We start from the raw sequence: 125,727 nt of genomic DNA, 5'->3' as shown, positions 1-125,727 counted from the left end.
CATGCATGGCAGATGGCAGAATGGAACAGGGTGGAGAAACTTACAATGTGATGATATCAGGTCGTGAGTTAAGTATAACTACATGTTATGAAAGGGGAAGGGAAGAACACGACAAGTTGTTGATGGAACCAGCCCTGCATCATGCTCAGGGCTAGTTCTGCCACAATGATCCCTAGGAGCTGTGGTGGGGGAGAAATTGCAAAGGTACGGTAATTGGGGCGGGGGAGACATGTCAAAAAGGGGGGGTATTAAATCAGTGACACGTGATACTTGTTCAAGAAATGAAGAACCCTGGAACTGTATTCAAGTGTCTTGGAAGTTAGTGAGATGCAATTGGTTCTGGAAAACAATGCAAGCTGCTCAAATATAGGTGCATGGTCCCTATATGTGCCCATCCTCCACAGATCTATATGGCCAGTGACAGCCACAATGCTTATAATAAGCAGGTCATGGTCTCTTTGCAAAACGGATAGAAATATAGCACGGAGGTTGTATAATGAATAGCAGGACACTCCCTTTCCTGCAAGTATTTGTTATGACATGACGCAAGTTATTCATGCCGCTAACTCACATGAAACTCAGCTATGCGTATGCACAAAAATGGTGCATACCCAGAGGGCGTAGTCCCCATTCTAAAATTCTTCAGATTTTAAAGAATGATACGACTGTCACAGCCAAGCAACCAAGAAGCAAACTGATTTATATAGCACTCCATCAACAGCCAGGCTACAATTATGCAGCAGTGACTTCTCAAGTATGTAGGACTTGTTTGGGGATCAAACCCAACACAAAGCTTATTTTTAAGTTGATGCAAACTTCCTTGCAGCCACAGATTAATGTATTTGTGTGGCACTGACAGTAATTAAAACAGTGCACAGATGATTTGGCTGTAAAGTACCATGCTGATCGGCTCAGCACCTTACAATATTTCTGAATAGCACACAAAACTTCTTAGGACTACATTTGGGTTGCTTTGAAGTACACCCCACCAAAAAGAAAATCATGGGAACTATTGTTTACCCCCAAACTATGATTCCCAGCAACCTTAATAAACTTCTAGGAGGGAGTATGCTATTTTTTTAAAAAAGTAAAAATAATTAAAGATTTTCTTGGTATACAAAAGTATGTGCATCATCTCCTTTTTCAGGTTGTAAAGTCTTTTCTACAGATCAGTTACATCTGTTATTAGACAGTAGTGTTGAGAACCGTACAGTGGTACCTCGGGTTAAGAACTTAATTTGTTCCAGAGGTCCGTTCTTAACCTGAAACTGTTCTTAACCTGAAGCACCACTTTAGCTAATGGGGCCTCCTGCTGCTGCCGCGCCGCCTGAGCACAATTTCTGTTCTCATTCTGAAGCAAAGTTCTTAACCCGAGGTACTATTTCTGGGTTAGCGGAGTCTGTAACCTGAAGCGTCTGTAACCCGAGGTACTGCTGTATAAGGTTGGGGAAGAAGGGGTGGGGTGGTGAAACTTAAATTATTTATACTCTAGGGTTTTGTGTCAGTGTCAACTGGGTAGGTTCTCTGACTACAGTGGTACCTCGGGTTAAGTACTTACCGGTAATTCGTTCCGGAGGTCCGTTCTTAACCTGAAACTGTTCTTAACCTGAAGCACCACTTTAGCTAATGGGGCCTCCTGCTGCTGCTGCGCCGCCGGAGCACGATTTCTGTTCTCATCCTGAAGCAAAGTTCTTAACCCGAGGTACTATTTCTGGTTAGCGGAGTCTGTAACCTGAAGTGGAGGTAACCCGAGGTACCACTGTATTCACTTATTACATTTCCTTGGTAGTGAGAGGGATTTGGGGAGGGGATATGCTATTTATCAGAGTTGTATCCTGTTCCACTCTTCCTCCAAGGAGCTCAGGATAAAAAGGTAAAGGGACCCCTGACCATTAGGTCCAGTCGTGACCGACTCTGGGGTTGCGGCGCTCATCTCGCTTTATTGGCCGAGGGAGCCAGCGTACAGCTTCCGGGTCATGTGGCCAGCATGACTAAGCCGCTTCTGGCGAACCAGAGCAGTGCACGGAAATGCCGTTTACCTTCCCGCCGGAGCGGTACCTATTTATCTACTTGCACTTTGACGTATTTCGAACTGCTAGGTTGGCAGGAGCAGGGACCGAGCAACGGGAGCTCACCCTGTCGCGGGGATCGTGGGGATTGCAAACCGCCGACCTTCTGATCGGCAAGCCTTAGGCTCTGTGGTTTAACCCACAGCGCCACCCGCGTCTGACCTCCAGCACACCTAAGGTCAGCTTTAGGCGCACACCTTGTTGTCCAGTGCTGCTCTCTGCCCATCTGTTCCCTTGTTCTGCCTAACAGTATTAGAAACATGAGGTAAGTGTTGTGGATGGCTGTGTGAATCTATTTCTCACAGGTCCAAGTCCAGCAGCACGCATTCTATCCAATACATCGGACTCCGCCTCGTTCAGCAACATGGAAGGAAGCGCAAAATGCCTCCCGATTCGAGCAAACACTCTTAAGGTGACTTAACGCCTCCAGCACGTTTGCTGCACATAAGGAATGTCCTTTGACCGAGGCAAAAAGTTCATTAAGGGCTCGCCCAATGTACCCCTGCAGCTTCCCGCTGAATAGCGAGCTGCGTAAGAGGAACAAACACGTGGGCGCAACGTCACATTGCAAGCGAGCACCACTGCGCGGCATCCTAAGAGAACTACGGATTTGAGGGGGGGGCGACGACGCCTGACTTAGCTTCAAACCCATCCGTGGAGGAGGCTCAGACCAACTGGCCTTAGCTCTGGAATACGGTTTTTTCAAATAAAATAAAAAACAGTGTCTCTGATCATGTCTGGAGTTTCTCATCACATGCACCGAGCCTGGAGTTGAGTCGCGCACGTGGCTTCCCCCAAGGCTAGGGGACTTCTCCTCCCAAGCCCCGATCGGCCACGGGATCCCTCGCCCCAGGATCGCCCCGCCGCTCGCTTCCCTTTTCGGGATCGCCCGGCTCTGCGTGGCCGGCTGACGCCCTGCCCGAGTCACAATGAGCCGTCCCCGCAGGCCGCGGCGTCGCGCCGCGCTCTGCCAGGCTGCAGAGGGTGGCGGCACCAGGCGGCGAAGGTCACCATGCGCCCGGGCGCAGCGGCCCAGCCTTCCCTCCTCCTCCCGGGCGGCGCTTTTCCCGGCGCTTAGGGAAATCGCGAGGTGGCGGAGGAGGAGCTGCCGAGTGACGCGCGGGAGGACACCGCGGGGAGGCTTCCCTCGAAGGTAGGCGGCGGCGGTGGTGGCGGGGCTGCTGGGCTCCGAGGAGAGAGGGGCGGAGTCCCACGAGGGAGTCCCTGGAGCATCTTTCCAGGATTGGAGAGCGCCAACGCCGGTCCCTTGAAGGTGTCCAGTCCAGCAGCTTATCCGGAACACCAGCCGCTGCGGGACGTGGGCTACGTGCCTAAATCAAATCCACCTTATCTGGATTGCATAGGAAGGACGTTGTCTTCCCATAGCGTAAAATGCCCAAACACAGAGAGGTTTTCTCTGGCAGCAAAAAAGGAAGCAGCTAGGCGCAGGATGGGAAAGAGGGGACCCCATAGAAGGGACTGTATTTAGAAGAGTTATTGGGTGGAGCTCAAGGAATGGTGCGTTTGGATAGCTAGTGGCTCATAACCACCGTCTGTGTGTTTCTAAATGCCAGTTGCTGGAAACCCCAGAAAGAGAGAGATTTGATGCTCTCAGGTCTTTTCTGTTGGCTTCCCATAGGCATCTGCTTGGCCAAAGTGAGAACAGGATGCTGGGCTATATGGACCACTGACCTGCCTGATCCAGCAGGCTCTCCTTATATCCATTCATATATCCTTTTTGTACTTGTATGGAATTTTGGGAGTCACCAGGTGGTGGGAATTATGGAACTGTGTTGCCTTGATGGGGAAAAGATCCATCTAGCAACAGTCTGGATAGCCACCAACTTATTGACTCAATATTTACAGCCACAGGCATTTTGGATCAAATAGTTTTTGGAAGGTCTGTTTTGCCCTATACCCTCTACAAGGACCCTGCTTTTATGTACTGTGGCTGTAGTGCAGTTGGGGGTGCAGTACCTTCTGAACCCCTGCAGGAGCATGTATAAATTTGAGTGTACATGCATAGGTCCCTGTGCAAATGAAACCAAGATATATGAAGGTCAGGAGAGGTGCCAGTGTGGGCATGATATTGATCTCTCCAGGGATGGTTTTTCTTGGTCACAAAGATTCTGATCCATGCTGTCGAGCGGCATGTTTGCTTTCTATAAAGCAGGTGATGAAACGGTAAACCTAATACAGTGGTACCTCAGGTTAAGAACTTAATTCGTTCTGGAGGTCCGTTCTTAACCCAAAACTGCTCCTAACCTGAAGCAACACTTTAGCTAATGGGGCCTCATGCTGCTGCTGCGCCGCCGCTGCGCAATTTCTGTTCTCATCCTGAAGCAAAGTTCTTAACCTGAGGTACTATTTCTGGGTTAGTGGAGTCTGTAACCTGAAGTGTCTGTAACCAAGGTACCACTGTATGAACCTAAACATTGTCTATAACAAGCACTTCATCAGAGGCAGGCAAAGAGCAAATGCAGGAACCGTGAGGAAAGAATATAGAACTCATCAATAATGTAAAATGATGAGATGGAGTCGAGAGAAGAGCGATCTGGAGGTGTAATTCAGGCTGTTTCTCAGCTTGATCTCTGCCCTCCCTTTGAACTCTGCCTGGAGGTTACTCTGGAAGCTCGGTAGCTGATGGTTTAAGAATGTCTAGAACCTCTCTGTTGCAATTCAACAAACTATCTGAAAAACGGAGGTGTCATTTAGCCGTACCAGCTTATAGCTCTTGACAAGGGTATCCTTCATGAAACTGTTCTGTCCTTCCTCAAAGCCTTCTGAATTGGTAGCCATCAGAACCCCCTTGTGGCGGTGAATTCTATGTTAAATGTGCACTTGGTCAGGGGTCATCAAGACAGCATCTTGGGGCACCAGAACCAGTGTGCCCACCAGAATCTCCTGTGTCACCTGTGAAGGGTATTTGCAAACATCCCCTCAGAAATCCACTGTGCATGGGAGACTGTTTTCTCTCTCTGCTCAATTTCTCTCTGCACTGGTTCAGCCTCTCCTTAAACATGCCCACATTTCATTGGACAGAAGAGGGGCACAGAGCTTCTCCCTGGGAGTGAGCACTGCACCAGCTGATACAGGTGCCTTTTCCAACACGCCTGTACCATTTTGTGGCCATCTCTTTTTCTACCCTTTAAGATATGGCAGCCATTTTGAGACTGGCACAAGCACTCCAAATGTACCAACTGCATTAGGGCAGTTGCATGTGTCTTTGCAGTCACAGGAGCACACAGCGGGCCAGTAAAAAAGGTGACACCCTTATTTATAATCCTGGTGTGGATCATTTCTTAGTTCCCATGACTTCATCCCAAGTGTGTGTCTGTGTTTCTGGGAGGTTTGTTGCCCATGTCATTTCTTATGGGCACATTACTAGTTGCCGCAGGCTTTGAGAAAGGTTGACAAGACAGCTTGCTAGTTAATCTGGAAAATATGTCGTGTTAGGAAACACCCAATATTTTGCACCTCTATGAGAAGCTTTAATGAATACAGGAAGGCTGAGAACCATTTCTTTTGCAGTTGGGTCCTGTGGAGCACTTTTAAAACAGAAACAAGGGAGGGAAGAATCTTTAAAATTTGGATTTATTTTATTTTTGCTTTATTTATCTTCTTTATTAGCCGATGTATATCCCAGTGTTTCTTACTGGAGTGACTCAGCATTATTTTTGGTATCTGAACATGGTTCCAGTTGGGTGCATGTGAGGGAAGCATAAGGTACACATGCCTCTCAGCTTATGGACTTTGAAATAAATCTTCAGAACGTTAAAATCATGGCATGCTATTCTACAGAGTGTAAGTTTTCTACTAGAGCTAGGGTGGGGAAATGTTTGCAGCCCAAGAGGCTATTTCCCTTCTGGTCCACTTTCCAAGAGCGGGGCTGCATGCCAGTGATGGTAAAGCAGCTGGGACATCAAATTTAAAATTTGCATTTATATAGTAGACTTGTTTCTAGAGTTGCCAGGTCAGGAACACCCCAGCCTCTGAAAGTTCAGGACTGAAACTTGAGATCTTGGGATGGCCTCTGGAGACAGAGGTTGGAATAGAAGAGTGTCTGTCCTATACAGTGATACCTCGGGTTACATACGCTTCAGGTTACAGACTCTGCTAACCCAGAAATAGTACCTCGGGTTAAGAACTTTGCTTCAGGATGAGAACAGAAATCGTGCTCCAGCGGCATGGTGGCAGCAGGAGGCCCCATTAGCTAAAGTGGTGCTTCAGGTTAAGAACAGTTTCAGGTTAAGAACGGATCTCCGGAATGAATTAAGTACTTAACCAGAGGTACCACTGTAATTTGAAGCAAACTTCTGCTGGACTGAGGTGTGCAAGCTACACACATGGTCTTCTTAATTATTTTTATTTTTTATTGCAGGCACCCTTGCCCACCTAGAGATTCAAGCACTCCATTAGCCACCTGGATTTAAAAAATGCAAAGGCAGAAAGTAAGTGACCATTTGCTCTGGTATAGCATGCCCTGTCAAAAATAGGGGCATGCTTGCAATAATTCTATTTTCATACCAGCGACTGCTGCCTGAAAAAATTCCAGTGGAACATTTCTGAAAAGGCAAATAGGGACAAAACAGCCAGTGATTCGCTTTCTCGGACACAGGTGCCACAAAAGAGGGTCTGTCTCCCAAAAAAATAAAATAAAATAGGGGCAACTGGTGTGTTTTGATAGACAATGAAGCCCTGCTGGGACAGCTGATTATATCGTGAGTGCACTTTTTGTGAAACTGACACAGGTGCCACAAAAGAGGGTCTGTCTCCCAAAAAAATAAAATAGGGGCAACTGGTGTGTTCTGATAGACAATGAAGCCCTGCTGGGATAGCTGATTATATCGTGAGCGCACTTTTTGTGAAACTGAAGAGCTTCCTTGCAAGAAGAAATCTGGATCCTATGTATCTGTTCCTTGATAAACCATTTATCTAAAAAAGGCTGAAGGCTCTGTCCCCCTGTTTGGAAGAAACTACTGGTTATTTCATTGCACTGACTCCCTTGGCGTCATAGCCATTCAGTGATGTACATGAATGGTTGCTGATTCCCCTTGTTACAGGATTAATAGCTTTACAAGCCAGTGGACAGAGCCAGATCTAGAGGCCTAAAATAATGCAGCCTAATGAGCTCAGAGCATCATGGAAAGTAGAAAACCCGTTAACAGAGTTTAAAAATAAGCTCAAGTGCCGTCAAGAGTTTAAACAGGATAATCGACACAGGTTTCCATTCAACAATTACCTGGGGCGCGGGTGTCACTGGCAATAAATAAAACAGCTATATTGGAACTAGCTGGTTAAGTAACAATTAAAAAATAGTTCTCACACAAATATTTCTTTCCAAATGACTGGCACTAATAGAACAGGCACTTGAATTGAAGAAAGAGACAATTGAGTTATAGAATTGCTGGCTATTACTGGTTGTTTAAAAATCATGTATATTGTCATCAGAGGAATTTCTGTACCTTCAGTTTGGAAAGATGCATTTTCTTCCTGTTATCTCTATTCTTTTTGTTGATGTTAAGTTCAAAATGCTTTTAAATTTTCATCTAATCCAATTGGATATGAATTAAGGATTGGGCCAGGGGAGAGGCGTTGATTTGTGGGGAGGGGGGCAATTAGATATCCGGGGGGGGGGCTCATGCAGTTCCCTGTATAGCAAATTGACTCAACATGTCCTTCTTCCATGTGGCCTTTATCTTCACAGACCAAGGCACCCATGAAACCCAAAGTATGCATCTGTGCCTGCAAGATGTCACAGGAGAAGAATGCAGCCAAAGCTGCTGCGAACAAGCATCAGAAGCCATTCCCAGTAGCTCTGGGCTACAAAATGGAGCAGGCTTTAGTTTCTCAGTATGTCCCTGTTGTCCTCCACCCTGGAGGACACAAGCGTGAGTCTCTCCGATATGCTTTCTACAACCCTAACTACTCCAACACGTACACACCATTTTACACTTTGCAAAAACCCACCTGTGGTTATCGGTATTGTCGAGACACAGATCACACGAGGAAGGTGATGGATGTTGAAAGAGTGGATTTCTCAAAATGGAAACCCATTTTTGGGAAGAAGCCAGGCTTGTCTGCAGCAGGCTCAAAACACTGAAATCGCCATGCAGTTAACCTGGGACTTCCATTCAGAGGCTTGAGCTCACTCATTTTCTAAGGCCACTCAGAAGGAGATTATTGTAGGAACTTCAGAAGAAGCAGATCTGCCTTAACAAGAGCTTCTGGGATAAATTGCAACAAAGTCACCCAAGTGCCACTATAAAGCAGGTACCAAAACCCAGGTTTTAGTTGGCACTTTAAGCTAAGGCTCATCCTGGAGAGAAACAATAAAGGCACCTGGCTTTCCACCTTTTGACGTGAGTCAGCAGAATGCAAAAAGTAGCAAAGCAGATGATCAAAAACTGTGAATAAAACACCAAAATGCAAAGCCCATTGAGGAGATTCTATTTATCCTTGTGGCCTCATGCACTCTTTGTTTTTGTTCCCCACAGTAATGGTAAGGGCAGAAGCAGAAATTATTTATGCTGTACTCTCTTCAGTTTTGCTGTAACATGGGGTGTCAGTGGGGGCTTTTGGATCTCACGCATGGAGAGTTCTGTCTTCTGAGTTTCAAACAGCCACTGGAACAGGGAAGGTTGATACACAACTCTGTTATTACCTTCTCCACTTTGGTATAGCATGTGAATGGACTTTCATGGGCTGAAGATGTCACTTCTAAGGCAGGTGAAGAAGGTAGACAGCCAGTTTAGTGATCTGGGAATTTGCAAAGATGTTAAGATGGTGGGTGGAAGCATGAGAGGGAAACCCACAGTATCCTAAGCAAGCAGACAGGTCATTGCTACAGCAGGGCTGTGTATCTCCACAGCTTTGTTATATAAGAAGTACCCACCATTCTCTTGAAACCTGGAGTGCACCTGAAATAAGGCTCTGCTGTAGTCTAGTGACATGTTGAGAACATTGGACTTCACACAACCTATTTGTGTGTATCAGAAACATCTTGGTTATCAGGGATGTTATTTGAGGGGCAGGATCAGTATGTGCTTACCACATTTGGATGTAAGTGAAATGATACAGATTACCATATGAAGAGATTGTGTGTGTGTGTGTGTGTGTGTGTGTGTGAGAGAGAGAGAGAGAGAGAGAGAGAGAGAGAGCGCATTAAGCCCAGAGTCTAAAATTATTTGTGGGCCCACACAAGTAGGACATCTTAAGTACTGCAGGGGGGAAGAAGACGCAACAACACAAATGCCTGGGACCTCTAGGTGTGCACTCACTTTGTAAGGATGAGACTGGAGTCAGGATGACTCCTGCTGGGGAAGTCTCCAGCTTCTATCCTCTTGCAAGTGCTGAGCTATTTATTTTTCTGTTTGTTTTACAGTATGTGTGTTTTCCATCTGCTTTAACAAGGCTGAATATATTTTAGATGTTATGCTGATGCTGCGTTTCCTTCATGCAGATGTCATTGGGTTCCCACATACAGTGGTACCTCGAGTTAAGTACTTAATTCGTCCTGGAGGTCTGTACTTAACCTGAAACTGTTCTTAACCTGAAGCACCACTTTAGCTAATGGGGCCTCCTGCTGCTGCCGTGCCGCCGGAGCACGATTTCTGTTCTCATCCTGAAGCAAAGTTCTTAACCTGAAGCACTATTTCTGGGTTAGCAGAGTCTGTAACCTGAAGCGTATGTAACCTGAAGCTTATGTAACCCGAGGTACCACTGTATCCCTGTTTGCAAGGAGGAAGTAGCATGAGAAAGCACTCATAGTTGCTTGCACTTTATCCAGGTCCAGTTATTTTAAGAAGTTCCACAAGGGCTGCCTGCTGCACACACTATAAAGTATGCATTTCAGTCCTGATACTTTATCTGCATGGACACAGGCAAGTTACACTCATGCATTGCTAACTGTTCCACGACAGCTCAGGAATCTTACTAAGGAGCATTTGCCACACTTGTTCATTTTATGCCAGGCTAGGTTATGTAAGTGACCATTGCTGCTGGAATGTTTATTTTAGGGAAACTGAAATAATCCCAAAGCAAAAAACAACCCCAGCTGGACTCATTGCATGGGGCAAAGTTTAAAACTGTCCCCATCTCGGAAAGAATGGGCTAAATGCCAAGGGGCTTTCTGAAAGAGATGAAGGCAGCCGAGGAAGATCAGAAGTAAATCCTTAGATGTGTCAATGCAGAGGAGCTTCTAGCAAAAGCCAAATTTAGGTCAGGATAACTAACTGCTGAATTTCAACACTTAGTGGGTCTGCAGCAGATTGGAGGGAATCCCCTGAAATCCTCTAATTGCGTAGGGGCTATCCCTGGTGCTTAGCAGACATGGTATTTCCTCTGCTATAAACAGGTGTTTCCTCCTTGTCCTTAATATTAATCCACTTACACAAGCTGCAGAAGTGTGTCACGAACTGCCTTGCACTGCAACTGATTCCTTGATCTGACTTGCTCTTTCCAAAAACACAGTTTCTTGAAACATATAGAACAAACAACAGAGATCCAGGGTTTTTTGGGGAGTGGGCAGAAGTGGCAAGACTCACAGAATTTAGAACTGCGTTGTTTTGCTCTGGCGACCCAGAAACTTCTTGGCAAAAGTTGGCTTCAGTTTTCATGAATTCTTGCAAGACCTGCTAGCTGAGATCTTCTATAATTTTATGTATTTGTCTCTTAAGTTCTATGGGGTGCTGCTGGGAAAGCATTCCATGTGGGCATATATGGCAATAAATGAAACAATGCGATCATTGGAAAATGTGGGTGACTTAATGGCACAATCCTATACATGTATACGCACAATCCTATACATGTATACATGTATACCCCCAGAAAAAAAGCACTGGCAAAACTGATGCAGAAGTGGTGAGGAGCATTAGGCAGGTGTTGCCTGAAGCAGATGTGTGACAAAATGTGGAGGAAGGGCAGAATAGAAATAGAATAATAAGAAAGTTGCAGGCCACGCACAATCTCTTAGCGGAATGAGATTCCAGGGGGTTCCAGGTACTTTACTCAGGGTCCGTGTCTCCTTTTGGAAATGAGGCGCAGCTGAGACTATGGTCTTTTTATGTTATACGGTTTATTCAGAAATCTATACAACCTGAGCCTACAATGGAGGAGTTCATAGTCTCAGCACTCCAAGAGGGTCTTGTTTTTCCCAGAGGTGCACCCTAGGGTAGGACTCAAGCACAGCTGCAGCTGACTGCTGCTTTGTGTTTCAATCACATAACTCCTAACTCACATTGCTTCTAACACTAACCTCTCTAAGCTCTGGCTTTATCATCTAACTGAGTTGAGGAAGTTGGCCCCAACCATCTGCCATCTCATACCAAGGCCCTCTGATCCTTTGTCCTCTTAATTGCTCATCCCCCCAGGCTGAGAAAGTTAGCCTAGCTTAATTAGCTTTTAACATTTGCTGATTCCAGGGGTTAAAAGTGTCTGGCACACAGCTTAAAACACAGTGTTCTGGCCTCCAGTTTTAACGCTCCAAGCCTTGATTAAATTCTAACACCTACTGGACCCAAGAGTTTAGGGTGTCTAACACCCACAAATTCCTCATAATAATAAAGAGGAAAGCTGACACGTGGAAAGACATCTCCCTTTCACACTGGGTTGCTGGGAAAAATGGGGCTGTGCAGCTTAGGGTTTTTCCCTGTTGGATGGATACAAGTATGACTTGGGGAGGTGAAGGCTATGTACACACTAGTAGCTTAAAATACAGCAAGGTCAACCCCCCACCACTGTGTTTCAAATCGATTTGCATGCTGCTGTACACACCAGAGAGGGGGCTGGGATGTCTTCACCAGATGAGCATTCCCTGTTTGATTTCCCCTTCACTGAAGAAGAAGAAAACCCTCCCAACTCCTATTTGTGAAGCTATCATACGCTGTCATCCATGTATATACCATGGCTATCTCAAATGTACACACCTCAGCTTTACTGCAAAATGAATGTGGCTTATGTTTTCTTTTTGGATTGAAGCTGGCTTGAGGGAAAACACATCAAATGGCTGTATTTCTCAAGAAAGTTGACAAGACTGAGGTGACATGATAGAAATTCATAAAATTACTCATGGCCTGGAGGAAATGGACAAAGTAAAGTTTCTCTTTCATAACTTGTGGACACCCAATGATGTTGAATGTTAGAAGATTCAGGACAGATAAAGTACTTGTTCACACAGCACATAGTCAAAGTATGGAGCTCATTCTGTCCTGTATGCCATATCTGCACATGGCTGATAGAATCAAAAGAGAAGTGGATTAGAAGCTTACGATGTCTTCAGGTAAATCCTGCCATTTTAATCTCCTGGGTCCCATAATCTGCAAAACGCTTTCCCATTTTACCACCTTTCTATTTTTTGCCCTGAACTTCCCATGCCCCTTTTGGGATCCCATCATAGCACTCTTCTCTCATTGGCTGGAGGAGGATTTAGTGGGTACTTAAACATCAGGTGCTTCTTTGAAGAGGCTTTTGCAATTTTAAAACTCCATCAGAGAGTGTGAAATTTTCTCAGGAAGCTCCCCCAATCATCCCTGCTCTTTAGCAAGCCTTAGGAGGTTTGCTGTTTTCTTTCACTTATAAATACCATACCGCCTGCTTCTGAACTGTAACAAGGGGGAAGCCTCTAGAAGTCCTCCACTGTTTTTTCAGAGACGTGCTCACCTCTTTTGCTTTACAATGGGGAACATGGATGGAAAGTCTGTTGAGGAACTGAGCGCCACCGAGTGCCACCAGTGGTACAAGAAGTTCATGACGGAGTGTCCCTCCGGTCAGCTGACCTTGCATGAGTTCAAGCAGTTTTTTGGCTTGAAAAACCTGACTCCAGCATCAAATGAATACATCGAGCAGATGTTTGAAACATTCGACTTTAATAAGGTGGGTATTCAGCTGCGGTCAGACAACATTCTGTTTACATATGGAATGCCCATACATATAAGAACATGTGCTTCTTATCTAAAATACTATGAAATAACATCTATGAATAATCCTCATGGTGTCGATCTTTGCCGTTTATACTTTGCTTGGTATAGAACAGTAATTTCTGTCTGTTATGATATTGCACACTTTCTATTTTTTTGAATGAAATGTGCCTTTCTTAGTTTTGAATTGCTGCTTATGAACGTGCTATATGTGTTGGATCTTTTTCAGAAGTAGTCTGGTTATTATGGCTAGTTTAATCATTTACCTTTACTGCTGGGTTAGATGGAAATTTCAAAGCCTGCCGTTTTCAAAGTCCTGCACCCAGAACCCCGTCCCATGAGCATTGCTGAAGATTTGTAACAAAAAACTCTGTTACCTGCATCTGCAAAGCAAATTTCCTATTACTGCTGATGCTCTGATCATGCAACACTCCTGAGGAGCTTCTAGTCTCATTTTAGTCTGGTGATCTTCTCCAAGCCTTTTTCGGGGGAGCTGGAATATTGGTTACTGCTGCCCCATGGAAAATACTGCTATTCTGATTATATGCCGACAGTGACCTGTTTAACATCAGTGGAGTTGATACAGGGTCATCACATGTGGAGTGCTGGCAAACCAGGAGCAAAGCTGTATAAGAAGCTTTCAGGACCTAGGGGCATGTAAAGCTTATTTTCTAGGCAAAAGGCCCTAGGGTCAATTCCTGCTGTCATTCAGCATGTGTTAAGTATAGAATTGATCTGCAGATGTCAAAGGAGGCAGCCCTGTCTTTACTCTTAAGTCAGATGTGTTCTAGATCCGTTTAACAGGGGAGCTGTAAGGATCCCAAATCTTTTTCTAAGTGCCCCAAGAATTTCTGAGTATAAAATGAATTTGAGGGAAATTGTGTTGTGGGGTGATCTGGGTTGGGGAAATCATTTAAGATGATTTCATCTGGAGATAATTTGGGGGATAATGAATGGGGTTTAGGCATGGTATATTAAGGTGGGGTGTTGCTATTCATCTGTCTTCCTGTCTGGCAAGAAAGCACTGGGTTCATGGCAGCAAAGGCATACTCTCCAACATTTTGCTGATGAAAATAGGGACATCCTTCTCTATATAGGGCTGCCTTCAGATGTCTTCTAAAGGCTGTATAGTTACTTATCTCCTTGGCTCAGGGATCGCATACTCTCCAACATTTACCTGATGAAAATAAGGACATTCTACCATATCCTCCAATATTTATCTGATGAAAATAGGGACATCGTAAGGAAAAGTGGGACACTCCAAGATCAGATCAGAAACTGGAACAGCTTCTGTAAATGCAGGACTGTCCCTGGAAAATAGGGGCACTTGGCAGGTCTGCAAAGGTGCTCTTTCAGGGTGTCTCCAATGAGGTTTTTTAAAAAGCCTTGTCACTAATGAGGCTCTTTCAGTGGATAGCCAAAGACAAATTGAGAATTGCTATTATTTTATACTTTGGCCACCTCATGAGAAGAGAAGACTCCCTGGAAAAGACCCTGATGTTGGGAAAGATTGAGGGCACAAGAAGAAGGGGACGACAGAGGACAAGATGGTTGGACAGTGTTCTCGAAGCTACAAACATGAGTCTGACCAAACTGCGGGAGGCAGTGGAAGACAGGAGTGCCTGGCGTGCTCTGGTCCATGGGGTCACGAAGAGTCGGACACGACTAAACGACTAAACAACAACAACAATTATTTTATTATTTATTAATTTGTATACCACTTATATGCCAAAATGACATATAAGGACTGAACCAATAACTGAGCCAGAGAAGTGAAGGTTGGTTATAATGGCATGGATTATGATCCGTTATTCTGTAGCTCATTAAATTCTGAACCACAGAGTCTGTAAGTCTTTTCTATACCTCTCTGCACCACCCTAGTTATTTTAGAAAAACGGGAAAAATATTTAGGACAAATATTAAATGATATAAACATCCCGTGCTTGCAGAAAGTCATTTTTAATTATTAGAGAGTATTTTGTAATAGAGAGAGAGAGAGAGCGCGAGCACGAGAGAGAACTTTGTCTGAGAAGTATCATCAGAGACAATGGATAAAGAGGTTATTTACCGTAACTGACCCCAAATGCTTCATACCTGTGCAAGAAAGGCTCCCCCACATATTAGTCTTCCCACAGTTAGACTAAAAAGATGTAGAGTGTGAGAGTGATCCAGCCAAAATTGAGTACTTTATAGTCTTATTGATTTTACTGTAAAATACTTTAAGTAAGTGCTTAACTTTCTTGCTGACATCACTATGCAACTAAAAGTGCCCAACTTTGGCTGAACCTATGTGTGCACTTAAATGTGTGTTAAGTGTGCATCCTTGTGTTAATTATAAAAATTAAGTGTGTTTCTCTGTTAAAAGTGAGTGTTAAGTGTGTGCTTGTGTGTTAAGTGTGTGTCTGGTGTGTGTGTGTGTTCCCTGTAGTCATTAAAAAAACCTTGCTGTTTGGCACTTAAGCAGTCATCCCTTGTGCATAGGTTAGTGTGATCATGTGTGTGTGGCTGTGTGTTTTTGGTTCTGTCCACTTTGGGGCCTGGCCCATAAACCTTTGGAATGCTACCCCCAATTACTTTCCACCAGAGGACCGTAGCTCTCTGCCTGAAAATGCATAACATCTATTCACTGTCCACAGTCATTTGAAAGTATTAGGATTTGAGGTATTTCATACTATGTACAGAAGTCCACAGAACAAAACTGACCTTACTTCAACTACTTTAGGCTAAAGGGTGCTGCTAAGGACACATGATATCAGAGATGCTGAACCAAAGTTCTGCCTTCCACCTCTTATTGTCTCCAGCCACTATGGCTAGTTGTCAAGGCTAATAGGAGCTATAGTCCAACAATAGCTAGAGGGCCGCAGGTTCCCCATCTTTGTATAATATTTCCTGTCAAGGAGACCTGCTATTTAGTTTCAACAATTGGGGAATGTCCCAGGAAGGCAATGTTTTGTTCCATCTGCCTCCCATGAAAAGTCACCCCAAATGAAAATTATTCCAGACTTTCTCTTTAGGCCCTCAATTGAGTTTTAACATCAAAGCAAAAAGTTACACAGGCAAAATGATTAAATGATATATTGTCTTGATTTTGTTGTGGTAAGAGCTTGTCAGACATTGCTTCTAATAAAAACAGATTTTAATAATGACATTTCAATTTGGAAAAATGGTTCTATCCATTTCACCTTGTGGTACAGAGCTCAGAATTATCAGTTACAAATATTCAAACCGACAATGATAATTTTGTTTAAAATAATGCCCTTATCAGTAAATTCCTGCTTCAGTTTTCACCAAAAGCAACAATAAATTTTTAATCAGGCATTTGTTCTACTTGTGGCTAAGTAGAGATGGATGAGACATTTCATTCTGTTTTCATTTTAATTTGCACCTAGCTAATTTGCACTTTCTAAATGTGCATATTAGGACAAAAGCATGCTAAAAGGCTGAAGAATTTTCAGGTGAATGTTAAAAAAAGTGCAACTAATGTGGAAATGTGCAAAATTGAATTTAAGATTTTTTAAAAAAAATGAGAAACTGAAACTGACAGATTTGTCCATATCTAGGAACAGGCAAATCTGTTAGTCTCTGTTTCTCTCGGTTCCTCCTCTTTACAATCTTAAATTCTATTCTCCAGATTTCCATATAAGTTTGTGATTAAAAAAAAAATTCTCTGGAAAATTCATCAGTGCAGATTTCTCTTCAGATACATTTGTTTTTATGCAATTTTGCCTATTAAAAATAGCGATTTCCCCAATATAATCCATTATTACAAAGCAATTTCCTCTAATATAATGCATTTTTGTATGTCATTTTCACAGATATATTAATTTTTATGCACATTTCGTCCTAATATGTGCATTTTTATACTGCACTGGAAAATTCAGAGAATTTTCAGTTCTTGTATTGTTTCAGTCAGTGCAAATTAGGTAGATTCACCTTTAAATGCAAATTGAATTGCATTTCTCTTCCATCTCTGTTCATCTCTACATGTGAGCAAACATGTGAAGGTGAGGAGGGCGGATTCTGCTAAGCCTCACCTTTCTACTATGTCACTATCCTCAGATTTAGAGCCCTCATGAGTTTGAGGTACATGGTCTGAAATGGGGAGCTTCAGCAATTTATGAAGGTTCCCTGTTTGATATAGAACCCAGCGCAATCATTTGAGGAATTTTTGTTTCAGCAGAGCGCTTTTCTTAAATTGCAGGACTTCATTTGGAAACGAAACAGGTTAATATCCCGTTTTGTATCCAACATTTGGCATTTTGCTTATTTTAGTAATGGTCTCCATTATTCTTGACAGCAACCATATATCTTACAGGGCCAACAATAATTTACAAATGCCCAAAATTTCTCACTCACCCTCTGCATATCTGAGAATTTATGTAAGCACTGAATTGAGTATTCAGGATTATCTAATCCACAGTGTTTGATAAAACTTTCATTAGATGCTATCACTTACAACTACCAAATTGAGCAAGAATTTGTGGAATAGAGCTTTGGTTTGATTTGTTGTATAATGGGTCAAACTAATACCTTCTAAGAAGCATGCTCTGAAGCATATTTATATACTGTAGAAGTCCCACACAGTTCAAAGGGACATAATCTCTGTTGGTACATTTAAGACTACAACCATAATTCCATATCAGATTATTTGTGTTTATGATTAAAGGATGCATGACTTGGCCTTTATTAATTTAATGAACTCCTAGGATTTGATGGATTAAGGAAGTGGTTGTGCAAAGTCATTGAGCACACATCCATGTGAATTTAGTTTTCATCCATGATTTCCTCAATGGATGTCTGCAGACTTTTCATGCTCTTACAGTTCATTGAAATAAATTGGACATAAAATGTATAGCTGGTTATAAAATAGTACAATCCCATTATTTTGAGAGAAGTTACAATGGAAATTCTTGGAGGCAAGGGATAGACAGTTGATCAAAATCAAGATTTGTTTCCTGTTCTTGCATAAGAATTAATCATGAATGACAGTGGTTGAAATGAGAAAATAACCAGTTTTTTTCCATATGAATGCTTCCTCATGCAGTGACACCTGCCCAACCATCTTTACCCTGTGATTAAACATTTGCACTCTGCCTGCATTGCCACGTGCAGTAATTTAATTATGCCTTCAGCATGGGGCAGTTTCATAACCATAGATCCAGCCTCCTACTCACAACGTCATAGGAATAATCAGCCTTGCAACTCACATTGAGAGTTACCAGATCTTTTAATCTTCAGGCCTTGCCAAAGCAAGAATCCCATATAAAGCAAGACTTGATTTCTCAATGAGTCTTTAAGATAAGAGAGAATTATGATGATGATGAAGAAGAAATAGTAATTATTATTATTATTATTATTATTATTAGTAGTAGTAGTAGTAGTAGTAGTAGTACCCTGCCTATCTGGCTGGGTTTTCCCAGCCACTCTGGGCGGCTTCCAACAAAATATTAAAATACAATAATACATCACACATTAAAAGCTTCCCTAAACAGGGCTGCCTTCAGATGTCTTCTAAAAGTTAGATAGTTGTTTATTTCCTTGACATCTGATGAGAGGGCATTCTACTGGGCGGGCGCCACTACTGAGAAGGCCCTCTGCCTTGTTCCCTGTAACTTTGCTTCTCGCAGTGAGGGAACCGCTAGAAGGCCCTCAGTGCTGGACCTTGTGAAAGACACGACTAACATGCATACTCAAACATGGATATTTGTATGAAAACAAATTCCAGGGCTTTTAATTTACTTCTTACCAATAACTGCCGACTTAGGTTTCTGTTAGCAAAAGTTTTGTTTCTCCCTTTCAACAGATTAAAAGAAGAAAATGCAAGAAGTGTGCCAGGTTGACCAAAAATAAACTAAATAAACTTTTAAAGTGGGATCCAGAGCTGCTTTGTGCTTGGCCCAGTGGGATTTTTTACCCTTCTCCTTCATGAACAGCAGATGCCACCCCCATGCCATACCACCAACTTATTTTGAAAGTCTCCTTGCTTGCAAATGTGGCTATGACATGTGGGATAAAGAACTGCTGTTTGAGCAATGCAAGTTGAAAGCCCCCTTGAGCTTGTGCAATTTAGCTGCATGGTTCTTTGAATCCCAGCCATGATGAATAAATCAACATGCAGGAAATCCAATACGGTAATTGGGTTCAATGTTGTTAAACCTAATCTGACTTTTGCGCCTGTAGAATAAATCAGATTAGCTGTTTGTGATCTAGAGGGAAATAGTTTAAGTTGCTGTAAGAGAACATCCCATGGGAATCTATATTCCCCTTCAAATTGTACTGTTCTGTCATTGAAGCATAGAGATGAAACTGTACAGCTATCTAGTGTAGTGGTTGTTGTTGTTTGTTTAGTTTTTAGCAGGTTGTTTGTTTAGTTTTTAGCAGGCATGATTTGAGCAGACTTTTCCAGAATTTCCAAAGCAGCACCTGCACTTACATCTTAGGTGTATAATGCATGCAAACGTATATTGATCCTGACACATAGCTTCTTAAAAAGCACCTTGAAAGTCCTGGCCAAGACGTGAATCTCTAGGTAGCATGGCAACAGACAATCACAAAACAAAATGAAGCACAAGGACGAAGATACAGATAATCAGGGCTCAAAATGAAATTAATCTCCATGGAGACAAATCTGGACAAATAATTTGGCTTGTCAAGTTCTTCTTGCCAAGGATTGCAGCCTTAGGTTTCGGTTAGCAAATGTATATACATTTGAGATCTGCACAAAAGTCGCAGCCGCATGAATTTCAAAAGCACAGTTCTCTAGCATCCATCTATACATTCCAGATTGACATTGTGTTCCAAAATGCCATTGTACCAGTGATATTTAGCAGTGAATGGACATATGGAACAGATTCAGCATAGAGGATCCTGCACTTCTTCTTTTTTTTCATTTTCCACTGCAGAAAAACTTGAAGAAATATGTAAATACAATAAATCTATTTGTTATTTTGGAAGGTTTTTGTCCACCAGGGTCCCCCACCCCCACCCCCTTTTTACATCAGCTGTTTTGTAGTAGAAATACAATCATTCCCTTAACTTTGCAGTGATTTGTCAACATTATTTTAACAGCAGCTTGAGAATCACAGAGGTACAGACAATATACATAAGCAGTCAATGAGCCCATGAAAGGCAGATCTCTAGGAAATCTTTGTTCCTATATAAAAGGAGGACACTAGAAATTAGGTTCATCTGAGGTGGCAAAACCATCAGATGCTTCATTCTTTTGGTGTGGTGCTAAATTGCGTGTTTTGAGACGTCGCTGGTAGTTGATGTCTAAAAGTACCACCTCTTTTATCTCCCAACTCTTCAGAGGAACTGTGAAAAGCAGCAAGCAGTGATCTTTCTATTTGTCTGACAGCATCGTAAAATTCATATAAACAAAAACCATGTGGAAAAGGCTGCCATACACAAGATCAGCTTTCGGCTTAATTCACTGGAGAACTGGTGCTTGTGACCTAAGGGACCCCATTTCAGTTCCTTTTCCTACTCTAAATGTTCTGTGTCATGCTGCAAACATTGACTAATACCTCTGTCTGGCTTTAAAGCAGGGTTGTAATTGCACTTGCATTACAAAAGTTGAGATACGTATTTGATTGTAACAGAAACAGTGCCTATGGGAAGCAATATAAATATTATAAAGTAGGTGTGCAGAAAAAAGACCACGGATGAATGGTAGGATGAGGCTAAGGTCTCCAAGAGTGTGTTTTGGTAAGAGCAGTTCTCTTTGATGATTTTCATTGCAAATGTATTTTGCCAGGCTGTTTGTGTGCACCCTGTGGTTGATCCAATGTTTAAGGCACAAAAGCATTCAGCAAGAATGGCTATGGCTTACTCATAGCATCTGACAAGCTGCCTCTTGTGTTTCAACAGGATGGCTACATTGATTTTATGGAGTATGTGGCAGCTCTAAGCTTGGTCCTGAAGGGAAAAGTGGAACAGAAGCTGAGATGGTACTTCAAACTGTATGATGTGGACGGAAACGGCTGTATTGACAGGGATGAGTTGCTAAACATCATTAAAGTGAGTTATTTTCCTTGGCCAATTCTTGTATTGACAGTGTTTGGCAGACGTTTGTGGAAGATTTCATGACACAGTTGCCCTTTACTGCTTCAATACAGGAGGCAACCATTTTGCACGTGTCCAACTGACACATGACCACTGACATGTGGGGGCCTAAAGAGGGCAGGGTGGGGGTGGCCATAATGGGGCAAAGCGGACTTATGTGTCCTCCACTGACGCACATAGGGGCCATGGGGGGGGAGGAGTAATCCAACTACTGTATGCAAATACATAACTTTGCAGCTTGAGCTCATTAAATGTTCTCCATCTCAATTTCCTGCAGGCGATTCGCACCATCAACCCATGTCATGAAGTAATGACAGCTGAGGAATTCACAAACATGGTGTTTGATAAAATCGATATAAATGGAGATGGTAAGAATTTCTCTATGCACTCCAAGGTGTGGCCTGACATTTATAGGCCAAAAATATAGACTGGGACCTACCAGTGTGTGGTCATAGGACTCTTGTCTGAAGGTTTCAGTTTGCACTAGAGAAAATTCAGTGCAGGAGGGATGGCTGCCAGTGTTACATGCCAAAATTGATCAAAGAGAGGTGGGGTACTACCTCGCATTTCTTTGGTAGGAAGAAATTAATTAACTAACTAAATAAATAAGACTACTTCTTTTCTGTTGGCCCTCTGACCATTATGCTTTTAAGGCAGACATAACTGACATTCCATTCCAAACATTCCACTTCCTTTTCTGAATCTTTGAAACTATTCCCCCCTCACACTGCACTGCAAGTTGGTCCTAAGAAATGCAACAAAATGTTAATGTGAGAGGGGAACAAAACTCCAATGCAGGTCTATGGAAAGACTGTGGAAAAGTCAATTAACTAAGCCTGAGGTCTGCAAATCATGTACTCCACTGAGATGCTTAAGACATTTTGCTTATTCAGGAGAAGAAGTAATTTAATCAGGGTTGAGATTAGTCAAAAAGAGAGAAATCAATTGAGTAGAGAGATTTTAAATAGGAATTTAAAGGGGTGAAGATAACGGATTCAGATCTGATATGCTACAGACCTTGAAAGTAGGTTGATCAGCTATTGTGACATTGATGTAAGGAAAGGGTAGGTTCTCTCTTCTTTGGATGTGAAACAAAATCCTGCAACTCCGACTTGGGCAGAAATGGTGGGCATAATGCAGAAATAGCCAATTCGGTTTCCATGTCATCCCTTTGAAAATCAGATACCACACCATCCATTACATTAGGCTATACAGTACATGAATTGAGACCTTTTGTGTTTTTGTAGGTGAGCTGTCTCTGGAGGAGTTCATGGAGGGAGTACAGAAAGATGAGGTTCTACTTGACATCCTGACCCGTAGCCTGGACCTGACGCACATTGTTCGAATGATCCAGAATGATGGAAAGAATCCTGAGGAAGCAGCAGGAGCTGCTGAATAGACAGATTTGAATTTTTCAAGGGGAAAGGAAAAATGCTAAATATATGTAACACTGCATAAACAAAAATCAGGGATACAAATTGGACAGGGGTCCAGGGGACTCTGCTTTAGAATAGTACAGTACCCTAAAGAGAAAAAAAGTATCGGCTTTTAACCTTTTTCTGTGTAATCAGAAGACGTCATCTGTTGTGATCACAATGAATAATAGTTACTGGTACTTAAGATGTCCAGGTTGCTTGGGAAGTAGAGGCATCTGGCAACACATCTGCTGAAGGGAATGTGTTAAAATGTAAAAAGAAGATGCTTTGTTGGCTGTACCCTCCAGGATCAGTGTCAGTAGAGGAGGCCAGCATGATGGAAATTTCTGAATGGTGCCACAAGAATCCCAGTGCCATCTTGACTGCCTCCGAAGGCTGTACGTTCTAGTGAGGGATATAATCTAGCTGGGAGAGAGCTGGATCAAGTAAGACTGAAAAATATAACTTGAAAAAGGCCTAGGTGCTGACCTCCTTAGATGCAGTGGAGCTCAATGATATCCAAGATCTTCTACGCATTCCTGAGAATCTAAACTTGGTTCCACTGAAGTCAGAGACCAAAGTCTCATGGAATCAAATGGTTCTAGGGTCTAGTGATGACCCTTTCTGTATGTCAGACTTTACATAATTGTTTTGGTCCCATCAATGGCAAGTGGGAGCCTGGAAAATGCAAGCAAGGCACATAATGATTTGCCCCCAAATCAAAAGAAACACAAAATAACTCACGTGTTATTTTAGTGAACCAGGCTGGTTGCCATTCAGTCTTTCAAAACAATATTTCACAGAATTCTGCTTCCAGTCTGATGCAGAGATCTGCATAAGTGATAGATGCAAAATTTGCAGATAAGGTTTGGTCCAATAAAAAATCTTATATGTCTCTTTCGTTTGGAAATCATCAGGCAAAACTAAATATCTAGCTATTTCGGTTAAGAAAATTGAGACAGTTTTAGAATGTGTCTGAAGCAAACGGGCACTAAAATTTAGCCATACAGAGAAAAGCCCTGGAGGCTTAATTCCTTCACAAAAGTATTAAGCCACATTTACTTAGGATATCTGTATTAATGATACAGTTTGAACACACCTTCAGAAAGTATCCAATGTTAATTTTAGGAAAGAAGATTTTGAACTTTGTTTGGAAAATGTTTATATATTTTTTGAAACAAAATGTAAGCACCAGTATACACACTTACATAGACTGGTTACACACTTGATAAAATGGTTCGTTGTCAAAATGACTCAGATCAGTGCTGATCAGATTTCACAAAATATTTGTGGCCGGGGGTGGGGGTGGGCAAGCTGTGTTGAGTTCGGCTTGCAGCCACTGGCCAGCCATTTCAGCATGGGACACTATGGCTGCAAGACCTTTGCACAAAATGAATCAAGACTGCATATCTCAAGAAGTTTGGGAGAATGGGCCCAAACGCTCCCTCCACACACACTTCCTGAAACAGCTAAGGACCAAGCGTGCATTTCACAGGGTTTGATAGTAGTACCATTTTTGTGGGGGAAATTGCAACCCTTCAAGCAACAGTCATAAAAGATGCAATGGGGTGTGAAAAGTATTTCAAGACAGTTGCTCAGAGTCCGAAATATACAATATTGTCTGCATTCATCGATGAGATTCATAGTAATGGTGACACTGTTCATGTTTGAAAAATCGCCGGGCCTAATGCCAGAGCTAGAGAAACTGAAAAACAATACCACTGACAACAGTGTTATTTCCCCCCTCTTCCTTTCAAGTATTCAGCATGTGCCTTTAAACATGTACCAGCCTAATCAAAGCAGTTTCTGTGAGAGCCTCTTGTCGTTGCAGGAAGAATCTCTAAATGGCAACGCTGACATATTATGGTTCAAGAGGTTCTAGTAGAATATTTTCTGTATGTAACAAGAGCATAAGCTTCTTTTTTATTTGCTGGTCTTAAAAGATTGTAAAATAATAGCTATTTTTGTAAATTTAGAAAGGGTGGTTTTTTTAATAGGCATTCGTGCTACCTGCATTATTCTCTGACAAGTGAATATATAAGGCTGCAGTCCTGTATATGCTTATTTGGAAGAAGCCCAAATGAACTCTATGGGACTTCACTTCTGAAGTAGATTTCTATAAAATTATGCTGTTAGAGTGCGATTTGTAGCATAGAGGATTTTTTTGACTGTTTTATTGCACAAGATCACATTAACCAAATACCTGCAAAAAGAAAATTAAAAAACCTTTCCTTTGGTAGGATTTTATTTTTTTAACTACAAGCTGAGCTTTTAAAATGCTGGTACATCTTCACATAATCAAGGTGGCCAAAATTTTTAGGTCCATTATGACTTATGATAAGAATTCAATGATAAAAAGATAAGGCTTTGTATTATGGTCAAGAGACATACATTACAATTTTCCATAAGAAAGTTGCACTTTAACTCCAATGATCACACATTTTCCTGAAAACGCAAATAGCTCCGTGTTGATGATTGTTCCACTGATGAAGGTGGATTATATATTTTATTAGTGTCATTAGCTCAATCATGCATATGGCTGTGATGTTTTGCAGGAACTCTGCAATATGTTCAGGTCTTCCATATCTCTACATCCCTGCCCATTTCCACAACTACACACTCCCTATCTCTGTTAGTGATTACTGAATTAATTTTCCCTCACCTGACAGGGACAGGAGACAGGTATGAGAGAGAGTCAGGTGATACTGGAAGCAATAACTTTATCAGCTTTTATCTATTGTACATTAGACATTTTCCATGTACACTCTTTTTTATTTTCTGAAAATGTATATTTCCGTTCAAATGTAAACTTGTAAGTTTTATACTTTGGCTGTTACAATGTAATCAAAGGGCAAATTAAAGATAGTATTTTACAAAATCAGCTTTCTTTGGTATTTTTATTTACCTGTTTGAATAAATGCGTATCTGTATCTTAGTTTTCCAGAGTGCTTGGCTTTAAAGAAAGATAGTTGCTGCTGCTGCAGCAAACGAATGAGTTTCAGAACCCATGCAGGGCGTAATAACGCCTCTTTGCAGTCATATGCCCAAATGTGAAAGAGATTCAGGATTTCTACCAATCAACAGCTAGACTGTAATGCAAGCAAAGATAAAAGAGGAATCCCTAGTATATCACATATCTGTGTTGTGCTATTCTGGGTCCCCATATGTGGTTGGACTACAATTCCCATCACCCTAAGCTGGGCCTGGGGACCCAGGTTGAAGAACACTTGTTCTAGGCAACTGCTGTTTCCGTCATCACACGTACAACTGCTCACTCAGGTGCAGAGCTAGACTTACCATGAAACAAGAAAGAGATTCTAGTGGAGACAGCATTCTTTCTGTGTGTTTCATTAAAAACCATCTCCCATCCAGAATGTGGGTGGAGATGTGAGACTTATTTTGGCGTTGCGCTCATGCAAAAAATAAATAAAAAGTTACTCAGTCTGTGATGAAGAGAGGAAATTGACTTGTTTTTCATCTGATGAATTTTAAAGGTGAGTGCACAGAACACATTCCACCTCTGGATCCGAATGTACTCTGTGTCAGTATCTGAGCATGAGCAACAAGCTCACAAACAAGAAGTTATTTATTTGGGAAACGAAAAAAGAAAGGCAAAAACATCAGAGATATTTCACAGATCAAATACTGTAGCCTGTCTGTTTTGTGTAGTCACTGGTTGTAAATGATACAGACCGGAATTAAGAGTGTAAGAGAAAAGGTTCTGTTCTTTGAAAACCTTCTTAGTTGTTGCTGCTCTTGCCAGTTCTTCATCTGAGAACTGGTCTCCAGGAAGCAATTAAATTCACAGGTCCAATTTCTCATCAACATTATTCAAAATAAATTAATGAAGATTAATTACTACTTAGCGTAACTTAGATGCTTTTATAGTCATGCAAGCAACTGCTTGGTAGCTAAAGAGCGAAAAAAATGCTCTCTTCCCCCATTTCCTGGCATGTATGTGTACTTGTTGAATAGAGCCTAACCTGGAGGAATTATTATAGGTGAAATAATCCAAGGACATGATAGGCCTGCTAAATCCAAATCTGTGATTCTGGCTGCGTACACAGCATATATTTAAAGCACATTTAAAGCATATCCCCACCCACCCAAAGAATCCTGGGAACTGGGTGGAATCCATGAAGTGTCATCAGTGCAAGGATTTATCCTGGTTCAATGGAATGTTCCCCCCTTCCCCTGTGCACCCCCTAAAACAGTTCTGGGAGTTTCCCCAAGGCAGTGGAGCAGATTGGGAAGGGTGCAAGGTATGTGGTGGGTGAGGGCAAGAGTCCCATTGTGCAAGCAGAAATCTTTGCACTGATGGAACATGCTATTTGACCACTGCCCTGTAGCTTATACCTCACAGCCCTACAACTCCCAGCACCCTTTGCAAACTACAGTTCTCAGGATCCTTTTTGGGGGGTGTATTCAAATGTATGATCTGTACACAGCCAGTCCTGCTGCCCCTGGCTTCCAGATAAATAGGGTTGGTCACATAACTGCGATGGGAAAAGAATGGAAAGTATAAACGGCTGGTGTGGTGACGGCCACAAAGTTGTTTTCAAAGAGCACGAATTCTCTAGGTCTCCACTTCATGCAGCAAAAGTGTTGTGGGACCATGCTTTTAGTCACACGCGCATGGTGCACAATCAGGGTTTCAGGATCTAGAGATGCCTCTGCGCAGCAGGACTTTTTTATCATATAAAGTGCAAGAGAAATCCACCAGTGCCCTTTTAATTCTGCTTGGCCCTAGCTTACATTTGGGGGAAAGAAAATGCAGATGATGGGAGGGGAGAGTGCTCTGGTGCTCTTGTTCCTCTTGCTTGTTTCCCACAGACCTCTGGCTGTCCATTGTAAGACAGGATGTTCAGATGGGCCATTGGCCTGATCCAGCAGGCTCTTCCTATGTTGTCAGGATTTGCCACCCTGTTTATGCTACCCATATGGCTTAATTAGACCTGTTGCTTTCAGTAGATTCAAGGCTGTCAAGCTCTTCAATGCAGACTGGGGCGTGGAATGGGAGAAGCATGAGAGGGGAGAGGGAGACTTCCAGGGCTTTGGAAGCCATTTTGACTAAGATATTCAGGAATGGAATTCAGGGCAGGGCCTGTCTACCTAGTTATTTTAAAGGGTGAGCCCTATTTACTTAATTATTATTATCTTGGGGTCTCTCAAATCCGTACGGAGGGCGGAGCATACTTAAAATAAATTTGTGAGTGTTTTTAATTATAACTGTTGTTTCCGGAATATAATAGAAATAGTGAGTCAGGAATTCCATTTCCTATCCGGCTGCCCTGCTGAGTCTCTTCCCCTTGTTGGGAAGTAAAATATAGCAATGCTAGCAATAAGCTACCTGAATGAGGCAGGTAGCTTATTCTCCTTACAGATTCTTTTAGTAACTACTTATTGGTAAAGTAGATTACTTCCTTTCAGCCTTTACTTCCTTCCTGTTTCTTTGCAAAGTTCCCTATGAGTAGGAGCTAGCTAGCATGTGCTGGCGTTAACTTACTGGCTCCACGCTGGCCGCATGTGAAACCTATACTTAGAATGGCTGGTTCAGTTGCTGGATAAACCTTACGTTTTCGTTATCCTTTCAGCCAGCAGGCTTTGCAACTGACAGTCTAATGGCCGGTTAAGGATCACATCAGACAGAGGACAATACTTGCCTGAAGGGAAATCATTTCCGGTTAGCGTACCTCAACAAAGATGGGGTTCTGCATGACAAAGTGTAAAGCCATGATGGCATAAAGGTTTTCATGATGGTTCAGGGTATTGGGAGACTATGATAATCAGTGCCAGATTTATGTATAAGCTAAACAAGTTATAGCTTAGGGCCCCACTCTCTTGGGGCCCCAAATTTTTTTAAAAGGAAAATAAAAACTGGATGTACATTTCCAAAATATAAGATAAAAAACAAAAACCATCTAACTTGACTGGAAGTGAGAGCTGGACCATAAAGAAGGCTGATCACCAAAGAATTGATGCTTTTGAATGATGGTGGTGGAGGAGACTCTTGAGAGTCCCATGGACTGCAACAAGATCAAACGTATTCATTCTGAAGGAAATCAACCCTGAGTGCTCACTGGAAGGACAGATCCTGAAGCTGGGACTTCAATACTTTGGCCACCTCATGAGAAGAGAAGACTCCCTGGAAAAGACCCTGATGTTAGGAAAGATTGAGGGCACAAGAAGAAGGGGACGACAGAGGACGAGATGGTTGGACAGTGTTCTCAAAGCTACCAGCATGAGTCTGACCAAACTGCGGGAGGCAGTGGAAGACAGGAGTGCCTGGCGTGCTCTGGTCCATGGGGTCACGAAGAGTCGGGCACGACTAAACAACAACAATTTTTTTAAAGCCAACAACAATTTTTTTAAAGCCATCCAAGTTGGTGACCAATCATTCCCTCCTGGGGGAGTGAGGTTCATAGTTTGACTATGTACTGCATGAAGATGTAGTTTCTTTTATCTGTCCTAAATCTTCCAATATTCAGCTTCATTGGATGTCCATGAATTCTAGCATTATGAGAAAGGGAGAAAAACTTTTCACTATCCACTTTCTCCAACTTCTTGTGGCAACTATACTACTCCACAGATGTTTTTAGGATGGATACCATCACACATCTGGTACTTCATTGCCTTCCACTCAGACACATGCTAAATAAAGACAGACAATTCATTGAACTGCAGGGCGGTCACGATGTTAAAAAACTTCATTTATAATGGTTCATCAGCAACTGTGTTTTGATTAAAGGGTTGCCACATTGGTCCAGAGACAATATGGCATTGTGTTCAGTCATTGTGTTCTAGATCTAGCCAGGGGAGAATCATAGCAGCTATTAAAATCTAAAAATACAAGACACTACAATCCATGACTTTTTTACAGGATTAGCAGAGTGCCCCTTACGTCATATGAATCTCTAATGGAATTATGAACCTTTATAAACTACATTTCCTAACATTCCTTGGGACCAGCTATGCAAACTTAAGCATCAATATAAGTATATGATATAATTACATGTTCAAGTCTGTTATCTCAGACTCACCAATACCAATTTGTTCATTGCCAATTATAATGCAATATTAATGTGCATTCACCATTTTGTTAAGAGAGTAGAAACAGGAGGGAGAAGAATACAAGAACCAAAGCTTGTTTCTTGAGTACATGTGTTATATTTGGTAGCATGTGACAATTCAAATTTAGGCTGCAATCCTAAACACATTTATTTGGGAGCAAGACCTATTAAAACAGTGGGAGTTACTTCTAAGTAGACATGAACAGGATTGGGCTGCAAGTAACAATTCCTAACCCAAAGTAGCTTTCCTGGGCCTGTTCACATAAAGGGCCTGGTGCCAAAACGCCAGTTCAGCCCAATTCTGCCCATACACGACTCAAGGAAATTTAACTCCTAATATAGGTGTGAGCATCCTAGAATAGCTGTGTGTGTGTGTGTCCTACATTACTTTACATTGTTGATATAGGATTATAGGTGCTCCTATAGTTAAGGTAAGTTGAAAAAACTGTCAGCTTCTTATGTTCCCACACCCTATATTACAGTTTCCAGAATTTTTATAGAACTTGAATTTGAGTTGTGGAACCAAAGCTGGGAATGAGATTGTCTTTAATAATTGTCTTTAATTTCTCCTAATTTGTTTCAACTTCATTTTGCAGTAAATTGGGATTCTTTCTGAGTTTTATAAATCTAGCATGCCACCATCTGGCCATTGCTGTAGTTACACATTGTCTTAGCACTCTGCTATTGTGTAACTCTTATCTTTTTAATGCAATAGAAATTATTTGTCAGACATAAAATGCATTTTAGTTCCCAAGAAGTTTTGTGAGGAGTATTATTGGAAGTATTGCAAAATTGGAGAAGGGGAAGGATGATTTGCTAAGAGATGTAAAGGCAATATAAAGTTAAGAAATGCATAAGAAGTGGTTAAAATGGTGGATCATCAGAGGTGCTGATGGAAGTCTAAAAAGATTGTATAAGTGATAAGTTTTGTGGTACATTTTATAATTTATATGTTAAAATCAATAAAAAAAATTTTTTAAAAAATGCATTCTAGTTCCCTCCGGTAATATAATGAAGCAAGAAGGGGTATGAGCGGGGGGCGGGGGGGGGGGTAGCAAGGAAGCAGAGTTCTGGGCCTTGATCTGGTAAGTGACAGGAGGTGATAATGGGACTTTCGAGTTTTATTACTCTTTGTGACAGATTCACAGAGGAAATCAGAGTTTGGGGGAAATAAAGTTCTGGAAAGATATTTCTTTCCTTTGATGGCATTCTTGTTTTATGCTAGTAGCTTAAATGGTAACCTTTCTTCGCAAGGTTGTTTGCATTTCTAAATGAAAGCTTCAGGTTAAACTTCAGCCTGCGTCAAGTCAACTGGAGATGTTTTTATAAAGCATGTTTTACATGTTGAAAATATGCAGTTAGAAGTAAGCACCTCTGAATTCACCTGAGCCTACTCCCAGGTAACCATGAACAGGATCGCAGCCATGCCACATGACTGATCAGAATTGTGAACCCTGCTCTTCCCAGCCAAATTCCAGGCTCTAACTGCTACACCAGAGGTGAGGAACCTCTGGCCAATGTGCCAAAGGAGACCTGACAGGCATTGGAGTTGGTTGGCCACATGCACTTCTGGGATTCTCTTTTCTTGCTTATGAGTGCACAGCTTTAACTCAAGCCAGGCTGCAAAGGAAAAATCTTCCTTTGCAGATGTGGCTCATATTCAAGCAGGAGATGCAGGTAAAGCTTGAATTCAAGCTGGGCTGAAAAGGGAATAAAAGAATTCAGAACACCCTTACAGTTTTTCATTGTATAATTCTTATTAACTGTTGTTAATTCTTAATTTTAAATTGTTGTAACTTACATTGGGAACTGCTAATGAAGGGCAGATAAAATAAAATAAAATGAAATAAAATAAAATAAATAATAAAATAAATAAATAAAATAAAATAATATCCACAGCAGTAATTAGAGGAGAAATGACCACTGGGAGGAGTGCAGAGAGAGTTTTCTAGCACAAAACTTTGGCATAGAACCAGAATTGGGGGTTTGTAGTCAAAAGAGCTTCAGACTATAATTGGTTGCATGGCATGTCTCTTTGGAGTAAAATAAAAAAGGAGCCCTTTTTTCAATCAGTTTGGAAGTTCTGTGGGAAAGACATGTGTTTGTTCAGTATCCAACAGAACACAGAACTTTTACATATTCCTAAGAAACACTATTACTGCACATTCTCGTCTCGATACAGCAGTCTATAATACTGTGCTCTAGGAGGTATACTGGCTCTCCTCCTTCTTTCCCCATGAATCTATCTTCAATCCTCTCTTATTTGGGGCAACATCACAAAGAAGCACCAGCTATGATCAGCTTGTAGCTTCAACTGGGATTTGCTCCTCCTAAGCTTTTGATGCCCACCTCCCAGTTTCCGAAATTAGCCTGATGAGAAATCGGATCAAGTCAATCCAATCTTAATTAGGTTGTAGGTCTGGAAAATGGATTACAGAAAGTTTCTGACATCGTAAGTAGCCCAGGGGTTAAATCAAATTGGAGGGAGGGGGTCAGTTTCCTTCTTAGAGAACTAATGGCAAGATTCAGTAAGAAGAAAACATCTCTGAAAAGTGCACCCATAGATATATATTTTTTTGCAGAATCCCTGTTTCATAAATGAATTTAAAAAGCTTTCAGCTGAGGCCCTTTCTTCTCTATTTTTAAATTTTATTTTATCCCACTTCAAAATGTCTTATGCCCCAATTCTGAGTTTCTCAAAAATAACCTTTTTTAAAAAAGGAAATTTAGCTTGCTACTGTGTATGTATGTTTGATGTCCAAAATGAATTAAAACAATTGTTTCAGTTCTACCTCAGGGCTGGGAGCCAAATGTGGCCCTCCAAATCCCTCTATCTGGCCCTCGGGACTCTCCTCAGGCCACACCTCTATCTCTCTAGGCCATACCCCTGACTGCCTGGTTCTGCATCCTCCTTGTGTGGTGTAGTGGTTAAGAGCGGTGGACTCGTAATCTGGGGAACCGGGTTCGCGTCTCCGCTCCTCCACATGCAGCTCCTGGGTGACCTTGGGCTAGTCACACTTCTCTGAAGTCTCTCAGCCCCACTCACCTCACAGAGTGTTTGTTGTGGGGGAGGAAGGGAAAGGAGAATGTTAGCCGCTTTGAGACTCCTTCGGGTAGTGATAAAGCGGGATATCAAATCCAAACTCTTCTTCTTCTTCTTGAGTGATTTTGCTTGGCTGGAAAGTTTTCATGAACTATGGTGGTGTCTTTTACTTGTTTGGATGGAGGATGACGAGAGAGATGTATAGAAATTGACTTTTGTGTTGTCGGAATGAAACCTCCTGCACAAAGTGAAGAGCCACATCCACTGCTCTGACCACTTTTGCCTCTGGCCTCACCTGACACTGGAACACAGTCCCTGGAAGGTTGTCCATGAGGGAATGTAGCCCTCAGATGGCAAAGCCAAGTTTATGGTTTACTATGAAGTGTGGACATGGCCTTAGTGTCCTTCAAGAATATCCAGCTTCTTTTGTGCTATTCCCAGGCACAGAAGAAAGAGGTCCTTTTATCCCATATGTGCCCACACGGCCACTTTGATCAGAGGAATTGGCACTTTTATAGGTGCCACATAATACCTGCACCGCATCTGTAAGAACTCAGTTGTCTAGGACAGTGGCACCAACACTTTGGAACTCCCTGCCTATTGATAGCAGGCAGACATCTTCACTGTACAATTGTACCTTGGAAGTCGAACGGGATCCGTTCTGGAAGTCTGTTCGACTTCCAAAACGTTCAGAAACCAAAGTGCGGCTTCTAATTGGCTGCAGGAAGCTGCACCGGACATTCGGCTTCCGAAAATCGTTCAAAAACCAGAATACTCACTTCTGGGTTTTGATTGTTCGGGAGCTGATCTGTTCAGAAGCCAAGGCATTGGGGATCCAAGGTACGACTGTATTCTTTTTGGTGCCTGCTGAAGACATTCTTATTTAAACAAACCTACCCTGTTGTTCAGAGAGTTTGAATGTGTTTTATTTTAGTCTGCTCTATTGTGGTTTTAACTTTATGTTTTAATTAATGGTTGTAAATCTTTGGTGATAGTTATATTGTTTTATCATTTGTGTAAATCACTTTGAGGCTTTTCCCCCTACACTGAAGCAGTATAGAAGTTGTATCTAAACAAACAAACAAGCAAGCAAATACAATGCCATTGGAAAAATCCTATATTGTAAAAAGTTTGTTTGGTTGCAAGTGAATGAAGATGAAGAAAGTTAACATACATAATAACACTTTTAGTGACACTTTTCATAAAAGATATATTTTCTTTGATAGTAGAGGCAAGCATATTAGAATGTAGAGATATGTCAATCACACTTGTACTGGATTGCTGAAAACACTGATTTTATTTTACCCACCCATGTACCAACCCCAATGGCCCTAAATGTAAGAAAGCAAACCAAGTATGTAAAACACAGACACTAAAGAGAAGCAAAGGGTTTATAACAAAAGGCCACAGAAATATATATACATATTATTCCAACCTTGTACAGAGTGGATTTTGTCTTATGAGTCTGAAGAATAAGAAAATGGCAAATAAAATACATTCAAGGTAAGGTGAGAAAATTATTATTCAGCTGGTTTAGTTTAGCATTTGGGTCTTCTTATTGTATTACACAATTCTACCAGAATATGATATCTCTGATAGATGTAACAGACCCCTCCCATAATTACATATCTATGAATATTCAAAAATATTGCCTATATGACTTTATTTCTGGTGTTTCCACATGCTTTACAAATTGAATGTGCAGCCAAAGAGTTATGTGAAAATGAAGATATTGAGTGATCACGAGAATGATCAGTCTGTTGTGAGCTTTGGGCCAGACCATTCCATACTATTGCTATACCATCCAGTGACTGGGGTCAACACCACCAGGCCATTGCTAAGGGCCTGAACCCTTACTGAGGAAGCACCACCAAATTCTGATTTGGCCACTGAGGCCTGGTGGTCCTCTCAGCACTGGCTCCCGCATAGCTGTGGGTGGCTCCTGTCATTTTAACCTCCCTCAGTGTTTCTGGGGCTCCAATATAGCATAGCTTGCTGGCTGGACCAGCTTTTTCTGTTGCTGAGCCTGCAGGTTATCAAGGCAAGAGGGGCACCTGTGCAGTGCCAAATACCCCACTAAACCTGGCACTGATCCTGCCTTGTAGTCTCTGGAAAGCTTGAATGTAATGCAGGCCAAACAAATGAGTTCTTCTGTATTTGAATGGTTTTAATAAATATAATACAATGTCACCTATTTGCTAATGAGCACTTATGCCTAGTATTCACAATGTGCAACAGGCTCAGCAAATGGAGCCTCACCTTATTTATTCACTAATTCATCTGCAAACTTTTAGTGCAAATGTGACAAATCTGCACTGCTTATTTCACAATTAGCATCATTTCTCACCAGAACATGCTGCCCTGTCACCATCCTCATATTCAGGCCTGGGCAGACATCATGATACAGTACTCCAAACCATGGTTTGGAAGTTTGGGAAGGTACCAAGTGTTCTCGCACTTTCTCTTCCCCCTCTCACCTCCATTGATGCACACTGAGCCACTCCATTATCAGGTTTCCACTAACCATAGTTTGTTGTGATGTCCAAAGATGGCAAACTAAGGGTAATACTTGCCTGCAAACTATGCCTTGAGACCATAGGCTTGCAAATCATTGTTTGGAGTTAGTCCTGGTTATTGCTAATCACAGTTTGCCCAAGTCAATAATTATGGCAAACCATGGTTAGAAGAAATAAGGAAAGGGAGTGGGAACTGCCACAAGAAAATGCAAGAGAGAGACAGCTACTGCAAGCGCATGATGTTATGTCATCTTTCTGATTTTTCAAACTGTAGTGTGGAGGATCATCTTAACCAGACCAAAGTTTCCTCAATGACACTAAAATTCCTAGAAAAGGGTTCCGAAGAAGGATCTACCATGTAGAGGAATCTGCCCTAAGACAATCAGTGAGTTGACAGAGGGAAATCGACTCAGAACACAATAGGTGTATGATGCTACAAGTCCAGTATACATAATATACTGCACTTGGTCTGATAAGAGCCTTTACTCCCTGCAGTCTCATTGCATATAGTAAATAGGTTCTTTTCCTGTTTCCAATTCCATAAATGCTTGGCTGTGCGTTTGCAATGTTACAAAAAGTTGGAACATCTCACTTGCGATGAAACAGTCTCCAAATGGTTTAGGTTAGCAGCAGAATATTAACATCAAGTAAAACCCTTGGAACACACAAACTCAGAATCAGAACAAACCAGCCATATTCTCAAACTCTGTTACCAAAGAACTTCCTCTCTTCCAGCAAGTTCATCTCTTTCTCCTCAGACATAAAATAGCAGACATACACCTACAAAGAAAGCATTGTGACTTACTAATCAGTCCCTTTGTGCATCTGAGCATCAAATGACACTCAGTGTTCACTTTTGAGACTCTTCTAAGTCAGTCCCTTTTGATACCTGGACCAGCAAACAGGACAATATTTATGCATATGGTTATTTCCTAGCATGACTGGCCAGCCATGGCTCACATAGGTTAGTACCCATGGTACTTTCAATACGCGTGCTTCACAGAGTTGCTGGAGAATGCTTTCGGTTAAGCAAATGATTCTAGAATGAAAGGAAGCACTCTCCATTTGGTTACAACTGGAAATGCAACACACTGAACCACCCGCTGCCCCACACCACATCCTTCCGGTCACGAAGATTTCCTCCTCTGCTCAACAATCCATCCTCCTGGGTTCACATCCATTTGTAGCATCTTCATCACCCACTTGTCTTTTCGGGCCCCGTCAATGAATTCATCCAGAGAAAGCTGCCCTAAAGAATCAATGCAAGAGAGACATTTATCAAAGATGGAAGGGAACAAAGGAAGCATGCCCTCAAAGCTCTACCTATACTGTACATCTGCATGCCAACACTTGGGTCACTGCACCTCTTTGCCACCATGTGCTATCAGAGACTCTCCTGCCACCTACAACCTGCCATTTTCGTTGTGGAGAGAGAAGGGAATGGGTATCCTCATGCTAGAGAGTCTCAAATGGTGCTACTGCACTTATTCATCGTAGGAAAACAAGTTATCAGAATGTTCCAATATAGTCGCTTCAGATCCTTACCAACCAGGACTATGAGTGTTGAGAGCATTGAAGTCAGCCAGAATCTCCTTAAGAGAGTTTTCACTTTCAGACACATTATTTGCTGAGTTCCCCCCCACCCCGCCCTTCGTGCTCTTCAAACATTTTCAAGGGAGTCGTGAAGTGCCTGAGCAAGTCTAAAAAGGGAAAGCCAACAGTAGGTGCTCAGGTGCAAATCAAACATTCAGATTTGGCTCAGCACCAGCAATGATTGGATATGATGGTCCACAGAAAATCTGAGTAAAGGTTCAAAAATGTAGAAGCTTTTATGTAGACCAAGGGTGGTGGGACCTGTGGCACTTTGGATATTGTTGGACTCCCAGCTCCAACAATCAAAAGAAGATCAGTCTCAGCCAGCAGAGTCAAGGGGCAGAGATGATACGAGTTGTAGTCAAGCCATGTCTGGAGGACTACAGGATCCCCAACCCTGATCTAGGGAATCATAGAATCGTGGAACTGTAGAGTTGGAAGGGACCATGAGGGTCTTCTAGTCCAGCCCTTGGAATGTAGGAATATTTTGCCCAACATGAGACTTGAACACACAACCCTGAGATCAAAAGCCTCATGATCTACCAAATGAGCCACCCAATGCCCTTACATTTTAAATGAGTTGACTTGGGCTGTACTAAAATGCATACAATGCTCCTTCCCGTGAGTTTTGGTGTAAACATTTATAATTGAAATGGCATAAGGATTACAGATCCAGACACAAATATCACCCAAGGTGTAAATTTCTTACCATCTCCATTTTCATCCACTAACTGAAATATCCTGTCCACAACTTCTTCTGGAGTGAGACGAGGTGCCCCTTGGTCTTCATCAGGCTGGCATACTTGCTTAAGCCTGTAAATAGACTGGAAGACAGAAAAACAACCATGGTTTTTAAAAACAAACAAACACTTGCTGGTAAGAGAAGAGCAGAAAAGAAAGCAACTTAAGTTTCCGAGACAGAGGTGCAGAAAAATCTAATGAATATTTTGCTCACATTTGTAATCTGGGGAAATAATCTGTGAATGTCAGGATCTGAGACATCAGGAAATGGCACAGCAAGAGACAGCATGTCAGATGGGGTGGACATACACCTCCACCTCCTCAGTTTCCTTTAGGTAAGTTCTGTTCATGGTCACTGAGTCAGAACCATCTTGAGGATCAGTATGTAAAGTCTCCCTGTCTGCTTTGCTGGGACTTCAGTGCAGTGTACCTTGCTTTCTCCTGTTGGTTGCACAAGGAAACATGCACCTGGGATGCTCTGAACAGAAAAACAGCTAGGAGGTGCTATTTGTAGCAGGAAGGGAGTGGGCAGGGAGAGAGGTTAAGGATTTACCCTTCTCTATCCATAGTTGCCCTTCCCAAAATGACTTTTCCAGATTTGATTTTTTTTTACAAGACCACTAGGCTATTATGAGATGCAATCACATGTAATGTATACCATTTGACCCATGCTGGTCTAAATTATGATCTAAACAAAATGCATTGCAATGCTGTTCCTGAGCTCCTTTATTCAGTGCACTGGGGAGGAAACAAACCAAAGGCTTGCTTGCCATTATGTGCATGCCAATGCTCATGATTTGTTTTTCTCCCAACCAGCTACTTTGGAAAGCTATGGTTTGTTTTAGGCTTACCATCATGGTTTGTTAAGAGAGAAACAAACTATGAGTGCAGGTTCACACACAACAGCAAGCCAGCCTCTGTTTTTCTTCTTTCCCAGCACACAAAAGAAAGGAGCAGAGAGGAGTAGCATTATGGTACATCAGCATACTGCTCATTCACATTAAACCACAACTTAATTTAAACAGCACAGTACTTTAATGTGGTGTGCAGATTGGTCTTTGCAAACATGACAAGTTGATGGAGCTGTTGTGTGATTAAGGACTAAGCTCAATGGCCTTTGATCACTTCCAACTCTGTAATCACCCATCCTCCTCTAAACCTCATATTCTCCTTTTGAACACTACTTTTTCTTAGTCCTGTGCTTAGGATAGCAGTTCCATTAAAATGTAAGTGAAAATATAACTTCTGTATAAAATAGAAATGGAATGTGTCATGTGACAAAGAGGTTGATAAAGATAGCGAGGAGCTTGGGGAACAAGACCTAAGAGGAAAGGTTGAAGGGGTTAGGTATGTTTAGCTCATGAAAGAGATGATTAAGAGGCTTTATTTATGATGATCATCATCAAATATTTGAAGGGCTATTGCATAGATGATAGAGCAAATTTATACTCTCTTGCTCCAGAGACTATGAGCAGGTTCAAATTTAAATAAGGGATTTAGACTAAGCATCATATGTTGTTCAAAATTGGGACAAATTGCCTCAGAAACTGCTGGGCTCTTCTTTGTTAGTGGTTTTTAAAGCCAAGGTTGGGTGGCCACTTTTCGGGGGAGTTGGAGTAGTGGTTTTCCTGCCTTGGCAGGAATACATTTGAAATTCCTTCAAACTTCATGATTCTACATTCTGATGGATTTGTGGTGTTGTTGTTTTTTGCTTTTTTTTGCAGTTTTGGGGATTCTGAGTCATGGCCTCTCTTTTCCCTTCAGGCTTAAGAATTAGAATTCTCTTCTCCCCTCCTTGGTTTTCTTTACATCTTTCAACAAGGGCCAGGCATCTCACCAGATGGTGGATTAGCCAGGGCATGACCCAGCTATGGCCAATTCTCTGCCGACCTTAAAACTGGGACTGTGAATCTGCCTAAAGTAGACCTCTTTGTTGGCACAGGTCATTGGCTGCTTATCTTCCTGGTGCTTATGACTCACCAAAGGAATTATGGCTTTGTTTTACTTGAAGCAATTAACTACTGGATGCAGTTGGTCTTGGGAAAGAAAGAATGGCTAGTGTGATAAGTGCAATGGCTTAGTCCTGATTTCTCTCTCTATAATCCTTATTCTTACATATTTTAATGCTAGCTGAAGCAAGAAATCTTTCCAATAAATTTCCAATCACTCCTTTACACTGTTTGCTCTTTGTTACGTATGCCGTGTGTGTAAAAAGAGCTCCTCAGATCACATAGCATTGTTTTTCTTTTCTGGTATATATTACCAAAACAACAACAACCTAGCTGCATTTTCTCCATTTGGATTGACACTGTTCTAATCTCCAGGGACCTTTACTTGTCCATTGTGAACATGAGAGTGCTGGATCACTTAAATGTACAAATTACTATTGGAATGGCATCTAAAAGATGAAGAAGTCAAATCAGTAATGATACATTGGGCTAAAGATATAGGACATAATATACCAATAGATGATTGGGGGAGGTTATGGAGAGAGGGAATAAATTTTATTGCCTGCAGTGCATTAAAAGAAAATATAATGAAAATGATGTATAGGTGATACGTAACACCAGTGAAACTAGCTAAAATGTATAAAACAAAAAATAAATGTTGGAAATGTAAAGAAAAAAGGGCACATTTTACCACATGTGGTGGGAATGCAAAAAAGAGAAAGACTTCTGGGAAATGATGTATAATGAAAGCAAAAAAATGCTGAAATATACATTTCCCAAAAAAACAGAAGCTCTTTTACTGGGTATGGTAGGTACAGAAATTCATAAAAATGATTTTTAAAAACTGTTTTTATATGTGACCACTGCAGCAAGAATACTATTAGCCCAAAGATGGAAGCAAGAAGAAATGCCAACAAAAGAAGAGTGGCAAATAAAATTGATGGACAACGTCGAGCTGGCAAGACTTACAGGGAAAATTTGAAACCAGCGGGACCAGACTTTCCTAAAGGACTGGAAGAAATTTATATTGTATTTGAATTGTAGGATTGCATGAGTTTTGTAAGGAGAGCTATTCAAATTATTGTGAGAAGTATTAAGATTAGTTGACATACCGTAGATTCCAGCGTATAAGACGACTTTTTAACCCCGGAAAAGAGGTTAAAAAGTTGGGGGTCGTCTTATACGCTGGGTATGGGTGGCGGGTGGCGGGTGGCGGGCTCCGCACCGGGAGAAAGACTGGGCTTATAAGACAAACCCCCAAATTGCAGCTGCCAATTTTGGGGGGTCGTCTAATACGCCCAGTTGCCTAATACGCCGGAATCTACGGTATGATTGGATTTAAAACAATAAGCATAGTAATAAAATGCACAATTAGAAAGGAATTCAGAAAACCATCAGAAGGGGTTGATGGAAACCCTAGGCTATGATAGCCAAGGATTTGTTATGTAGTGTTGGAGATGTTGTGTTGAAAAATTGTGTAAAACTTAATAAAAATTGTATTTAAAAAAGAGAGAGAGAAAGTGCTGGATCAGGCCAATGGCCCATCTAGTCCAGCATCCTGTTCTTTCCATGGTCAACCAGATGCCTATGGGAAGCCCACAAGCAGGATCTGAGCACAACAGCACTCTTCCCACTTGTGAATAGAAACCCATTACCATCTCCTGTACTCTGTTCCTTCAGACTGTCTGGAATCCACTGCTATCTCTCAAGATTGTGTTGCCACCTTGTTCGAATACAGTGGTACCTTGGTTTGCAACCGCTTTGGATTACAACCATTTTGGATTACAACCCATATTTTTTTTTATTACAACCAAATTGGGGGGGAGGCCCCATTGGCGAAAGCGCGCTTTGGGTTACAACCTGTTTTGGTTTACAATTGGACCTCCGGAACGGATTATGGTTGTAAACCAAGGTACCACTGTACTTTCATCATGATCAGAAGCATTACAGGAAAGCCACTGCATCACACCCAACTTGTCAGTCTTTGATAATTTAGAAGAAGCTGGATCCTTTCCTTGATACTGAAGCCCATTCCTTGTCACTACTCTTTCTGACCATGCACATAAAGTTAAGAAAGCATGACGTGTGCATATTAACATGACAGGCAAAAAAGTTAAGATTTTTACTTTTTACTGTCAATAACATCATTTCGGAAACCTCAGTGAAAGTGAACAGAGCAGAGCAAAGGCACCATTTTAAAAAAATCAGATTTCAAAATCCCAGTCCATTTCCAGGTCCAGTCCAGTTAAAGTGCCAGTTTTAACCTTAAAGCCCTAGATGGGGTTGTCCAAAAGACCACATTCTCCCATGTGCATCTTCCCAAAAGCTTAACATTTTCATTGGAGGCTTTGCTCCTCCAGTGAGGGACTTTTCAGTTGTGGCACCCTAGCTCTATAGTCTTTCCAGGGAGCCTTTCTGGCACCATCTTTGTGGCATTTGGGGCACAAGAGGAAGATCGTTCTGTTCACCCAGGTATTTAAAATAATCTTTGTAGCCTGGATCAGGATGAAATTCATACCCTGGGTGCTCCTACCACAGCTTAATGGTGTGAGGGGGTCATTGCGGCATCTGCAGCCCTGATGCTCCCATGATGGGAGGAGGCAGACAAATTGTTTTGGATGATTGTATGATGGCTCTCTTTGGGAGTCCTCTGGGCAGCTGCTGCTGTCGCCCCTGATCTCTAAGCTTCCCTCCACCTCTGCTCCAAAGAGAGGCCTGTGAAGAGGATACCCCCAGCCTTAGTGGTCCAATGAATAGCCAAGTGACCATGAGGCCAGCAGCTTACCTTGGGAGGCAGCAGTGGGCACTCAGTTCCCAGGCAGGCCTTGCACACAGCAAGCACAAGAAAGGCCAAAGCAGCACTTATCTGCCCAGCCTCCCAACAGCAAGGGCTGGTGGACTGTCTGGCTGGGCTCCCTTGCCTGCTTGCTTGTTTACTCCGAGGCCGCCTCAGCTTCTGGTAACCAGCACCCCCTGGTCAGCCCGAGAGGCACCATTTGCTTGCAGAGCTTGTAGCCAGGGCTGCTGCAACAAACAGCTGTGCAAGCCTTTGGGAGGCAGAGACATGAGAGGGGATCAAAGGAGGGAGGGAAAGAAAGAGGGGCAGAAGCCAGTGTTGCCCGCGACACCACTGACCATCCTTCAAGGCACCCCAGGGTGCACGGCACACTGGTTGAAAACCACTGCTGTAGGCAAAGACTGGCAGAATCAGGATACCCCCCCTCCCAGCTAAATGGGCTTTGGATTATGGTGCCCGTTTTTCAATCTGTGTTTTAACTTTGAGAGTATTTCTTTATATGTACCTTTTGTTTTTATGATTTCATGTCCTAGGTTGCATTTAAATTATTTTGTTTTATGTATTGTAAAAAAAAAAGTTATACAAATGCTACAAATAAATGAAACAATTCAAGAGGGAAGGTGAGCGATCAACATCATAGGTCTCGCACTCACAGCAGCAGATCTAGTGTCATGACAGTGCCGGACACTAGGTTTCACATATCTCTATGGATGGCTGAAATGTCCCATTTTTGAGAAACCCTGCAGCAGTTCTTCAAGCAGGACTGGGTTTATAGAAGCCTCCAAACTCAAGTTATGAAATCAGACAGAGTGTCTGGCAGCAAATACTAAATTCCTACTCACCTCAACTATTTCTAAGAGCTCAGGTTTGTCTATGCAGCCGTTGCCATCCTTATCATATATTTTGAACGTCCACCTCAGTTTGTGTTCCAACTTCCCTCGTAAAACAAGATTCAGAGCAGCCACATATTCTAGGAAATCAATGGTGTTGTCCTGTGGATTAAAAAACATGGAGGGGTTAATTTGGAAAGAGTGAAGCAAAATGTAGAGTGAACTTGTCAAAAAGATCTTAAACTAATGGAAATGGAGTTAGAATGATGGCTGCACGCCATAATTTCAATTCCCTGATGAAATCTAAATGTAGTCATTATGATATTTACTCATGTGCTATCTACTTTTGTTTTCTCCTATAACCTTTGGCTGACGTAATTACTCAATGTAATCTTAAAATCTCTTAGATTATCATTACCAACCAGTTGTGCCTTACGTCAGGTTTCTATATTTCCAAAAGGAATCCATTCTTCACTTAGTGCTTTGTCCCAGGAAGCATTTGTGCACCTTGAATCCTAATGGCAAGAAGTCTTTGTGGTAAAGTCCTTCCTGAGGCCAGATCCCATCTCCATTTCTGGAGGCAGCAGCTGCCCAACATTTTGTAGCAAAAATACAGCTTATGTTATCAAGCACACTACGTTGTGCAGATTCCTGTTATCAAATGAAGTTATCAAGTACACTTCTTCATGCTTGGTACCATGTGTCTGCATGCACACACGTTTATCCACACACCAGGTCTTATTATTGTGTCTAGCATATGTTATCTTCTGACTTGTTTTCAGTCTTACGATAGAGGGAGAAAGCTGGAACCCTTCACTATTTTAAATGCAGGCTGTAGCAGTAGGCTTTATTTGGATTATTTGTAAAGGTCTCCGAGAGAGCGCTTATGTGGTCACCACCCCTGGAGTAACGTAAAAGATCATTCACATTTGAATCAGGGTGTCTTCTCACTTTTTGTATGTGTGCTATATTCCAAATGATCAGCATGGCTACAAATACTTTGTCAGCTATTTATAAATATTGCCTTCCTACTGTGTTTCCTACTGAGAAGAGAAGACTCCCTGGAAAAGACCCTGGTGTTGAGAAAGATTGAGGGCACAAGGAGCAGGGGATGACAGAGGATGAGATGGTTGGACAGTGTTCTCGAAGCTACCAGCATCAGTTTGACCAAACTGCGGGAGACAGCGGAAGACAGGAGTGCCTGGCATGCTCTGGTCCATGGGGTCATGAAGAGTTGGACACAACTAAACCACTAAACAACAACACTGTGTTTCACTCTCACAAGCCTCATTCTTGCCTAATGGTTTTTTTGTTTTTTGTTAAAGACTATATATTGTTTGAAAACTTTCTTTAAAGGGGGGGGACCTTTGGAATTGAAAGAGTAGTTTCTACTCTTCCCAGTGATCCTGTGATACAACCTATTTCAGGATAATCTAGTCTAAAGAGTTCCTTGGGTGTGGCAGTAACCCTGCAATGGGTGATCCAATGTCTAAGTATTTAAGTTTTAGATTCTAACAAGGATAATTTGAGGATCTTTTAAAATTGATTATTATCACAAAACTCAGCTAATAAAAAGTGACTTTAATTATATTTGAATTTTGAAAATAGTTGAAGATTAGACCTTTAATCTCAGAACACAGCAGACACTAGTGGTTTCTGTGGAAGTGTGCAATGATTCCAAATGGTGCAATCATCTTTTGTATATTTGAAACAACAGATGTGAACTTGGGCTATGTGCAAACTATACCTTAAAAGCACATTTGAGCACATTCTTTCCATTTAAAGAATTCTGGGCACTACAGTTTTCTCTCACAGAGTGAAAATTCCTAGCAACCCTTAACAAACTACGATGCTCAGATTTCTTTGAGCGAGGGTGCTTTAGATGTGCTTTGGATGTGCTTTAAAAGTATAGTGTGTGGTACACAACCTTAGCATTTCTATACCATATTATCACTGGCATTCTGTCCTCCTTGCTCCTGTGTGGCCGTGCTGAGGTCACGTTTCCATTGTTTATCTAATCCTATATGAAGCGTATAATCCCTGCTTACTCTTTTGACTTTCTTTTCCTTACTTGGCATATCTTCTTGACTTTTGACCCTGCACTATTGACACCTAGTTTCCTTGATCTATATAAACCTGATTTGACTTCACTATCTTGATCCTCTTCTGGTGCTGATACACAACTTTGCTTCCCATGTCTGACTTTCTGGCTCCTATTTTGATGTCAGTTTCCACATCCCTCTCCCTACACAGAGTACCAAACACCTTACACCATATTCTATATTGACAAGCACATGAACTGCCTGCATGGATTAGTTGACCTGAATGGCTACATGAATGGAGAGTTATTCTCAAGAATCTTCTCCACCAAAGGTTCCATTCAGACAGAAACTGAATTGGTTAATTCAGATGGCAACTGTGTCATACATGCCGAGTGTCCCAGAAAAAAGGGGCACCCTATTTTTTAAAGCAAGACTGTGGCGGCCATTTTGAGTGCTGCTCTCTCTTGCACTCTCGCCCTGAAAAAGCACTTTTTTCAGGGCAGGATTGCAAAGCATGTCACGTGACTCACCTGGGAGCATGTCGCAGAAGACGCGTGTCCTGGTTTTTGAAATGAAAAAGTTGGATGGCGTGCTGTGTTTTAGAAACACTTCGTACCATTATTTGTTTGTATTAACATGTTAGATAGAAATCACCGATTGCATATGCTATATTAAAAATCACAGGTTCTGCCATTGGAGGACACTATGTATATACAGTGGTGCCTCTGGTTCGAATTTAATTCATTCCGGAGGTCCGTTCTTAAGCTGAAATCGTTCTTATCCTGAGGCACGCTTTCTTTAATGGGGACTCCCACAGCGCACGTGCCTCTGGCGTGTGATTTCCGTCCGCATCCTGGGGCAAAGTTTGCAACCAGAAGCAGCTACTTCCGGGTTAGTGGAGCTCGTAACCTGAAGTGTTCGTAACCAGAGGTACCATTGTACAGAATATAGCACCTTTTTCTTTGGTTTTAAAGGAGCACTGGAAGTTTGAAAACAAATGTATTTTTGCTTATTCTAAATCTTAATTGGCCCTCTGCTTGTCAGCTTCAAATGTAGCCTACATTTTTGTTTGTCTTAATCCGGCCCCTAGCATTGGGGAAATATTGTAGAACGAATGATGAATCAAAATGAATCCATCACCAATGCACTATTATTATGTCAAGGATATGTTGCAGAATACACCTGTAATAAAACTCCTAAAGGTAGGAGATGCCTACAATCTCTATGTCTGGCTTTCCTGTTCTTGTCCTGCATACCATTTAACTACACTGAACAGGAACAATGGACAGTATCCTCTTTCTCAAAGCCAGTCTTTGGCATCCTGACTGAAGGAAAGAAGAGAGCAGGATTCATTATTGACAGAATCAGGCTTTGTGAGATAAGGATTAGAATAAGTAGGGTAGACAGTGTAGCTGCTGTAGCACCCTCCATAACTAGTCTTCAGACTGTTTTCGGTTTTAGTTTTTCATTACATCCACTCAAATCTCTGTAAAGCACAATCTTTATTTAAATTTGTATATGGTCAAATCTGATTGAAGCCAACTTCCCTCAAGAAGAAAAGTTATAGAAGCTTGCTTTTCCAGTTCTTAAGCATTGTAGGAGCTTGCTCTTCCAGTTTCTTAATTGTGAGCCATGCAGTGATAGGTCTGCTATAGCTTCAATTAGCTGGGCTTGATCTTCCTGCCATTAAGATATACCGGTATGTGAACTGACCTCAGGGCTGAACATATACTTATGCTAGGTAGACCATGATGTCCTGTCAATCATACAATGTTCTCAAAATTGGAGCATACACCTAAGACAGTTGGGATTTTGCCAACCCCCAGAGCTTCCATTTACTATGAGAAATAGCAGAAATCAGCCACTAACACCCTTAAGTGTCTTTACAAAGCTTAAAGTGATTGCCAGCCCAGTCTAATGGGTAAGGCTTAAGCTAGAGGGGTGCAAGCAATAAATTCCTCTGCAGTCCCCAAAGTGCATTTCATCATATTTCTTCACATAGAATACACTGCTTTCATTGCTGTCAGCTTTGAGCAGTGCATCTCTGTGCTCTCCTTGATTCCTATGGGATTTTTTCTGCCTCTATTCCCCAAGCCAATGGCTCATGTCCGGCCCAGAGGCACTTAATACAAAAGACTGTATGGAAATTCTTGCACGACAAGCCAGTTCGAGCTGATACCAACACTGAAACAATCAGGTCAAATTCTACTACTCTTAAGAGTGGAGCACTTTTTCATAAGATCAGGCCATGCAAAAGCCTATACTCCCATTCATCTCTCTTTCTTGGGGTCTGTTCACTTTTTATATTTCAGGCACAAACCTCAAGCTGGTATGAAGGATGGCATCCAACAATGCAGCTCTGCTGGCACAACAGATTTCTATGTGCACACAGAACTTGTGCTCGGGGGTCACTTGAGAATCTGTTTGACTACTGTGAGAACAGGATTCTAGACTAGATAGGCCATTGGCCTGGTCCAGCAGGCTCTTCTTATTCTCTTAACTTCTTCCTCTCCTCCAGCCCTTGTGCACCCTCAAAATCCACTCTGGAGAACTGGGGGCCACTAAGGAGCAACTCCTGCAGCCAAGCTGGTGCCAAACATATTGCTCTGCTTTCCTTTGGAGCACATCAGCAAGGCCAAGAGTTGGGAGTCTTGTTGTCTGGACAGCTCAGGACCTCCACACACACTGCCCAGGCTTGTGCCTCAGGGAGGTCACTTCGGTGCTGCTAATATAGCAAAAACAACGCAGGAGGCAGCAGTTACCAGTTACCAGTCTCTGCAGCCACAGCAGGTGCTGTGATTCTCCAGTGGTTTGACTTCAACTTGGAGGCACACTCCATTGTTTCCTGAGACGGGTGGATGCCAACAAGAACAATCTGCGCTATCCAACTGCATATGCATCTTTCTTTCCTCTCTGCTCTTACCCTTGCTGTGAATTAGTTAAAGCTTGCATTCAGTATATGCAGTTGTACAATGTCAAACTAAAAAACACCCAACATACAAAATGCAAATCCTAGAATATTCTTCCTAAGGACCATTACCTCTCAACTGTGTTTGTAGCCTGTTGCCCTGAATTGGTGCTTTCCTGCTGGAAATTTCCCTTGCCATCAAAGCACATGATAATTATGTGTTGGAAGTAACAGGAGTTGGGTGGGGTCTCCCACTAAGTTTTACTCAGCGAGTAGACCCATTAAAATTAATGAACATGGCTAAGTTAGACCTATTAATTTCAGCAAGTCTACCCTGAGTAGAACTTAGTTGAGGACTACACCTCATTTTTAATTAATTGAGCCGGTTTTGTGATTAGTTTAATTCACTCCCACACTGCAACTCAGCCCATCTAAGTTGAAACTTCTCAGAACGTGTTGAGTCACAACTTGGATACAAGCTGCATCTTTCATATGTCCAGTTCAACACAATGCACTCCTTCTATGTCTATATAGTGGTATCTTGGTTTAAGAACAGCTTAGTCTATGAACAACTTGGATTAAGAACGCTGCAAACCCGGAAGTAGGTGTTTTGGTTTGTGAACTTTGCCTTGGAAGCAGAACATGTTCCGCTTCATGTTGAGTGTGTTCCATTTGTCAATTGAGTCCCCCGCTGCTATGGGAAAGCACGCCTTGGTTTAAGACTGCTTTGGTTTTAAGAACAAATTTCCAGAACGGATTAAGTTTGTAAACCAAGGTACCACTGTATAGTGCTTCTCTTCCTGGAACAGCGAATATGAAGTTAAACTGATATGAATTACTATGACATTTACAAGAAGTGTGTAATATAGGTATGGAGGTTGGCTAAAAAATATCTTCAATATTTGATCTGTACTTGAACAATAATAAAAATGTGGCATTCCAATGTTATTTACAGGAATTTCAACAACAAAATGATGTTCTGGCTACCGATTCTTTGTTAGTTACAAAGCGACTTGTCCTAGTGGTGCAGCAATAAAACCATTAACAGATCTGCAAAGCTAAGCAGGGTCCAGTATGATTTCAAATTGGATTGGGGGGGCTGCGTGTTGATATTCCTGCATTGCAGGGGGTTGGACTAGATGACCCATAGGGTCCCTACTAACTCTACAATTCTATGATTTTATGATCTAAGGCCACTAAGTCAGCAGAGTTCCTTCCTCTCACTGATATTTAGAACATAGTCAAGTGACATCTTATGTAACAATAGTCAGTGTGACCTTGCAGTGACTGCTATAAATCAGTGCACCAAAACCACTCTCCTTCCACTGTGCAGTGACAACAGGCTGTTTCATCAGAAAATCATTTTGCTACCCAGATAAATGATTATCATAAAAATATTAAAGTTATATTAATGGCTACAATTGAGAGAACCCCTTTAAATGTGTCCAGCTTTGTTTTTCTGAAGGTTGTTCACCGTTTATTGCCTTGAATCTCATGTACATTTCACAAGTCTGTAAAATGTAGGTTCCTAGAATTTGACAGATAAATCTAAGGTTCAAAGAACCCAATTTTGGGGTGGGGTTGGGCTGGAGGGAATATTGAACAAAATTAAATTTTATTAGTTAACTCTCTGGGAAGTTCTGGAAATTATTACCCACCTCCTGCAAGTTTGGCACATCGGTAACTCCTCTGAACAAATAACACTTAACAAATAAGGTCTAGTCCAAAGGAAAAATCCACATTTAAGGTGCTTCCAGAGTGTTGCAATTGTGGGGTGGGATGCAATCACATACCAGAAAATTCAGGTTGTGCAATTAAAGTTGATTTGGAGGTCTTGCGCAACATAACACTTCCTAAAAAGATCCGGAAGTGACAGGCAAATAAAATGGGGAGTGTGGAGTAACCCATGTGTGGTGCAATGAATGCTCAGTAAATATCCAACATTGTTTAACCTCCCTGAAAACAAATCCAGAAGATGGTTCAATAAGTGGTTTGTCTGGAAGCTGCCTCAGAAAAGAATGGAAAGTGACTTTTCTTCTTTCAATATAAATCTAAATTAAATTAAATCAAAAGCTTTTTAAAACAGCAAATGCTGGAATAATGCTTACCCCATTCTTATCAAAAGCTCTGAACATGTTCTCCACGTATTCTGCTGCCTCCTGATTATCCTGTACTCCGAAGAATCGCTTGAATTCATGCATGAAAAGAGTCCCGCTTGGACATTCCACCACAAACTTCTTATACCATTCCTGCAGTTCAGCCACATCAATCTCAACTTGTTCCCCCTCCTCATTTGTTAAGCGTTGTCCCATGTTTTTTCACAAAATAGAAGTGGTGGGATTTTCCCCCTTCTCTTTCAGCTTGGTATTTTCTTTCTTGAATAACTTTTTAAAAAACTTACGATGTGAGTTTTCTTTTTCTTGCTTTGGTGAATATTGCACAATTATGCTGGGCTGCTTCTCCTTATCATTTTCCCCTCTTCTTTTTACCCGTCTTCCATGCAGTGGCTACTCAGCCTTCCAGTGTCATTCTCATACAAGCGCAACTGGGAGTGGATCCCCTGAGTTAATCCAGCACAAGATAAGAAAGTATAAGAACATTAGGAGATTCCCCCATACACGTCACAGAGACCTTCAGAGGTCTCAGGTCAATGTCTCGTTTAGAAGTGTTTCCCAAGTCAGGTCACTGGGGTCTCTGATGCCAGTCTAAAGACCTGAAAGCTCCCCTGTTAAGACTATTTATAACACTTTTCTGAATGATTCTGCATTTGGAACGGCATATCAAAGCTATTGCAGCTGTTCTCAGTTGTCGTCACAAATACAGGTGAATGGGGTTGCTTCTCTTAAATCATATGAAACAACAACAAAGAAAAATTAAATGTAAATCACCATTATCTATACGTGGACCCAACATTTCTGTGGATGCAAATTTGGTGTGTATATCCTACTGTCTCTGGTCTATGAATCACGATGTAACTATGTACTTCTGAAAATCAATTGTCATTTTCAAATGTATGCAAATCCCTCTTCAAGTGTATGTAAGTAAACTAAATTAAAAAAAAAAGAAACATCTTGCATTCTTCTTACAAATGAGCATTTTGCTTTGAGCTCCTTAGTAGAACTTCAGGGCTAAAAGTATTATCATACCTGACAGCTCTTTGGATACAGAAATGACTCCCCTTTCCCATAAAATCACCTATATGCCTGAGTCAAAGTAAAATCTGAATGGCTAAAATCTGAATGGCTATATTTTATAGCAAACAAAAATCATATTATATTATTATATAAAATATTATAAGTACACATTTACTGTTTTATTTATTCAGTATTTTTCATGTCATCCTTCCTCCAAGGAGTATAGCCTCCATGACCCTCCTAATTTATTCTGATAACAACCCTGTGAGGGAGGTCAGGCTGAATTGTAATAGCTTGGCTGGCACTGTTTGCTTAGTGGCTGAACAAGGATTCAAACTCAGCTCTCTACAGTCCATGCCCAACACATTTTCCAATACACCATAGTGGCTCTAACAGTTGCTGTAAGGCCTTATCCACACATATCTTTCCTCCACTCTTCCCAGACATGGCCCACAACTCTGTGTCTCCATTTTGAGGAGCTTTCCCCACAAAAACCTGCTCTCAAAAGCTCATGTGGAACAAACAACAATCCAAGGAAACCTCGAATTGGTGTTTGCTTCGATTCAGCTTTAAAGAGCGGGTTTTCACAGGGAAAGCTTGGGGCAAAAAGAAAAGCATTTGGGCACAGAGCATTAAAACCTGGACCTGTGTCGGAAAACAGCAGGGCAAAAGGTAAGTGTGGATAAGCCACAAGTCTGTGCAATTCTCTGACCACCTTATGCGGCATTTTGGATCTATTTGTTTGAGTGAAATACTTCTGCACAGCTTCTGCACAGCTTCTGCTCCCAAATTCCTGAGGGTTTTGTCAAAAAGTTGGGGGCTGCAGGAAGCCACATCATAAAGACAATGATGACCAGGAACATGATTATTATTACTGTTATGAGTTTGTGGGTGGAGTAGGTTAAGATCCTTCTAACCCCTGGATCCAGCAAGCATTAAAATAAATGAGATTCACATATAAAATTGTAGATTTATCAAACACACCTTTTTATCATTAAGTTCATTATTACTGTTACAAAGAGCTTAAAGTGGTCAAGTGCTGTACAGATATTAAAAGAATCCTAATAATATGAACCTTAATACAGAGAAATTTCAGAGATGAAAACAAAAAATGTGCAGTAGAGTATTAGTTCAAAGGAAAGGACCCCTGTTTCTATAAATGACCCTTAAAAAAAAAAAGCCATTGTTACTTTGGGTTATCCAAGACCAAATCTATGTTGTTCTGTTATCTGGAAACAAATGACCTGTGGCTATAAATGTACTTGATCTCTCCTGATAAGCAGGCAGGATTCCATTCTAAGAGGATTGGTACAGTGTTAATAGGAAACAATAGTCTCTGCTGTAATAATAGTAAGGCACTGATGATTAAAAGGGGTCATCTACAGAGCAGGTCATTTTACATAAAAACAAGCTAATAAAAAACACCCTCTACAATCAATCAATCAATCAATCAATCATATCTACATATCATATCATATCTGGCTAGTTAGATTACATCAGTATCAGGTAGCCGTGTTGGTCTGATGCAGTCAAACTAAGTTTCTTCTTGGTATAAGCTTTCGTGTGCATGTAAGTGGGTATCTTTGTAAGTGGGTATCTGAAGAAGTATGCAGGCACACGAAAGCTTATACCAAGAGCAAACTTAGTTGGTCTCAAAGGTGCTACTGGACAATTTTATTTATTTATTTTATATATTTCATCAGTATCAGGCATTTGCCTTTATAAATCATGTTAAACACAAACTGGAAAGGTGGGTGGTACAGATACTTTAAAATAAATAAATACTTAAACCAATTCTGCTCCTCCTGTTTTGTTCAGTTCTTTCTCCCTTCTCTACTCCTTCCTCCTTTGGGAGGAAAAGCGGGATAGAAATGTAAGAAGAAATACGGTAAATAAAAACCCAGCATATAAAGCTTGCTTGCTCAAGAATGTCCCTAGTGCTATCAGTGGAGAGCCTTCCTGTTCCCCAGTGCTGTGCTTCCTTCTCCCTTTTTAAACTAGCTGCTCTGATTCACTTCATAGAGCCAACTCTGCCTTTTAAAGATCTGTGTCTGTGCAAATAATCCAAATGAGATGGGTCACACTCATGCCTTCATGACCCACTCTCATGCAGATATGACCACAACATTAATACACTAATGTAGTAATATTTGAATCCTCTCCACTGTTTTACCAGTAGTATAGCATTTGTTTAGTGTTTTTATTATCTTTACAAAACGGTGCACTGTAATTATATCAAGACTTTGTAAGTGGATGGGATCAAAAATAGGGAGAGAGCGTACTGAGACGTGTTACTTTCTGCTGTTCTGTTGTCTATGAAACTGCTGTGTTTTGAAATTTAGCTGCTAAGAATGTGCAACAGGATTCCACATGCCCAGATTCTTATCGCATCACTTAGTTTTGCACCTCTCGGATTCTACTTATTTCTTCCCAGGTAGGCAGAAGAGTGCTGCTGCATTCACTTTGAAAAATAAACCAGAAGGAATGAATTGGGTTTCCTGAATTGGGCAGCTGGTCTTTTTAAATACTTGCGTAGGCATTAGATTGAACATTCTTGCAGTTACTAGTTGGGATCCTTTGTCCTGTGAACCTTTTTTCCTCCCTACAGCTTTGTAGAACAGTTTTGGATTATGATAATCCACTGAATTTGTTCCACTGTCATTTCAGTGCAGGAACTAGATGTAAAAAGAAGTCACCATCAGGACAGATGCACATATAACAAAACAAAAATGGGGGACTGGAATGTAAAATGTTTATCCTTGTAGTGGAGATTCTCCAATCCCGTGATTCAAGTAGCAGGAGTAATAGCAGCTGCAGAAGGAGAAGCTGTAGTAGAAGGAAGATTAGCTATAGGGAGTAGTGAGCCTTGTTCTTTAGCTTGCTTACCTTTTTGTGGCAGCCCTACAGAAGATGTTTTTGCTCAGAAAGCTCCTGCTGAGAGGCCTGTCACTGACCTGACTCCAACAGCCCTGCTTCACTGGACTTTTGTTCATTGGTTGCTGCTAGCAGGTTCTTTTGAGAAGCTTAGAAGCTGAGGACACCCCACTCAAGTCATAACTATTTCAGATATCTGAGGAACTATGTGGGAAGCAGCAAGAACGTCAGGGGGTGCATGTAGTACACTGTGCAGAAAGTGGTCTGTGAAGCCATGCAGTGCAGTTCTTCATATGTTTACTCAGAAGTAAATCATATTATTTGCCTTTATTCCCAAAAGAACATATGCCAAGCACCACTGGATCAGACCAGAGGCCCATCTAGCCCAGCCATCTGCTCTTACAGCAGCCAACCAGATGCCCAGGGAAAACCTGCAAGCAGGAAGGACCTGAGGGCAACAGCACTCCCCCGTGGGTGGTTTCCAGCACCTGGTATTCAGAGGCACTGCCTCCAAACACTGGAGGTAGTAGATAGCCATCATAGCTAATAGCTATTGATAACCTAATCCTTCCTGAAGGTGTTCTTAAGATTGCAACCCACAGGGCAATCCAACATGTTTAATGAAAAGCAAGCTTCATTGAGTTCAGTGGGGTTTAGGTTGCTTCCAGATGACCTGTTTATTAAGCAGTCGTTCTGATTTGTTTGCAGGGAGATTAGATGACATCATGTCAAGTAAGTGTTATTCCACACTTTCAAGTGCATTTCTCGATCACTTTCCTTATTGCAAAAAGCACAATTATTTTAGGGATGTGTGTTTGCTATGCAAAAGCTTTAATTGCTCGATCTGAATTTGCCAGTGTGTGACTGAAACCCACCCCAAAATAGCAATGGTCTGGAAGTACCCTTACTCCTATATAAGGATTGCATCCAGAGTCGCTGTGGAAAGACTTCATGTGTCACCTGATGCCATATGTGCTTCTTTTAGTTTCTTTGAAATAGTGCTGTAATTTCCCAATGGAACACTGTTTTATGAAGCCAAGTAAATGAATTAATCTGTGTGAGAGCCTGATGTTAGTCAATCAAGTAAGGAAGCATGTTAGACAGATGCCACAGGGAGAACTACTTGGGTAACCAAGGTACAAAGGAACAGATTACATTCAATAATATGCTCTGCTAGGTGAGTCATATTATTAACAGTGATGAGAGCAAAGATATTTCCAAGCTGACAGCCTGGGAGGATTCAGCAATACAGATTACTCATTTTCCTTCAGACTGCTTATGGAGCATGTTCCCACATGCCAGCTATATTGAAGCCTGAAGGAAATTCAGAAAGTAGCTGCAGCAAGGACAGAATCATCTGCTTGGGATCTGCACTAACTGGTAGGTTTGCCTTTGCTGGGCATCAAAACAGGCAAACAAAGAGGATTCCACTCCAGATTCCATGTCTGTGGCCTGACAGCATCTAGCAAAGGTTAAGGATGAAATGTTTAACAGTGTCAAAAACGTAAGACCATGTGCCACATATGCTACTTAAACTAGCTGTTTTATTTAGGAATGTCCTACAGCTGAGAAGCATCCTTACCCAGGCTGTCTTTGAAGAAGAAAATTCTATTTCTGAGATGCATTAGAATTCAATAAATGTTGGCTCTTTTGAAAAGCTGTTTCTCCTTCGCCTTCCTTTCATACACAGTGCCTTCCTTCCCTCTCTTTTCTCCCCTGCACATTATTGTAACAGGAAAAGAAGGGCATGTTCCTTTCTCAAGTGTGCTTTGATCAATACTGTGCCCACCCATTTTGTATACCTTTTTTCTTTTCCAAATTTTAATCTGAAAAGGAGTTCTTTGAAGGCAGTGGCTGCTATTCAAAACAGAGTTAGGGAGGCTTAATCCTATTGAAATCAAGTATGCCGTGTGTGTGTGTGTGTGTGTGTGTGTGTGTGTGTGTGTGTTTCTCTAACATCGGAATACAATCTTACTTTAAAAACAAACAAGCGTGAAAGCATGGCTACATCTATTACATTGTATGGCTACAAGCTATAACATGTAGCTTCCTGCAGAAGCTACATACACAATGTTATGGTGATGGGCTATATTGTGAACTGCCCTGAGATCTTTTGATGAAGGCTAGTATATTGCGCACACACACAGCCTAATGATATTGATTCAAGGCTAGCAGGAAAAAGCAATAAGGCGGGGGGCATCCAGGCTTTAAAATCTTCCAGAAATGCCTCATAACTAATTTTGAGTTTGTGGTTTTGAACCTTGCACAAGCCCGTCTTTCCAAAATTAGCAACACCTTGGAAGCAGACTACTGTCTGTGTGGGTAGAAGCAAAAAAGGAAAATGCTTTCCTTTTTCCTGATTCATTTCCATAGAATTACAGTGTGTTACTTGCTCTCTCGAAACCAAGATTTGTTGAGTCATAGATCCCCACCTTAGTTTAAGGTAATGTGAGTGAAGAATCATATCAAGAACATACTGGAGAAGACTTTGTTGGAGAGAAGAGTATGCTGTCCAGAAATTACAAGCAAAGGTAAGCTGCTTCGTACGAGGGGAAGTGAGAGTAGATGGAGCATTTTGATGCTCTTAATCTTTCAATTGTTTTCTATAAAGGTTCCAGAGGATGGCACTAAGGAATACTGGCATATTGTTTCATTCTGAAATAAGGAAGTTAAGTGTCGTAGGCTTGCAATGCCCAAGTTTTGTTTTGTTTTTGTAAAGAACTACTACAAAAGATAATACCGTTCATTAACTATATTTGAACTGGAATATTTCACTGTAAGGTGCTTCCAAAGCATTTTGTGGGTAGGGAAAATAAAAATAAAATGCAGGGCCAAATTAGGAAGAGAATGAAAGGACAAGAGGAGACCCAAACATTTTGTTCAGTCATATGTGTGCCTGCCTGGACTTCGAGATCTTCTGTGAAGGCCACTAAGTGGCTGTTGTGGCAGGGTCTTCTGAGGGTGGGAGTTGTACTTTTTTCTTTCTTCATTGTCGTGCTTTTTAATGGTTTTAAGTGTTCAAATTCAGTGGTGTTTTAAAATGGCAACTTGTTTGTTTTTTTAAAAAAATATTTACAGTGGTACCTTGGGTTACAGATGCTTCAGGTTACAGACACTTCAGGTTACAGACCCCGCTAACCCAGAAATAGTACCTCAGGTTAAGAACTTTGCTTCAGGATGAGAACAGAAATCGTGCTCCGGCGGCACGGCAGCAGCAGGAGGCCCCATTAGCTAAAGTGGTGCTTCAGGTTAAGAACAGTTTCAGGTTAAGAATGGACCTCCGGAACGAATTGAGTACGTAACCAGAGGTACCACTGTATATTGATTGGTATGTTTCCAGTTGTATCTGTTTCAGTTCAAGTTTTGAGCCTCCTTGAGTCCTCTACTGGGAGGAGGCGGGATATAAATAAAATAAGGATAAATAAGAACATAAGAAGAGCCTGCTGGATCTGGCCAGTGGCTCATCTAGTCCAGCATCCTGTTCTGACAGCGACCAACCAAATGCCTGTGGAAAACACTCAAACAGGACCCAAGCATAAGAGCACTCTCCCCTCCTGTGATTTCCAGCAATTGGTATCAAGAAACATACTGCCTCCAACCATGGAGGCAGATCATGGCCATTAAGCCCAGAACCTTGTATTTAAACACATCTGTAAGACTCTTTTGTGACATGTTCAGATTATAGTATGCTGCATGCAAAGAGTAAAAATGAACAAAACGTTTCTCCGAAAAGGTGACAGTAAAAATGGCAGAAACGAAAAGGTTGCTGCTTGGAAAAGTAATGAGAGGGTGTATAGTAAAAATATAAAGCAAGTATTTAATTTATTACAAACTCTTCTTACCATATTCTTCAGTCTGAACACCTTCAGAATGGCTTGCATCAATTTCAAACAGCGAGAGATAGCCAACTAAGCCATAGTCATAGCCCACCCACTGAAATCAATTGACTCAAGTTACGCAACTCCACTGATTACAGTGAGTCTGCTCTGCGAATGACTAACATTGGGTATCATGCAGTAACAATAAACCATGTAGTGTATCATGTGGCTCTCTGATCTACTGATGGTGCTGAAACCAAAAGAAATAATTTAGTTTACTGCTTTGTGGATCAAGGCTATCTGGCATTCGCCCAACTAAAACGGATGGTGTTTAAAGGAGGCTAAGAGTTACCGGTAGCTGCTAACATATCACAATTATGAGTGTGAACACTTCTTCCCTCTCTTTTTTCATATTGCCTGCCATTGACACTTATAGGCTGTGTAAACAGACACTGCCTCCAGTATGTCCCCACTGCTGGTCTGGGAAGCAAGTTTACCCACAATCCATTTTGAACCTGTATCTATCTTGTCATTTCTTATGAAATACTGCATTTTGATGTATTTCCCTCCAAAGCAGCTTCAACCCAAATTTAGAAAAAGAATGATATTGAAGTTGATAATGTGTATACAGCAATGTATCCTCAGAGAGAATTTTATTTGTTTTTAAAAATTTGTTTACCTCTTTATATTGCCCAAGGAAACCCGAAGCAACTTTGGTATTTTGTTGTATTTGGTTGACTTCATTGTCACAAACAACAAAGGCTTTTGGGGCACCACAAACATTAACCCATTTACAGCACATTCTTATGCATGACCACAAAACGAAGTCTCACTATATTCCAGGAGACTTATGTTCAGGCAAGCATGCATTGCATTGCAATCACATTATTGTGGGAGCTATTGCAGGCAAGGGACTACTTCATCAGTTGTATGGAGCGGAGAGAAAATATGTGCACACATATATGTATGCGCTCAAGTCTTGTGCAGGGAAAAACTAATATATTCTTATTATCCTCCTTGTATGTTTGTGGGGGGGGGGAGCTATTTATTTTTTTAAAAAATTATAGTCTGCTGTTCATCGCGTACTGATACCAGGGTGGAGTACAACATAAAACTAAGGACACAACACACACACACACCCTCCCCAGGTACATATTCACTTGTTATTGAAATGATAACAGGATCAGCACCTGACATACCAGTCTGGAAACGGAACTCCACAAAGGAGGCCCTACTCCACATCAGCACCTGAATGAGTCTCCCTGAAAGAGAACTAGGATATGTGCCAGTTTTGTGTGGGGAAGTGGCTGAAAGGAGGGGAAGGGTTCAGCTCCGAGGGCCTTCTGGCAGTTCCCTCACTGCAGAAGTGAGGTTACAGGGAACCAGGCAGAGGACCTTCTTGGTAGTGGCACCCACAATTTGACCCTCACAATTTCAGCAGCAGAATTCCCCTCCAGCGTGGCTGATGGGTGTGTTTCATCGGAGAATTGTTCATCAGCAATTTTATAGGAACCGCTCTTATGCTGCCGCGCTTAACTTTCAAGGAAACTGAGAAGTTTTGAGTAATTTAAGTACGAGTAGCAGCGGCAGCCAGAGTTCTGCAACTCAAATCAAGTTTTAAACCCGCAAGGGAGAGAAGCAAAAGAGACACCCGATATTGGAGAAGGGGAGTGGGGGCGTACTGGTTAAACCAGTTACACCGACACCAACACTTTCCCATGAAAACGAGAGGATTTTTTTTAAGCTTCAAATACAACTACATCCTTTTACCTCTGTTGTGGGAGAGGGGAGAGAGAATGAAGAGGGTCAGCTTGTGCTTATGCCGCGGCCACAGAGAAGAGCACTCTGTCCATGCGCAAGGACCACTTGTTTTACAGTCCTAGGCTAGCTCAACCACGACGTGCCTCTCCGCAAAGCGGCCCGTTTCTTTGTCCCGCCTCTCCTCGCCCCTTTCGCCTCCTACTCCCTTGCTCCTCGCCCGCGCCCCTTTCGCGCCCTCCTCCTCCTCCTTCCTGCAGGGGCGGAGCCGGCAGCGCCTGCGCCCGGCAGCACCTGGCTCAGGTGAGCGCGCCGCGGAGCAGAGCCGTAGCCCAGGTGAGGAGCGACCGAGCGGTGAGTGTCGCGGGAGGGGGCGAAAACGCCGAGAAGGAAACTTCCCCCTCCCGACCCGTCTCTTGCAGGTAGGCTCCGTCCCCTCCTGGGCTCCAGAAACCTGCCCAGGCCTTTGGCGGCTCCAGCTTCCCACCCTCGTGCGCTTTGCTTATCCCCCTGCTCTCCGCGCTCCCTTCTCGCCCATGTGTTTCCTCCTTGTCTGGCCCTCTGTGGAGTATTATTACTGTACCTCTTGCCCTCCCCCACTCACTCTTCCAAAGCATTTTTTTAAAAAGGCTGGTGTTTGTTTTGTTCACAGTTTCTGTTTCCCAGAGTCCTCATTTCCCTCCAAACTTCGCCCTCGTTGCTCTGGGCTCGAATCTAATGGAGGCTTCCTTGCAAATAATGGCTTGGTAGTAAGAGGACACTGCGAAAGCCTGAGGGAAAGAAGGGCTCCTTTGACTATAGCCTTGGGTTGGAAGAAAAGTTCCTGCTCTGGGGCCGTCCACACAAGCAGAAGTTGCTTTACTTGGGGCAAGTAAATAACCTCTTGGGATTTAAATCAGTGGACGATCTACAGGACTGTTGTGCTACACGACTCTAGCGTGTTTACTGTGAAGTAGATGGGGAAGGCAAGGGCGCTGCACTAGATAATACTGAACTTGGTAGGAGCTGCTCTTTAGTGCATGTAGCACATTGCTGGAATGTGCCTGAGCCTAAAGTTTCCAGGTGATTTGGGGAACATTGGAAGTTGCCCTGTGCCTAGATTTTTGTCAGCTCAATATTGTCTACAGAGCCCCCCTCCTCTGGCCTGGATTTCAGACAGGAGACTTTCCCAGCCCTACCTGGAGCTGCCAGGGCTCCGAATGGGAACCTCTGTATGCATAGCATGGGCTTTGCTATGGAGCTACTGTCCTTGTATACTGGGACACACAACTGGAGCAGAGTTGGCTGGGAACTGAACTTCCTGCCTACTCCTGAGAACAAAGTAACTGGGTCCAGTTAAATGGATCCAGGAAGGATCTACCATGCTTACAACTTAGTCTGAGGATAATAGGCTATCCTCAGTCCATTTTTCTTGTGGGTTAATTGAGTTAAGACAGACCTTTTGTCATGGTAACTGAAGTGTTTGATGCAGGTTGATTAACTTAGTTTGGCATTGTTATGCAGATTGTCCTCAAGTTTCAGATCTGAGATTAAAGTCTTCATTTATAGCAGACCTTGTGCAGCTGCACCAGAGAGGAGTTGTAAACACTTATGTTACCTTATGTTTATTTCTAGAATGACCCCTTTTCTTGTGCCTCATCAAAGGACAGGGTTTAATAATATTTAATATAAGGGCTTAACTTTGTGGTATTTGGTCTAAAAAGCCAGATAGCCTAGTTACAATAAAGTGGGGAGCTTTATCTCTGTGGATGACACTTGGTGATATTCAGTATGGAATAATAAAACTGAAAGCAGAGCTTTAAAGTTTGATAGTTTATTATGTTAAAAATTAGTATTGGAGGTACGACCATGCAAAGTAAGGGGTGAGGGTCCTCCAGGCCTCTCTGTCTGGCATGTGGTCCTCTCCCCAGACTGTACATCCTTCTCAGCCACACTCCCTTCCCTAGCCTTTCTTCATACCCTGCCCCCCTTGAGTGTTTTTTGCCTCTCTGAAGTGTTTCCTTGAACTCTGCCCATCACTATCTTGTGGCCTAGAAATGTAGCCCTCATTCTGTAAAAGGTTCCCCACTCTGGATGTTTAGAGAAGCATTTATTTATTAACTTCTATCCCATCCTTCCTCCCAAATGAGCTGGGTAAGGAGCTGGACATCGAAGTGGTAAGACATTCTTATTTAAACAAACCTACCCAGTTGTTCTGGGACGTGGGTGGCGCTTGCCAATCAGAAGGTCGGCAGTTCGAATCCCCGCGACGGGGTGAGCTCCCGTTGCTCGGTTCCAGCTCCTGCCAACCTAGTAGTTTGAAAGCACGTCAAAGTGCACGTAGATAAATAAATGGCATTTCCATGTGCTGCTCTGGTTCCACCAGAAGTGGCTTAGTCATGATGGTCACATGACCCAGAAGCTGTCTGCGGACAAACGCCAGCTCCCTCAGCCAGCAAAGCGAGATGAGCGCCGCAACCCCAGAGTCGTTCACGACTGGACTTAACTGTCAGGGGTCCTTTACCTTTTCATGTCTTTCAGCTATCAAATATATATATGAAATAGAATGTTCTTAAGTTGCTTCTAAAACTTAATAATGATAAATTAATAACAATAAGTATGCCACTTCTTTCCAACCTAGTTCATAGGCATAAATATGCTGCAGATAAGGGCTAATGGGTAGGATGTTGGTCCCTGTGAACAATTTTGAGGATAGGGTTGTGATCTTCTTACGTGATGTCTCCATATGGTGAAATATCCCTAACATTGCATTTTTGTGCTTGGAAATTCTGCACCTAATGAATTTCTGCCTGCCTGTTAAAGGCACTGTATCTCAGTTGGGAGTGGGGAGGAGGGAAATGAAGCAGACCTATTTGGATATTTGCTGGTTTTTACCCTTTGAGGATGGAACACTGAAATAGTGTTGGTCTGTTTTCCAGCAGTTGTTCTTTGAAGTTTAGCTCCCAAGGAGACAAATATGACTGGGGGGTGCATCTTGCTTCTAGTGCACATGCATATAAGTATGTGCACATGAATGCAAATGTGTTTATGTGCTGCACAGGCTGCTATTTGACACACCGTAGGCGAGAACAAGAATATTGGAAGCATGTCTGTATTTTTCTTTGTGGAATGTTTGAGGGGGTGTACTTGAGACAACTTAAGGAAAACAAAACTGCATTTGAGATTGGTGAAGTAAGATATACTGAATGTGCAGCAATGACTTCACAGGGTCAGAAAAGTGTTGGGAAGGTTTATTCAACTCATTTAGGAGCTTAAGGATAAGAATTGCATAAAAGCATTTTGAGCAGCATGCCTTCAAGCTACCAGCATGGGGCATACAAATAGCCTGCAGTAGTATCTGAAGAACATTCTTAGATAACTGTCTGCCTAGTTTGCCGACATACAAGTCTGTGAAGCAAGAGGTGGGATTTGTACTTTCGGTTTCCCTAATTTGGTTGTGCCAGAGCCCTGCCTAATGTTAAGTGACTGCAGTACAGTGGTACCTTGGGTTAAGAACTTAATTCGTTCTGGAGGTCCGTTCCTAACCTGAAACTGTTCTTAACCTAAAGGACCACTTTAGCTAATGGGGCCTCCTGCTGCCGCCGTGCCACCATCATGTGATTTCTGTTCTCATCCTGAAGCAAAGTTCTTAACCTGAGGTACTATTTCTGGGTTAGCGGCGTCTGTAACCTGAAGTGTCTGTAACCCGAGGTACCACTGTACTTTGGATACTGCTCTACAGTACTTCCTTAGCTCCCATGAGGAAGTTTTCTTTTCTTTTATGATAGGGTTTGTGATCAGTTGTCGTTGTCAGAGAAATATCGTTCAGTATATATTTGGTTTCACTGTAATAATGGAAAGCACCTTTTTAAAAAGGCTGGGACAAATTTGCATATGGTCAAATTTTGTCTGGGCTAAAATAACCAATAACTATTACAGAAATACCTTTTTTCTTTAAAAAATGGTATTTGAGCAGGAAGGAAGCTGCATTTCAACAGGAGGGACAGAGGAAGCCTTTTATCATCAGGCACAGTTATGCATATACATTATGTCTTCGTCATTGTGCCGCACTAGCAAAAACCTTTAAAAGGAGATTCCAGCACACAGCTGTAGGAATTCATTTACAAAACTGAAACTATCAGACTTGGGTTCACATAAGAGACTGGGAGTGGCTAGCTCCCTACAGAAAATTGTTGTCCCTCTTTAGGTGCTTATACATGTGACTAATCTTCCTTTGCCAATTCATCACCGGTTGAGAGTAAGTCACGCCCACTATGATTTCATCTCTTAGTCTGGCCGGATCACCTTTTCATTTGTGCTCTGCATGGTAATCTTTTACATTGTTTGGCTTCACATTCCTTCCTGCCCTCGGTATAACTGATGCTGACATTAACACATGCTTCTGATGAAGTGGCTCACGAAAGCTTGTATGAAAGCAATGTATCTGTTAGCCTGTTGCAGGAAAAATGAGGAGTTGTGTGGCAACCCCTCTGGCTGGCTTCTAGCAAGGTGTTTGGCGAGCACTGCCTACAAATATAGTGTTTTGAGTCTTGCTCTGTAGTTAACCTGTACACTTCATTTCACTTATACTGCACGTAGTTGGAGAAACTGTGTTTGCTGCTGCACACGCCTGCTGTAAAGGTTTGCAGTCAGTTTCTTGAATGCTTCCTTTTTTTTTGTATTGATTGTCATTTTCGCTACTGTGGCTAACAGAATAACAATAGCAACCTGCTTATTTAAATTTATACACATCCCATCTTTTTGCAGAAAGCAGGTCTCCAAAGCATCTGACAATAAGTGAAAAATAATAAACAATAAACACAAGGTTCTTTTTAAAAATAGTGGTGGGGAGAGTAATTGAAAATATCTGCTCCCCATGTCTTATGGCTTCAAAGAATCATAGAATTGTAGAGTTGGAAGGGATCCCAAAGGTCATCTAGCCCAACCCCCTGCAATGTAGAAATCTCAACCAAAGCATCCATGATAGATGGCCATGCAATCTCTGCTTAGAAACCTCCAATGAAGTAGAGTCCACCACCTTCCGAGGGAGTCCATTCCATTGTTAAACAGCTCTTACCATCAGAAAGTTCTTCCTGATGTTTAGTCAGAATAATTTCTTGTAACCTGAAGCCATTGCTTCAGTACCTACCCTACGAAGCCGGGGAAGATAAGCTTTCTCCATCTTCCATGTGACTGCCCTTTAGATATTTGAAGATAGCTGTTTTATCTCCTCTCAGTCTCCTCTTATCGAGGCTAAACATACCCAACTCCCTCAACCATTCCTCACAAGGCTTGGTTTCCAGACAGTTTATCATCTTGGTCACCCTCCTCTGCATATCCTTCTTAAATTGTGGTGCCCAGAATTGGACACAGTATTCCAGGTGGGGGTCTGACTAAGGCAGAGTACAATGGGACTATTACTTCCATTGATTTGGACACCATACTTCTGTTGATGCAGCCTAGAGGAGCATTAGCTTTTTTTGCTGCTCAATCGCACTGTTGACTCATGTTAAGCTTGTGGTCTACTAAAACTCCTAGATCATTTTCACATGTACTGCAAGTAAGTCAGATGTCCCCCATCTTATTTTCATGCAGCTGGTTCTTCCAGTCTAAGTGTAGAACCTTACATACCGGTATGTCTCTATTGAAATTCATTCTGTTAGTTTTGGTCCAGCTCTGCAATCCATTAAGGTCATCTTGAATCCTGATTCTGTCTTCTGTGTCGTTAGCTACACCTCCCAATTTGGCATCATCTGCAGATTTGATGGGCATCCCATCAGTTCCTTCATCCAGTCATGATGAAAAGACCACCTGTGCCCCAAGTCCCTTCAGGAACCAGGAACACCATTCACATCAATTCAATGTCATGTCCTCAAGGCATTAAATGGGATTTGTAAACACTCCAGTGTTGCCCCCTTCCCCCCCTTCTGGCCTCTGCATGGCTCAGCCTTTCTTCTCTTCGCCAGGTTCCTCTTATACTGCTGCTTTCCCTGGGGAAAACTGCTCTTTAGTGGTCAGTTGGAGCAAACAGCAATTGGGTTTTCCGTGGATTGCAGTTTGTTCTGGCTTAAAGCTAGAGAGTGGGTTTACCCTGGGAAAGGAGCGGGGCAAGGGGAAAACTGTTTGGACCCGTTTTTTCTAGACACTGGATGAGCAGAAGTGGTGGCAAGGCCTTAGATATTTCTGCTGCTGATTTGACTATCCCAGCTGCTGCTGTTCAAAGATTCTCTAGTGATCATAGTCACAAATAATGACTATGCTGTAATAGTGGTACTATTTATCATGTGTTGGATGCTTTGTCTTTGCACTATGGCCAACAGCCTAATGAGGAAGCTGACCTTCTTTCTCTTCTGTCTTTTGTCCTTTTTAACCATCCCTCTTCACCAATGATCCCTTTGTTTTTCCTCTTGTCTGTCATATTTGCTGTTGTGTTAGTTTTCTGTTCTTATAGGGTTGTTTTTTAGTGGGGAATGAGCTTTGCTCTCTGTGTGTGTTGTGTGTTTGTTTCCTTATTGCTTTTATGTGTGTTTGGGCTATGATGTCACCTGTTGACGTACCACTGCAGCTCTGGCAGTACACCTGAGCAGTTGCAGGGATTCATTACTGGGTGACTGGGTGTCTGTCCACTGATTCCTTAAGATTTTGCAGTGGTGGATGGTGTCTTTGCATTGGAACTTCAATCTTCTGCGTTGGCACATGAAGTCTAAATGCCCAATCATACTTTGAGTGTAAGGCCCTACTTTTGCACTTGAGTATAAGGCATCGCTGGGGAAGCTGGTGGTGCTGTGGTCTAAACCACTGAGCCTAGGAAGGTCGGTGGTTTGAATCCCCGCGACGGGGTGAGCTCTCGTTGCTTGGTCCCAGCTCCTGCCAACCCAGCAATTCAAAAGCACATCAAAGTGCAAGTACATAAATAGGTACCACTCCGGTGGGAAGGTAAACAGCGTTTCTGTGTGCTGGTCTGGTTTCGCCAGAAGCAGCTTAGTCATGCTGGCCACATGACCCAGAAAAACTGTCTGCGGACAAACGTTGGCTCCCTTGGCCAGTAAAGTGAGATGAGTGCTGCAACCTCAGAGTCATTCACGACTGGACTTAACTGTCGGGGGTCCTTTACCTTTACCTTTTTATAAGGCATTGCTGCTTGGTAGTTCTGTTTGTGTGGCTCCACTTCTTCAGTGATGGAGCTGTTGACTTGCTGTGGATCATATGTTCCTCCCTTGCTGTGTAGCACCATGCTCTGATAATGGATGCTTTAGTTGACTGCATTGATGAGTATTTAATATTATGATGACTAATTCTGAAGAAAAAGGAAGCTGTAAGTACAAACAGAGAAAAAAATGTGTTGGTTCAGATTTTAAAAATGTGTTTTATCTATGAGGGGCACTTCCAGAAGTATAATATTTAATGAAAATGTTTCAACCATGTGCTCCAAAAAAATAAGTATTTTAATGCATGAGGAGATGTGGTGGTGGTGTGATGATTCTCTGGATATGGGAGGAGCAGAAAAAGCAAGAGGGCCAGAGGGCGTCTTAGAAAATGAAGGTTGAAACAGGGGGTGCTGCAGGAGAGAAGAGATTAGACCCAGGGAAATGAAGGAAACTGAAAAGAGTGAGGAAGTTTGCAGCCACTTGAAATAATCGGCTGTATCCATTGGTGCAGATCTCTTAACATTATTGTGACATCACACTGGTTATATTTATGTTGATTGTTTATTTCATAGCAGAAAGCTAACCCAGGGCAAGTAAGCATGTTATTGCAGCTCCCTGTGCTGTGGTGCCCTTTCTGGCTAATTTGTTTTATTTAAAAGCATTTCTAAACCACTTAATATTTAAAAATCTCTATAAACAGTGTACAAAAACAAAACATTAAAACAGGAGCATAAAAACAGAGACACAATCTATGGCATATTTCTAGGGTGTGTACATATTTATTAGGCCAGGGGTGGGGAGGCAGTGTTCCTCCATATGTTGTTGAACTGCGATTCCCATCAGTCCTTGGTTGCAGATGATGGAAGTAATATAGTCTAGCAACATCTGGAGGACCTCAGGTTCCTCATCCCTGTATTAGACCTATTATTATTATTATTATTATTATTATTATTATTATTATTCAGATTTCTTCTTGGAGCAGAATAAGGCTGGGATTACATGTGTCCTAGATAGAAGGGCTCAGTGGTAGGCCACATACTTCACATGCGGAAGATCCCAATTTGAACCCCACAGCATCCCTAGGTAGGTCTAGTAAAGGCTCCTCTATCTAGAACCCTAGAGAACTCCAGTGTTGACAAGATAGACCAATGCTCTTACTGATTAGCCTGGTTTACAAGCCACAGTAAGCAAAACAAAACTTACTGGGACTGCACAAATGTGCCGGCTTCTGGCAAGAAGCTTGCAGCTGCTTTGTTCCTTCCTGGTCTTTCCAACCCTAAACATAGCCAAGGTTTGGCTGACTGTGCTGTCTGAACCTGGGCTCTCTTCTAGCTAGCCATATGACCTGTACCTTGTTTGGATGAGCCTGGTTTGGATGAAACGCTTCGCCAAATCTTTACTTAACTCAGTGGGGTGCAAGAGTAAAAAAGACCACAAAGGAACAAGGTGAATTTAAGTTACTCTCTGGAATCCTACATCTTTGTGCAGTACTGGTAAACCATAGTTATCGTGATGTGTGAACCAAGCCACGTGTAATGTACAGAGGAACTGCCATTTCAAAGCAAACCAACTTCAGACCATGACCTATGAAGCTGATGGGTTTAACCAGAGTTTGTTTTAAGCCAGGATTCCTGATTCATACTATTTAACGAGCTGACTGGGGGAGCCCAGTGTATTGTTCTATCATGGCTTAGCATTAATTTATCAGCATGGGTAGTATAAACCATTTTCCTGTGTTCCTTTGTGTGGCTGCTGCTTTCAAATGGTTTCAGAGACATGCCCCACAGTGTGATGTAGTGACAAAAGTAAAGTGTCCTAGATGTTACTGGTAGGAAGAAAGAAGCAGACACAATTTTGGAGGGGCTAGAGGCCACAGATATGTTGCAGTATCTAGTTGTGGTCTTGTTATTTAAAAACTAAAATTAAAACTGTACCATATAACTTAGTCCCATTTGTTCAGCTGTTCTATCCCATCTTAGAATTGGTGTCCTCAGTGTATTAAAAATGGATAAAGGCTGAGATTTTAAATTAGAATTCTTATTTATAATTTTGGGGGCTATGCTCACCTGAGTTCAGCTAGTATTTCCAAGCTTCTCTTGATAAGTTTAAGTTGACTGGATTCTCCCCTCCCACACCTTCAACAAAACTCAGGGAGTTGGCATGGTGTTTAAAGCAGCCACAATTGGTTTCTATTGCTTTGTTATCTAGAAAATGAAATGCTATTTGCATTTGCTCTCCCCCCCACTCCAGATAATGGCGTTACATCCACGGAGAGTTCGATTGAAACCCTGGCTGGTAGCTCAGGTAGACAGTGGTATGTATCCTGGTCTCATATGGCTTAACAGGGTTGCAAAGCGATTTCAGATTCCTTGGAAGCATGCAACTCGGCACAGCCCTCAACATGAAGAGGAGAACACAATTTTTAAGGTAATGAAATAATTCCATTCCACTTTGGAGAGCCAGTGTAGATGAACTAGTAGTCATGGACTGGTGAAATCCAGATTCATGTTCAGCCATGCACTAACCTTGGTCAATCATTATACTGTCTCACAGAGTTATTACAGGGATAACATAGAAAAAAACCCCACCCTTATTTGCCATCCTGAGCTCCTTAGAGGAAGGGTGGGATGCAAATGTAATAAAAAGTATTACAGGTGACTTGCAGCAGCTAAGACCATTGTTTGCCAGCACCTTCTGCTTCATACTCCAGGAGGATCACTGCTCCAAATGAATATGTGTTTGCCTTCACTTCTTCCGTTTAGAAGGCTAATGCATTTCCTAGTGTTCATTTGTTTTGTTCATGTGATAGCAATTGCTTTAAACTTGGACATCATGGCATGCCACTGTATTCTGTTATTGAATGGTGTTTTAGTTACTATGGGATCAAATTGGTCAGCTGTGCTTTTAAAGCAAATATGATCCTAGAGCTGTGAAGAGCAGTGGTGTAGCGTGGGTTGTCAGCACCCGGGGCAAGGCAAGTAATTTCTGCCCCCTAACCCATGGATTTGCGCCCCCTAACCTGTGGATTTGCGCCCCCTAACCCTAACCCCCAGATGTTGCGCCCGGTGCGGCCGGCCCCCCCTGCACCCCCCACGCTACGCCACTGGATGATGGCACTAGTTCCTTGGTTTGGGCTTCTTCCCTTCTGCTTTCCACTCGGAGCACACAACTTTTTAGACAGATCCCTGTCTGTGTGGTGAAGATGCCCTGGCTGGATCTTTTCAAGTGTGTGGCCTTTAGACTGCTCCAGAGCTTGAGCTCTCTGAGCTGGGAAGTTCCTGATTCTTCAGACCCAAACTCTGGGCCCTTGATAATACTGCCTTGCCTATATGCGTTGGAACTCTTCTGATCTTCCAGGTGGCAGCACGTCCATCCACACCACAGGCTGCTCGCGATTGCGGACACTTTCCCGCAGTGCCCAAGCGGCTCGCCCGAGGCATGCCGGGAAAAGCGCGCCTTTCACCGAAGCATCAGGTGTTGGTTGGCCCTGCCGGGGAGGGGCCTCGAGGGTCCGCGGAGCAGCAGCAGCGTCTAACCCCGCTCGGGCCCCTATGCCACCGCTCTGGGGCACCGGGTGGGTGTGCGGGAGAGGCGGCTGGCTGCTCCCCCGCGACCCCCTCCCGCCGCCGGATCCCCGAAGGGCGGCGAGCCGAGCCCGTTGCCAGCCGAAGCCCCGCGCTTTCCCACTGACGCGCGTCAGTGGCGTAGCGTGGGTTGTCAGCACCCGGGGCAAGGCAAGTAATTTGCGCCCCCTAACCCGTGGATTTTAGCACTCGAGTGCGAGCACCCCCCCCCAGATGTTGCGGCCGGTGCGGCCGGCCCCCCTGCACCCCCCCACGCTACGCCACTGGGGCTGGGGGCGAGCGAAGGAGCCAAGGACCCCCCCAAAAGGCTCAGTAGGAATTTATTAAATTTATTATTTGTGGAGCCCCCGCGGGCCGAGGCAGCCGAAGCCCCCTCCCCTCGGGCGCCTCCCCGCCCCCTCCTCTCCTTGGGCTGTAGGTGGAGCCCGCGCTCCCAGGCGCTCCAGATCCGGGCTTGGCGAGCGCCTCTCATCCTCCCGGCCGGGTCCGGGGGCTTCCAGCCGCGCTCCGTCCTCGCCCCCCCCCGCGGCTGAGACTTGCGCTGAGAGCCAGAGCCAGCGGCGCCCCCTTCCTCCGGGAGACCCTCGCCCGCCCGCCGGCTTCCTCTCGGAGGGTTTTGGGGTGGGCAGGGCACGTCGAGGCCCCTCGGAGCTCTCCTCCCTCCCAGTCGGCAGAAGCAGCCGCCGCCTGTGGCTGGGCCGAGGGGATGGCGGCGGCGGCGGGGAGCCCGGCGGAGGAAGGAACTTGTCCCTTCCCTCTGGACTCGCGCCCCCCCAGATGTTGCGCCCGGTGCGGCCGGCACCCCTGGCACCCCCCACGCTACGCCACTGGTGAAGAGAGATATGCAGCACCATGAATGTGTGCTCAGATCATAATACGACTTGTACTGGGAAATACTGTGGCAAAGCAGTGTGAAAGGGGCTGTTCTATTTAAATCATTCATCTTTCAAGTACTTGTGGGATAGAGAGATCCCTCAATAGTTTCCGCAATCAGTTCTGTCACCTTTTTTAGAGAGATTGATAATTTTGGCGTAATGCTGGTGGTCAACAGAAAAGGGTTTAAAGACTGTCTCAAGGCAAATCTAAAAAAATGTAGTATAAACACCGACAACTGGGAAACACTGGCCTGCGAGTGCTCCAGTTGGAGAACAGCTTTTACCAAAGGGGTCATGGACTTTGAAGACACTTGAACTCGGAACGCAAGGGAGAAATGTGCTAAGAGGAAGGCACGCTTCGCAAATCCACACCATGATCAACTCCCGCCCGGGAACCAATGTCCCCACTGTGGAAGGACGTGTGGGTCCAGAATTGGCCTCCACAGTCACTTATGGACTCATTGTTAAAACAATGTTTCTGGAAGACAATCTTACTCGGCTATGAGTGATCGCCAAAGAAGACGACGACTTGTGGGATACAGCTTCCTCCCTCCCAATCAGATGCTTTTTGCCTTATCATCACTCTGTGTACCCTGTGCTCCTGCAGAGTTGATTTTCCTGTCCTTTATCTGGTTGTTGACTGTTTCTCTTTGAAGGTAGCTCTTTAGTGGCTTCCCTTCTGAGAATCAGGGTTCTAGTTATCTACTTCTTAAGTCTTCATCTCTTCTCAAGTTAAGAGTCCTGTAGCATGCCAGCTGAGTCCCGTAAACCTGCATAGACTTGCACTGCACAAGGCTCTTCTAGTTTATTGCTGCTGCTTTTTGACCTTGTTCTGATGAACTGTTTATATGTTGGTTCTCAGACTGAACTGAATTTGATGCAGAAATTATTTTAGATCAATTTATATGTTCTGGAAGCAAACTCCTAGGCATTAGCAATGGCTACTGTTTTAAGGAGAATTTTACAAATTTTCTGTGTTAAGAGATTTTGTTAGAAGATTATTGAGCAAAGCCATGCTTTTGTGGTGACCTGTGAAATGCTCTTCCTGTGGCGGCTTGCCTGGCACCTTCCTTACATATTTTTAGGCACCAGACAAAAGCACTCCTCTTCTCTCAGGCTAAGTAAACAATCTATGACCTTTTATATGAGAGGGTTGTTTGTTACTCTGTTATGTATTTTTTTTGTTTTTAGATTGTAAACTGCCCTGTGATCCTCAGATGAAGGGTGGCATAGAAAATTAATAAATAATGTTACCAGGATAAATCTGGGACCTTAATCCCACATACAAATAAGTAAATAAATGAAAGCCTGGTTTGCCATTAGATTGGGTTCCTTTAGACACAATTGGGTGGTCTCTATTGGAATGGTCTGTCATACCATGCATAAAAAATTGGTTTGGATAATCCTAAAATGATTTGTGCTGCTTTTGTCTGCTTATGTTGGGGAAAGGAAAACAGTGGCAGTCATATCTGGCTGACTAGCTGCTGCACTAAGTATTTACTGCCTAGAGTTATGTGATAAATGCAAGTTTGTTTGGTAGCATGATTCAACATTAGCTGGCATGATGACAGTACTTAACTGAGCATGATGTACTTTGCTCCCAGGCCTGGGCTGTGGAAACAGGAAAGTATCAGGAAGGAGTTGATGATCCTGACCCTGCGAAATGGAAAGCCCAGCTCCGGTGTGCTCTCAATAAAAGCCGGGAATTCAACCTGATGTACGATGGCACCAAAGAGGTGCCAATGAATCCTATTAAAATTTATGAAGTGTGTGACATTCCACAATCCCAGGGAGCAATAATTAATCCAGGTGAGATGCACAGTGACTCTGTTGGTTTTTAAGGAAGTCTGGTAACAGGAAGTCTTCTATATGCCATGATGTTATGTTGTTAGTGACTCCTGCTGGGTAACTCGTTTTTAATTGAGTAAGCATTTCACCTTCTCATTTGTGCAATGTAACTAACACAAAGTGAACTGTAGGTGACAGTTCTGCCTAATCAAGGTTGCTTTCTGCTCACCCACAAATTCAACACAGGGATGTTATTAATTGTTCACCTTTCTGTTTTGTTTTTAATCGAGTCTAAATGAGAAAAGATTTCAGGGGAAAGCTTTGAAAATCAGGTGCATGCTACTAAACGCCAGAAGCAAGAGGGGGAAAGGCATGGTGTCTGGGCTTAAGGGCTTTCAGTTCTTCATGGTCTTCCTTTCCCTTGTTCCCTCTTTTGCACATTGTCCCCAAGCAGGCATTCTAATAAGATGGCAGTCTTTAAAATTCAATTCTTCCAGAAATGAGTGTTTCATTAAATGAAATTCACTGGGAATTTCTCCTGCATGTTTACCATTGAAAGAAATGGACATCACTGGGCACATGTATGTGTACCTGGTAGAAACATTTTTTGGACTTAGCTGTTGGATGCAGAAGGCTAGCAGGTTCTGGGATCAGGTAAATGTTCTTCTGGCCCTCTGTGCACCTTTGTTCAAACCAGCTGAGAGGTTGGATGAGGCCAGTTGTGGGATTCTGGTTGGATAGTACAAGGGCTGGGAGAGAGTTGCTTCATGCTAGCATGTCTTCCATGCATAAGCTGAGAAGCATGAAAAGACTATTGACTCTGGTGCTGTTTCTGGATCTATGAAGCAAACCAAACAGTACTTGGAATAAAAATCCCCAGGAAAGAGATGTTTGTACACAGTGCTACTAGTAGAATTTTTCTGTGTAACTTCTGTGGGTCACACAAATGTCCATTCCACTTCTTTATTCTCTTTAGTTGATAAAATTCCATATTACTTGCTAATTCTCCAACTGCACTTTTCCTACAGGTTCTACTGGTTCCGCTCCATGGGATGAGAAGGATAATGAGCTTGATGATGAAGATGAGGATGAATTAAACCAGCCTCAATCTCATGTAGCTATTCAGGATACCTTTCCATTTCTTAATATCAATGGTTAGTAGATAGACCCTGGCATAGAGTGCACATCAAACCCTATTTTTTAAATGGCATTTTTCTCTTCATTATTACAATATGAAGCAACCATGCTTTCAGAAAACAGTCTTTTAAAAATCTCTGGATTGCAGCTCAGCTACCAGTTGCTTGACCAGTACGCTACAGAAAAAGGCAAAAGGAGAAAGGCAAAGTCTGCACTATATGAGAAGTACAAGATTAGTCTGAACTGAAATATTCCTATTGTTCTGTGCCGATGTGTTCATACACATGTTTAGTGTGGTCTAGCTGTCCTAAAGCTAGCTAGGTGTGAAGGAAAAGGCCATTCCCTTGAAATCTGTGCTGCTGTCATGGGTTGAACTGGGCCCTTGAGAGTTGTGAAGCCGACTGGGGCAGGGTGTGCAGAGATATTTGTGCCTTCCCCTTTGGTTCCAATGATGCTGTTCCAAGTGGGGCAACAGGTTGTTGCAACGGCTCCCAACAAAATATTAAAAATAGAATCAAACATTAAAAACTTCCTTAAACAGGGCTGCCTTCAGATGTCTTCTAAAAGTCAGATAGTGTTGTTTATTTCCTTGACATCTGATGAGAGGGCATTCCATAGGGCGGGTGCCACCACCGAGAAGGCCCTCTGCCTGGTTCCCTGTAACCTCACTTCTCGCAGGGAGGGAACCCCCAGAAGGCCCTCAGCACTGGACCTCAGTGCCCGGGCTGAACGATGGGGGTGGAGTTGCTCCTTCAGGTATACTGGGTCGAGGCCGTTTAGGGCTTTAAAGGTCAACACCAACACTTTGAATTGTTCTCGGAAACGTACTGGGAGCCAATATAGGTCTTTCAGGATCGGTGTTGTATGGTCTCGTCGGCTACGCTCAGTCTGGCTGCCGCATTCTGGATTAGTTGTAGTTTCCAAGTCACCTTCAAAGGTAGCCCCACATAGAGCTCATTGCAGTAGTCCAAGCAGGAGATAACTAGAGCATGCACCACCAGTCTGCGGGCAGGTAGAGTCTCAGCCTGCATACCAAATGGAGCTGGTAGACAGCTGCCCTGGACACAGAATTGACCTGCGCCTCCATGGACAGCTGTGAGTCCAAAATGACTCCCAGGCTGCGCACCTGGTCCTTCAGGGGCACACTTTCCCCATTCAGGACCAGGGAATCCTCCACACCAGCCCACCCCCTGTGCCCAAAAAACAGTACTTCTATCTTGTCAGGATTCAACCTCAGTCTGTTAGGCACTATGTCAAGACCTCACAAGTCACTGTGACAGTCACTTAGCTAGCATTCTAATAAGAGGGTTAATTCCCACAGTGTAGCAAGAGCAGACACACCTTTTTGCCCAGTGTGTAGCCTATAATGATGATGCAGCTTTGTAAGTCTGTTCCTTGGAGTGTGGTTCTGGTTTAACAGGTTTTAACAGTAATATTGTCTCAGCAGACACATTTGCATAAATTTCCCATGAACCAGACCTTGTTTAAAGTTATATTTTGATGGTGATGTGTTTTGAAATAATATTACTAATCCACAAATGGTGTTTATTATGGTGCATTTTATAGTATACACTTTTCATTCAATGAACCTTTTTTAAATGTTTATTTTCTCTTGCAATCTAATTGTCTGTCTGGCGCATCTCTACCAATATTAATTCTTTAATCTCATAATGGGGTACATATTTTACTATCTAGTAAACTGTTCAGTTATAAGTGATAGGCGAGTTCACTTATTATTGCATGGGGGAGTTTTCCTTCAGTAAGTTTGCAAAGGGCCTAGAGACTGATCTTTCTTTTTCTGTGTACTCTTTGAAAGATATTTTAGGTCAAGTTGGGACATGTTGGCTGTGATGCTAGAATTACACTGGAGAAATCTGAGGGCATTGACCACTGTGTTCAGTAAACAAAGTTGCTGCTGATTAACCTTGCCAATTATTTCCAAGATACTATACTTTTTACAGCATAAGTTGTTGAGTATATTTTGCACAGAAAGATGGGGTGAATTATTATGTGAATGACATGATATCACACAATAATTCACCCCATCTTTCTGTGCAAAATATACTCAACAACTTATGCTTGGCATAAGTTGATATTATGTGATATCATGTCATTAGGGATGCGGGTGGCACTGTGGATAAAAGCCTCGGTGCCTAGGGCTTGCCGATCGAAAGGTCGGCGGTTCGAATCCCTGCGGCGGGGTGCGCTCCCGTTGTTCGGTCCCAGCGCCTGCCAACCTAGCAGTTCGAAAGCACTCCTGGGTGCAAGTAGATAAATAGGGATCGCTTACTAGCGGGAAGGTAAACGGCGTTTCCGTGTGTGGCTCTGGCTCGCCAGAGCAGCGATGTCACGCTGGCCACGTGACCCGGAAGTGTCTCTGGACAGCGCTGGCCCCCGGCCTCTTGAGTGAGATGGGCGCACAACCCTAGAGTCTGTCAAGACTGGCCCGTACGGGCAGGGGTACCTTTACCTTTACCTTTTTATCATGCCATTACTGTGCTTGGAGCTAGATAATGCAAGCTGCATTCTTGCTTCTTACCAAGATATTACTTACTGGGGGGGAAACGTTAAAGCCCTATACGGCCTAGGACCCTCGTACCTACGGGACCGCCTCTCCTGGTATGCCCCACAGAGAAACTTACGGTCTTCAAATAAAAACATCTTGAAGGTCCCAGGCCACAGAGAAGTTAGGCTGGCCTCAACTAGAGCCAGGGCTTTTTCGGCTGTGGCTCCGACCTGGTGGAACACTCTGTCACAAGAGACTAGGGCCCTGCGGGACTTGACATCTTTCCGCAGGGCCTGCAAGACAGAGCTGTTCCGCCAGGCCTTTGGCCAGGGCACAGCCTGACTCCCTCCCTCGGCAATCTTCGCGGAGCTCTGGCCCAATGGTGGCCAGTGGCTTGAATTTAATTAATTTTATAATGAATGATTTTAGAGTGTTGTTTGTGTTGTACTTTTGTATTGTTTTATTGTTGTTAGCCGCCCTGAGCCCGGCTTCGGCTGGGGAGGGCGGGATATAAATAAAATTTATTATTATTATTATTATTATTATTATTATTATTAACCACTGGGGTTCGTTTGCTGATTGAAGGCACTTTGATCCAGTGGAGGCTTCCAGCAGCAGAACAAAGAACACCATTTCTGTTGATTCTTCCTTTCTCCTGCAACTCCTTTGACCACCAGCTCCAAACTGCTTCAGAGGGTTGTGGGACCTTTTAGAGCAGTGTGGGAGGAGGTGCTGCAGAGGGAGTCGGAATGAACAAAAGTTGCCTCCCTCTCCATTCAGCTGATGGAAACCTCTGGACACAAGCCAGAGTATCCAAGCTTTCAAGTTCTTTTTTGTCAGACTGAATGAAAAGGAAGATAAATTACCATTGGTAGAAGGTTGAATTCTTAGCCACATAAAGTAGTTGAGCTATGCTTGCCATTCTAGTATGAGAAGTGTCTGAGTGACATCTTGAACTGTAATTTTAAAAATGTCGGCAGTCCCTCAGGATATAATAATAATAATAATAATAATAATAATAATAATAATAATAATTTATTATTTATACCCCACCCATCTGGCCGAGTTTCCCCAGCCACTCTGGGCAGCTCCCAATCGAGTGTTAAAAACAATACAGCATTAAATATTAAAAACTACCCTAAACAGGGCTGCCTTCAGATGTCTTTTAAATAGAAGATAGCTGCTTATTTCCTTCACATCTGATGGGAGGGTGTTCCACAGGGCGGGCGCCACTACTGAGAAGGCCCTCTGTCTGGTTCCCTGTAACCTCACTTCTCACAATGAGGGAACCGCCAGAAGGCCCTTGGCGCTGGATCTCAGTGTCCGGGCTGAACGATGGGGGTGGAGATGGTCCTTCAGGTATACAGGACCAAGGCTGTTTAGGACTTTAAAGGTCAGCACCAACACTTTGAATTGTGCTCGGAAACGTACTGGGAGCCAATGCAGATCTCTCAGGACCGGTGTTGTGTGGTCCCGGTGGCCACCCCCAGTCACCAGTCTAGCTTACATAAAATGTACTACTTATGCTTAGATTCCCCAATGGCACCCACCAGTGTGGAGACCTGCAGCCCTGAAGCTGCGTGGCCAAAGAATGAACCTGAAGACATTGAGATGCCTATGCCACCTCCGGTTATGCCCCATGATATGTTCAGCTCTCCTGAAGTCTGGATTAATTCTCTTCCAAGTAAGTCTTTTTGTTGACTATGTCGCTAGATACATCTAGATTGTTGTGTGCATGTAAAGTCCACATAGGGAGTATACTACATATTGCAAAAACATGCTGAACGTGTACCGTTTCCCCCCTGCAGTTACTTCTGTTTAGATTGGTGTAGCCCAGAGAGCCTCCTGTGTCTGAAAATGTAATGTACTCATTGACATCAGCAGATGAACAAAAGAAACCCAGCTGGAAACTGCTGTTGAATTTGGAATAGTGTGTGTCAGAAGTAACTTCTTACACTAGAAGCTTGTGTAAGAAGAAGCTTGAGGTGGTCGTGATCAGCCATACCAACTGATAAGTTTGTGTCTACTGATCAGTGCTGCATTCGTGTGAAAAGCAAGCCTATCTGTGAATGAAAATGAAGTACTGCTGCCGTTATTTGGTGTTATCTTGTGAGCACCCTGACTTTGGGAGTTGGCTCTTGGTTTCCTTGGCACTTGTAAGGAAGGCTAATAATTCTGCCCCTATTCTGTGCCAATTTCATTCAGCCCTAAAAAAGAGCCATAATAACCGGAAGAATAAGAAATCAAGATAACAAACTTTTTATAGAAGAATGGAAATGGTTTATTGAATATTTACAGATAAATTGCAAACAGATAGAAACACTGGCAGGATTATTGTAATAACCTGCAGTTTCATAAGAGTTTATATTTAAAGTAGATAATTAAATGAGCAAATTAAATGAATTTGGATATGCAGAAGACATTAAAAAATAAATTTAAGGGACCGCAGAAAGAGGGGGAAGGAAGTCAAACTTTGAAATGTTAAAATGATTGTAAAATTAATGAAATGTATACATTTGAAAAGTATAAATAAAAACTTTTTTTTTAAAAAAAGTGCTATGATAGACAATGCAGGTTGTTGGAATTTTGGGTTCTGTTGCAGTGTCTGATATTCTAACAATATATCCTTCTAATCAAGTGACAGACCTTGAAATCAAGTTTGAGTATCGAGGCAAAGAGTTTGGGCCAACAATGACTGTGAGCAATCCCCAGGGCTGCAGACTTTTCTATGGAGAACTGGGTCCAATGCCAGATCAAGAAGAACTCTTTGGTCCTATCAATTTGGAGCAAGTAAAGTTTCCAGGACCGGAACAGATCACCAATGAAAAGCAAAAGCTCTTCACAAGCCGTCTGCTTGATGTCATGGACAGGGGGCTGATCCTGGAAGTCAGTGGCCATGCTATTTATGCTATCAGGCTTTGCCAGTGCAAAGTGTATTGGTCTGGACCATGCGCACCTTCTGGCACCACACCAAACTTGATTGAAAGACAAAAAAAAGTCAAGGTGTTCTGCTTGGAAACATTCTTGAGTGGTGAGTAATTATAATGCTCTTGGTTCACCATCACAGAGTAGCCAATATGTTCTTTTTAATCCCTGAAACATTTTGTATACCCGATTATGGTACTGCAGCCCATTGGGATTGGGTCCCAACCAGTTAAGTCACCTGGGGCTGTGTCTGGTGTTACTGGTATGGTGCAGATAACAATTTGTGCAGAACTTGCTGGGCTCACAATGTGCACCTTATAGTGTTTGCATGCAGGCATTAGTGAATGGGCATTGGTTCGATGTTTGTTGTGCTCTAACATAGCTGATTGAAGAGAAGCAATTCTCCCTTCTTCCTTTATTTTTTGCCCCAACTCAATCACCAGAAGGCATAGGTGTGGTTGAAGTTCTTGCCTATGGTCAGTGAAGTGGCATCCCTTATATTTGTTATAGTATACAGGGTCAAAGGGAAAATAGCATTGATAGCTAATATCATTATGGCATCTCTAGACAAAAGGATTATGGGAGAGAAGATAGAAAAGAGAGTAGGAGAATTGGGTTTTGAACTAGAAGAGGCAATATGTGGGAAATAGTGTTGCATCCAATATGTGGGAAATAGTGTTGTACATCACAAGCTTTGCTTTCCCTCCTGCTTAGAACTGATTGCTCATCAGAAAGGACAGATTGCTAAACAACCCCCATTTGAGATCTACTTTTGTTTTGGAGAAGAATGGCCAGATGGAAAATCCAAAGACAGGAAACTGATTGTTGTTCAGGTAAGAGAACAATGAATTGCTAAGGAGTGTTGATTGTCAGAACTTACTATGAGAACATTTAGTTGACTCCTAGTTTTCACAATATATAACTATGTGCCCTTTTATAACCCAGAAACTTTAATTCCTCAGCCTATGTAAATGTACACATTAACATGCATTCTGCTTTTATCAGGCGTGGACAATGCAAAGAACAATGTGTGACGCTAGAGTCCTGGCCACTGGAAGTCCATTGTCTGCAAACATTTAAGACTTGGAGCAGCCTCGATATTTGAAAGCTGGGGTTCTTATAGTGTTGAACACTGTACTGATACCAGTTTCAGCACTTGCGTATTCATCCACAACACAGACATGCTTATTTGCAATATTTATAGACCACCTTTCCAATGAAAAGTTTTTACAGCACTTTAAAATACAAATAAAAACCATTCATACGAAACAGGGGGAAATATAACTGAAGTAATAGCGGTTTAAAACTACCTAAAAGCATAGTCTTTCCACTAATGCCTGAACACCCAAGAGAATAAAAAAATATCAGGGAAGAGAATGTAATGTCCCTGGGAGAGCCACCTGGCAACTTGGAACATCTGTGTAAATAGCCTCGGTCTGATAGATAACAACTTTGCCTTCCTCAAAGAAAGATCTTGAGGTCGGAACTCATGAATATGGCCCTCTGGGGTATCTGTATGCGTTTGGGAGAAGGAACTCCTTGAGTTGCTTAGGACAGGACAAAACCACCAAAAACTGGCACCTCTGAATTCTGCCTTGAAACAAACTGGTTTCAGTGTAGGTGTTATGGAATAGGCATAATGTGTTTGTGCCAACCGATCCATTTCAATACAGTGGCATCTCTGATTACGAACTTAATTTGTTCCGGAGGTCCGCTCTTAACCGAGCCACCACTATAGCTAATGGGGTCTCCCGCCGCCACCGCGCGATTTCCATTCTCATCCTGGGGCAAAGTTCTTAACCTGAGGTACTACTTCTGGGTTAGCAGAGTATGTAACCCAAAGCATTTGTAACCTGAGGTGTTTGTAACCCGAGGTACCACTGTAGATGGCCAATGACAATAGCTGCCACCTGAGAATCTAGGAGTAACGACAGGTCCAGGAGCACCCCCAGGCTAGAACCTGCCCACGAAGGGACAGTGATTCCATCAGTGATAGGCATGTTCTTAGCTAACAGGTCAACTGGGTCCCCAGCTACCATAAGAATAATTGAATAAGTTTGTTGAGTTTGTGCAGTAGTTCATACTACTGCTCTTTCATCTTGGCTGCATCTTGGCTTAGCATCCTACCTGTCTGCAACCAATTCTACTTGAAAGGCAGTGCAGACCACGTGGGCCAAATGTTTTATCTGAGGACTGGATTTTTACAGATGATTGGAGCTAACGTCCTGAATTGGTAGGCATTTCAGAATAGTTACCAGTGCATCTACTCTGCTCGCATTGTGAGAACATATGTTCTTTTATTTATCTTACATACTTATCCTATCTTTCTTCTATCATGACTAATAATGACTCAAAATGAAAATGAATGCAAGAGTGAAATTTTTTGTGTGTGTTGCTGGTACACCTTCTACTTGAGCTTTTAGCTTATTCTTTTCGGATGCAATTGAAAATCCCATCTGGATTGACGCTGCATAATTTCTTTCCAAACAGGTAATTCCAGTTGTAGCTCGCATAATCTATGAGATGTTCTCTGGTGACTTCACCCGCTCCTTTGACAGTGGCAGTGTACGGCTTGAGATTTCTACCCCTGATATCAAGGACAACATAGTTGCTCAGCTGAAGCAACTCTACCGCCTCTTGCAAAATCAGAATGAAGGCTGGCCAATGCAGCCACCAAGCATGGAGATGGCCCCGCCCCTTGCAGCACAGTGATGACCTGGTTTTACCTAAATGAGGAATTAGCTGGATTAATGGATTGTGTGTTTATATTTCAATTAATTTTAAATGTCTTTTGAGTAAGTGCAACAGGAATGTATTATGTACAACATAATCTGTTTTAAATTTATACTTTGCAAAAACTGCTCTGGATTAATGCATGTAAACAAGAACATTTGTCTTTCTCTTCAATTAATGTAAATATATCAAATGGCATTTAATTTGTGCCTTAATTTGTGTGTTAAATGTTACACACAGTTTTCTCTGTATATGTGATCAGCGGTCAAGTGCTCTTTTTAAAAAGTAGTTTCACGAGGCTAACAAAAACACTTTCACCCTAGTTTTCTCTTACCCACTAGCTTGATAACACAAATTTTTTACATAAATTGCATGTTTCTGTATATATTTTTAATATATAAAAAACCCCAGTGCTGTTGGCACACATGTGAAATGTTAGAACGAATGCAAAACATTTTTTTAGTGGCCGTAATTCTAACTGTTCAGTAAAACTGCTTTGCAAAGTAGTAGTAGACTGAGAAGTTATCTGGATTTTCCACTGCTATTTGATAGTATTTCATGTCTGTATACACTACAGATGAATAGTGCAAAATAATGACTTAAGTCTTAAAAGGCATAGTTCTTATTAAAGTTACTTTACAATCAGTTGAGCCAGATCTTACAATAAATGAAGTACAGCTAAGGGATTCGGATGATAATAAATTGTTAACTGGAAATCCAAGAAGCTGCTTTTATTGTAGTTCCACGTTGTATGCTGCAGCTCAGTACAGCAACTGGTGGCGCCTTCTGTTGGACTAATCTTTGCTAACCTGGATTTGTCCAAAAAGTCTCCATTGTTTGTAAGTATATCAGATTGCTAGAAGATAGGGAAAAGCACCAAAGCCCTCTGCTTGCTCTGTGCAGGACCTGTTTGACATAGATGTAAGAAGACTGTGGAACCTAGGAAATTTGAATACTGTTTGAGATGTAATATAGCTGGCTTTAAATATGACAGTGCTTTCAATGCTAAGCTTTGTTCTGAACTGGTTAAATGGCTGCATTTTTGCGTGTTTCTTTCCTCTGCTGGAAAATGCCTTAAAATGTCCCATAATAAAGTTTCTGGTTAACTATAACGTTTTCATGTCTCTTTTACTAGCAAGAGTTAAGTATATTTAACTTGCACATCCAAGAAAACTAGCATTCAGATCTGTCCTATGTAGCATTTTGTTTGAAACATCTTGAATTGAATGGAAGGAAAATATATTGTGTACTGCAAATGTTTTCCTATGGTGGAATCCAATGCTATGCTATTACAGACATTCCATGTGTGCAATAATTTCAGCTTGCCAGATGGAATGATCCCCCTTAATGTATTGTTCTGGGGGTTCTCCCAACCCTCTGAGCCAATTGCAGGAGACGCATGGAATGTGTGAATATTTTTAATTTGTAGGCAGTTCTGGACAAAATGCAATTATTTTGTGGTGGAGACAAGGGAATGCAGAACTGTGGTTGGTAGTTAAATATCTGTGATGGTGCAAGGATGCAACAGGGCTCACATCCTCGCCTGTGTACCCCACACCATCCCCAAAGCTACCCTAGAGGGTCAGAAGAATGTTTGGTTGTGCAGGAAAAAATCCTTGCACTGACATGCTGTTCTCCGTTAAATACTTTGAATACAACCCTAAAACTATGCTATACTAATTACTTTAGGAGAGAGAAGGTGAAGGGGTGGATTACCTGCTTAAAGCTGCTTTGCTGGTATGATGCTATAGCAACAACAAAAATAAAATGCTACAAGGCGGCTATGGTTACATGTTTGGTTTCAGCCCTGCAATCGGGAGAGCTGGGTGAGTGGGGGAACACTGTCCATAGAGGGCATCAGAAATGCTTCTCAAAATTATAGTAGTGTTATTTTAATAGCTATTGAATGACTTCATATTTGCTCTAGATTGAATAAATATATATATTTAAATATGAGGCCTGAAGTGCTCCCCTTATGTGATGGCAGTAATCTAGTCCAACCCGGTGCAATGCTGGAATCTCAGCTAAAGCATCCATAATAATAATAATTATTTTTTATTTATACCCCGCCCTCCCCAGCCAAGGCCGGGCTCAGAGCGGCTTACAAGCAATAATAAAAACAAGATGAATGATTACAACTTAAAAACAAAAATAAAATACAACATTAAAATAATGGAACATTAAAATATTAAAATGTAGCCTCATCGCAGGAGGAGAAGGAAAAGAAAAAAGAAAGAGAGGGAAGGAGGGAATCAAACTGGCTCCAAGCCAAAGGCCAGGTGGAACAACTCTGTCTTACAGGCCCTGCGGAAAGAAATCAGATCCTGCAGGGCCCTGGTCTCATGAGGCAGAGCGTTCCACCAGGCCGGAGCCAGAGTTGAAAAGGCCCTGGCTCTGGTTGAGGCCAATCTAACTTCCATGACAGATGGCCATCCTACTTAACATTGTATGTCTTTTTAAATGTGTTTGTGGGAGCGGTCATTATTTACTGGTTGTTTTTTGGTTTTGTTTTATTCTGCATTTTGTCTTCTCATCTTGTATTTTTCTGTTGTGAATTGCCCCTGGGTCAAGGGCATTATTATTATTATTATTATTATTATTATTATTATTATTATAGACTAGCTCACTGCTTGTGAACTGAAGAAATGAGCCCCACTGCATTCAATGAGATGTAGTTCCAAGTACATCTGCCTAAGTTTGCAGCCTTAAAAGTCGTAGATGTGGGGCTGATGGCCTTAGTTAAGTCACTATTATCTCATTCTCAACTTACCGTAAGTATCCTGTCTGCAATATGGGACGACCCACTACTGGCCTTGCTGTAAGGTGATGTGTGCGAAAGTCTTTGAACACACTGACATACTTGGTAAAAGCTAGAAGAGAAACCATGCAGAAACCTGAGAGCCTGCGAGAGAGAACTTAGCCGCCTCTCTGCCCTATACCAAAGAAACGCAAAAGGTAGATAACGTTTCATTTCGTAGACACCAAGGCGATGAAGAAGATCAGCATGTCCCCAAGCAGTTCTAGTGGAACTTGCAGCAGCCATAAAAAGTGCTTGTTGCAACGATGAGAAAACCGGTCCCATACCGCAGATGCTGCCGGACTCCGACTCCCATCATCCCCAGCCACGCCCAGGATGATGGGAGTTGCAGTCCAGTAACACTTCGGAGGCCACGTTTTCCATCCAGGGAGAGCGACTCGCACGCCCCGGGCCAACCTTCGCAGGTGGAGCCTGCCGGCAGTAGCTCCCCTTGGTTTCTCTTAACTCCCGACCGGCCGGATCGGGACAGCTGGGCGGCTCCTACTTGTCGCCGGGCTCGACCCGGGCAGGTCCGCGAGACCGGCGCTCTGCACATGCCCCGGCAGCGCGTCGACCCGCGGGATGCTGCCTCTTTAAGTGCCGCCGCCTACGCGGACGGTGCCCCTTGCCGCGAACTCAGCGTCCGCCTCCTCCGCTCACGCGAGGGAAGCGGAAACGCCGCCCGCTCGCCCGGCAGGGCGCATGCTCGGGCTGGAACGGGGCGAGAGGTGAGTGAGGCGCGTGCAGAGGGCGGAGAGGCGGGAGCCCGGGAGAAGCAGTTGGCCGGCTGCCCGGCGTCGCTTCATGTTCCGGTAGAGGATCCTCCTGTGCACCTGAACTCCGACCCCGGTTGCTCAGGGAACCGAAGGAGATGCAGCATTCCTGTGCAGATAACACGCATAGCCGGTGCTTCAGCAACACACGCATTCACACATGCACACTCCCACCTAGCGGGAAGGGGATGCCCGGCGGGGAAGGAGGGCTAAGAGCACGTTCTGATAAGAGCCCCGAATTTCAGAATTAAGAAATTACCTTCAGGCGTAGTCGCGACTTCAAATTCTTGCAGCTTTTCTCCTTTGCTACAGTTTTATCTTTGGAGATTGCTGGCGAGTTCAACCCCAAGAAGGGGCTGCTTAATTCTGAAAGGCGTTGGGTCTAATAAAATGTTTTGGCTTAATGCACAAGGAGACCAAAGTCATGCATTGCAGTTTGGCTGCTGCTAGGGCATGCGCCTCTAGCTGCGGCTTCTCCTCCCAAGTAACTTTTAAAATTAGAATAGGGCATTAGAACTGTAGAATTGGAAGGGACCACAAGGGTCATATACTATAATAATAATAATAATAATAATAATAATAATATTTGTATGCTGTCCATCTGCCTGGGTTGCCACAGCCGCTCTGGGTGGCTCTCAACAGAATATAACACAATAAAACGCCAAACATTAAAAACTTCCCTAAACAATCTAGTCCAACTCCATGCAATGCAGGAATCTTTAACCCAGTGCGGGGCTTGAACCCATGACCTGGAGATTAAGAGTCTCATGCTCTAGCGACTGAGCCTGTAAAAACACTATTCATTTAAGCGTTTTAGAATTACAAACTTGAACGACCTGGACCCTGTGATCACCTGAGGCCCTTCTTCGTAGCGTCCCCCATGAGAGGTCTGGAGAGTGGCAGCAAGAGAAGAGGCATTTGCAGCGGTGGCTTCCTACTTGCAGAATGCAAATTCATCTGGTGCCTTAGTTACATAACTTTAGGTGCAAAGCAAAAACATTGCTCTTTTCGCAGGCCTTTGGCTAACTAAACAATCTATGGCCTGTTGAACTGTGTGGCAGGGGGTATTCTTTTTGTTTGTTACTATGTGCTTTTGTGTTTTGATACCATCCTATGATCCTCATATGAAGGGCAGTATAGTTAAAAGATCTAGTTAAAAAAGCAAATGAAAGTGCATGTGCCCTGTCCTGTTTTATATATGTTATGTGCACTAATTTAATTGTTTCCCCAAGTCCTTATCAACTCTTGAATAGCTAACAATAGTGGATGTGGCATACTTATCTCTTCCATCGCTGAGACTCCTGACCTCATATTAACAAGAGTCTCTACCCTGCCTTCCCTCCGTCTGTGTCACATGCATATATAATACACGCAGACGGAGGTTAATATTTAACGTTTAGTGAAGTAGGCTCTGCTCTAGGAAAGCTTGTTGGTCTTTCAGGCGCCACCACACATTGTTTTGCAGGGAAAGTGAATCTAGACAATTCAGGTTTTAATGGTGAGATGCCTGTCCAAGTGGATGATCTTAGGTTGAAGTGGTGAATATTTTTATTGGTTGTTGGAAGGTGGGCTGTTTTGCTAGTCCTTGGTGCTGAAGTGGCGCAGAGAGCCTGCGGATGTGGTTTAGTCCTCAATCCCTTTTATAGCCCTTGTTACAGCAGGGCTGATTGATCGGTTTTCATTTTTGTAATACCCGTTTTCCACTTCCAAGATGCAACTACTGTGGCTTAAATGAGGCCACATGCTCATGAAGCCTGAGTTCTACCATAGTTTAATCAAGACACTTTTATCTTTCTAAAGATAAAAAGTGCACTGGTTGTTGTTACTTTAGCTATATTGATTACTGTGATTTTTATTCCTAGAGCCAGGCTGAAGCAGCTGATGGTTAAAGGCCTGATGCAATGAGGTGATTCAGTTCTCTGAGCAAACCCAGTCTAGGACTTCTACCCGCAGGGTTAAGAATGGCTGAGCCCTTCCCTCAACTCCTCATCGCTGCAGCCCGCCAACACCTCAGAATCGGGAAGAAGAAAGTCTTATCCCGCTCAGCCGCCTTGAACCTCGCTGGTGAGATACTGGCTGTAGCCGCCGGCTTGAAGCCAGCTTTCCTGTACGATTACAATTCCGCTGGGACTTCTCAGATCCTAAGCTACGTTCAGCAGCTTCAGACCATCAATCCGCTTGGATGCCGGCTACACATTCTGAGCATAGCTGAAAACGTTCTGATTGTCAACTTGGGGCTGATGCTGCTGTGGTTGGAGACAATCCTGCTTAAGGACAACATCCCCTTTGTTGACGTTTCTGCTTCCAGGACATGCCCTAGCCTTTGTGATCTGGAAGACGTGGGTCTCATCAAAGGCCACCTGTCAGAGATACTGAATCATATTAAAGCCCAGGCAGCAGACACATCTCAGATGCTTTCCTCCAGTGCGGTCTTTTGCTCAAAGTGGAATCTATGCACTCTCTTTGGTGTCTTGCTGGGCTATCCTGCTGCTTACAGTTTCCCTGTTCAGAAGAGCTTTGACAATTGCCTTTCTCTGACCCCACTGAGGGTGTTCACTGTCCAAGCCACGTTCTGTAAGATAAGCAACGATTTTAGAGTACGCTTTTACTCCTTTAGCATCCCAGACCTCTTGTATCCCGTCATGAAAAGAGGCCTTGACGCGTGGTGCGAAAATCTCAAGGATGCTTTTAAAGCTCAGAAAGACTTTGCAGATCTTTGTATTACAAATGAAGTCGTTGCTCTGGCAGCAGTGGCCTTGTAAATGTGGGCTGCAATCCAGAGGCATGCAGCAATGTTTCCTCACGCCATATTTGAGAAGTATTTTGGGGAATATGGCTCACTGCTTAAGAAAAGGAAGTGGGAAAATGGTGCAGCGCTTATTCTATTGGAGTCAGGGGTAGCCAATACGATTCCCTCTAGATATTGATGGAATAAAGCTCCCATCTTCCTTGACAGGAGGCTCTCACTTGCAAATTTCTGTGGGTGTCTATACCCAGACTCAGTGTATATATAGGTGGTATATAAAGCCGCATTTTGAAAGCCATCCTGCATTCAGTCTTCTCAAAATGAAGCCTTGTTAACCCCAGCCACAAATATTTCAGCTGTTTCTTTCTTTGTTTTTAGCAGTCCCAACTCCTAGGCCTGGGATGGGGAAGCTGCAGTTCTTCAGCTGTTGAACTCCATCTCCCAGCCAGTGTGACTACTGGTACAGTCAAACCTCTGTTGTCGAATGTAATCCGTTGCGGCAGCCCGTTTGGCTTCTGAAATGTTCAACAATTGAGGCGCAGCTTCCGATTGGTTGTAAGAGCTTCCTGCACTCGTGGAAGCCGTGTCAGATATTTGGCTTCCGAAAAACGTTAGAAAACGGGAGCATTTACTCCTGGGTTTTCAGCGTTCGGGAGTCAAAACGTTCCAAAACGGAGGCGGCGTTCAAGAGCCGAGGTTTGACTGTATAGGATGATGGAAGTTGTAGTTCAATAACATCTGATGGGACATGGGTTCCCTTGCCTTGTCCTACATGGTCAGACAGCACATAGCTGGATTGTGGGTTTTGAGGTTTCCAAAGCTATGGGACAATTGTGTGATGTTTCCATTCAAAACCCTCTGGAGGGTGGATGCATCAGACAGACACTGTACTTTTTGTATTGTAGCCTTTAATTTTTTTTTAAAAAAAGAATACAACAGCCAAATGAAGCAACATACAAAGCCAAGCAGTCCAACAAACTCCTTTAGGAGATAGCAAAGTTCAAAATTCTGTAAGAAATTAAAAACATGTTTGATACAAAAATAGTCACTCTCTGTAGACAACTCAGAATGCCCAAATGTAAAAACAGTAACATAAGCAAAACTAAAGGTAGGGTGTACTCAGGGTACAAAATTTATTAAGTAGGATACTACAGCTGTTGCCATCACTACCAGTAGGAGAGGAATCCAATGATCCTGCCATCTCTGGGAGAAAAAAAGAGAGAAATCTAATAAGATAAACAAACTAGGGTATAATGTGTCTCTGTAATTCCTCCCTCTATTCGATCAGCTACACTTAGTCTCTCCTACACTTCCCTTTTGTATTTTATTCCAACAAAGTCTGTGGTTCTATTTGCATGGAACGGTGATATTAGTGAATTTTTGGGAGTAGAATATTTCCCCCACTTTGCAAATACAACAAATGAGACTCATTGCATAGATGCTGGAGACTGATTAATTCGGAACTTATCATCAATAAAATACAAGAACTGCCAAAACCGACCACTCTAGTGAACCTGAAAGAGTTGCACTTTCCTGTATCTTGCTGGTCCACGATGGTTGTCCTAGCATTACTGTTTGAGTTTGTGCTGAAATCTAAGACCACTGACTCACATTTTGACCTGACATCATGGGTGTAGCTGGGAGGGGGGCAGCTGCCCTCCCAAATCAATAAAAATAAAAATACATTGCTAACTGAGGTTCTGCCCTTCCAAATCAATAAAAATGAAAATACATTGCTAACTGAGGTTCTGTCCCCCCCCAACAAAAATCCTGGCTACGCCCATGCCTGACGTCACGCTCTATCAACAGACTATATCAACAATGAGGTAGCACAAAGGGGGCATTCAGAGTGAATTCCTACTTTGGTCTTTTTGCTCTGAGGGTGATTGATCTCATCTCGGCACTGCTGTAACTTGGCAAGGCAGCTGCGGTACTCGTCACTCAGAATCTCTAGCTCACAACGGAGATCTATGCACTGGGCAAGAAAGCAAATAAGTGTTTAGTATGGTTGTTCACTCTGGTTTTATCAAATGGTTTTGAGGGCAGCAGTTGCCAATAAGTTTAGTGTGGTGGCACCTTGAGCATCCGTGATCCTGAAGCAGGGTGGTTAGTTCTACTGTCCTAAACCTGGCTTTCTCTCACACCTTACTTCACAGCACATTTAGGGCTTCCTTCACCATTGGCTAAAAACTTCCTTCTTGTTTCAGGCTATGAATAAGGTTAACGCAGCATGTAATGCCAGAAAATGACATTGAACTTGAATGACTTCTAGTTCCTATAAATGTTATTGTGAATGAAGTGTATTGATACAAGTCTTCCTATCCTAATGAACAGGCATGGGGTTGAATTCAACAAAGTCATTGCACGAGCAGAACAACTTCCACAAGTAAACTTTCCCCTGTAAACACCTGCCTGTTTTCTCCCCCCATCCCTCCAGAGCAAGTTTGGGGTCTGTGTGCAGGGAGAGGGAGATTTAGCATTGCATGAGCAGAGACCTTTCCATTTGCACAATCGCTTTGTGGGAGTCAATCCATGGTCTTCAAAAAGCATTCATTGTCAGCTGCTATTCATACAATTTCCCCCAAGAAAGAAATGGTATCCGGTCTCTCCTCCTGACTCCAAGGCCTAGCAAACAGTGGGGTTTGCTGTTTCTACATTAATATATGAACATGCATAGTGCAATTGGATGTGATGTCCTGTCAAGTTGGTTCATGTGCTTTTGACATCACATTTAGTTCAGAATATTGGAGAATACCACGCATGTGCATCTATTTGTAGAAACTTTGGTTTGAAAAATGTGGAGTTTCTAGTTATTGCGAAGCCTTTATTTTTAATAGCCTGAGTCTGTCCCTTGTTTTGTGTTTTTAGCTCTCAAAGCCAATTCATACAAGCATTCAAAGTAGGCACCAGAGAGCCACCTGAACAAACTCTTATCTGCTGGCTGTCCACAACCAGCTAGTCAATAGTATGCAGTTGCCATCCTGGGCAATATTTTTGCATGCTGTGTGCAGGATTTCAAAATGATTACAGATGGTCACATGAATCAGCAGTGATTTGTTTTCTTCAAGCTGACATGTCCTAGAGAATCACAATGTGGAAGTCTGCACATAAGATGTTAGCCTGCTTTTTTTGTTTGGTTGCTGTTCCGTACACGTCCAGGAGGATGCTTCTTCCAAAACAGAAAGAAAACTTACACTGGATGTGGGTCATTAGGATGAGCTCTGACCGATAGGAACATTGCTATGAATATTCATTTCACTGGATAGCTCAGTTGGTTAGAGTGTGGTGCTATTAACACCAAGGTTGCAGGTTTGATCCCCATATAGGACAGCTGCGTATTCCTGCATTGCACGGGGTTGGACTAGATTATCCTCAGGGTCCCTTCCAACTCTACAATTCTATGATTTCTATAAAGCACAGAAACAACAATAACCTCTAAAAGCATCTAAGTCACCTTTCAAATGTCCCTTCTGCTCTCTTGTCACTCAAGTTGCATGTACTCAGAAAATACTCTGTTCCAGAAGGAAGCAATGATCTCATGAAGAAAATGTTCAGAATATTTAAAGACTGTTGAGAATGACTCCTGGCAGGATATGGAATATTTGCCAACAATCAAAATCTAACAAGGGCTAGAATGTCCATTGTTCATATGCCTACAGCCTGTAATTAAAACTCCCACCTTTTGTGTGCCATAGATTTACACTGCTAATAAAATATTTTACAATTGTGAACAGGTCCTTCTAAGAATCTTTTAATAAAATGGTAAACTTGTATATTTTTTGTTTCCTTGAACTATGGAATGCAAGCTGTTTCAAAACTCCGGATATGCAGGTAACAGGCTTACCTGTGTCTCCCTTACCTTTCGGCATGTTGCTTAGAGCAGTGTTAGAAACTGAGATATAAAAGCTAGGAGCTAAATGACACCTTAAACCTAGGTTATGGCACAATAATGGAATGTCTAGGCACACTTTTTTATAACAATACAAAGCTGAAAATGAATGAACTGCAGCTAAAATATTGTGTTCATCTTTTACATGGTCTAGTCCTTCCCTTGTCCACCCCGCTAATATTCGTATGAGGCTTCAGAGAGTAGCTGTAAGTGGGGAGGCAGAAAAAGGTCCTCCTTTCCTTCCACTCTGCAATTTTAATCTGAAATCTTGGCCCCAGTACTGCACCCAGAGCTCAGAAACTGCTTGTGCTAATGAAATTCCCTGACGCAAAGTGTGCCCAGAACAATGGGAGTTTCAAACACTGACTTAGAGCCAAACTAGACATGAGTGCAGTAGATTTAAATATGTTTAAATCTGGGGTATCCAATCACAAGAGCAAAAGGAGGATGGAGGTAAAGTCTGTTAAATCCTCATGTACCTGCAGCACAATCCATGTAGTCTGCATACTCCCAATGCTTTCCAACCAACCACAGGTGAGTGGCTGGGAGAAAGGCAGTGGGGGCAGGGAGCAGCAAGCAGAGGGAAGGTTCTTACTCAATACCTGAGTGCCTCTTTCGCTGATAAACCCAGAATGCCACCACCATGGGTTGCATTCAACTAAGTTATACTCTAAGTAGCTCCAAAGAAATAAATAAAACCGATGTTAGTCATTCCATTAACTTCAATGGGCCTACTCTGGCATTGAGTACTACAGTGATGTAACACAGGTTTGTCACTACCATGTCCAGTTCAAATGGGGACAGGAAAACTAAGGCCTGGGGGCCAAGTTTGGACTATAGGCTGGGGAAAGTCCTGCAGATTGGATAGAACACTCCATCAGTGTTAACGTCTGAATGCAGATGCAACCAATAGGAAAAAGTGGCTGAAAGCAAGACTTTCAAATCAATGTGCTTATTTTTATTTTTATTTTTTAATGAGTTTTCAGCCGTCTGGTTATCAGGTATACACACTGAAATGATGCACACATAGCAGGTATCTGTTGCCATCCAGAGTTTTCGGATCTGCATTGGAAGGCATTTGAAAATAGCAGTTAATCTCCCAATGAGATCCTTTAATCTCATTAGCTGCTTGAGTCACTTCCTCACCTCTTTTTCCTTAGCTGCAAGCTGGGATGTCCTCTTTTGCAGCTGGTCCTCCAGGCTGCTTTCTCTCCCCCCTTCGTGGTCTTTGGACTGTTTGGTTCTGGCTGAGCTGAGTCCAGACCTGCTAGCTACAGAACAAAATGGATACTTTCACAATTCTCTGAGCTATCTGGGAATCTCAGCAGGCATCACAGCACCAGTGTGTTCTCCTCTGTTTAAACTTCATAGTTTAATTTTTTTAAATAAAAAAATCAGCAATGTGGTAAAATCAACAAAGCTGGACATCTCTCCCCAAACCTTATACTGTACTGTATAAAACATTAATGTCTCACATCGAATGTAACTGCTCTGGAGAAAAAACCACTGAGCCTAGAGCTTGCCGATCAGAAGGTCAGTGGTTCAAATCCCCGCGACAGGGTGAGCTCCCGTTGCTCGATCCCTGCTCCTGCCAACGTAGCAGTTCGAAAGCACGTCAAAGTACAAGTAGATAAATAGGTACCGCTCTGGCAGGAAGGTAAACAGCATTTCTGTGCACTGCTCTGGTTTGCCAGAAGCGGCTTAGTCATGCTGGCCACATGACCCGGAATCTGTACGCCGACTCCCTCAGCTAGTAAAGCGAGTTGAGCGCCGCAACCCCAGAGTCGTCCATGACTGGACCTAACGGTCAGGGGTCCCTTTAGATTTACGTAACCCAAGAAAATCTTTAATAAAAACTACTTTGAAAAACAAAAACAAAGTGGACATCAACATTTGAGCAAAAATCATTTATTGTACAAGAAGCTTGCTCCAATAAAAGCTTGCTCCAATAGATACAGCTTCATGCCAACAGAGGAGAAAACTTCTAACAGTTTGATATATATTTCAAGCAGCCTTTTGCAGACCAGTAACAATACACACTATGAGGAATGCTTCTATTTGTGATTCTTAATCTGAGGGCACACATAAAACTAGAGTCTAGATCCAGTCCTATCCTGCGAGGAGTGGTTCTTAGAGTACCAGTCACAAAATCCCAGATGCCCAGAAGTCCCACTACTAGTTTAGATGAGTTCTTTGCATCTCATCTTCGTGAACTGGACTGATTCTGCATCCCATCTGCAAATGGAAGAAACCAGAGCAGATCATAATGCAGAATGTTTGCATGAACCAATTGCTTCTCTCTTTCCACACTGCTTTTCTGTCTCCAACACTCGATTCAGTTCTTCACGAACAATTCAAACAGTTGCATAGGTGTTGCAAACAGTTGCAGACCGCATAGACTGTACTGGTGCTGCAACAACCCCTACTTAGTCTAAAGGACAAGCAGGGAACCAGCACACACTGAAAGAACCTGTGCACTTATTATGGTGGGTTAGGTGCACATCCTTAAATAACTTGCCACCTTCTCCTGCCAGCAGGTATTTTGGACTTAACTTGGGACTGGAAAAAATGCCCATCAGTTGCTCCAAAGGTAGATCTGTTGAAAACCTGAGCAATGCTGTCTCTTTTATTCTTTTGGTAATCAAGTAACCACGGAGTTCTGAGAAATTAAATAAAATCTCTTGATCTTTGGTAGTTTGAATCATCAAATGTGTGCACTTCACAAGTTATGTTTGGGGACAGCTGGCTCCTTTGCAAGTAGGAGTTAACGTGGGAGCACAAATCTCAGCTATTTTTGCAAAGATCAATGTATACAACATTTTCCTGCCTGTGCACCACATGTTCAAATGCTCCGTGTGGTATACATGAGAAGTACATGTTATTTGCCAACATGGGAGTTGTGGTCATATGCAAAAATCCTCTTACACAAAGCATCCTTCATTATGTCATCCCTTACTGGGCACTCTTTCAATGACACAACCTATTATTAAACATAATCAGAAAACTATTGCCACATTCAGATGTACAGCTGGCAACACCCCCTTCCTGTCCCTCTCCACAAGTGACTGTAGCAAAGGAAAACAGCTGTAAAAATTGAAGTATGCCGTAATTATCTCTGTACTCTCAAATATTTACACTTTTATAGGAACCAAATGAATTATACCCAAAGGGATTTTAAATAGGGCTATTATACCATGAAGCACAATGTGTGAATGCTCTCTTTGTGGTCCTGCATGTTCACTGTCAATTTCTTTGGATCACTATGATTTACTTACTGTGCAAATGTTTAATTGTTGCCTCCAGCTGTAGCTTATCTCTTTCTTCACTTCGCAGCTTGCCTGAAATTAACAAAACCATTCAGGAACAACACAGTTGACTCCATGCAGGGTTTTTCCTTCTCCCAAACAGCAGTATTTGCCACCACAGGTGAGAGTTGTATTCAGGTGGAACATGCTCTAGCCCACTGAAATTGAGGGGTCAGCACTACACTGTGGTTTTGCAATTTGTAAATGTTTTCCTTTTACTGAAACTAGAGGAATCAAAAATGTGTTATTGCCGCTGCTCAGATGGGGAATCTGATCTACACATTACATACCTTGTTTGGTATTCCTCAAGCAGCTCCCAGCACAAACAGAAATAGGATCCACGTTTCCCAAAAAGTTATTTTTTCCTGAGGAAGTGATCTGACTTTGACTTCTTGTACATTGCCTGAATATATTTTACATGGCAGGCTCTATATGCATATTCGAAACAAAAAATAAATACCCACATGTTCAGGGAGGTATGCAGTACAATCGTCCATATGACTGAATGCATACAGAGAATTGCTTGCTCACACGCATCTCTATCCCAGCATGTAGAAAGCTAGCACTTTTGGTAAGAAGTATCCTCAAGTCTAGCTTCCAAGTAGACATTAGAGTCATCTTTCAGACAAGCTATCTACTCTGCCCATTCAGAGGAGGTACAGCTGTAAATAAGGGCTGTGTCACTTGTTTCTCACCAACATTTGAATCACCTTCTTCCCCCTAAAAATAACTGACTGAAACCTAACAGTTGACACTATGCTCAAAACAGCAGGTTAGTTCTAAGAGTCATGTATTTATTTATTTTTGGAAACCTGTAACTTTTCATTTTCCTGCTCTGCCTAAGACCCAGATCAGTCAGCATCCAATCTCCTGTTTCCTCTACAAATGTCTTACCTTCCACTACACTGAGACACTCAATTGTGACCTTGTAGTCTTCCTGCAGATTATTAATTCTGGAATAGAGCTGGGCACGTTCAGTCTCAGAGCTCTGCAAGGCTTGGTGCAGCTGAAAGTTCTGGTTGTCGGACCACTGCAGGTAGCAAACAGCCGCAATAACAAGGAACTGGTTAGCAAAGAAATAACTAGAGAAAGGCTTGTGGGAATTATTGTGGAGGCACTTACCTGACATTCCAGCAGGTGAGCAGTTGCTGCTCACCAGGAGGGAGATGGGAAAAGGAACAAGGTGGCAAGTGGGGGGATGGTGTGGTGCAAGCGCAGCAACAGAAGCCCCGAACTGGCCTGCTGTACTGGCATAATGAGTCACTATTCTCAGCACAGCAGCTATGAACTAGACCATCACATTCAGGATGAGGTCTAACATGGGCCCAGGATGCTTAAAGGATCATTGTCTCCCATCCTTCATCCTGTCTGCTCCATAAGATCAGAAGGAGAGGCCATTCTCTGTGTCGCAACTAGGATATGGGTATGGCTGATGACAACAAGGGATAAGACCTTTTCAGGGACTGCTGCACTGACACTTTGGAATACCATAAAATGCAGATGGCCCCTTCTCTAGTTGTTGTTTTAGGATGGTGATTAATTTTTTGGTTTTGTGTGATGCTTTTGCCTACTAAGCAGGGCTTTTTTTCCAGCTTGAACACTCCTCTCTAGGCTGCTGTGGCTGTGGTGGGAGCTCTCTAAAAAACAAGGTCAACAAGTTCCTACACATCTTTTTCTAGAAAAAATGCCCTGTTGCTAAGTATTATCTGAGGCCATTTTTATCAGTGATCTCTGTTGCTCTTAATGCTGCATATTTTATGTATTTTTATTGTTGTTTTAATATTGTATTGTGATTTTTAATGGTTGTAAGCTGTCCTGAGAGGTGCATGGGCATTAAAAGGGCAGGAGAGGGCTAATATAGGTTGAGCAGTAAATGTGTATAACAACTATCCATTGCGCATATTCAGGCCTCAAGCGTATAATCTGCCTGTGAATAGAGAATTGTGCACCTTTCCCAGTCATTATACATAGTCGTCAACAGGTCTTCAGAAATGTACATATTGTTTTATATGTAGATTATATTTTCCAATAAAATATCAATATTAATTTTTTTTTGAAAAAACCATGTATCAACTGAAATTTGTACAGTCTCCGTTCATTACGCATGCTATCAACAGGCCCTGGGAAATATGCATATCTGCACTGAATTTTGTACATTCTCCAGCCAACACGCATAATCCCCAGCAGGCTTTGGGGAATGTGCATTTCTCAGCAACAATTCGTTCATTCTCTGGCCATGACTCACCCTCTCAAGAATCCTGTGGTGTTAGCCACTATTATTCCTATTTTAAATTCTGACTTTGAGAACTGATTGCCAGACTTGCTGCTGTGCAAGGAAAGTTGGTCTCACAGAAGGACAAGGAAGCTACCTGAAGTTTGTTCTCCAGGACATGAAGATTGTTTTCCAGTTCAATGTGCTTGTCAGTCAGCTGGCTCCAGTCTTCATTTAATGTCTTGTAGTGTTCTTTCCAGAGGGCACAGTCTTCTTCTGCAACAGCTAGGGCTCTCTAGGAAGAACATGGTCACATGTAAGGGTGAAAGTCGACAAGCATGCCTTCTCGACAGCAACAAAGGGAGCAGGTGGCGTGGATAAAGCAAGCTGTGATCTCCATGGCTTGGGATGGGAACTCAAGAGGTCAACTGTCTCAGGTGGCAGGACTAGAGCCAACAGGAGGAGATGGCACGGAAATGAAACTCCCTAACAGTGTTCCAGGAGGAGCTGGGCTCTCTCCTTTGTTGAGGAAATTTAAGCAGAGGTTAGGAGGCTCTCAGGCATGCTGTAGTTCCAGGCTAGCTGAGGGTCTAAGGGCCACACTGTCTCATTCTGGCCCCGCCACAGGCCATAGGTCAGCAGTGGGGGTGGCCACAAAGTGTATGTGGCTAACTCACAGTGTTGTACATACATGCACAGAGCACAAGTCTCTCTCACACAGAGGCAGGCACAGAGCTCCTCTTCTGATTGATACAGATCAACAGAGGAGCAGGGGAAAGCTTTCCTTCCCATCCTAGCACTGGGCAGGGCCCATCCTAGCACCACAATATCACTGGCCAGAGATTCCGCTACTGCACTCAAAATTGGTGGCTGTATGGAGGGGTGGGAACAGACCAAGCCCACAGGCCTCCTAATATAGGAGTGCACTGGGCTAAATTACCTCCACAATTCTGTGATTCAACCTGGTGTAGATGGAAAACACCACACTCATTATAACACAATGGAACTTCCCTTCCATCTCTTCTGCCCCTCCCAAAAAAATGTTCCTGGGGTTTCCCAAGAGGGCAGAGAAGTTCTGTCATGCAACTCAATTTTTGTCTTCTTTCTGTCTGCATTTATTTGCTTGTGCCACAATAACTGATCTGTCCCTGAGATTTATGGATGTGGATACCTTAGGCTAACCTTAATCCTCTCCCCACTGCTGTTTTCCTTCAAGATGTGTGCTATTAAAGAGAGCTTCAGGTATTTGCCATTTTCAAATTTACTTCCAGAAATACTATCTGGCAACCTCAGAAGCAAGAGGGGAATCATCATCACCAGACACATTGCCCCCATTTCTCTGCAACAAAGCAGCAGTTGATATTTTTGCCTGAAGGAGGGCTGGATGAAACAAAAGCTCAAACATTTCCGTCAACATATCTTGCTCCACTAGCAATCTTCTATTTTATGCCATATAGCTTTCCATATGGTGCCATCTAGTGGAGATCTGAAGGGCCAATCCAGATAATACATTTAATATTTGATCACATTTATGTATCCTTCATTCTTTCCAAAAACAAATAGCACAAGCAGGTTCCCAAACTGGACTAGGACAATGTGGAGGATGGAAGCGAAGTCTTCCCTTATACTAGAGGTAGCCAATGTGGTTCCTTCCATATTTTTTTTTCTTGGACTATCTAACTCCCATCAGCCAATCATGGGCAATGGTAGAGAGTGATGGGAGTTGGTAGTCCAAAAAATAAAAATCTGGAGGGAACCACATTACAACCCCTGCTCTATATGATACTTTCCCAATGAAAAATTACCCTCTAAAACTGCTGCAGAAAATAGCTGCTCCAAAGGGCAAGAGGGATAAGGCCTTTTTCTCTTTGTGAGATGGTGCATGAGGAATAGGTTAACTCTCCTCCCCATGTGGCTGCTGGACAACCAGTTTTCAAAGACATAAAAGGTCTGCAATGTGGCCAGTCACTGTGCACATGTGTGTCTGTGTTAGTTATTATGTTGGGCTCTATTTGGGATCTGTAGAATACTGAAGCTTTGCTGAAAATTAATTCAAATGATTGATAAATGCATTCATTTAATAATGTGGGATTTTATTTAGCGCTTTTCTCTCCTTTGTGCAGTATTGTATACTGCGAACAGAACATTTAAAAATAAGTACAGTAAGATGCCTTGGTTGTGTTCACAGTCCTGTTTACTGTGCACACGTCATTCCAAGCACTGGGTTTTTAATCCATGTTCACACCAAGTTATCCAAAATGCATTTGCATCCTGTACAGTGGTATCTCAGAAGTCAAACAGAATCTGTTCTGGAAGTCCGTTCAAAATGTTCAGGTTTGTGGCATTCGGGAGCCAAAACGTTTGACTTGCAAGGCGTTTGGGATCCAAGGTATGACTGTACCTTGTTTCAAAAATGCTGGTGTTTGATGCATTGTTTCTCAAACCAGATTCACAATGACTGGAGTCCTTAAGCCTATGAAATACATCCGAAAACCCAAACAACTTAAGCACACTCTAAGGAGGTAATGTGAACACACCTCTTGTTGGAGCTTTAGGTAGAGAAAAAGTAGCAGAGGTGAGATCTGAGCCAGAGAATGCCTGATTGGCTCAAGTCTTTTAGTAAGTATACTGCACCAGCTTAATACTTTCTGAAGGTACATAATTAACCACCCACCACAGAAAGACATGTGGCTGCTTTGCAGAGTTGTTACACATGTTACCTGAAATAACCTCCTTGTACATGGCGTGGGGTAATAACATGCTTAGCGGGGTAAAGAAAAGCCTGTGGAAGTTGGTGTAGTGAAGGCAGGCAAAATCCCCACCATGCTCTTTCAACTGAGCAATGTGGTTAAGGTTATGCTTCAGGCAGACCTGACCACAATGATGCAGCCAAGTGGTTATTCTCAGCAACCGTGCTCCAAAAACACATCTCTCACATTGCTCTGGAGCTTCAGCCTTGTACTGAATGCACAACAAAATTCCTGCATGTATGTAATGATGGAGCATGTTGTGTAAATTGCTGCCCAATCCTGTCCTCGTTCCAGGCTGAAATTCCACACCTACCTGGGCATTCTGGAGCTGCCCTTCCACCTGCAGTTTCTCCTCAAGGAGTTTCTGAAGAGACTCTTTCGCTTTCAGCTCATAGTTCTGCTTTTGGTCTTCCATCTCCAGCAGAATCCTCTTTAAGCTCCACTTTGAGTGACTCTAAACAAACAAACGGAGAACTGAAGAATAATGCCCAATTTAAAAATATTAAAACCATTACGACCCATAGTTCACCAAAGTAGACAACATGCCCTGGAATTTTTTCACACTGGGCAATTATTAAACCCATTTGCTAGAGAATGTGGATGTGCACACACTCCCATTTACGCCGCCATTAAGAAGCAGAGGTTCTCCGTTTAATTGGATCTTTAATTGGTTTTAAAGTACAGTGGACCTCGAGTTACGTACCACTCTGGATACGTAACTTTCGGGTTGCGAACGCGGCAAACCCGGAAGTGTATACTTCTGGGTTTTGCCACGCACGCATGCATAGAAGTGCTCTGTGCGCCATACGCATGTGCCGAAACACTCTGTGCGCCATGCGCGTGCAGAAGCAGCGCCTCCAGTTATGGACTTTTCAGGTTAGTAAAAGTAATTTAATTCGTATCCGGAGGGTCCACTGTCCCAGCACATGATGGAAAAGGGTTGTAACAACATACTGCGGAATATACCAGTTACATGGATCAAAGGTTTGAATTGAGATAAGATTTTCTTTGGCCTGAGATGGTTGGGGAGAGGGAAACCCATGGGTTGTTTATTCTAAGCTTCTTTTATATATTTATGATTCAGCAACCCTCTCCGGAATATAATATAAAGAGATATTCATAAGTGAGGAAGGGACGTTGGGGTAATATTGATATTAACAAGGAAAAATGGAAGCCGCGTGTGATCTGAAATGAAGGAGGGGGAGGGGAAGCTCAAGTATGACTATGTTGGAAAGACCATGTAATTCCCCTCACCTCCGTTTAAAAACAATAGACAAGGAAAAAGAGACTGAGATTTGTGTGTGCTACTGACGGAATATAATCTAAGATAAAGTTTAATTGGGCCATAAATCTCTTGCTGGAAGGAAAAGAATTTGGGGGCTGTGATTAGAACGCCACAGAGATTGGAAAGTTGGAAAGGAGATTTGCGACATGTTTTGCTAGTGAGACAGAATGGTTTCGAGCAGACTGTTGCCTGTTCTGAGACACCAAAGCAAGGGACGGAGAGATAAGAGCTCTGAGAAACTTCAAGATTCAGTTCCGCCCCAAGCCATGATGGGAGAAAACAACAGCTAGGAAGTGAAAGAGACAACACCATATATGGACAGAAGGAATCTCCAAGGACATAACGGTTTTCACACACAGGGCAGAATAAAAGATAATAGTTTGAGTTCCTCACTGGAAGCTTTATAAATTTATATATTGTAACATCACGAACAGAAATCATTAATTATGTAGTAGCTGTTGACTAAGGGATTATTATAATAAGAGAAATGTAACTGGCATTAATTAAGATTATGGAAAGCAGTGATATAAGATCGGAAATGCACTCAAACCACCATGCAGGGAGCCACGTTAACAAAAATGTATTAATTGGAAATTGATTGGTTTTTTGATAATTGTATAATTTGGGAATTAATTGTTATTGTTATAATTTGGCTATTATTGGGGGTATACTGGAAAAGAAATTTTTAAAAAGGGGGGAGAAAAAAAAGGTTGCCCACGTGATCTAGAGCATGGCAATGTTATAACAGAATTGGAATCTCTATGAGGGAGTCAAGTAGGTCATGCCCAAGCACTCATCTCTGAAACACAGAGCAGCCCCAAGAATACAAAGACTGGCCGTTCCTGGCATAATTATGAAAATTCTCTCAGAGGAGAGAAACAGTCCTTCGTTTTTGAGCCAAAGATGATTACATTATATTATAATTATTATATATTTATTTATACCCCACTTTTTCCCCTGACAGGGACTCAATGAGGCTGACAGCTAAAAACAGCTAAAAACATTTTAACTTTTTTAAAAAACAACAACCAAACATTTATAGAACTGATACAACGTTAAAACAATTAAGAATATGTTACCTGGGTGCAAGTCTGCAATTGATTCTCCAGGGCACTCAGCCTGCACTTGAGTTTGTCTTCATTTAGCTGACCCTAAGAGGAGGGCGGGGAAAAGGTTGGAATTTTACATCCTCAACTTCCAAAGATTTGTCTAACAAACAAACAAAGAAGAAAAAGAACCCACGTCCCCATATCCCTGTGCCCTGGTTCACTCATGTTTTCCAGAGTTGTTTTTTTGTTTTTTGCAAAATATGAGCAATTCAGCTGAAATAATGGCAGTCTGGAAGTGCCTCTATCTCCAGCACTCCCTAGTTATTTGTATCTATGCATTTTATCACTGTCTTATTGAGAGTGACTTGGTGCATCACAGAACAGGGTTCCTGGACCTTTCGTCGTTGGGTGGAAGCCATCTCTTGTGCTGAGGAGAACATTTCAATAGGTGCTGCTTTCCTTACCACTGCAGAGCCCTGTCATGACAAGGCGTACCTTCCAGAATCTCCTCTTCTAAACACCTACCTAGCAAAGTACTGCACACCAAACCTGAGTGGAGCATTTCTTAATATGCAAGCGATTAAGCACAAAAACGGTGGCTCAGATCCTTAAGAAATGCCTCTGTGCATTAATCCAATGTGCAAAATGGCAAATCTGCTTTCCAAAGAGCAATGCTTAAAATTAATGGAGCTGGTGCCTAGGGCAGCACCCCTTGAAACACCAAGGAAAGGGGATTTTAGGTACTTGAGTCTCCTAAGGCATGGTAACAAACTAGTGCTTCCACTTGTGTCCAAAATGGGCTAACAACACCTACAAAGAGGTACTATGTTGCAGCAGACTTTCAGTACCACCACACGATCCTAAGGCAACAGAGAGACATCACATTCACAGGGCATGTCTGCACTGGAGAATTATCTAGCTGTTAATCCACTTCTTCCCTCGTTCAAATTAGATCACATGTGTATGAGGAACAACTTTGGTTTTTCCTGTTCATACCAGTAGGTGTTCTCTTTTGTGTTTGTCCCCATCTTCCAAACTGCTGAATCTATTATGCAAATTCTATTATGCCTATTAGGCACAGACAGGGCATGCCCAGATAGCTGTGTGCACAACTTGGGGGCTGTTTTTTAAATCTCCCTGTCCAGGAAGTGTGCAATAGCATACAGTCAAGGAACTGTAAATTCTCAGCACCCAATTTTGTTCAAATCTGAGAGATATGGAAGGCTATGCTTCTCCATTCAAGAGCACTCCAGAAATAATTGTCTGCATAGCTGGAAAATAAAATTAAAAGAATCATAAATTGTCAGCACACACTTTTCAGATTAATGGTGCTGCTCAATAGCTGGTGTGCAAATATTTAATGCTGTTTGCTTGTGCAGTTTTCTGGTTGTGTGCAAATCTGAGGGATCAAAAAGAAAAGAAAAGAAAAGAAAAGAGCATGTGGTCCCTTCAGGAGTGTGCTGGACATAGTTATGAGCATCGCTAGGAAAGAAATTAAAGGATGCTACAGGACACTAGCCTATAGGTTTCCAGAGGAGCCACATAGCCATTTCCAAATCAGATTTATTTCTCTTCTCTTATTTGGAAGCAAAGGGGTGAAAGCTTCCCCCCACTTACACTCCTAATCCTGACTCTGTGCCAACTGCTTATTTCTTTAAAAATCAAACATGGCAGAACAAACTACAAGACAGGCATCACATCAAGTTTGCTCCTTAGACATTTTGAGGCACTGAAAATGTTAGATGCCACCTACGGTTTTAAAGAGGCTCTTGTTTTTTAATTAACTCATCTCTCATCTGACATTTGCCGTGCCAAATCTCAAAGCTTCCAATCTGTGTTTATTTTTGAAATCCCAGCAGCAGGCTATTTGTTCCTCTCCAGAGGTAAGCTGTTAAGGCAAAGGCTGCAGTGGAAAACTATTTTCTACAACATCACTGCTGAGAGGTGAAGTGCAAACCCACCTGTTGCTAAGATGAGGTTTCAGAGACACTTCCTGCCAGCGAGGGTGTCAAGCTATTTTTTCCTCTTGAAGCTTGACTGAAGTCTTTCACAGAGGAAGTCTCAAACCACAAAAGCATCAGACTGTACATATTCTTTGGCATTTCTCGTCTGTCAGAGCTCTTGCTGATCTTATTTTTGGGCAAACTACTTTGCATTGCTTTTCTTTTTTTAAACTGCCTGCAGCATTTTAGGGGCTTAACTTTAAATGCTGCCTACCTGTCCAACTGTGAAAAGCTGTTTAGGCTGTAGAGAGGACCTAACATTTTGTGGGGCTTTGGGGCAGTACAATAAGACCAACCTTGCTAACAACCCAAACACATTTCTTTCATCCCATAAAAGGATGTGCTTTTACTGGTCTGGCGGTTTTTCAATATGATCCCTGCTGAATCCACAAAAACTTGATTCCTCCTCTCAAAAGGGTGATAAAGCCTGTCTGTATGGCTCCTATAGGCACCTATTTGCAAGTGGCCAATGATATTACCGCAGAAAAAACACATGCACTACAATAGCCCGGTACAGAAATGGCCTGCTATTTAAAAGATCGTTTCCTTGTTTTCGGAAACCATTTCCCCCTCACCTCAACAGAGTGAGTTCCCACTTCTAGTAGACCTACTAACACTGACTTAAAATTTAAAAACTTGATATAAAATGAGCACAAATGTTCTCCCGCCCGCTGCCCCACATGAAGGCACTCCACCGTGGAGCAAGATTCCTACTCTCTGGTTATCTAGTCTGATCATAGTGAAACAAGGATTGGAGTCACTAAAGTGATACTGGGCAAAATCACTCTCAAAATGTGATACTTCTCTGAAATACTGCAGTGTCAGTGAAAGGCCCCAGGTCTGCTGAAATTTCCTTTTTTGTGAGCCTTGTTTACACACTATGGACAAATGTGGTGGCACATGAAGCACTTGATCGGACAGACTTACACAAGTCTCAAGCACTTAAAATGCATTTTCTAATTTCCAGGGTGCTAACTCCACCACCTTGAATCATGGTAATAAAAATTGGGTTTTTTTTAAATTAAGTTTTTCAAACAGAATAAAAGCCAGGTAAGAAGGAAGCAGAGAAGTGGGATAGGAAGGAATAAATAACAATCCTGATATTCTGTCAGTCTGAACCATGCTTATAGTTTCTAAGTCCATAGCTTTTATCTGAAACACCTGATGCTTTTATGCATTTCAAGCTTTGTTCTATGGAAAGCAGATAAGTCGTTTTTGCACACAGGGTCAAGTTGAGCATTGGTGCATATGAGTGCATGGCTAAATCTTAAGCGTACTTACCAGGAAACGTGCAACTCATATTTGGAATGTGGTACTTTTCTTGTCCCTCTTGTAGATGCCTAGAAAGGGAGATTCTTGGCAAGCACACCTTGTCACAACAGAGCACTGCACCTACTGAAATTGTCTCTTCTGGACAAGGAATGACCTGGCCTAAGAATGAAAGGTCCAGGAACCATGTTCACTGATGCATCTGATCACTCTGGGTAAGATAGTGATAACATGTGTAGGTGCCTTGTCCTTACTCCTCTACCTCCTGGTAAACAGCAGCATTATGGCAAATCAGAGATCAGGTGAGTGTCACCACCCCACCCTGTCACCTGCTATAGATAATCTCAGCATGGCTAATCAGTACCTTCCAAGACTTTTCTGCCGCTTGCAGCAATGCGGCAAAAAGTTCCTGTAAGATGGCCATCTTCTGCTTCAGCAGTAGCTCCCGATGAAGTGCCTCCTGAAAAAAGGAAAGGAGGAATCAGGCTCAGCAAAGTGTGCAAAATGTGTACTTATTCCCCAATGCATCCACACTATACATTTAAAGCACATGGCTTCCCCCAGAGAATCCCGGGAACTATAGTTTGCCCCCAACAGAGCTATAATTCCCAGCATCTTTCACAAACAACAGTTCCCAGGATTCCTTGGGGGAAGTCGTGTGCTTTAAATATATGCTGTGGATGTCACACCCATCTGCTGTGTCAGTAATGAGGTTTCCCTTAATCTCCCAGTAGAAATTGCTGCCAGGCTGGTTCAGAACAGCTTGACTGCTTCACACAAAAGAGGCACCCTGCATTGCCAAATCTCTTCTGGGGCTCTGATTCTGCACATGCTCTCACACCAGCTTCCCGTAAGCTGGCTATCAAACTGCATTTGTTGACCCCATTGCTCGCAAGGGGCCACCTTTAAACCACAACTCTTCCCCTCTATCTTCTTCACTTATCTGTGCCTGAGATGCCATTTCCTGCACACCACTGTTATCATTCCTGTTAGGCTTTCAGAAGGAAATCCCAGCGTTGCGTTAAGATCAGACCGCTGGTCCCTCTAGCTTGCCCTTTCCAATGACTGTCAGAAGCTTTCTAGGTTTTCAGACCTTTCCCCACCTCCAAGGACTAAGGCTGCTGCTCAACAGAGCAACTTGTAGACTTCAGTCCTCGCATGTGAGTAAGTCCCACTGAACACAAGTGGGTTCACTTCTGAGTAGATACATAAACAATCATACTGCTCAACAATAAATTGGATGGCATTTTAATGACTGGTTGATGAAACCTGTGCAAAACTGCAGATGATGATGATGATTAAAAAATGTGGTTTTGCACTAGCAGAAAGCACTTACTTGCAACTAAAGACAAAGGGACCCCTGACTGTTAGGTCCATTTGCAGACTACTCTGGGGTTGCGGTGCTCATCTCACTTTACTGGCCAAGGGAGCTGATGTAGAGTTTCTGGGTCATGTGGCCAGCATGACTAAGCTGCTTCTGGCGAACCAGAGCAGCGTATGGAAACACCATTTACCTTCCCACCGGAGTGGTACCTATTTATCTACTTGCACTTGACGTGCTTTTGAGCTGCTAGGTTTGCAGGAGCCGGGACCGAGCAACGGGAGCTCACCCCGTTGCAGGGATTTGAACTGCCAACCTTCTGCCGCCACCCGTGTCCCCTCGCAACTAGTTATTGTTAATCCATCCCTGCAACTCTCCATGTACTACAGCTTCCTATGTCCTCTACAAAGATGCTTCTGATGGTAAGGGGACCTTCTAGAACAGCAAGGATACGGCAAGGAGTTATGCAGTAGGCAGGGAGAAGTTGGCTTTGCATGAATAGAACATCTAGCTCAGTATTGGACTTTCCAGGCGTTCAGCCTCACCTCACCTAAAGATGCTAGGGATTGAACCAGGGATGTACTGCAGGCAAAGCAATTAATTACATTTTAAATAATTTAAACTTTATTTTTTAAACCTGCTGCTTGATTCACGTGGGGTGGGATTTTTTTTTTAAAAAAAATACTTTAAAATATTATTAATCCATTAATCTAACTGTCTGTTTTTATACTTAACATTATTGGTAATCCAAATGTCCAGGAAAATGGGTGGCAGCCTTTACCTGGTGAAAATATGCACAAGGCCTCAAGCCACACACTAACTTTTCTCCATTGGTACTGCCTTCAAGGTGTCTGCTAAGGCACCAAATGTGAGGAAATGTTTGACTCTAAATAATGCTTTTGTCAAGACTCTGAGAGCAAAACCAAAACCTGTCGACAGAAAATCTGAGGTAATTTTGTAATTGGTGCATGTCTCATTTACAGTTATGGTCCTATCGGAAGGATAGAAGAAATAAAAAAGTCCTGGCACAATCCTTCTTGAAAAATGTCCCAAATTAGTGTTAATTACTCACCTTGAGGTAGTTAGAAAGTTGAATAATCTCCTGAAATTGAAATAAATGGATTTAAAGTTTGACTTGAGTTGAACATGGGAGCATTAGCGTATGTCAAGGAAATTAAACAGACACTATCAATCTGCAAGCCTCAAAATGAAGCTTGTATTCTTGGCAAGATAACAGAAAGACCAAACATTCAGTATGTTTAGGCTATGGATACTGGTGGGCATTCCAAAGGTAAGGGTACTTGATAAGAAAGATTCAAGGCAAAGCCTTCTATGATACAAAGGCAGCTCTTCCCAGCTTGGTGTGCTTCAGATGTTTTGGACTACATCTCCCATCAGTTTGGTGGGAATTGTAGCCCAAAACATCTGGAGAGGAGGCTGATTTGGAGAATAATCCACAATTGGCTGCAACACAGTGATATGACCTGCCCAGGTTTATCCAAGATGAAAGTCACTGTATGGCTCAGTGGCCCTTAACAATTGCCTACCCTGCGACGGTTTTGAAGTCCCAGACAGGCAGCAGAAAAGGAAAGTCTCATTATATGTTTAAAAAGCTCACAAGGAAGGGAACTAGAGGTCATCCAACTCAACCCCAACCCCATCAAAATATAATATAAGCTGTTTTCTTTGAGAAGCTTTCCAGAGCTTAGTCAGTATTTTTAAAGGATTTCCAAAACCCAGTTTCAAATTGGTATGATGACACTGTGGTTGTTTTGCAATCCCAGGCAGGCAGCAGAAAAGGAAAGTTTTACTATAAGATAAAGTGGAAACACATGTACGGGTTCGTTTGGGCAGCTTATAGTCTTTACCATCAAAGATATTTTATCTCTAGGATCTGGTTTGTGCTGCTACACAGAGTATATTAATGTCTTAAGACAATAGGTTTCACATTTCTTGTATTCCGTACCTTATCTAAAACTGCTGTTCCACAACTGAAAAAGAAAAAAGGAGAGGACTGTGTCAAAAGAGGATGTGCCACTATTGCAAAGAATGATACTGTAGGAAAGAGGTAAATGATCAAGTGTCTAGTGAATAGTATATATAGGTAATCCTCAAATGTGTCCATACAAAAAACAAACAATGTGCATCCTTACTCTGTCTGTTGGCCTGAGCTTTTCTTTACTGTACTCAACTCATCTGTGGTTTGGGTACCTGTAAAAACACAAAATGAATAAATTCCATATAACTCCTTTCAACAATGGAAAGTAAAATATGATTGGACATATTTATTTTGCGTTTACGTATGCTGTTTATTTATGAAAGGAACAGCAGAGGGGGGAAATATTTCCATTCCAGAGTCTTTGAAATGGAAACGTTTGCATCTTAATGGCAACATTTTAATCATGTTTATGGGAAATAAATCCCACTGTGTTCAGTGAGGCTTATTCCTACCTAAGTGGACATTTGAAGTCTTGCCATTATCTGAAAGAATGTCCAACCAATTCAAATGGAATCATGTAAAATTTAGAAATAAGTTGCATACTAGTTTTTGCTAAACTGATTTCAAAGTTTGCAGTCTTACCTTTACAGGTTGTGTAAACTTTCACAGTGAACATGTTTTTGGGAGAGGAGTTCAAGTTGCCATGTGCAAAAGTGTCAGTGAAGCTATGCTGCACAGATTTGGTATGAAGCTGAGAGGTACAGTTATCCCCAGACTCCTGAAACAAAGTAAGAACATGTCTCTCTTCAACATATTGGTCTCAAGCTTGAGTAATGATGTCATGTCTTATAGCCACATTGAAGTAGAATTGGGTGGTATTAGTGCCAAATTACCTCTAAATTGCCCCAGGATCAGATTGTCTGCCCATGGAAGGATGGGACTTAAAAAATAAAATAATTAGAGGAAATGAACCATTTAAGTGACAAAATAGCACTACTTTGCTATTAAAGAAAACAAAACACTGTCGTCATCACCAGTAATTGAAGCTTTCCGACTACAAGAACAAAAACTGAAAATTTATGAAAGCTATTCAGGGGCTAATTTATTTATTTGAAATATTTGTTTTGATTCTTTTATTTCCAAAACGTAAAAACAAACAAGAAGAACAACAGAGTTACATCTTGTAATTATTAATAGGAAGTAGTATGTTTAACATCGACTCCTTCTTAAGTAGTAAGCCCTGTGTGTAAGATCCATTGGCAACTTGGAAATTTCAGTCATCACCATCTTATAGTTTGTACTTAAGTCTCTTTCCCATGATCTGAATAAAAGCTTTGATAAATAGCTGTTTGATTTGTGTATGAGGTAAAATCATACCACACTATATAATAATCAAATATTTTAGCTTTGCCCTTAGCTCATTCAAGTTGGTAAGTCATTTTCCCCCCCTGCCATGGCTATTTGAAACATTTATATGCCACCGTTTATCCAAAGATATCTAAGCAGTTTAACAAAAGATAAAACCAGAGGCTATTCATGACTAATCCCCCAGCCTTGATCAACAGGAAGTTATAAAACATCAGGAGCGGCCTCAGTTAGAACTTTGATACAGCTAACTCAAGTATGTCCACACTGATGGGCAATGGCACTCCATCAGGGTTCAAAAGAGGGGATATTCCCAGTCCTATCTGGAGCTGCTGGAAATTGAATCAGGGATTTCTACCACTGAGATACAGACGTTTCTCAAGGAAAATGGGCCACTGAAGTCACTGAGGCCACATTTGTATCATTCATCTAAAGCACTGTTATACCAACTTAACAACCATGGCTTCACGCAAAGAATCCTTTGAACAATAGTTTGCGATAGATGCTGAGAAAGACCTCCATCATCTCATGGAGCTACAATTCTTTGAGTTGTAACAATCAATCTCTCTTCACAGGGAATTATGGGAAATGTAGCCCTGTGCGGGGAGAAAGTCCCATTGCCCTTATGTTCAGATATTACCTGGTTAGTAGGCAATGATCTCAGATATGCTGATCTCTCCCCTAAATCTCCAGGTCTGTTCTCAGGAACCAGGGACATGTCTGTGCCAGGAGTCAAATGCACTTCCTTCCTTCCTGGCCCTTCCATTATTAAATTTCTTCTTCTGAGGATCACTTTTTCTCGGCGTCTTTGAAGTAGCTCCTTGGCTTCTTTGCTCTGGCGTTTATCTGTGAGACGGCATGTGGTCCTGTTCCTCCTTCTGCGCAGGGTTTCTCGCTTTTCCTGCCGGCGTTCATATTTTTCTTCATAACTTTCATGCCTGGGGCCACGCCAGCCATGGGATTTGAAAATCTCTTTTATCATACTGATGGCGCAAGACACGGCAGTGCAGAGCACTTTCCAAATACACTTGAGAGTCACCTTCCTGGGGAAACCGTGAGAACAGAAGTTAGCAGGATGTTAGGCTGTGGGAGATTTCTGTATACAACAATACACACAATGTATCTATGGAATAGGATGCAATTGACCCCAAAATGAAAACGTTTTTTCATAAAATCAAATATGCTTTCATGAGGGCAGGGTAACTAAATTCTGAGCTTCTGGAAGATGAAGCAAACTATACTGTTCATATCATATTGCATATTGTGGAAATTTTACTGCTTCACTTGAGCAGGGTTATTTTAAAAGCTCCAGACCTTACTGTTCTCCTGTTATTCAAGTCTTTGGTGATTTCAACAACATGTGGGAAAATCCTAGAATAATATTTTAGAAGAGGATCATTCATCTAATTAACCTTCCCATTCACCCCCTCCCCCAAGTTTTATGCTGGACCAAAATGCAAATTCCATGGCTTTTTAAAAACGCATGTAATTTTTCATTTTTCCAATGAAACTAAAATTAATCTACTACTAAAATACAAAAGAAATCCAATGTAGTGCCCAATATTTTGAGTATTTTTTTTTATCTCCCTGAAGCTCTGTAAAGCTTTTGAACTAGGAAAATCACTGGTAAATGCACACAGATATCTGCAATAGATGCAATTTTTGAAAGTGGGTTTCTTCCTCCAGATGCTTTTTGCATTTCACCTTCTGCTTAGGTTTAAGGGCTGCAGAGAGTGTGCTTTGCAGATTGCTTGGGAGTCATCAAAGGAACATCTAGAGATGACAAATTCTGAGGGCAAAGCTCACTGTAACAATGAGCAGGCATGCCACTGTTCCTTTAAAAAACCCCGCCACCACTTACCTCCTGTAGTAGCTTTACTTTCTCTGTTCTCCACACTGTCCAAAGGCTGTTGGATTAGGGATGCCATGTTCTATTGCTTAATGCTACACAGTTAAATATATTTATGTTCACTTTGAAGAAGGCTTACAAACTAAAGCCCGAAAACTGCAGCTAACGGCAGTTTTCTGTGTATATCAGACTTAATCCAAGTTACATAGGCAGGTTGTGCCAGAATTCAGACAGAAGAATGAATGCCTTTGTTTTGGCATTACCTTGTTACCCTGTGCCTATATAAAGAGTGAGTTGTTAACCTCCTCCTTCCCTCATTAAAATCTTGACGGCTCATATGTTACAAGTATGTACGTAATTTGTCCTAGGAGTCAACTATATGAAAGGATTCGGATCTTTGCTTTTCCATCAGAAATAGAAAACAGGGTAGTGGGGGTGGGGGAAAGGGAACCCAACAAACTTCAAAAAAACCCTTATCCATCCTTTAAGCCAGTGGGATAATCCCTGTGCATATTCTAAGAATGGTGGCTGGAAGGAGGATCATGTGAGCATGTTAGGCATTCAGGAAAGAAGGTTAGAACAGGAATGGCCTTACACTACAATTTAGTGGCTAGCAGAGCTTTATTTCTGTCCATACCCTCCCCAGTTTAACAGTTATCTAGCTGCAACAGTAAAAGGGACGCAGGTAGTGCTGTGGGTTAAACCACAGAGCCTAGGACTTGCTGATCAGAAGGTTGGCGGTTCAAATCCCCACGACAGGGTGAGCTCCCATTGCTCGGTCCCTGCTCCTGCCAACCTAGCAGTTCGAAAGCATGTCAAAGTGCAAGTAGATAAATAGGTACCGCTCCAGCGGGAAGGTAAAGGGCGTTTCCGTGCGCTGCTCTGGTTCGCCAGAAGCGGCTTAGTCATGCTGGCCACATGACCTGGAAGCTCCCTCGGCCAATAAAGTGAGATGAGCGCCACAACCCCAGAGTCGGCCACGACTGGACCTAATGGTCAGAGGTCCCCTTTACCTAGCTGCAACAATACGCTTGACCATGAGGACTAGGAAGCTGGAACTGGTTTAAAATGCAACAGCCAGGAGTTTAAGTGGAATTGCTTGCTGGGAGCGTAACTTGACAGTTTTGAGAAATGTGCACTGTTAGCCAGTTCACTTCCAAGCCCAATTCAAGGTGCTGCTTTTGATGCTTACAGCCCTTCAAGCTTTAGGTCGCAGGTACTTTAAGGACTGTCTAGTCTCATATCTACCTACCTGTCTCAGTTTTGCAATACTAAGCCTAGCTTGGTTAGCAACATGGCAGAAAGCGACAATGTGGGCATGGGAGAAGAAAACCAAGAGTAAAAGCGGACCAATGTGTGGCACCCAAGATGAAGAAGGAACCATAATCAGGGAAACAGGAGCAAAGGGCTCAAAAACTTTATTGCAGAAGGTTCTGTAGATTCCAAGTATCATTACTCACAGGTTCAGTGTGTGTTTCGTATGATCTGGTCCAATTCTTCCTGCAACCTACCTCTTTCTTGGAGTCTTGATTTCTGCGCTTGACCAATGTGGAGGACGGTTTCCGTGAACTGCGGAGGCTTCACCTACTGGGAATTAAACACATGGCAGTCAAGGGGACTGTTGCTTTATTTTGATCATTGGAACAGTTATATTACTTACAGCTCAGCAGCTTGCCAAGGGCAGGGAAGCACTCGCAACAGATGCTCTGCGTTGCAGTTTGAAGAGGGCAAGCAGAAACCAGGATGTATGGCTGTGGTTGCATACTTTGGAACCATCTTCACAGTGATGCTCAATTAATACCAACATTATTATCCTTTTGGCACTGGGAGAAAATCTTTTTATTCTTCCTGACTTTTAGCAAATCTATTGGGTCTGGCTTTTACACTGCTTTAAACTGCCGCTCTTGCTGTTTTGGGCTGTATTTTATTTTATATTGATGTTCTATTGTGTTATTGAAGGGTGATACAGAGGGATTGATTGTTAAATCACTCTGGAAACTATATGTGAGGGGAATAGGTTTCTTAAAACCTCTTAGCAACCTTAAAAACTACAGTTCCCAACATTCTTTTGGGAGATGTTCTGAATAAGGCTAGGACCCAAAGAACTATGAAGCTAGCTTTTGTAAGCCCAAGGGTTTACAGAACTTGCTTTTTTCAAGCAGCTGTCGCATGTAAAACTGCTTTTAAAACTGAGGGGTGTTTCAAAAGCAGTTCGTGAGAGATAAGGGAGGGGATCATCAGTTCAATGAAAAGTGAAAAGTTTTTTTAAAAAATCCGTTAGTATAGTGTAATGGCTCCTTTGTGAACATAAGTCACTCTTTGGATTCCGAGCTAACATGCCCAGACTTCCAGAAGTAATGGCCAGCACTTTCTGGCTGCAACAGCTATTCTTCATACAATGGAAAGTAAATACTCATGCTCTTTGATTTATAAGATATATATACATCTTCATAATGTACCACAAAAATCAAATGCATGAACTACTGCCAATGTATTGGAAACAATGGTAGCCCCCCCCCCCGCAAATACCATATGGGATTGTGATTCCAATTGGCATGGGGGAGGGGAGCTAAACCCTTCTGTCTATGCCATGGTCCTGCTCCAGCTTAGCCCCACCCCAAGGTATTAGTTAAAAACATAAAACTAGCCAAACTCTGTAACTAACATCACCTGTAGCTCGGCTCTTACAGAGGAAGGCAAAAATGCAATGTTCTCACACAAGCTAGGTACTCAATTATAAGTACACATCAAATGTTTGTATTGAAATTCAGGTTATTATCCTTATTTTAAAAATAAATAATCAACTTAAAAATAACCACTTCTTAATATATATATATATATAGAGAGAGAGATAAACACAATCCCTACCTACAGCCTCACCACACTGCAATAAAATAAGCACTGTTACCTCTTTGATGCACAGCTGGAAGATGTGTAAGGGAATGTAATTGGTGTCCATTGCACTCAGCTGCTTAAAAAGTCACCCCTCTCCCAGCTGATGCCTTTATCTCTGGCTGCAGCATTTTGATCTGACTACTCTGCAATGTCTTCCATCCAAGTCTGTGCTCTGGGCCTGCAGCTTACTAGGCTGTAGGACTCCTAGGCCTGCTCCACCAGGATAGCTTCTCTTTAGGTCAAAACCCCCATCACAGACAGGTGGGAGTCTGTCCCCTTGGCAGATGAAGCGATTCTCACCTCACTTCCAAAGTGAAGGTAAGAGCCCCATGTTAACACAAAGCAGAATGAAGGTGGGGTGCAAGGGGCTTCAAAATGGGGTGTACCATTCCAAGTTGCTGGTGAATTGCCTTCTGTTAAAAAAAATGTTATTGGGGCTTGCTTTTCTATTTTTTATGAATGCCATTTTTAAAAAAAATTATAAGCAGTTTTGCTTACGGCCTTAAATAAGTTGGAGACCTTTGGTGTGTTTTACAAGCAATCAACAATTTATAATAGTGCTGAAAATGATGATAATGTGGGAATGGGATAAAAAAAATGGGACAGCCCCCTCAAAGTCTGAAATGGTACAGTCCACTCTGCCAACCCCATTATTTTGTTTATATCCTGCCTTTTCATATTTAATGCCCAGGGCTATAATACTATATTTGGGGGCAAATATCTTCCACACTCAGTGTAGGGGTGGAGCATGTGCATTGACAATTTGTTTAAAACATTTCTATATAGTTTAAAAATTATCAGTTTGCCGTAGCTAACAAATATAAAAAACAGCAGCAAAAAGAAATCGCCCTAGAAAAAGAATCGCCTTGATTTCAATGTGTTAGGCAGTGCTCCGCCCCCCCAAAAAATGTTTAGGGGTACTGCATTCTCATTTTCCTACTCATATTGAAATACTGCCCCTCAATGAGGCCAAACTTACATTCACAAAATGTTTAGGGGTATGTGTCCCCCTGCGTCCCCCCAGGAAAAAAGCACTGGTGTGAGGTGAACATTATTTTAGGGGTTTCCTTCCATCTTGAATTGGCTTTTTGGTTGTGATTATGATTGCTAGCATTCCTAGGTCAGGAGCATCCCAGAACCTGAGATTTCAGGGCCCAACCCTGAGACCTGGAGGCGGCCCCTGATGGTGTCATAAGGGTGAGCCCTAGAGATGGAGATTAATTGGGAGAAGGGAGCAGAGGTGGGCTGACACCTCAGAGCATCAATACTGTCATTTGCAGCCAGGCCCTGCCAGGTTGAATATTATTATTATTAGTAGTAGTAGTACTCTTGCGCTCCACCTGGAGACTCTTCAGGTCAGACTTGATTGTCTAGCAACCCTAGTGACTGCACACATGGCAATTACAAAGCTAATAAAAAAACAACAACAACCACTTGTGGATATAAAATACCCTAGATAATCTGCAACATTACACGATATAGCTTTATAGGCTAAAAATCAAACAAAAGCCCAAATAAACAGAGGACTTTGCAAGCTTAAGAGCAGCACCATCTATTCTTAAAGGCAGATTTTTTTCCCCCTAAGAGAAAGACAACTTCAAAAATACTTTATCCACCTTTTTGAAACAACACCATTAGCCCACATATATATAGACTTGCAGTTTCAGAACGTATGAATCATTTGCTTCCCTTATCATGCAACCAGGAAGTAGAGACAAAGTGCTGCAGCAATGTGTGGAGGGATAGGTTGTGTCACACCATAGCAGCACAACTGGTTAATGGACTGGGTGAAGTAAGAGCAGTTGCCGTGTGTGACAGAGCTAGCCACAGGCCTCTCTGCTGCTGCACTTCAAGCATACTGTGCTTTATTTAGCAGATGTTTTAAGAAACTGACAAATTTCCCAGCATTAAGCACTTGGTAAATTGCCCATCTTCATTCCCTCATTGCTTGCCAGTCCAAAGGTCAGCTCAAATACAGCCGCAACACGTGGCTAATAACTATGGTAAATGTATTATTAGTAAGTATCCCATTTACCTGAATGGATAATTTATTAGAAATTATTTGGTATGTATTCCACATTTGTTCGTTTTTTATTGATTATCTAATATGCAGGTTGGTCTCTGTTATTTTTGTTTTCATTCATTGTATGTAATGTATTTAATTTTATTATTAGCTGACGAAGATTCATCTTTGAAACAGTTGACTTAATCTGGAAACACTGTTCTGCTTGTTTGCAGTTCATTATTGAATTCTACATACCCACCACTACAATACTGTTGGACAATATCTGTTGAAAGGCATTCTGCCTGCGTCGTGGTGTTCCCTGACAGCAGTTCATTACGTTGACTATTTCTTGTTTATGGATTTATATATACATTATATAATGATGTTTGAAATATACTCAGAGTCGCAAAGTGATTTCATGCTCTTTATTCAGCTCATAGTGGTGAGGAGGAATGAATGAATGTCCCCTCAAAGTATCTGCTTTATATACATTATTTACACAATGGGCTGCACATGATTGGCTAATTCCGGAATTCTACTGTAAGCCAATCATGTTGTGGATTCACTTCTATCTGGAGCATGATTGGGTGGTTCCTGCCAACCAATCATACTGCTGCATTGTTCTAGGACCAATCAGACTGCTGCATTCTGAATCCTATTGTTCTAGGACCAATCAGACTGCTGCCTTTTGGATCCTATTGTTCTAGGACCAATCAGACTGCTGCAGTTTGGATCCTATTCAACTCAGTACATAACAATGTTTATGATTTGTAAATTTTGGGTTATATTCTAACTACTACTAAAAATACATTTACCATACTTATTAGCCGTGTGTTGTGGCTGTATTTGAGAAGATTATTCTGTATTGCAACACAGGGGTTTTGTTTTAGTCCAAAGGTCAGTGCATATTGGATGCTAGGCACAGATGTATACCCACTGAAGATCCAGGGCCAAACTACACTTTGAGAATGGATTTCCTATCGCTTCTCGGCCTTTTGGCTAAGATCAAGTGTAGAGAATGGATTTCCTGAGGCATGGATTTTCTCTTTTAAACCGCCCCCCCCCCCCAGTCTCTTCTCCTCTAATAGGACTGGAGAAATAATGCTGGGGAAGTAGTTTTTTTGTAAACCTTCCCTCCCACTGTTTCCCAACCTCAGCTGCTCCCTCCTCAAGCTGCTGTTTTCTCTACTGAGGAAAAAAATAGAGGCACCCACAGTGAATGATGGAATGTGTACTTTGCTTAACTAATATTATTCAAAGCAAGCTTCACTCTGGATTTAGAAGAGACATGATTGCTGCCCACCAAAGAAGACAGCTGCCACACATTTTAAATACTGAATCCAATATCCCAGACCCTCCAAGTGTCCCTATTTTCCAGGGATGTCCCTGATTTAGAGAAGCCGTCCTGGTTTCCAATTTGATCCTGGAATGTCCCACTTTTCCATAGGATGTTCCTATTTTCATTGGTGAAATGTTGGAAGGTATGGAATTATCTGACTCCCAATCCGTTTGAAGGCAATCCTGTATAGGGAAGGATTTTTTTTACTGTCCCCCCCCTTATGTTTTTATATATGTTGGAAGCTGCCCAGAGTGGCTGGGAGAACCCAGTAAGATGTGTGGCGTATAAATAGTAAAATAATCATTATGAAATGGGACGTCCCTATTTTCCCTGGAGAAAGGTTGGAGGGTATGTTATTCAGGCCACTTCTGGCAGGAGCCAGTGAAATTAGGAAAATTCTATGATGAATGTATGTGTGATTATGCATGTGTATCTCAAAAAGCAAAGGCACTCCTCCCTATTATGTATCTCCTGTTTTGAGGTGCAATGCAATCTCTGTTTAAAAATAAGTATATGGTTGACTTCATTTTCAGTCTTTCTCTTGTGAAAGTATTTCCTTCTTAGATGGGAATAGTCTCTTAAAAACAACTGAAAGAGTTAACACAAAGGGTGGATAATTTATACATGACTTGAAACATTCATCTAGCCAACCACAGAAATGCAGGCTCACAGGATGACTTTCAAATGAATCATCTTTATCTCACATTTCATGACAACCTGAAATTATCAGGATCAGTATTGCTGGAATGATCTAAAAGGAAGACTGTAGTGCAGAAGAAGTGCCCTCCAGATATTATTGGACTCCAACTCCCATCATGCCCTGCCAGCATGGCCAGTGTTCATAGATGATGGGAGTTGTAGTACAAAAGTATCTGGAGGGCATTACATTGGCTAGACTTGCTGAGGGCTATGCTGTTCATGCACAGAACCCTACTGGCTACCTTGCTGTAGCGCAAAGCTTTCTAAACTTTTCACGTTGGCAACACACTTTTTAGACATGCATAATTTCGTGACATGGTAATTCAGTTTTACTAGCAAACCGGAAATTAAACTGACCCCTTTCCAGCCCCAGGAGAAGTGCAGGGAGCGTTCGTGCAACACACCTACACACTGCAGCCGACACACTATTCCTTGGAAAGATCTGCTGTAGTGTTAACTCTATCCAATATATATTATCAGTCCCTATTTCCCAGTTTAGCACTGCAGGAAATCTGCCTCTGGTGCAGTGAGAAACTGGAGGCAGATTGCACCTAGCAAAATTCATCGTGCTTGGATCTCCAATCTGCATAGGGTCTCTACCAAAACCTTTGCTGCTTATTGCTAGTCCAATGAGATAACATGAAGAATACCAAGATTAGTGAAAAAAGATTGTATCAAGGAGCCACAATAAGCAATATGTTTTGCCTTTTTAATTTTTATTCAGTAGGATTCCTTTTACTTGTATTCTTCATAACCTTTTTATCAAAAACCATTCAGGAATTTGTTCGTCATTTTCAACTCTTTCTCCCACTCACAGCCTGAGCACCTATCTTCTTCCCATACTGGACAATGCCATTGGCCTACTGGATAGCCTTATAAAGGTAAATGGATTAATACTACTACTAATAATAATAATTTATACCCCGCCCATCTGGCTGGGTTTCCCCAGCCACTCTGGGCGGCTCCCAACAGAATATTTAAAAAACAATGTATACAGACAGGGTTAAGTGGAAAGTCAAGGCATATGTTTGCGATTAAACTTCCTTCATAGGATTTATATCCTAAAAAACAGGATAGAAATAATTATAGGATATAATAAAGTATTAATTTAAATAACAGAAAGCTGCAAAAGCTGAACAAGTATCTGTCCTTGCTGGCTAGCTTCTTATCCACAACTCTGTTGTTATGACACGAGGCAGCCAATTGGTGGGATCTGCAATACGTGTTCCATAAGTTGTTCATTAATTGCCACCACATTTGATGTTCACAAATGATTAGATAAAATGGTAGAAATAAGCAATTCAGGTTTCGTCTCCCTGCCACTAAAATTTAATTGTTCATTTTTCTGCACGCACACACAATATATTCACATTTGCATTTGCCACATGGTTGTTAGACAGGCTGTCCTCTTTCTACAAAATTCTGACTGAATTTAATTCCATTTACTTTCTAGTATTGCAACACTGTACCAAAGCTCCTGCTTGAGGGCATGCAGTAAATAGGTTTGTTTTGCAATTTCCTTGCTTTTTTCTTGCATTCAGACTTTCTTTGCACATCTTGTCTTGGCACATTTTATGAGCCAAATACCTGGGCTGGACCAAGACATTTTGCTGTTTGAGGCAAAGTACAGGGTGTCCTTCCCTGAGCATTCCAAGCCTAGAAGCTTGGCAGCTAAATCTTTATTCAGCTTGGGTGATGGGACAGTGTCCTGCACAACATGTGAGGCAGCAAGTCGGTTCAGAGAGGCAAAGGCATGCCATGTAGCAAACACAGCTCTGTCCTCCAACAGAGGGGAATGGCCAGGCTTGTCTTAGCAGGAACAACCAAGGGCTGCTGCTGCTGTCCCCCAGTATCTGCTACCTGAGGCAGGTGCATCTCATTTCCTATTGGTAGGGGTGGCCCTGCAAAATTCTCAGGTGAGATATCCTGAATGAGATATGTTGCATTATTAACATTATCATCATCGTTAAATTAAATTTGTATACCACCCTATACCAGCAGGTCTAGTTATTTAACTGACACATTATTTCATCCTCATTCTCTTTTACTGGTTCCATGCCACCTTTTCCCTCCTCTATTTTCTGCCACGTCCAGTTTAGATTGAGAGGCAGCATGAAAAGCTGCTATTTCTGCTTGCTTGAAGAAATAATGAAAGCTGTGTGCCGTAAGTGTTTAACTGTCATAAAGGGGGGCGGGAAGGAGATAAAAGTATGGCGATCACCACCTCACTCCCTCTTAATGCCCACCACCACTGCAGTCATAGTTTGTTTGGTTTTTCCTGAGAGTTCCTTTTAAAAAGTGGAAGGTTCAGACATATCATGTAATTTTATACTAAAAATAACCAGTTCTTTATTTTCAAAATCAATCCATTTTAAAGTCTAAAACTAGATAATATTTTAAATAAGGATTTTGAAGCCCATTCAGCCTGGCATATGATTACTTCTGTACCCCAAAAAACTTATGCAACAGGTCCCCCCCCCCTGAGAGCTTAGGAACTACCTACCTTCTCCAGATGCCATTACTTTATTTTGTAGCTGCTTGGAAAAAACCTTAGATTAAAACCAGACTATGAAGAGGAGAAGTGCTCTCTTTATTTAACCCACAACACTGGGCACACTGCTGAGGCCTTTTAAGCACATTATTGGTTTCCTTCTTCCAGTCTTGGCCGAAGTATTTGCCTCGGATGAACACAGATGCCCTTTATCTTTCCCTTGCAGGCATGGTCGCATACACACCAGTTTAATCAGGGGAAGTAATGCCTGCTCATGTTATGGCTGCACGTTGTCAATTGTGTTGTCAGAGGCTCAAAAGCAAAACGTTCCTTTTTGTAGATTGTGTTTGCTTTCTATAATCCACAAACAAAAATGGAAGGTCATTACGAACAAGGGAAGTCCTTACCTTTGCTTTTCCATGGTGGGCCCAAGTGAACTCGACAAGATCCGAGAAGCCTGGCTCTTCACTTGCCGAGGCACAAGCGAGAAGATGCCCGTTTAGCTATCAAGTACTAACATGCTGCAACTGTCATTTTCATTCGGATGGCTTCACTTTGCTGCTCCGTTAAAAAAAGCAAAAAACAAAACAAAACAGGAACTATAAGCCACAACACTTTACCCTAGTTCCTCTCTTTCGCTGTCTCTCATTCTGGCTTACTCTGATATGACAAGGGAGGAGACAGGAAGCCCACAACTCTGCAAGCAGGTTCATGGTATAATAGTTTGACCTCATTGTGGTTGGGCAGTCAATGTATTTCTTTCACTATCATTGGGACTGCAGCAACAGTTCTTTGCTGAATTTCTGTTATCAGTTTTGGCGCCTTGAGCCTGTACTTCGTTCCAAGGGACTGTGGTTTGCACCCTGGAACCGAGTCAACCATGATATAATGGCATCAGCCATGATACCTTTTGGATTAAGAATTCCTTGATTTGAGAAGAAATTGATGTTCATCCATTCTCAAGCATTGTGACAGTCAAGCTTTTAAGGTGGCAGTAGAATAGTGGTTTCTTTTGTGAGCTTTCAACCAGGAAGTCCTCCATCATTCTGACTCCTGCCAACAATTCAATTTTTTTAAAAAAGATGTGCCCTTAGACTAGTCACTGTGGCCCATTGACCCATCCTGTATCTATAATACTATGAGCAACTTAAAGCACACTATAAACTTCCAACTTAGGCTGCAAGTGTTCACACTTTCCTGGGAGTGAGCCGCATTTAATACAGCAGGATTTACTTCTTCCTCTTCCTCTGCAGGTTGTTGGCAACACTGAAGATGGTGTCTGTGTTATGCCAAATTCTAGCTTGCTTGTTTGTTTAAATATTTATCCCACCTTTACTTACAAACACTCCCACAATTGCTAATGCTAAAAAGAACAGTAATGAAATCAAGACAACAACAAAAAATTTAAATTTAAAAAACCCAGATGAAATATAAATCACGACCATTGGTGCAAAAATTGAAGCCATAGCAGCAGATTATAAAAAATATTAACTAAGATTGGTTTTAAAGGCTTGGGGAAATAAATAGGCCTTTGGTGCGGAAAGGATATAAGAGCAGATGCTTTGCGAACTGTCCCGAGGAAAGTCAATAACTAGGATGTCACAACTGAGAGAAAAAAATAGCACAGACAACTGTTTTAGTAGATATTATTTTAATGTATGCCCTTAGTTAGAAGGCACTTTCCTTGGTGTACAATCCTACAGTAGTAGGTTGTGAGAAGTTGTAGGACAAGCATCTCACAGTCACAGAAGAGCCCAGTTCCCTCCATTGCATAATCCCATCAGTTTAATTGAAAAATTACTTGGGGACCGATTTGCAAGTTCACACCAACCAGTTCACTGTTTAAAGCAATATTCACCCGATGGATCCCATTATGTTACCTGTCATTCTTCCTACTATAAAAACACAATACTGATACTGAAAGAGAGGGCGAAGTCTACTGAAAACAAAGTCTAAGTCCAGTCATGAACATTGGAAAATGAACTCTAGAGGCAGAGCTTAGAAATGGCTGGCAAGAGTGGCAAACAAACAAGGTGATAACATTAGTATTGTAGTATTGTAAATATTAGTACTGTAAAATTTGGGGTGCTCTAAAATGAAGTGAGTCTTGATTTGATGGCATAAATAGGTGATATGGGAGTAGGAATGGGTGAAGATGTTAATCTGGTTTCTCTTGGCTTCTAATTTTCCAGTTTTCAGCTCAGTTCTTTACACTTCCAAGTCAATTTGCATTTTTTCAAAATAAGTCCTCATGAAAATTCATCAACATTTTTGTGTGAATTTTGCTTAATATAGGGCTTATCCATGCCTACCCTTTGCCCTGCTCTTTCCAGGCACAGGCCCGCACTTAAAAGCTCTGTCTCTGAGCAGAGTTTTTGCTAGGAATGCTCTGGAACAAACAAACAAAACAACTTCTGCTAATATAATGCAATTTTGTATCTTATTTTCACCAATAGATGTATTGTTATTCAGACTTTACCCTACTATGTGCATTTTTGTACACATTACTTAGCTGGAGAACTGCACCACAAAATTTGGAAAGTGTGAATTTTGAAGCATGGTTGTGTTTTAGTTTGCAAATGATTTCAGAGAGTGAGAATCGGGTAAGTTTGGCTAATCAAGTTTCTCCTCCATGCCTGTACAGCAGACAGGAAATTTTCCCAGGTTGCCACCAAACTGAGATTTTATTTGTTTTGATGGTGTCAGAAGGCAACGTATGCCTCTCACCTCTGACCTCACCAATAGGACAAATCATAGTTGTACAGCTTCAAACTTGTATTGATTTTACTGTGCCGGGGGACAACAGAACAAACCCTTTCATTTTCTAGGCCTTCCCTTCTTCTTTAAAATTCTTCACATTTTGCCATGAACCCATGCATCAATCCCTTTTGCACTGATTCATCTGGCTCTGTGTTCATCTGGGTTCAAATAGCAAGCTTTGCCCAACAATTTGTCTTCATTTCTCCACAGGCGCAGTTGGAGAAGCTTAAAATAATTTTGTTTCCTGATGAGCAAAGCTTTCAGGCTGCAAGTCTAACAATTTGCCTAAGCTAAGCCTTTGATACAATAAAATGAGAAGAGCTGTGTTTTCAATACAGCTCATTTCTCATGCTGAGCTTTTAGGAGAAATGTGACAGAACAAAAACTGCTGGATGCCTAATATTTCTGAGAATCAGAAATCTGTGCTCTTTCCCCTTATGGTTCCTGGACCTCACAGTGAGGGTTACAATCTTTCTGAATGAGAGATAATCAAAGCGAAAACACCTTGAAATTAGGGGTAAATTAAGCAGTATTGCATTTTCTATTCAAATATAATCAAGTAATACTTTAAGGAGCAATGTCAGTCTTTGAATGAGATATTGGTCATTCAGGGGACAGGAACTGGCAGTCCATAGGAGTTACTTCATTTGAATCTCTGATTAGGAAGCCTATTTGCTGGGACAAGAATACTCTAAAATAAGGTGCATTTCCTAATAATGATATTTACTCTCTGGAGAGGAGAGGATAGCTTGAGATCAAGATGCTACATGGCTA

At 42.3% G+C, this 125,727-nt stretch overlaps 6 protein-coding genes across 15 annotated transcripts; 4 read left to right on the top strand and 2 right to left on the bottom strand.

The window, feature by feature from the left end:
* Nucleotides 1-3,085: 3,085 nt before the first annotated feature.
* GUCA1ANB (GUCA1A neighbor) lies at nt 3,086-8,502 on the top strand. Its single transcript, XM_053393475.1, has 3 exons — nt 3,086-3,222; nt 6,451-6,520; nt 7,777-8,502. Exons 2-3 carry the CDS (start codon nt 6,506-6,508, stop codon nt 8,170-8,172), a joined length of 411 nt encoding a protein of 136 aa, XP_053249450.1. The 5' UTR covers nt 3,086-3,222; nt 6,451-6,505; the 3' UTR covers nt 8,173-8,502.
* A 3,377-nt stretch (nt 8,503-11,879) lies between these two features.
* GUCA1A (guanylate cyclase activator 1A) lies at nt 11,880-22,527 on the top strand. The gene is made up of 4 exons (XM_053393474.1): nt 11,880-12,941; nt 20,855-21,004; nt 21,327-21,417; nt 22,297-22,527. Exons 1-4 carry the CDS (start codon nt 12,744-12,746, stop codon nt 22,446-22,448), a joined length of 591 nt encoding a protein of 196 aa, XP_053249449.1. The 5' UTR covers nt 11,880-12,743; the 3' UTR covers nt 22,449-22,527.
* Nucleotides 22,528-33,954: 11,427 nt separating this feature from the next.
* GUCA1B (guanylate cyclase activator 1B) lies at nt 33,955-50,509 on the bottom strand. The gene is made up of 4 exons (XM_053393473.1): nt 50,062-50,509; nt 43,016-43,165; nt 37,396-37,510; nt 33,955-36,342 (listed from the first exon to the last, which is right to left on the bottom strand). The coding sequence occupies exons 1-4, from the start codon at nt 50,263-50,265 to the stop codon at nt 36,221-36,223; spliced, it is 591 nt and encodes a 196-aa protein (XP_053249448.1). The 5' UTR covers nt 50,266-50,509; the 3' UTR covers nt 33,955-36,220.
* Nucleotides 50,510-59,572: 9,063 nt separating this feature from the next.
* On the top strand, nt 59,573-83,324 carry IRF6 (interferon regulatory factor 6). Of its 2 annotated transcripts, none has more exons than XM_053393471.1 (8): nt 59,573-59,873; nt 68,915-69,091; nt 72,728-72,932; nt 73,940-74,065; nt 78,086-78,238; nt 79,193-79,585; nt 80,194-80,312; nt 81,970-83,324. In XM_053393471.1, exons 1-8 carry the CDS (start codon nt 59,631-59,633, stop codon nt 82,189-82,191), a joined length of 1,638 nt encoding a protein of 545 aa, XP_053249446.1. In that variant the 5' UTR covers nt 59,573-59,630; the 3' UTR covers nt 82,192-83,324. The 2 variants fall into 2 exon arrangements, with proteins under 2 accessions (XP_053249446.1, XP_053249447.1); XM_053393472.1 differs by having other exon boundaries at nt 59,791-59,959.
* A 2,057-nt stretch (nt 83,325-85,381) lies between these two features.
* On the top strand, nt 85,382-88,826 carry C6H1orf74 (chromosome 6 C1orf74 homolog). Of its 2 annotated transcripts, none has more exons than XM_053393468.1 (2): nt 85,382-85,737; nt 87,645-88,826. In XM_053393468.1, the coding sequence occupies exon 2, from the start codon at nt 87,744-87,746 to the stop codon at nt 88,542-88,544; it is 801 nt and encodes a 266-aa protein (XP_053249443.1). In that variant the 5' UTR covers nt 85,382-85,737; nt 87,645-87,743; the 3' UTR covers nt 88,545-88,826. The 2 variants fall into 2 exon arrangements, with proteins under 2 accessions (XP_053249443.1, XP_053249445.1); XM_053393470.1 differs by lacking the exon at nt 85,382-85,737 and adding an exon at nt 85,739-85,821.
* Nucleotides 88,827-89,247: 421 nt separating this feature from the next.
* On the bottom strand, nt 89,248-122,873 carry TRAF3IP3 (TRAF3 interacting protein 3). Of its 8 annotated transcripts, none has more exons than XM_053393463.1 (16): nt 122,601-122,873; nt 114,276-114,351; nt 111,556-111,958; nt 110,193-110,328; nt 109,765-109,822; nt 109,578-109,602; nt 108,684-108,713; nt 106,655-106,750; nt 103,049-103,120; nt 100,998-101,138; nt 98,092-98,229; nt 96,617-96,752; nt 95,693-95,755; nt 93,564-93,688; nt 90,390-90,503; nt 89,248-89,731 (listed from the first exon to the last, which is right to left on the bottom strand). In XM_053393463.1, exons 3-16 carry the CDS (start codon nt 111,895-111,897, stop codon nt 89,648-89,650), a joined length of 1,560 nt encoding a protein of 519 aa, XP_053249438.1. In that variant the 5' UTR covers nt 111,898-111,958; nt 114,276-114,351; nt 122,601-122,873; the 3' UTR covers nt 89,248-89,647. The 8 variants fall into 8 exon arrangements, with proteins under 8 accessions (XP_053249438.1, XP_053249441.1, XP_053249436.1 ...); XM_053393466.1 differs by having other exon boundaries at nt 114,276-114,348; XM_053393461.1 differs by lacking the exon at nt 122,601-122,873 and adding an exon at nt 122,206-122,359.
* Nucleotides 122,874-125,727: the final 2,854 nt, after the last annotated feature.

This window comes from Podarcis raffonei, chromosome 6, assembly GCF_027172205.1.
Source record: "Podarcis raffonei isolate rPodRaf1 chromosome 6, rPodRaf1.pri, whole genome shotgun sequence".
NCBI lineage: Eukaryota > Metazoa > Chordata > Lepidosauria > Squamata > Lacertidae > Podarcis > Podarcis raffonei.
The sequence above is the reverse complement of the archived record's forward strand: the minus strand, read 5'-3'. Positions and strand labels throughout refer to the sequence as shown.

What these genes read in the sequence shown, in the direction of transcription:
- GUCA1A (XM_053393474.1), top strand. Translation starts at nt 12,744, where the DNA reads ATGGGGAACATGGATGGAAAGTCTGTTGAGGAACTGAGCGCCACCGAG. An exon ending in AAACATTCGACTTTAATAAG is followed by an intron (nt 12,942 to 20,854) that starts GTGGGTATTCAG and finishes GTGTTTCAACAG; the next exon opens with GATGGCTACATTGATTTTAT. An exon ending in AATCGATATAAATGGAGATG is followed by an intron (nt 21,418 to 22,296) that starts GTAAGAATTTCT and finishes GTGTTTTTGTAG; the next exon opens with GTGAGCTGTCTCTGGAGGAG.
- GUCA1B (XM_053393473.1), bottom strand. Translation starts at nt 50,265, where the DNA reads ATGGGACAACGCTTAACAAATGAGGAGGGGGAACAAGTTGAGATTGAT. An exon ending in GAGCTTTTGATAAGAATGGG is followed by an intron (nt 43,166 to 50,061) that starts GTAAGCATTATT and finishes TTTAATCCACAG; the next exon opens with GACAACACCATTGATTTCCT. An exon ending in AGTGGATGAAAATGGAGATG is followed by an intron (nt 36,343 to 37,395) that starts GTAAGAAATTTA and finishes TTGATTCTTTAG; the next exon opens with GGCAGCTTTCTCTGGATGAA.
- IRF6 (XM_053393471.1), top strand. Translation starts at nt 59,631, where the DNA reads ATGCGCAAGGACCACTTGTTTTACAGTCCTAGGCTAGCTCAACCACGA. An exon ending in GGGAGCAATAATTAATCCAG is followed by an intron (nt 72,933 to 73,939) that starts GTGAGATGCACA and finishes CTTTTCCTACAG; the next exon opens with GTTCTACTGGTTCCGCTCCA. An exon ending in TCCATTTCTTAATATCAATG is followed by an intron (nt 74,066 to 78,085) that starts GTTAGTAGATAG and finishes ACTTATGCTTAG; the next exon opens with ATTCCCCAATGGCACCCACC.
- C6H1orf74 (XM_053393468.1), top strand. Translation starts at nt 87,744, where the DNA reads ATGGCTGAGCCCTTCCCTCAACTCCTCATCGCTGCAGCCCGCCAACAC.
- TRAF3IP3 (XM_053393460.1), bottom strand. An exon ending in GAACAGCAGTTTTAGATAAG is followed by an intron (nt 108,714 to 109,577) that starts GTACGGAATACA and finishes TTTCAATTTCAG; the next exon opens with GAGATTATTCAACTTTCTAA. An exon ending in CGGCAGAAAAGTCTTGGAAG is followed by an intron (nt 103,121 to 106,654) that starts GTACTGATTAGC and finishes CCCTCCTCTTAG; the next exon opens with GGTCAGCTAAATGAAGACAA.